The sequence below is a fragment of the Lutra lutra genome, chromosome 17 (assembly GCF_902655055.1).
Source record: "Lutra lutra chromosome 17, mLutLut1.2, whole genome shotgun sequence".
Classification (NCBI taxonomy): Eukaryota; Metazoa; Chordata; class Mammalia; order Carnivora; family Mustelidae; genus Lutra; species Lutra lutra.
In genome coordinates, this window is record NC_062294.1 from 50,971,787 (window position 1) to 51,089,737 (window position 117,951).

General features: G+C 48.7%; 2 protein-coding genes across 7 annotated transcripts; one reads left to right on the forward strand and one right to left on the reverse strand.

The window, feature by feature from the left end:
- Positions 1-4,276: 4,276 nt before the first annotated feature.
- SAE1 (SUMO1 activating enzyme subunit 1) lies at positions 4,277-87,371 on the forward strand. Its single transcript, XM_047711280.1, has 9 exons — positions 4,277-4,473; positions 20,450-20,561; positions 25,609-25,782; positions 27,693-27,835; positions 29,479-29,578; positions 43,217-43,322; positions 69,145-69,289; positions 82,712-82,781; positions 86,300-87,371. The coding sequence occupies exons 1-9, from the start codon at positions 4,376-4,378 to the stop codon at positions 86,390-86,392; spliced, it is 1,041 nt and encodes a 346-aa protein (XP_047567236.1). The 5' UTR covers positions 4,277-4,375; the 3' UTR covers positions 86,393-87,371.
- Positions 87,372-93,823: 6,452 nt separating this feature from the next.
- BBC3 (BCL2 binding component 3) lies at positions 93,824-102,995 on the reverse strand. Of its 6 annotated transcripts, none has more exons than XM_047712184.1 (4): positions 102,887-102,995; positions 98,665-98,953; positions 96,998-97,188; positions 93,824-94,932 (listed from the first exon to the last, which is right to left on the reverse strand). In XM_047712184.1, exons 2-4 carry the CDS (start codon positions 98,936-98,938, stop codon positions 94,816-94,818), a joined length of 582 nt encoding a protein of 193 aa, XP_047568140.1. In that variant the 5' UTR covers positions 98,939-98,953; positions 102,887-102,995; the 3' UTR covers positions 93,824-94,815. The 6 variants fall into 6 exon arrangements, with proteins under 6 accessions (XP_047568140.1, XP_047568142.1, XP_047568139.1 ...); XM_047712186.1 differs by lacking the exon at positions 102,887-102,995 and adding an exon at positions 102,115-102,135; XM_047712183.1 differs by lacking the exon at positions 102,887-102,995 and adding an exon at positions 101,668-101,972.
- Between the last annotated feature and the right edge of the window lie 14,956 nt (positions 102,996-117,951).

The window sequence follows — 117,951 nt, forward strand, 5'->3', positions numbered from 1 at the left end:
TGCTTCCTCCTCTCTCTGCCTGCCTCTCTGCCTGCTTGTGATCTCTCTCTGTCAAATAAATAAATAAAATCTTAAAAAAAAAAAAAGTTATAGGGGTGGCTGGGTGGCTCAGTCGTTAAGTGGCTCCCTTCGGGCTCCCTGTTCAGCGGGAAGCCTGCTTCTCCCCCTCCCGCTCCCCCTGCTTGTGTTCTCTCTCTCTCACTGTGTCTCTCCCTGTCAAAAAAATAAAATCTTAAAAAAAAAAAAAAAGGTAAGGGCTAAGGTCGTGGTTGGAGGCTGGATTGGAGATCAGGAAAGGAGTTAGGAAAGGGCCTTTGTTGGGGACCAAGAAACGTTTGGAAGAAACAATACAGATTTGAAGAGACATGTGCCTTCCAGACATGCTCATTTCAAAGAGAACCTCAAATCATTCTAAGCAAAGTGATGTTTGCTCTGGACTTGTTCCTTTAGCTGTCAGGATCCTGATTTTTTGTGTTCTCTACTTGCCTCAAAGTACAACGGTCATATACTGTAATTAACAAAGAAATTACAGTGGCTCCTGGGTGGCTCAGTGTGTTGAGCCTCTGCCTTAGGCTCAGGTCCTGGGATTAGGGTCTTGGGATCGAGCCCTGCACCGGGCTCTCTGCTCAGCAGGGAGCCTGCTTCCTCCTCTCCCTCTGCCTGCCTCACTGCCTGCTTGTGATCTCTGTCAAATAAATAAAATCTTTATAGATTCTCAGTATTTAAAAAAAATCATTCATGATCTCATTTCTTTCTTTTCTTTTTTTTGAAAGATGTTATTTATTTATTTGCCAGAGAGAAAGAACCATGGGAGGGAGAGGCAGGCAGAGGGAGAAGCAAGTTCCCCACTGAGCAAGGAGCCCAATGAGGGACACAATCCCAGGACCCTGGGATCATGACCCAAGCCAAAGGCAGATGCTTAATCGACTGAACCACCCAGGCGCCCCAAACTGCATGTTTCTAAAGGCCTGGATGGAGAAATTGGATCAGCGTTTACTTCCTTCCAAGCCATCATAGAGTACAGATTCAAGGATGGGGATTTTGATTCCCCCCCACTCAATATCGTTGAAGAATATCAAAGGATTGAAGAATATCAAAGGATTTGTGGGTATGTTTTATTTTTTATTTTTTCAGTAAGCTTGAGGCACAATGTGGGGCTTGAACTCATGACCTCCAGATCAAGAGCCGCATGCTCTACCAACTGAGCCAGCCAGGCACCCCAGATTTGTGGGCCTGTTTTAAACCTCCCACAGAGTGTGTGGGGTGGAGGAGTAAGGGTCAAGGAGATACCCTCAGGGAGGCAGAGTCAGAAAGAATGAGAGGTGCCTAGGTGGCTTAGTCGGCTAAGCAGTTAAGTGTCCGCCTTTGGCTCAGGTCATGATCCCGGGGTCCTGGGATTGAGCCCCTCTATGGGCTCCCTGCCCAGGGGGCAGCCTGCTTTTCCCTTTCTGTCTGGGCCCCCTCCTTGTCTTTCTCTCTCAGATAAATAAATAAAATCATTAGAAAAAGAGAGAGAGAGAAAGAATGAGCTTAAATTCTGGGTCACAGCAGGTGCAGCCATCCTTCCTGCCTGGGGTTCTTCCCATGTTTTGTTATTTGAACTTTATTGACTCTGTAAAGCTCAGCAGAAAGTTTACATTCTCAGAATATCCTTTTTCTGACTCCAGCACGAAGTCAAACACTGTCACAGCTCTTTCTTCTTTTTCTTCACAGCACTTCACAAAGTTTCTATTACTATTTATGTGGCTGTTTTATCTCTCCCACTGGATTATGACTGTCCCTAAAGCAGAGGTATGTCCATTTTTATCATTATTGTATCCCTGTGGCCTGGCACAAAGTCAAACACATGGTAGGGATATGGCAGATATTTTTCAAGACTGTTTAGTGAATAAATCCTTTGCTGGTAAAATACTTCCTGTCTTCCTTATTAGCTGGTCAGCACAACACAGGGCAGATCCATGTTTCTTTTGTTCACCATATTCATGTCCTTGTATTGTCCTCTCCTACAATGAATACAACTATGTATGATCCATGGGATTTTACAGAAGTGGCAGTGTGTGACTTCCAAAGCTGAGATATAAAAGACATTGATGGAGTGCTTCATTTGGTAAGTGTCTGATATCGGCTCAGGTCATGATCCAGGATCCTGGGGTCCAGTCCAGCACTGGGCTCCCTGCTCCACAGAGAGTCGGCTTCTTCCTCTGCCGCTCCCCCTGCTCATGCTCTCTCCCAAGTAAATAAATGAAATGTTAAAAAAAAAAAAAAAAGACATTGCTGCTTTCACCTTGCTCTCATGGATCACTCAGTTTGGGGGAAGCCAGCCCCCATGTCATGAGGACACTCCAAAAGCCTGGTGGTTGTGCCCACGTGGAGTGGAACTGAGGCCCCCAACCGTCAGCCTACGTCAACTTGCCAGCCATAAGGAGTGAGTCACCCCGGAAAGGGATCTTTCATCACAAGCCATCAGATCACTGTAGCCCCAGCTGACATCTGACCCCATGCTCATGAAAGACCTTGTGCCAGAACAGCCCAGATAAGCTGCTCTGAATCCCAAACCCACAGAAACCATGAGAGATAATAACTATTTATTGTTAAGTCTCTAATTTTTTACATGATTTGTTCCACATCTATAACCAAGAGTAAGCATTGGCCAAACATTTTTTTTTTTTTTGAGTGATATTGTGATCTTGGATGAATTCCTACCCCTTTCTGAGCCCCAGAGTTGTGGTCTGTAAAAGGGGATGAAATATCCATCTCTGAGTTTCGTAGAGTATGTACCTCAGGGGCAAGATCGGAGCACATGGTAGAAGCTTAATATACCTCCTGATGAAGCATGTGAGCCACACCACCTGGGTTTGAATCCCAGTTTCACTACTTCTAAGGTAAGACTTCGTTCAGGCTACTAATATTTAACTTTCCTGGACCTTAGACCCTTCAGCTGTCAAATAGTAGTAACAAAAAACCTAGGGGCGGGGGGTGCCTGTGTAGATCAGTGGGTTAGAGCCTCTGTCTTCAGCTCAGGTCATGATCCCAGGGTCCTGGAATCGAGCCCCCCCCTCGGACTCTCCGTTCAGCGGGGAGCCTGCTTCCTCCCCACCCCCCACGCCTGCCTCTCTGCCTACTTGTGATCTCTGTCTGTCAAATAAATGAATAAAATCTTAAAAAAAAAACCACTAAAAGACAAAACAAAACAAAACAAATTCTAGGGGCACCTGGGTGACTCAGTGGGTTAAAGCTCTGCCTTCTGCTCAGGTCATGGTCCCAGAGGCCCCTGTCAGGCTATCTCTGCTAGGTGGGGAGCCTGCTTCCTCCTATCTCTCTCTCTGCCTGCCTCTGCGCCTACTTGAGATCTCTGTCGAAGAAATAAATAAAATCTTAAAAAAAAAAAACAAAACCCTAAATCATCTCATAAGGATTAGAGAAAGAACTCAGGTAAAGCTCATTTTAACTCTGTGGGAAAGCAGTTACTTCTTTTTTACAGGGCTCTACCGAGCCTAGCACTGAGATCAATTGTTGACACATGACAAATGCTCAGTAAGTATTTGTTGAATGGATAATAAAAAGACTGCCTGAGGAAAATAGATATAAGCTAATACTAGCCTACAAGGCCCTACTGGATGTACCACTTGCTTCATCTACGATTTCACCTCTTACAACCTGTCCTTCCTCTCACTCTGCTCCAGACACCTTGCCCTCTCCATAGTTCCTCGTCTATGCTAGCACATTCCAGCTCCAGGGCCTTTGCACGTGCTCTTTGCCCTGACTGGAAATGCTCCACCTCCTAGTTATCCTTGTTTATTCGGTCCCTTCAGATCTTTATTCAGTATCACTTTCTCTGAGAGACCTTCTCTCTGGCCACTCCTGCATCCCTGAAGGTCCATATCTGCCTTTATTTTTCTCCTCAGCATTTATCACGGCCTGATTTCCATTCTTCTTTGGGCTCCCCTCAACAGAACGTAAGCTCCATGAAGACAGGGCTTTGTCTATTTTATCCGCTGCTCTATTTCAAAACACCCCCAATGCTGGGATTTCAGCAGGTGCTAGATAAATATTTAAGGAATTAAAAGCCCCATAAAGCTACATTTGCGTATCTGTCGTCTCGGGTTATTAAGCCGCGCCATTTTGGGGCCAGGATTGGCTGGAGCCCCATCACGTGACTGACAGACCCTCTGGCCCGCCTTTGAGGCTAGGGAGGTCCACGTGGTCCCGGGCTCTAGGGGCGGGGCGGGCCGTGGGGGAAGTCCTGCGCAGGCGCGGAGCCTGGCGCAGGCGCAGAGGCGGCCCGGGCGCGCGGCCGGCGGCGGTTGGCGGCGCGTGGGGCCGGCGGGTGGTTGCTGTGGGTAGGACCCGAGTGCAGGCAGCTAGAGCCGGCGCCATGGTGGAGAAGGAGGAGGCTGGCGGCGGCATCAGCGAGGAGGAGGCGGCGCAGTATGACCGGCAGATTCGTCTGTGGGGATTGGAGGCCCAAAAACGGTCAGGGCCAGAGCGGCTTGTGGGGCTGAGGGTCTGGAGGGGGCGTCTGGCCTGAGGCGTTCGCGGCCCTCACGGAGCCGGAGGATCTGATTTGAAGCGAGGAGGCGGGAATTACGTGCCCGGGGAGGGTGGTCTTCTTGAGAGCACTGGAGGGGTTGGTTAGAGGTGTTTCTGGAAGATGTGGGAGGCGGGGGCCTCTCAGGGTGGTGGGGAGGGTCGTTCCGAGGGAAGCCTCTGGAAGCGGCGGTGGGGGAGTCCTGAGGGATCAGGAAGACTCAAACTCAGGGACGCAGACGCCCGAAGGGAGTGGTGGTGGTGAGCACTTGGGGAGTAGGAGGGTGCAAGGGAAGGATGAAGTGGGGGCATAGTTCATTCATTCGGAGGTTGTGGGAACCTGTTCTCTGCTGGACGCTGGGGAGACTGCCCACCGAACACGGGCGAGCTTACGTTCTTGTGGCTTCGAAAGGATGGGCCAGCTGGAAAGAATGAATGTTTTTTGAGGAGTTTTTTGGAGCAAGTTATCTCTACTGAGAATCTTGAGAAACCCGGAGAGCCTAGGGTCTGGAGCTACCCGAAGAGGTTGCTTATTCCTAGGAACGGGGGTGTGTCCAGAGAGGACTGGGCACTAGGGTTGGGGTTACCTTGGGTACTTAATAGTTATGGGGGGGGTATGAGGTCTTTGCAAGAGTTGATCAATTTAATCAGATATTCATTGAGCACCTGCCAGAAGCACTTTTCTAGGCGCTGAGCATATATTAGTGAACTGGATGGACTTCTTGCCCGCATGGAGGGTTCATTCTGGTGGGGGAAACAATAAACGTAAATAACATAATAGGTAATGCAAGTGCCAGGGAGAGGAAAACCGTAGAGTATTGACCCTCACACCAGGGTCAATAAAGGGTGCTGAGGTGGGAGAGCTATTTTGGTAGGCCAGGGAAGGCCTCTGAAGAGGTAACATTGAGCCTCAGACCTCTGTGAAGGAAAAAGAGCCGTGTAGGGAGAAAACAGCTGGTGTACAATCCTGGGGGCCGGAGCTTGCTTGGCAAAGGAGAGAAAGAAGCAAGGTGGTGGAACGAAATGAGGAGTAGCTTTTTTATTTCCAGTGTTCTGGGAAACCTCCTGGAGAGTTTGAGCCTAGGAGTTAAGCCTCTGCCTTAACCCGCTGGGCCACCCAGGCGCCCCATCAGGTTTCCATTTTATTTTATTTTATTTTATTTTATTTTATTTTATTTTATTTTATTTATTTTTATGTGACAGAGAGATCACAAGTAGGCAGAGAGGCAGGCAGAGAGAGAGAGGGGAAAGCAGGCTCCCGGCTGAGCAGAGAGCCCGATGTGGGGCTTGATCCCAGGACCCTGACTGAGATCATGACCTGAGCCGAAGGCAGTGGCTTAACCCACTGAGCCACCCAGGCGCCCTTCAGGTTTGCATTTTAAAAGGATCGCTCTTGGGGCGCCTGGGTGGCTCAGTGGGTTAAGTCTCTGCTTTCGGCTCAGGTCATGATCTCAGGGTCCTGGGATGGAGCCCCACATCGAGCCCCACATCGGGCTCTGTGCTTGGTAGGGAGCCTGCTCCCCACCCCCTTCTCTGCCTGCCTCTCTGCCTACTTGTGATCTCTCTCTGTCAAATAAATAAAATCTTAAAAATAAATAAATAAAAGGATTGCTCTTAAGGCGGGGCGCCTGGGTGGCTCAGTTGCTTAAGTGGCTGCCTTCGGCTTGGGTTGTGATCCCGGGGTCCTGGGATCAAGCCCCACATCGGGTTCCCTGCTCAGTGGAGAGCCTGCTTCTCCCTCTTCCTGCCACTCTGCCTACTTAACGCTCTTTCTCTCTCTGTCAAATAAATAAATAAAATCTTTAAAAAAAAAATTAAAAGGATCACTCTTGCTGTGGGGAGAGTAGGTTGAAATGTGCAGAAGTGGAGATGAGGATTCTGGTTGGGAGACCGTGGTAATAATCCCCCTTAGGACATAAATAATGGTGGCTTCGAACTCTAGAGAAGGGGACAAATATATATTTGAATATATTTTCAAGGTCGGGGAGGGGACGGGATTTGCTGAAGGATACAGTCAGTGTGTGAGGTATGAGAGGCAGAACTCAAGGATGGCTTTAAGGTTTCTTTGGGCAGCTGGAAATATGGAATTGGCATTTATTTATTTATTTTTAAGATTTTATTTATTTATTTGACAGAGAGAGATCACAAGTAGGCAGAGAGGCAGAGAGAGGAGGAAGCAGGCTCCCTGCTAAGCAGAGAGCCCGATGCGGGGCTTGATCCCAGGACCCTGAGATCATGACCTGAGCCGAAGGCAGAGGCTTTAATCCATCCACTGAGCCACCCAGGCGCCCCATGGAATTGCCATTTATTGACTGAGATGGTGGGGTAAGTGAAGAAGCAATTGTTCTCTTTTGGACTTAGATTTTATTTTACTTTATTTATTTTTAAAAATATTTATTTGATATAGAGAGAGTGAGCGCACAAGCAGGGGGAACATCCTGCAGAGGGAGAGGGAGAAGCAGGCTCCCCACTGAGCAAGGAGCCAGATGCTGGGCTCGATCCCAGGACTCTGGGATCATGATCCAATCTGAAGGCAGATGCCTAACCGACTGAGCCATGCAGGCACCCCAGGACTTAGGTTTTAGGTGGTTATTTATGTCTAAGTAGAAGTACAGTTGAGTTCAGAGTTGAGGTCTGATTGGTTGGGAGGTATGTGATGTGAGTCCAGAGTATAGAGTTAATTGATCTAGGGGAAGGAGGCAGGCAGGTGGAGAGAATTGAGCTTGAGAGGTGGGAGTTTCTAGAATTTTTTGGTTAAAGAGAAAGTGTGTGTGGGGGGAGTGAAGTGGGGCGAACTGAGTTTTCACGCTCGTTTCAGGTGTGTGGGGTTTTATGCGGTTGGGGGAGGGGGCATTGTGAGGCATCAGCAAGCATTGGTCTGAGGAGCCAAGGGATCTAAAGTGGAATATTGGGAATTAAATGGTGGAAATGGGCTTGAGGATTATAGGTGGGGCTGATTGGTTTTAGGGACTGATATTTGAAGTAGGTTTGAGTGTTAGGTCCAAAAAGGTTGGGAAAGAGATCCTAAGTGTATTAGAAGGGCTCATGGAAAGGGTGGGGGCAGCAGGTAGTTTTAAGGTAGGGCAAAGTTGGTGAAGATGAAGTTGGAATGTAGTGAGAGAACTGTCAGGAATGATTCCTCTGAGGAGCAGTGAAGGATGGATGGGAGCTGCTGAAGAGGAGATGGCCTACGGGACAAATCAGTCAGGGTATGGAATTCTTGGGAAATGGGAGTTATTCTGAGGGAGTGGAGAGGTACTGAACTCAGTGCAGAACCTGAAGAGGATTCATTGAGGGTCCTGGGAGGGAAGGAAGGGGTTATCACTAATTTGGATATCTGTATTTATAGACAATCTTGGAGAGTTTGTGAAAGTGCCTTCATGTCCATCAGCTCCTGTCAGCTCTGAAGTAGGAAGGGTAGTGATTTCCCCTGTACAGGCAGGAAAGAGGCTCCACAAAGCAGATTGACTTGCCTCTAAGGAAACTCCAGATGGAGTAGGAGAACTCTGGAGTCTGGGGTTCTTTTGTAAAATGGAAGGTGGCCTAGGAATCAGCCGATTGTGTTCTGGCAACATTTTGTTGCTGATTCTGGGTGATATTGGACCTAGGTGATCAGAACTGGAAATGGTCTAGAGGTTAAAAACTGGGTGGTATCTTTCATACACTGTTTTAAATTTTTTGAAATTAGTTGCCAACATTTAAAAGTTTAGAGAATTGGCCACATTTGAGACCATTTGAGCATCAGAAGGAAAAAATTGGGGTGTCTGGCTGGCTTAGTGGAGCATTGACACTCTTGATATTGGGGTTCTGAATTCAAGTCCCAAGTTAGATGTAGAGATGACTTTTAAAAATCAAGTCAAAAGAGGGAAGGAAGGAGAGAGAGAGAGAGATGGACTTAATAATACTTAATCATTTAGAATCCATAAGGCCAAGGAAATATTCAAACAAAGAAATTAAAAACGAGTTTGCTGTCTTTGGAAGTGATTATTAATAATGTGCTTTCTGTGAAGTAAGAACTTCAGTGTGTCACCTTGAAGTTTTCCTGCTGACTATATTTTAGCCTAATCATGCTTTCAGAGAGCAGAGGAACAAATTAAAGAACACTGAGGTCATGATTAGATGTCTAGGATGTAGGACATTTTGCAAGACAGCTGTCCTGGTTCTATTCCAGAAGTCAATGTCATGGAAAAAACAAGGGGAGGGAGTGTTCTAGATTAAAAGAGCATAAAGAGGTGAAGCCACATGTAAGATGTAAACCTTGACTGGATCCTGGTTCAAAAAGAAAACCCGTGAAGAAGCATCTTAGACAGTAGTGGAAATTTGAAAAGTCAATCCTATTAGGTGATATTTGAGAATTATTTTCTACGTGGTAATAGCACATCTAGAGATAGCACATTCTAGCAGAATGCTAACTATTCTTTTTATTTTCTGTGTGTTTCAAGTTTTTATCATGGGAAGTTGGGAAAAGGGGGGCGTCTGGGCTGCCTTTCGGGTTGGGTCATGATCCCAGGGTCTTGGTATCAAGCCCTGCATTGGGGTCCCTGCTCAGTGGAAGTCCTGCTTCTCCCTCTCCCACTTCCTCTGCTTGTGTTCCCTCTATCGCTGTGTCTCTGTTGAATAAATAAGTAAAATCTTTTTTTTTAAGGTTTTATTTATTTATTTGACAGAGAGAAAGCACAAGTAGGCAGAGGGAGAGAGAGAGAAAGAAGCAGACTCCCTGCTGAACAGAGAGCCCAATGCGGGGCTCCATCCCAGGACGCTGAGACCATGACCTGAGCCGAAGGCAGAGGCTTAACCCACTGAGCCACACAGGTGCCCCTAGATAAGTAAAATCTTAAAAAAAAAAAATAAAGTTGGGAAAAAAATGTGAATCTCTTCCCTCCCACCGCACCCCAGCCTCATGCCCCAGTCTGGCAATTTCTGATTTCTGTCTTCTCTTGAAGAATAGAAAAGTCAGACCTTCCACATTGGTTGGAGCTAAGTAGGGACTGCCTCTGATGTGGCACAGCATTCTCTCTAGGGATCCTCCCTATCAGTTCAACTTCACTCATTTGGCATAATTGCTTGGCCCCTGTCAGCGTGTGACTTTGCATTTCTTGCTATGGGACATAGCCCTTTTTATGGATGAGGGTCAGAACAGACTCCCAAGGTCATGGACCAAATAGAAGTAGGAGTTGAATCTAAGTCACTCACTTCAGGTTCATACCCTCCCCACCTCCAGGTCATTTTTGACAATAGGGACTCCGTTTTTTCAGTCAGATTAGTGTAGAGGAGGGTATTGAAGCTGGCAGCTGTGTTTGTTTTCAGAATGTGTGCTTCAGCAGATTCTGCTGTTGCCTTTCACAAGGTAGGGCGGTCTGATTCTTCTTTCGCTCTATAGTAGTTTGTTTTCCCCTTATCTAAGCATGAGGAAGGGGGGGGCGGGTGACTCAAGAGAGGAAAGTAGATGATAAGGTCCATGAGGACCAAGCGGTTTGTTGTTTTTTTTCCTTCAAAGATTTTATTTATTTATTTGACAGAGATCACAAGTAGGCAGAGAGGCAGGCAGAGAGAGAGAGAGGAGGAAGCAGGCTCCCCGCGGAGTGAGAGTCCGATGCCAGACTTGATCCCAGGACCCCAGGACCATGACCCGAGCCAAAGGCAGAGGCTTAATCCACTGAGCCACCCAGGCGTCCCGAGGACAAGCGTTTTCTAAATGTCTGATAATGAAAGGGGTTTGACTGGTCTTACTAAGTTTCTAGTGCTTGCAAGTTTGTAGACATTTAGATGTATTTGTTAGGTGAAATGACTGTACTTTGCAAAAACATAGGAAATCAAGAAACCTGGGTTCAGTTCCCAGTTTCTAACCAGCTCTCTTGATTTTGGGTCAGTCACACATTTTGTTGGCCTTAGTTCCACATCTGCAAAAAGGAGGGATGAGGGTGACTATATATATATATTTTTTAAGATTTTATTTACTTATTTGACAGAGATCACAAGTAGGCAGACAGACAGGCAGGGGCGGGGGGAGCAGGTTCCCCACTGAGCAGAGAGCTTGATGTGGGGCTCCATCCCAGGACCCTGAGATCATGACCTGAGCCGAAGGCAGAGGCTCAACCCGCTGAGCCACCCAGGTGCCCCAAGTGACTACATTTTTTTAAAATTTTATTTATTTGACAGAGGTCACAAGTAGGCAGAGAGAGGGGGAAGCAGGCTCCTCGCTGAGCAGAGAGCCAGATGCGGGGCTTGATCCCAGGACCCCGAGATCATGACCTGAGCTGAAGGCAGAGGCTTAACCCACAGAGCCACCCAGGTGCCCCCGGGTGACTACATTTTTAAGGACTCTTTCAACTCTGAAATTTTGACTTTACAAAAAGGGACTTCAAAAATTACCCTGTGTTTGGGGTGCCTGGGTGGCTCAGTCGTTAAGCATCTGCCTTCTGCTCAGGTCACAGTCCCAGAGTCCTGGGATTGAGCCCCGCATCTGGCTCCCTGCTCCAAGGGACGCCTGTTTCTCCCTCTCTCACTCCCCCTGCTTGTGCTCCCTCTGTCGCTGTGTCTCTGTCAAATAAATAAAATCTTAAAAAAAAATTTCCGTGTTTTCAGAGACTCATTATCCAATTCTGCTGATGTTCAAAAGAACTTCAGTTGGTTCTGCAGGCACCCATTTGCCGTAATAGTAACTGAGGACGCACTGTGTTGTGGAGGCCAATCCTGATCATCTCATGTAAGGACCAGTTTATTGTAGTGTTGCTAGCGATTGATAGTGGAGTTTGACTCTCAATGGCAGAAATTTTTGTTTAACCTTGGATATACATTCCTTCTCTGTGCTTTTGTTTCCTCATCTGTCAGGTGGAGATAATAGAATCTGTATTATAAGATTGTTGAGAATTAAATGAGATAATGCGTGGAGGTGCCTAGTCGGCTCAGCTGGAAGGGGACTCGACTCTTGATCTCAGGGTCGTGAGTCTGAGCTCTACCTCGGGTGTAGAGACTACTTAATAAACAAAGACAAAAAATGAGATAATGCATGAATAGTGCCTATGCTCAGAAAGCACTCAGTAAATTACAGCTACGGTGATTTGACAAGTATAAATCATAAGCAACAAAAGAAGGGAAGCTACATAGGAAATAGGTTGAGATAAATAAGGCAAATGTAAAGTAAACATTAGTGGGACGAATGGAGACTCCAGAAGAATGAGGAAGATTGTAGGGGCAACAGTCTTAAGTTCTGTTTTGGGTTCTGGAAGACACTGAAGGAAATGTAATGAACGGGCAGTTAGATGGAGCAAGATTGTTAGATTTAAATGAAAAGTACTTTACTGTTAAATGAAGATGAGTTTCCGTCTGAAGGAGAAAATGGTCTGATCTGCCAAATGTGTTTGGCTTCATTTACCTGGTTGCACTGACTAGAAATCTAGACGTTCTTTATTCATCTGTGTCCCTTATTCCTATGTCCCATCTGTTGGCAAGTCCTGTCAGCTCTGCTTCATACTATCTCAGTCACCTTTCTTCATTTCCTTTTTTTTTTTTTTTAAAGATTTTATTTATTTGTTTGAGAGAGAGAACATGAGAGTGGGGTGAGGGGCAGAGGAAGAAGCAGTCTTCATGCTGAGCAGGGAGCCTGACGTGGGACTCAATCCCAGGACTACGGTATCACGGCCTGAGCTGAAGGCAGTTGCTTAAACCGACAGAGTCACAGAGGTGCACCAACCTTTCTTCATTTCTTTTTTTTTTTTTTCTTCCTTTCTAAGTCCAGCTTACGCTCATCATCTCTCAGATCACCTCAGTAGTCCCCTCAACTGGTCTCCTCTGTTCCACTCTTGACTGTATAATCCAGTCTCCATACAACAGCCAGGTTGATTAAAAAAAAAAAATCATATCACAGCCAGTTCTCTGCATAAAGCCTTTCAGTGATTTCCTCTTACATTCAGAATAAAATCTGAACCTTTTAAAATCCATTGCCTGGGGCGCCTCGGTGGCTCAGTGGGTTAAAGCCTCTGCCTTCGGCCCAGGTCATGGTCCCAGGGTCCTGGGATCGAGCCCCACATCGGGCTGTCTGCTCCGCAGGGAGCCTGCTTCATTTTCTCTCTCTCTCTCTCTCTGCCTGCCTCTCTGCCTACTTGTGATCTCTGTCTGTCAAATAAATAAATAAAATCTTTAAAAAAAAAATAATAAAATCCATTGCCTTTCATGCCCTGCCTTGTCTGATCTTGCCTGCATCTCCCTGGTTCGCTTCATTCAAGCTCTTTATTCTTTCTGTTCCTCAAATATGCTGAACCTCTCTCTGCCCTGGAGACTTGGTGCTTACCCTACTTGAAATAGTCTTTTTTTTTTTCCCCCCAAGGATTTTATGTATTTATTTGATAGAGACACAGTGAGAGGGAACACAGGCAGGGGGAGTGGGAGAGGGAGAAGCAGGTTCCCTGCCAAGAAGGGAGCCCGATGTGGGGCTCTACCCCAGGACCCTGGGATCAGGACCTGAACCGAAGGCAGAGGCTTTAACCCACTGAGCCACCCAGGCACACCCCAGTCTTAGGAATTCTTAATCATGAGTGGAATTCAGTTGGCTTGACTTAACTTACAGTATGTATTGGGAATTCAAAGGTTGTAATAAAAAGGCTCTGGTTCCTTCCTACTCAGAAATTTAAAAGGTCTTCCTGTGGCAGTAAAAGGTAAGGATGAGAGAGCCTAATCAGCAAATATTTATTTATTTATTTATTAAAAAGATTTTATTTATTTATTTGACAGAGAGAGATCACAAGTAGGCAGAGAGGCAGGTAGAGAGAGTGAGAGGGAAGCAGCCTCCCTGCTGAGCACAGAGCCTGATGTGGGACTCGATCACAGGACCCTGAGATCATGACCTGAGCCGAAGGCAGCGGCTTAACCCACTGAGCCACCCAGGCGCCCAGCAAATATTTATTTAGAACCTACTGTGTACAAGACAACATGGAGGGAGACATTGAAAGAGGAAAAATCATAGATTATGGTCAGAACTGTATTCCAATTCCAGTCTGGCTACTCAGCTGTGAGAGCTTGGACACCTTTTCTGAGCCTCAGTTTTCTCCCTACTCCAGGCCTTTCTTTCCTGTGGAAACGTGATGGCCTACTCTGGGGTCTGTGGAGCCCTTTCGACTTCTAGAGTGAGAAATTGTATGCAGTATTTAGGGTGTGTATGCTTTTTTCCCCCAAAAGAAACATCGAAGAACCATAATCAAAGTTGTTTTGAATTTTATTTTAAGTAGGCCTCATACCCAATGTGGGGCTTGAACTCAGTACCCTGAGCTTGAGTCATGTGCTCTACTGACTGAGCCATCCAGGTGCCCCAGTAATCAAGGTATCAGTGAGGTAATATATGTAATGTACCTAGTTCTCTGCCTCGAACCTAGTGAGCCCTCTGTAGCTGGTCATTACTGCCATTGTGGCTACCGGTGCACTCTCTGCATAACCTGTTACGATGTAGTTTTACATTTATTTGTGGTATTGAGAGGTGGTATAACTTGAAGAGTACAGACTTGGGAGCATTATTTCCGAGCTGATGCCTGCTTTGCCATTTAATAGTTGTTCTTTAACAACTCTGTTCTCCGTTATCTTAGTTTCCTGTTGGTGCTGTAACAATTACCACCAGCTTAGTGGCTTAAAACAATACAGATTTGTATTTGCAGTTCTGGAGGTCAGAAGTCTGAAATTTAAAAAAAAAAAAAAAAAGTCTGAAATTAGTGTAACTGGGCTAAAATCAAGGCTTTGACAGGGCCATGTGCCCTGTGGGGGTTCTAGGGGAGAGACTTTTTGCTTGACTTTCCGAGCACGAAGAAGCCACCTGTGTTCCTTAGCTGGTGGCCTCTTCATTTCCAAAGCCAGCAGCACAGCAACTTCTGACCCTTCTGCCTCCCTCTTATAAGGACCCACCCAAGTAATAATCTAGGTTAATCTCTCCATTTCGGAATCTTAATTTAATTACACCTAAGTCCCTTTTGTCATGTAAAGTAATTTATTCACAGGTCCCAGGCATTAGAGCGTGGACATCTGAGGGGAGTGCGGTTAGGGAAGTTTGCTCACATTTTGTTTACTACAGCTTTCTTATCTGCAAAATGAGAGTTAACAGTGCCTTTCTGACAGAGGGTTTATTATTATTATTATTTATTTGTTTATTTATTTATTTAATTTGACACAGAGAGCACAACCAGGGGGAGCATCAGGCAGAGGGAGAGGGAGAAGCAGGTTCCCTGCTCAGCATGGAGCTAGAAGTGGGGCTGGATCCCAGGATGCTAGGATCATGACCCGAGCCCAAGGCAGATGCCCAACCGACTGAGCCACCCAAGTGCCCCTTTCTGGCAGAGTTAATACACATACATTGCTTAGAACAGTGCTTGGCATACAGTTAGAGTTCAGTGTTACCTTTTGTTCTCTTATTCTTTCTAATGGCTACCTCGTTTTCCGTGGTGCGTGTGCACCAGAGTAGTGTGGCCTCAGAGCCCACTATCTGAATCGCTCTCCCTTATTATTGCCCGAATCAACTAGCCGATTATTAGCCACTTCCTAGCTGTGTGTCCTTGGGTAAGCTAGGGAACTTCTTTGTGCCTGTTTTCTCAGCTGCAAAATAGGGATAAGGAGATACCAGCTCATAAGATTGTCATGAGAATTATGTAACAGTACACATAAAGAGTGTGTAGCATGGGGCGCCTGGGTGGCTCAGTGGGTTAAAAAGCCTCTGCCTGGGGCACCTGGGTGGCTCAGTGGGTTAAAGCCTCTGCCTTCGGCTCGGGTCGTGATCCCAGGGTCCTGGGATCGAGCCCCACATCGGGCTCCCTGCTAGGCGGGGAGTCTGCTTCCTCCTCTCTCTCTGCCTGTCTCTCTGCCTGCTTGTGATCTCTGTCTGTCAAATAAATAAAATCTTAAAAAAATAAATAAATAAAAAGCCTCTGCCTTAGGCTCAGGTCATGATCCCAGGCTTCTGGGATCGACCCCCCTGCTTCTGGCTCTCTGCTCAGCGGGGAGCCTGCTCCACCCCCGACTCTCTGCCTGCCTCTCTGCCTACTTGTGATCTGCCAAATAATAAAAACTTAAAAAAAAAAAAAAAAGTGTGTAGCATGTGGTGAATCTTCAATATATGTTAGCTATTATTATTTTATTATGTACCAGATTTATGTAATTCTGGTGATGGACACTTGGGTTTCTTTTGGTGTCTCTATTCCATACTGTTCCAGTAAAAGTATTATACTAAGTTGTAAGCACAGTCATAGATGCTAGGGATACGATGGTTTCTGGAACTTACATTTGAAAGGAGGTGGCAGTGAACATATAAACAAAGAGTGTAATTCCAGATAGAAGTAGAAGGTGGCCAGTGTGGACTTCTAAGGTGGTGACAGTTGAGTTGAGACCTAAAGAACTGATTACTGGCCAAGTTTTAAGGCGGGAGCTGGGGTGTAGGTAAACTAGCAGCCCGAAGAGTGTGATGAGCCTGAGATGGGAGCGGTTCACAGGGCTTTGGGTAAGGAACTTGGAGAGGGAGCCATTGAACAGTTGGAGCAGGAGAGGGGCATCATCTGATTTAAAAGCTCTCTCTTCCTCAGTTGGGGGTAGCAGATTGTAGGGGGCAAGAGTAGAAGCGAGGAGGCCAGGTATAAAGCTGTCGTAGTTCCGTAGGTGAGAAATGGTGGTGGCTGTGAGGGTGGGGGGAAGTGGATAGGCGCTGCTGCTGTGAACACATCTGTATAGACCTGGGTGCACACCGGAGTATCTCCGCAGCATTCGTTCCTAGAAGGGGAACTGTTGCGTCAGAGTATGAATAATACTAGCTGACATTTACTAAGTGCTGACTGTGTGCCAGGTCCTATTTTAAGTGCTTTTCATGTAATTGAGCCATACATTAGCTGGAAGCTCAGGGCCTCTAGCATAGTTAAGGATTAAAAATACAAACATGATATTCAGTGTTGATGGCAGCTGAATAAAAAAAATATCCCACGCAGGGCCTCCTGCGTGGCTCAGTTGTTAAGCATCTGCCTTAGGTTCAGGTCATGGGATGGAGCCCATGTCGGCCTCCCTGCTCAGCGGGAAGCCTGCTTCTCCCTTTCCCACTCCCCCTGCTTGTATTCCCTCTCTTGCTGTCTTTCTTTCTCAAATAAATAAAATCTTTAAAAGGAAAATTGGGGGGGGTGTTCCTGGGATCCAGCTGTAGGGCTCCCTTCTGAGTAGGGAATCTTTTTCTCCATCTCCCTCTGTCCCTCCCTCCACTCAACGCTCCCCCCAGCGCCACCCCCCACCCCGCAATAAATAAATAAGTAAGATCTTTAGGGGCAGGGGAAAAAACCTCCCAAGCATTCAGAGTCTAGAGCTCTGTAGGAGGTAGGAATTGTGGAGAGCCCACGTGGCTAAATGTGATTTTTGTCAGAGGCATTTATAGGTTGCAGTGCTCTAAGAGCTCAGAGGAAGGGGTGCTCACTTGAGTCGGCTGTGGTAAGAAGGACTTTTTGAGGAAATGGGATTTGAATTGGGTTTTGATGTCCGGGAAAAAGCTCAACTAGGCCTAGAGAGGAGTGTATTGCAGGTGTGTAGAATGTGGTGATCTAAAGTTGGCAGGTGGGAGATGGAAGGCATGTCCGGGAGGGAGGAATCTGGTTGCTGGTGGGAGAGACAGCTGGGGAAGTGGAAGGGAAATACTGAAGGCCTTTAAATGCCACCTTTAGAATTTTTCTGTCAGATTCTTTTGAAAATCAGGATCCCACCTATCACTGAGCCCTTGTTGTTGTTTTTGTCGTTTTAGGGCTAGTTTTTTTTTTTTAAAGATTTTATTTATTGGCGCCTGGGTGTCTCAGAGGGTTAAGCCTCTCCCTTTGGCTCAGGTCATGATCTCAGGGTCCTGGGATGGAGCCCCTGCGTTGGGCTCTCTGCTCAGCAGGGAGCCTGCTTCCCCCTCCCCCTCTGCCTTCCTCTCTGCCTACTTGTGATCTTTCTCTTTCAAATAAATAAATAAAATCTTTTTAAAATAAAGATTTTATTTATTTATTTATTTGAGAGAGATCGCAGTAGGTGAGGGGGCAGGCTCCCTGCTGAGCAGAGAGCCCGAAGACGCGGGGCTCCATCCCAGGACCTTGAGATCATGACCTGAGCCGAAGGGAGAGGCTTAACCCACTGAGCCACCCAGGCGCCCCTGTTGTTTTGTTTTGTTTTGTTTTAAGATTTTTATTTATTTAAGAGACGGGTGGGAGTGTGTGTGCAGGGGAAGTTCATGAGGAGGAGGAGGAACAGAGGGAGAGAGACAGGCAGAATCCCTGCTGAGTGTGGAGCCCAACGACAGATCCCAGGACCTTGAGATCACGAGCTGAGCCTAAAGTCAGCCGCTTAATAGACTGAGCCACCCAGGTGCCCCTTGTTTTTTGTTATAAGTAGCTTCCGAGTCCAGCATGGAGTCCAGTGTGGGCCTTGAACTCACAGCCCTAAGATCAAGACCTGAGCTGAGATCAAGAGTCAGATACCTAACCGTCTGAGCCACTCGGGCGCGTCACTGAGCCCTTTTGTAATTAAGGTAATGGGATTGAGAAGTTCAGTAAGTCCAAGTAATACACGTCGAGCATCTGTTATGTGCCAGGGATAATGCTAGATGTGTTTGCACACACATTTTGACCGGTTGTCAAGGGGATTAATCGACATGAAGTCACAATTGGTGTCCCCATTTCACAGCTGAAAAAACTGAAGTTTAGAGAGATTATGCATTTTGTCCAGATCACCCAGTTGGGAAGTGGCAGAACCAGAATTCAGAGCTAATTCTTCAGACCTAGAGGTCATTTAGTGATTGGCAGTGCCCTATTGCTGAAGGAACAGTGAAGAGAACAGAGTGTGAGAATTTAGTGGGTGTAGGGATTAGGAGGCCTATTGTTTGAAGATACAATTTCCCAGGGGAGAGCTGGGCTATTCTAGCTGTATCTTTGAGGTAGTGGAGCAGCCAAGCAGGACAGAAACCCTGGAACTTGGCACCCTGGAATTCCAGGTGGGGCAGTGTCGGGTCCAGGTGAAGGGAAGACTTAGAGATTAACAGTGACAGCAGAGATATGGAAGGTACAGCTAAATGCAGTCAACCTTTTTGATGTCAAAAGGTTTGGTATGTGTACTGTATTCTTTTTGGAAACATGGCCTATTAAATGTGCTGATTCTGGAGGGATAGGAGCTCCTCTGGAAGGACATAGCTTTTCTTCCTCCTTCCACTCACTGGTATAAATCTGTGATGAGTGAATTACTCATTGCTAGTATCTCTGTTATTTACCTTGCTTGTATCTTGTAAGGCCTCTTCGCGGTTCCCTCCTTTTTTAGAGAAGTGGAATTGTCACTTGAAAGGCTTGTGTCTGCTAGCCTGTGGATGGCAGTGGAAAGGCCCCATAGAAGAAAAGCCATAATGGAGAAGCTGAGACCTGGACATACGCCTTTGAGGGAAATACTGTCAATATTCCCTCCCCCTCATTTTACCCTTGGGTTGTATGAGTGAAAGAAATCCGGTGTCTGCGAATTTGAAGGATGAGTGTGGCACCCTGTTTTGTCAGCCACCATCCTCATAAAAGATCTCTAGTCTAATTACATGCAAGTATCCGTAATTATTAGTACCGTTTTTAGAAGAGCTGCTTCATGTTCTCCTTAATATTAGTGCAAGTTGAAAAGCTGCTCATTTCATAAATTTTTAAAAAATTTTTGTTCATTTATTTGCCAGAGAGAGTGAGCGAGCAAGCTTGCGTAAGTAGGGGGAATGGCAGGCAGAGGGAGAAGCGGGCTCCCCGCTGAGCAAGGAGTAAAATGCAGGACTTGATACATGGACCCTAGGATCGTGACCTGAGCCGGAGGCAAGCGCTTAACTGGCTGAGCCACCCAGGCACCCCCAGACTTTTTGAGATAGCTGGACCTCTGATTACCTTTCTTAAAATCTCAGTCTTTTGTGACTTTATAGACTAGGATGATCAAACACTTTCCAAATACACACTCTTTAATGCCACCCTGTTTTTGCTCATACTACCCCTTTTCACCTTTTCTTCTGCTGCTGTACTAGTCCAAGCCTTCATTCTCTCTTGCCTTAACTGTGACACCCTTATCCCTCCAGGAATCCGGCCCACCCCTGCCATGGCTTTCTGTTGTGCTTAGATAAAATTCAGCACTTACAGTGCTTGTAGGAGCCTTTGTGATGTGGGCCCTGGTTCTGTGTGTGACCCACCTCCTACTGTTGTTACCTTTGCTCACTGTTCTTCAGCCACTGTCCTTTCCGGCCCCCAAACATGCCAGGAACTCTTCTGCTTCAGGCCTTTTATACTTGCTCTTCTCCCAAATATTTGTATATTTGCCTTCATTTCATTTTGTATATTTTGTACTTGCTCTTCTCCCAAATATTTGTATATTTGTCCTTCATTTCATTTTGATTTTTGCTCAGCACCTTCTCAGAAAGGTCTTCATGATCTGTCTGAGTAAAATAGCATCCTCCAACACTCTTGATCTATATCCTGCTTGATTTCCATCACTTCTTTTTTTCTTTTTTTCTAAGTAAGCTCTTCTGTGCCCAGTGTGGGGCTTGAACTCATGTCCCTGAGATCAGAGTCGTTCTACAGGCTGAGCCAGCCAGGCCTCCCTGATTTTCATCACTTTTTGACATCCGATATCTCTGTCTATCTCTTCCATAAAATAAAAGCTCCATGAGGGCAGGGGTTATGTCTGTCTCGTTCACTGCTCTATTTCTATACCTTAGAGGGGTGTCTGGCATAGTAGGTGCTCAATAAATATTTGTTGAATGAATTGTTCTTTGCAGGATGGATTAGAGCCTGTCTCTTTCCTGGATTCTATCCATGATGCTTCCATGCATTTAATGAAAACCAAAATTACTTCACTGTTATTGTGACTTGTTCTGTTTTTCAATAATTCGGTGAAACTTTCACTGTTCTCTGTCACCTGGTTAACAGTGTCTGCCTTACAGGCTGCGGGCCTCCCGGGTGCTTCTTGTCGGCATGAAAGGACTCGGGGCTGAAATTGCCAAGAATCTCATTCTCGCAGGAGTGAAAGGACTGACCATGTTGGATCCTGAACAGGTGAGATGTTTGGCCACCTCCTCACTCTTCCTTCATGGCCTCCCCTCTTCAGTATAAAACACTTGGAGGTGTCGTGAATTCCTGTGTGCCCCTGCAGGCTTGTGAAAGAAGGCTGGCATTAGTGGAGCTGTGGCCTCGCGGCCCTGGCACGTCCTAGGTGGTCAGCTCCTGTCTCCTGTGTCCTCCTTGCGCTTTAAAGCGTAGTCAGTCTCTCCCTTGGAGGGTGACTTTGAGGAGGAGAGGGGTGGTTTTCCACTTCATACGTATAAACCGCCTGCGTGACTACTTAAAATGGCACAATCCCCTCGGGGCTTTGTTACGGTGTAGCTGGCCTTTACCCTGCAGTGATCCTGCTTTAGAAGGTTTGAGATTCGGCTCAGGACTATGTAACATTTGAGAGGTATCTCAGGAGAGCTTCATGAGTTTGGAAAACAGTGGGTGGGAGAGAATGGACGCAGACTGCTTAGCATGGTGCTTACACATAATTAAACATCTGATCATAATTCTATGGCATACCATGTAATTGGAGATATGGGAGTCATTCTCATCTCCTCTGTAGATTTCTCTGACCAGTTTTTCCAAGGTGAAAATAACTTCTTTCTCTTCCATTCTCATGCTTCAGTGTTTTAATTTTCTTTTATAGAAAATTTCAAATATATGCAAAAGTAGAATAACGTTGGATAACCCATCTATATGACTTCTACAGATAACAGTATTTTTTTTTTTTTGTCTGTATTTTTTTGGACAGTATTTTAAAGCAAATTCTAGAAATCATGTTGTTGTTTAAGGTAAAATACTTGAAAGATTGTGTCATCACATGATACTCTGGGTGTCTTTCCTTTTAGACGATGAACATGCTAAGTAACTAGCCACACAGTGAGGTGTAGGCTCTGTGGAAGAAAGCAAATGTTGATGAAATTTTTTAAAGCTCCTCTGTCTGGGTTTCAGGAGAAAAGTAGTATCAGGATTTAAAAGAAATTCTCCTGCAATGAAGAGAAATGTGGGTTGCTTCACTTAATATCAATCACAAATTGATTTTTGACTTGAATTCAAAACCTTCTAAGGAAAGAAAATTCTTGGAAGCAAACTGTGGGCGGAGCAGTTGCAGTGTTGACATCTCCCCAACCGCAGTGCCCCCTAGAGGCTTTTGGAGGGAGAACTTGTTTGCCGTGTAGAGAGGGTCAGAGCAGAGAGAGCCAGGGAAGGATCGTTCCTAAATGTGGAGGCCTGTAGTGTGGGAAACTGAAACCAGATGGGGATGATGACTTCCTCATCTGGTTGCAGGACTCGGAGAATGGGGAACGATGATAGAATACTGAGGCGTGACAGAGTGCTGTTACTGCTCAGGACAGCGATGGGTGCCATCCAGTGTTTGAACAGGCTGACTGTTATCCCTGCCGTCTTCACTTTGAGGACTTGCAGTGCCTTCCGTGTACCTTCCACTGAAATGCCTCATTCCTCTGACTGGTTTTCAAGACCTAATACAGCGGTTCTCCGTCCCATCTGTGGTTTGAGTATTTGGGGGATTTGTTAAAAATAAAAGTTCTCGGGGCTCCTGGGTGGCTCAGTGGGTTAAAGCCTCTGCCTTCGGCTCAGGTCACGATCCCAGGGTCCTGGATTGAGCCCCTCGTCGGGCTCTCTGCTCAGCGGGGAGCCTGCTTCCCTCTCTCTCTTTGCCTCCCTCTCTGCCTACTTGTGATCTCTGTGAAAATAAATAAATTTTAAAAATCTAAAAAAACCGTTCTCCAGGTGAGTCTAAAAGTCAGGGAGAGAGCGCCTGGGTGGCTCAGTGGGTTAAAGCCTCTGCCTTCGGCTCAGGTCATGATCCCAGGGTCCTGGGATCGAGCCCCGCATCGGGCTCTCTGCTCAGCGGGGAGCCTGCTTCCCCCTCTCTGCCTGCCTCTCTGCCTACTTGTGATCTCTGTCTGTCAAATAAATAAATAAAATCTTTAAAAAAAATAAAATAAAATAAAAGTCAGGGAGAGTTGAGAACCGCTGGCTTCATGTAAACTGGGCCCAGTCAGCTTACCCAGCCTGACTCTTACCTCATAAATTCATGGATACGCTTTGATGGTTCTGCCTTTTGGAATTTGCTTGTGCTTCTTTTTCCCCCCTGAAAAGGAACATCCCAGGGAGACTGTGCTACCTAGTGCAAAAGCTCTGGAATTTTGCAGATTTGGACTCAAATCCCACATCTTCAAGCTGGGCAAAAGGCTTTATTAACTTCTCAGGGACTCAGCTTGCTAATTAGTTAATTATATTAGTAATCTCTATATTCAGTGTGGGGCTCAAATTTGCAGCTCTGAAATTAAGAGTCTCGTGCTCTGCCAATTGAGTGGGCCAGGTGCCCTGCAGTTTGCTCATGTATAAATCAAGGATGTTAATTCCTGTCCTTCAGAGTTCAGAGAGTTTTATTTACATTAACAAATATCCTAGAGTACCTGCAGGCTACCCTGTCTAGACACTGGTGATACAAAGATGCACAAAATTGGGTTCCCATTCTCGAGATTTCTTTAGAAACCAGAGCAGGCTCCTAGATTCAGGTTGTGGTAGAGGGACATGAAAGGCTTCCTGGAGCTGTGATCTTAGCTGAGGCTTAAGGAACAAACAGATTTTTCAAGTTGAAGGGCGGTGTTTTAGGCGGAAACATTAGCAGTGGCATAGAACAGCATGGTAGAAGTAGAATATAACAAGCAGTGCTATTTGGTGTTTTTAGAAAGAGAAGCCCAAAGTGGTGTGTGTGTGTGGGGGGGGGGGGGATTGCAGATTGTAGGTAAAGTCCAAATCATGAAGGCCCTGCTAGGAAGCCTTGCTTGTACTCAATCCTCTGGGTGGTAAGGATTCATTAAAGAGTTTCAAATATGGGATGGGTGACCTGGTCAAGTTTCAGGCCTCCTGTAGAACACTAGTCACTGTATCTGATTTGCACAAGATAACGGGAAGAAGACCACCTAGAAGGCTGCTTTTGTAGTTTAGGTAAAAAATAAAAAGGGTCTGAATAATAGCACTAGTGATAGAAAAGACAAGAAGCACACGGAGATGAAAAACAGGAGGTGGTAGAATCAGTGGGATCATACACGGGGGCATAGGGAAAGCAAGCACCTGTAGTAGCAGATGCTTCCGGCAGGTGCTGGATACTGCGCTAAGAGCTGTAGTTGTATCTCATTTCGTCCTCAACTCTGAGATGTAGGGATTGTCATCCTTATTTTACAGATAAGAGATATGAGGAAAGGGAAGTGAATTACTGGTCCACTCAAGGTCATAGTAGATGGTGGTACGACCAGCACCCAGTGAGTCGGACTCTTGGTAGAGCCTGTGCTCTTAGCTACGTCATCAGGTGGCTGTTATCAAGGACATAACAAGACTATAAAGATTGGGGTTTCTGGCTCAAGTAATTGGATGGGTGGTTGGTAGGCTCATCAACTGACCAGAAAATAGAGGAGTTGAATATGAATATTCAGGAGGAGATATCTGGTGGGCAGTTAGACTCTGATGGACGAGGAAGCAATCTGTGCCAGTAAGAACAGTTCAAGAAGATATGCCAGCAGAAACTAGAGGTAGTGAGTTTATGGAGCTGTGGAGAACGGAGATATGAGTGATTCTGAGATGGAGTCCGGGGGAAACCGTAGCCACGAGGGTCCACGTGGAGACTGGCTGTCCAGTGAGGGAAGAGCAGAGCAGCACTAAAGAGCGATTATAGAAAGTGTACTGCTTGTCTTACCCTCACTTCTCCTGTGATTCCCATACCCTTGCTCGCGCTCAGTAAGTGGCTGAGCTAGGATTTGAATCAAAGATTTGAATTCGACTTGAATTATTCCAGAGCCTTGCTCTTAACCAGTATGATGTCCACCTCTCAGTATGTAATGAGATCCGTGAAGAAGTAGGACAGGATGGGTCAAGGATACTGTTACAGGGGTGGCCTTGAATGGGAGGAAGACCAGCTCATTTTCTTGAAGGAAAGGTGGTAAGGGATAGTTGGCTGGAGGAGAGGAGGGAGATCGCTTGTGTTGTCTTGGTGAAGGTAGCAAGGTCATACTAGTAGAGATTAATTGTTAAATTAGATATTGGATATGTGAAGAAATGCTGTGAACGGAATGGAATCTGTTATCGTATTGGCAGCTATCAGGTGATTTTATTTTATTTATTTCTTTTTAGAAGACTTTATTATTTGATACAGAGAGAGTACAAGCAGGGGGAGCAGCAGGCAGAGGGAGGGGGAGAAGTAGGCTCCTGCCGAGCAGATAGCCCAGTGTTGGGCTCCATCCCAGGACCAGTCATTTAACCGACTGAGCCACCCCGTCGCCCCTGTCAGGTGATTTTATCATCTTTGAGGCTCTCTGCTGACATCCAGCCTTGTGGGTGAAATCCTCCATTTACTTAAGCCCTACTCATCTCTCCTCCTTTCTGAACTTTAATTGAATTTAAGAGTTAATTTCAGGCATTCTTAATTGTGACTGATGTTGGCACTGGTCTGATTTTATTTATTTGATAGAGCAAAAGCAGGGGGAGTTGCAGAGGAAGAAGCAGGCTCCCCACTGAGAAGGGAGCCTGCCTCGAGACTCAATCCCAGGATTCCCATCCCAGGATTCTGGGATCATGATCCAAGCTGAAGGCAAATGGTCAGTTGACTAAGCCACCCAGGTGCCCCAGGGACTACATCCTTTAAACTACTATTGTTTGTGTCCAGATGTTTAAAATTGGGAACATAGTAGGTATTTGGCAAATTCTTAACCACTGATAATTTTATCATTTTATTAGCAGTTACAGATTTAAAGAAGAAAGTGTGGACTTTTCTGTTTAGAGTGAATTTTCTTTATAAACACAAGGGGGTGCTCTTTAACTATTAATGGCAAGTAAAAAAAGTTCAGTGTCTCTACTTTAAGCCTCTGAAGGAGTGAGTGTAGAGAGTCTGCATTAGGCAAATTCCTGCAAGAACAATAATACAATTAGATGGTATTTTCGTTATCCTTGAAAACAGAAAGGTTTGTTGTTTTCGAGAATTTGTTTTCTCCCTAAAATTCAGGTATTAAAACAGTGCTATTTCTAGGTATCTCCGGAAGACCCCGGGGCTCAGTTCTTGATCCGTACTGGATCTGTGGGCCGCAACAGGGCCGAAGCCTCTTTGGAACGAGCCCAGAATCTCAACCCCATGGTGGACGTGAAGGTGGACACTGAGAATATAGAAAAGAAGCCGGAGTCATTTTTCACTCAGTTTGATGCTGTAAGTCCCATAAAAGAGTGTAAAATCCCTAGGTTTAGTACATTGGAGTCTCGAGTCTGACATTGCCTCGGTGTACGTGCCTCACTAGCGCGGTGCCTTTCCGTGTTGACTATGTTGGTAGTGGATCCAGTCTGTTGGATCTGCTGTGGCTGTTTGTGACTTGCTGTCTGCTGGTTTCTTCTTTGGGTTCCCTCAAGACCAGGTTTCATCATTGGTGTTTGTACTCCTTCCAGAATCTTTCCATATAGCTTCGATACATTTTACTGCAAGTGTTTTTTCTGGAAAACAAGTTGGTGGTTAATTTCTCTAGTAGAGGCATTTTTTTGTTGTTAGAAATATCAAACTACAGCTTGTGTTTTGTCTTAAAAAAGAGCACACCTGATCTTGGTCTGTGTCTGTCTCTTTCACACAGCCGCTTTGACCATGTTGCCATGGATAACCAGACACATTCCCTGTAGTCATAAGCCAAATGAGGCATATCCAGCCTCGTTTGGTTTCACTGCCAGATCTATGCAGAGGTGAAGGATAAGTTAAATTTTGTTTCAGCATCTGTGACCTTTCAGACATGGTTCCCTGTACCCAGGAAAAGCTAAACAAATGTTGGGTAACCGTGGAGTAGTCACAGATGATCTGCTTGGTTTGTAATGAGAGGTCCATTACATGAGAGGTTAGAATCTGGGCTGAGTAGTTTGTTTTTCCACACTGTTACATTGCATATGTGCATCTGTTCAAATGTGTGCTTGGAATGATGGATCATCTGTGCGTTTGTCTTTTTTTTAATTTAATTCATTCTATTTTGTAACTCCCAAGTATTGGAACATTTTCTGTTTGGACATAAGTCTTCATTTCTTTATCCATAGTAACCACATTTGGTTAATTCTAGGTGTCCCTTGCATTTCTAGCACTTAGAGGGTTGGTTAGAACTGAAGCCGGGGCTGGTGGGTTGTGTAAAGCATGTGCATGGGGGCGGGGATAAATGCCTCAGGGGCCGCGTGTTTCTGGCCTCTTAGGTTTTACCCTCATTTTTCACTCTGCAGGGTTCCATTTGGTCAACGTTGCATGTTCAACTGTGGCTGTCTTGCCTTTTAGACTTGATTTTTTTCCCTTGGGTGTTTTCTGTGTTCAGAAGAAAACGTGCAGTTTAGAAGTTTTCTTCGTGACCCTTATCCCAAAGGTTTTCCTGAAAAGATCGTGTTTTATGCAGTAAAATTTAGCTATTTGCAGTACCTCCACTTTTTGGAACACAACCTAGAGGCCTCAGAGCAACATTGATAAGTCTATTGAGTGAATCACCGGTTCATTGTCTAGGTCTGAATGGAAGGTCACTTGGTGTGTAACCTTTTCTTTTGTCCTTAAATTCAGATAAAGTTGCACGTTGAAAACTGTGGAAAACTGTGGAAAAATAATCTCAACATGACTTGTTTATCTTCTTTATCTTAACATATCAATCAAAAGAAGGGGGAAAATGCCCTCGAATTTAAATGTGACCCCTGAGTCACTTAAAACTGGTTGTGCTTCTCATGATAGCTTATGCAGATTTTAACAGGTTAAATAATTTAGAAATAACTTACGCTAAGTTATTACTGTCTTTTTCCTTTTCACGAAAACTTTGAGATGTGGTTTATATATGTTCATAGAACAGGGGAGAGAAATCCGTGGAATGGCCTTACTTTCTAGTTAAACCCATTTGTTTTGATTGCAATAAGAGGAGGTCTCGCAATTTACATTTCTAGTGAAACCTGCAACTTTTCTTTTGTCTTCTAACCATAGGATCCAAAGAACCTGTTACACCAGTTGGAAACGGGCTTTAGACATGCCCAGAGAGACTGTTCACCAAGATTTATGTAGACATGAGGGCAGTGATTCACAGTTTGCAAAACTCACACCCCGCCAATTCTTCCTCTCTGCAGGTTTGCCTGACTTGCTGTTCCAGGGATGTCATAATCAAAGTTGACCAGATCTGCCACAAAAATAGCATCAAGTTTTTTACAGGAGATGTTTTTGGCTACCATGGATACACATTTGCCAATCTTGGAGAACATGAATTCGTAGAGTAAGTTTTGGGAGAGGAGGGGAGAATGTAACATTTTCAGAAAAAAATACAGTTTTATTCACCAGTAGGAAACAGCCCATCTAAGGAAAGTATGCTTAGAACACTTGGAAACCAGTTCATTAACAGCTTACTGATTATGTAGGTTGTGTGTTGAGAATTGTAGCAGATGTGGCCCCCGTTTCCAAATAATGGTCTAATCTAAAGCGGAGTTCTTCTGGCAGTCGAATACACCCGGTGGGTGTTTGGGTAGCCTGGGCAAAACCACACCATCTGGTTAGGGAAGGCTTGCTTGGATTGTAAACACATGCACCTCAGTTTTGGCCTCTGTGTTTCCAGGTTGGTAATAAAATGAGTACGGAATAGCCAGGTGGGTAACTCTGAAGGCACAGTCAGCCAGAGTCTGTCTTGGGAAAGCTTCCAAGTCCAGAGACAGTGCTGGTGAAACAAATAGACCTTATCCTCTCAGTTTGAGTATCAGGGTTGCAGAGCCTGGTGCTTCTCACATGATGGGACCTGCAGTGTTTGGAACTTACAGCTTCTAGATGAAAGATGGCAGATGATACCAGTATTGTAAAACTACCTGCGGTGGGGTTTTGGCTATTATTTCTGACTACCTCCCTTGCTAATAAGAGGTGAAGAGAGGCCCAGTGTGGTAGGTGAAGCTCCCTACCAAGAGTCAAGAGTTGCTTTCTTTTGTTCAGCTTCTTAGGCAGATCGCTGAAATTGCCCTGGTCTGCACATACCTCGTCTGTAAAATCGAGATGGGGGAAGGACAGACATGTTCAAGATCTCTCGTAACTTTGGTGTTTTATGGCTCTCAGAAACTCTGTAGTGTTTTGGGCACGCTGTAAATGGACGGAGAAGGCAAACTGGAGAAAAGCAGGCCCGAATTATTTTTTTATTTTTTTAAAGATTTTATTCATTTATTTGACAGAGATCACAAGCAGGCAGAGGTGGGGGCGGGGAGCAGGCTCTCTGCTGAGCAGAGAGCCCAATGTGGGGCTCTGTCCCAGGACCCTGAGACCATGACCTGAGCCAAAGGCAGAGGCTTAACTCTCTGAGCCAGCCAGGCGCCCCAAGCCCAGATTATTTTAATGTGAGCTCCCCATGGCAGAGGGGAGAAATCGAAGTTTGGCTCTAGCTCATGATTCAAGTGAAATTTATAAAGACTTTTTGAGAGCTTACCTTGTGCTGGGCAATGTATGCTAAGCAATTCGTTATTTCTTATCTTAAAATAATTCTGTCAGGGATTATTATTCTCACATACCTGATTGATCAGGTAATCATCAGCCACTTTGGGATTGGAAACCACTCAGCTATACCTGACTGCAAAGCTATTGCCCCCCCCACCCCCTTTTTTGAAGATTTATTTTAGGGAAAGAGCACACATTGGGGGAGGAGGGGCAGAGGGAGAGGGAGAGAACGTCAAGCAGACTCTGCTGAGCTTGGAGCCTGACGTTGTTTTTAATCCCATGACCCTGAGATCACGGCCTGAGCTGAAATCAAGTCAGACGCTTAACCCACTGAGCCGCCCAGGCGCCCCAGGCTTTTGCTCTTAGCCACCATCCTATCACGTGAGCTGGCGAGGCTCTTTGGCATGATTCAGAGAGTAGAGCTCAATTCCTTCCCTTGTCACCCTCTAGGGAGAAAACCAAAGTTGCCAAAGTTAGCCAAGGGGTAGAAGATGGACCTGATACCAAGAGAGCAAAGCTTGATTCATCTGAAACTACTATGGTCAAAAAGGTATGTGTACTGTGAGGGGGGGAATGATCAGAAGCTTTGGGGCCTTATGGGGGACAGGCAGTCACAACTGCAAGCAGGACGAGCAAGCATGTAGTCTTGACGGGAGGCGCCTGGACGAGCCGGGCCAGTGCTTGGCCCACTTAAAGAGGGGGGTGGCTGCTGCTTAGTGGCAGCCAGCTGTTGCCATGAAGGAGTATGGACGCAGTGATGCCAGGTGTCAGTTTTTAACGGAATCAGAAATAGATTTTTTTTAATAGGTTCTGTCCCAAACTTTTTTTCCCCCATACTCACCTGCCCTCCCAAACTTTTTTTTTTTTTTTTTTTTTAGATTTTATTTATTTGGAGAGAGAGAAAGTACACAGGCACGCACAAGTGGGGGTGGGGGGTGGGGGGCAGCAGGCAGAGGGAGAGGCTCCCTGCTGAGCTGGGATCTCGATGCAGGACTTGATCCCAGGACCCTGGGATCATGACCTGAGCCAAAGGCAGATGCTTAATGGACTGAGCCACCGAGGTGCCAGTCCCAAACTTTATTTTTAAGCAGGCTCCCTGCCGAGCAGAGAGCCTGACTCGGGGCTCCATCCCAGGAACTTGGAATCATGACCTGAGCCAAAGGCAGAGACTTTAACCCACTAAGCCACCCAGGTACCCCTAGTCCCAAACTTTTTAACACGACCCACCTACTACTTTGGTTTGAATGCTCTTCCTTTCACCCCGCAGAGGCTAAAGAGAACATGCCTGCAGGGCTTACTTGGTGTGTGGGCCGACAGCGGCCTCTAGTATCTGGAGCAGTAGCAGAAGAACTGTTTGGAGCAAAGGCCATGCCTCTTGGATAAAAGAAAGTTTTTTGGATCGACAATTTAGGGAAATCCTACCTAAGTGGGCAGGAATACAGTTTAAAGTTTGAATTGTTTATGCTTTTCTTCTTTAAGATGAGGTTTCGGGGTCGGCTTTCCACCAGATAACCTTTTAGGAAGAAAGTCCTCAATGTTGACAAGTGTTATCATCCGGTGTGTACTTTCTAACATAGTTTGTAGGGACGTAGGCTGTACTGAGTTGGCGCAGAGATTTAAGTCCATTTTACAGCGAGAGGAGGGGCGGGGACTCGGCAGGAGAGGATCTTCCCAAGCCCTTGTTGGAATCTGAGAAGGGGGTCACGCGATGGGGGAGACAAGATGAAGGGGCCAGAATTGGTTTTGTCCAACTGAGGAGAGAGATGACCAGGCCCGTATTTACTCTTTGCTTTGTAGATTTAAATGTGGAGAAAGAAAAACAGCTGGTCAGAGCTTCAAGTTAAAATTGCTCTAAAGGGGGGATTCTAAGAGTGCAGAAACCACAAGAGAGACTGCAGAAACCACAGAAGTGGAACTCATTGAGTTTCCAGCAAGGCTGGGCCGGAGATTTTCGTTTTCTTGCTCTTTATGTTTGTATTGGAAGAGTTTGATTGCTGTGAGTGTGATACAGAGGACTTATTAAGCCCTAATTTTAGTGTCTATTCACAGGACCATAATTACCCAGAGTGAACATTGGTGTTTTGGCCAAAACTTGGGTCCTTTTCTTTCTCTCTTCTTTTCTTTCTTTTTGAGGCCCAGTCAAGCTTTATCTGAATAGCTCGGTGAGTTTGGTGGGGGGAGATAAATTGTTAACTAACGGAGGAGCACAAAAGCACCTTTGTGGGTGCTGTCAATTTATAAATCACACCCTCTTACAAGTGTGACACTTGGCCTTGGTGTGAAGGGTTTTATGGTTAAGGGCCTTCTCTGATTGAGGCGGGGTCTTTCACATTCAAATGGGGAGAGCTCCCAGCTTTGTTAGCCCTTCCCAGCTGGACGCTTCCCCTGGACTCAATACTGATGGTGCCCACTGGGGTGGATCTGGAAACCGCTCTGGGGAGCCACTTTACGGAGCTATGAGGGGAATGTGGGCAGCCCAGCCAGGCACCCGGTGGCCTTTGCGTACCATTCCTTGGGCTCTTCAGTCACAGAGCTCTTTGTGCGGCCTCTTCCTGCAGGGGCCGAATTTGAAGGTATCAAAATATTCCCCAGCTGACATTGTTAGTCAGCTGTTTCACTTGGACAATTCAGGCCTGGATTCCAACCCCGAGCCCTTAAGGTTGTGAGGCATTCAGCGCATTCCTGATGACAATCCCTGGGATTCCAAACCTTGTCTTTGTGCGGCCTCACTAAGAGCACTGTGGAAGGACGGGTGTGAGCTGGGCTTGGGCTCCGGCTTCGCCACCTCATAATAACAGGCCTCGTCCATTTTGGCAGAGACTGCTCTGGGATTTTGAAGTTTTCTTCCAACTCAGAAATTCCTTGATTGAGATTATGCCCCTTCGCCTGAATTGTACAGAATAAGTAGTTGGGTTATGCTCAAAGTGCAGGATGGGGGTGGGGAGGCAACCACTTCCTGTTTCCTGTGAAAGGCTTCTGGTTAGGGTTCCCTCCCCGCCCCCCCCTTTCCTTAGGTTCAACCAAATGTTGTATAGCCACTTTTGCTTCAAGGTACACATTGTGCTCCTAAATTAGAAACGTTAAAAAACAAAGAGGAAAAATAGAGCTTGTGGTTTTCACACCGCTTAGGAGGATACTGGGCCTTTCTAGCACATGTGTCATCATGATAAATACAAGAGTGGGAAAATGCATAGCCCAGAGGTAGGTGCTCAGTAGTTGGCTTCCTGTGGTGCCCAGGAAAAGTTACGAGACAGATTTCATCAGAATCAGGTCTTGGGCATAAGTTTAATAGAGACATCAGTACAAAGTGGGTAAAGGAGAGGGCAGTAGTTCTGTGATAAGGAAATGTCCAGAAAGGTTTCTCAGAGGAAGAATCGTCAGAGTTGGCACGTGAAGGCAGGTCTGCCGAGCACCGAAGCCAGGACTGGCATTTAGTCACAGGAAGTGGGATCAGCTGAAAGGCAGACATTGGAACAGAATGACTCTGGCTTCCTTTACCCCCAAAGCAGCCAGCTCTTTCTGTATCTTTGAAATGCAAGATGCCTACTATGTGCGAGGCATTCTATCCTGTTGTCTCCTCTTATAGCTGCTGCGGAAGCTAAGAGAAGTTCCTTGACTTGCCTGAGCTCCCACGGCCGTGTAAGGCGGAGTGGATGGGGAGGACATAGATGGTCGAAGCCACAGGCTTGCCCTGCCGCCTAAAGTGTGAATTCCCTTAGAGTTTCTAGGATAATTTGAAGTTTTATGGGGATGATGAGATAAAATATGTGAAGATTGGGACCTTTCTGGAAAAGCCTTTAGGGTACAAGGCCACCCTCGTGCTCCCTTGCTGCTGCTCTGTTTCTTTACTGTTAAGGGCTGCCAGACGCGAGTAGATGCCCGGGAGTGGTTACTTTCCATCACGGCTCTTTAAAAATTAAACACAACATAGGATTTGTTCGTGACATGCTAAGAAATACAGATTTAATTTTACCTCTGTTTCTGAAATAGTAAGGGACTAATTTGGGCACCGTTAATACTCCTGTCATGAATCAGTTGTGAAATTCCACGGTTGAGGAGTGATTCATTATTTTGATCCCCTTTTCGGAGCAGTTTGTGGACGACTCATCTCTCATCCCCATGCTGAAGGGAACATTCCAGGGACTGACCGCTCTCATTCTTCACCTTGGTTCGTGATGCTGAGGGAACCTGTCAGTGTTTCCCTGTCAGAGTCTAGGCTCTGGAAGGGCTGGGCACTTTTGTTCACTGCTGTGCTCCTGGTGCAGTCCCCGGCACAGTCCCCGGGAGATGTTTGGTCACTATGTTGTGGCTGCTCCTGCCACATCATAGGACAGCTTTGGAGATCACTGTCATTTTAAAAAAGAATTACTGAGTTGACTTTCTTTGTGATCAACCAAGTGGGTTAATTAACCGCCTGGCACATTAGTGGTTGTGGTTTACGTTACCTGAGCTGGGCTGAGAGAACAGAATTCTGAAGAGGACAAGGGACTTGGCCGGGAATATTAAGAAGTAGGTCATTGGGTTCCCTAGACCAGGACCTTTAGGCCAGAGGTGTTCGAAGACCTGCTGATTGTCAGAATCACTTGGTTTGGGGTCGGGGACAGGAGAGTCAGGGTGCATATTGCACAGTTGGGTAGAGTGCCGACAGCAGGTTTTCCAGGTAGGACAGGTGTTGGGGGGAGGCTGGTGGTGGTGGGGGTTTGGCATTTTAGGCTTGAGGCAAGAGGTCTCTCCCAGCATCAGAGCACAATCCGGTATATTTTTTATTGTGATATTTGATACCCTCAGATAATATGACATCAGTACAAATTAAAGATTTTTTTTTTCATTTGAGAGAGAGGGTGAACATGAGAGGGGAGGTCAGAGGGAGAAGCAGACTCCCCATGGAGCTGGGAGCCCGATGCAGGACTCGATTTCAGAACTCCGGGATCATGACCTGAGCCGAAGGCAGTCTCTTAACCAACAGAGCCACCCAGGTGTCCCATCACATCAGTACAAATTAGAGGACATAAGAAAACACTGTCTAACTTAAAAACCCAAATATTTCTAGTCCTTTTGGACCTATCTGTGCGTTCCTTCTCTGTCTTCTTCCCAAGGCAGGTACATTTGTGGGAATTTTTTAAAGTACGGAGGTGGGGGCGGTGATGCCTGGGTGGCTTAGTTGGTTGAGCCTCTGACTCTTGATTTCAGTTCTGGTAATGATCTCAGGGTCGAGGGCTGTGGGATTCCATGCTCAGTGCAGAGTCTGCTTCTCTCCCTCTCCCTCTGTTCCTGCATGTGCTAGTGTGCTTTCTCTCAAAATAAATAGCACGTATCTGGAAGGTGCGGTTACAGCCCTGCTTGACATGGCTTTTTACCACGTTTGTTAATCTAAACAATGGAATGTGATGTAGGTGTAAATTGAGAATGATCTAGCTGACTACTGAGGGCCCGCTAACTAATTTAAAGCATAAAACTTTTTGGGGCCTGTGGGTGGCTCAGTGGGTTAAGCGTCTGCTTTCGGATCAGGTCATGATCTCGGTCTTGGGATTGAGCCCCGCATCGGGCTTCCTGCTCTTCAGGAAGTCTGCTTCTCCCTCTCCCACTCCTCCTGCTTGTGCTCCCTCTCTTGCTGTCGTTCCCTCTCTGTCCAGTAAACAAATAAAATCTTTTTTTTTTTTTTTAAGATTTTATTTATTCACTTGTCAGAGATCACAAGTAGGCAGAGAGGCAGGCAGAGAGAGAGGAGGAAGCAGGCTCCCTGCCGAGCAGAGAGCCCGATTCGGGGCTCGATCCCAGGACCCTCAGATCATGACCTGAGCCGAAGGCAGAGGCTTAACCCACTGAGCTACCCAGGCGCCTCAACAAATAAAATCTTTAAAAATATATATATAAACCTTTGCTAGCATGGTCAAGGTCCGCTGGCTGTCCCTCCCCGATATAAGTAACCTCTGTCCTCAGTTGTGGTTCTCATTCCCGCCCATTTCTTCTTTCTACTTATGTATTTCCAAGCAATATAGAATTGTTTGGTATGCTTTTTAACATCTTAAAAACCAGGTTTAATATATTTTTTTAAAGATTTTATTTATTTATTTGGCAGAGATCACAAGTAGGCAGAGAGGCAGGCGGAGTTGGGGGGGGAATGCAGGTTCCCTGCTAAGCAGAGAACCCCGAAACGGGGCTTGATCCCAGGACCCTGAGATCATGACCTGAGCCGAAGGCAGAGGCTTCACCCACTGAGCCACACAGGCGCCCCTCAGGTTTAATATTGTATATGTGCTGCCACCTGCTTTTTATTTTTTATTTTTTTAAAGATTTTATTTATTTATTTGACAGAGATCACAAGTAGGCAGAGAGAGGGGGGAAGCAGGCTCCCTGCCGAGCAGAGAGCCCAATGCGGGGCTTGATCCCAGGACCCCGAGATCACAGCCCGAGCTGAAGGCAGAGGCTCAACCCACTGAGCCACCCACATGCCCCGACCACCTGCTTTTTAAGAGCAGCATTATGTTTGTGAGGCCGTCTGTTTGTCTGCAGGTCTAGGGCTTTGCTCTCCATTGTGGTTAGCCACTGGCCACATATGGCTATTTAAATTAAAATTAACTAAAATAAAAAATTTTCTTCATTCTCCTAGCCACATTTCAAATGCTCACCAAGCATGTGTGGCTATTGGCATCTGTATTGTGAAGCACAAATACAGATTCAGGACATTGCCATCATCATCGTGAGTTCTCTAGGACAGCCCTGCAGGACACTATGTCTTTTTTTTTTTTTGCTGTATTGTGTGAAAGCATTATTGGTGTTTTGTTTTGTTTTTTTTTTTTTTTTTAAGATTTTATTTATTTATTTGACAGAGAGATCACAAGCAGGCAGAGAGGCAGGCAGAAAGAGGGGGGGAAGCAGGCTCCTTGCTGAGCAGAGAGCCTGATGTGGGGCTCGATCCCAGGACCCTGAGATCATGACCTGAGCCGAAGTCATAGGCTTAACCCACTGAGCCACCCAGGCGCCCCGAAAGCATTATTGTTTATCGAATCTCTTACTGATGGGCATGTGGGCATGTACGTTTTTTCTGTTACAAATGGTGTCACAGAGAGAAAGTGTGTGTGTGTGTGTGTGTGTGTGTGTGTGTGTGTGTGTGTAGATAATCTCTCTGGGTAAATGTGTGATTTCTCTGGGGTGTATACTTAGGAGGGAATTAGGGTATGTGCAGTTTCAACTTAACCAGACCTGCTAAATGACTCTTGAGTAGTTCTGTCAGGTCACAGTCCAGAATCAGCGTATGTGACGGTAACATTTGGTGACTTCAGGCTCTTCTGCCACTCTGCTGAGTGTGACTGACAGCTTTGTTTTGGGATTGCAGTTGTTGTTCTTTAGAATGCTTTTGAAAACTATAGACTCCTGTGATAGGTGTGGAAGTCCAACCTAGAAATCTGGTTTTCAAAGTTGTTTCAATTCTGATTCACATTTAGCTTTGCAGCCAGAGCTGTAGCCCTTGTTACAGATGTTCAGCTTTTTTTTTTCTTTAAAGATTTTATTTATTTATTTGATAGAGAGAGATCACAAGCAGGCAGAGAGGAAGGCAGAGAGAGAGGAAGGGAAGCAGGCTCCCTGCTGAGCAGAGAGCCCGACGCGGGACTCGATCCCAGGACCCTGAGATCATGACCCGAGCCGAAGGCAGCGGCCCAATCCACTGAGCCACCCAGGCACCCCAGATGTTCAGCTTTTTAAAAGTAAAGTGTGTGGGGCACCTGGGTAGCTCAGTGGGTTAAGCCTGTCTTTGGCTCAGGTCATGATCTCGGGATTGAGCCCCGCTTCGGGCTCTGCTCAGCAGGGAACCTGCTTCCCCCTCTCTCTCTGCCTGCTTCTCTGCCTACTTGTGATCTCTCTGTCAAATAAATAAATAAAATCTTCAAAAAAAAAAAAAGTGTGTTGGGACACCTGGGTGACTTAGTTGGTTGGGTGTCTGCCTTTGGCTCAGGTCATGATCCCCAGTCCTGGGATCAAGTCCCAAGTTGGGCTCCCTGCTCTGCGGGCAGCCTGCTTCTCCCTCTGTCCCTCTACCCTTGTGCTTGTGCTCTCTGTCTCTCTCTCTTTTTCTGAAATAAAATCTTAAAAAAAAAAAAAAAATGTGTTTACAGTCCCAAATGTGGAAAACACAGAACAAGTTGAGAAAATGTGAGCCCTGCTGCCCAATAATGACTGTCGTGTTCCTTTCAGTGTTCTTTCTACTCATTCACATATGTGATGAAGTTGAAGTTTTAATGAACATCCATTAGCACACACGAGTCATACATAGTGATCTAATATATGTTATGTAAACAAGTACCATCTTCTGCTTTCTTCGCGCAACGTATTTCCCCATAAGCCTGGGATCAGATAGTCCACTTTGGAGGCTGTGGCTTTAAGAGGCTGTGTCGGTTCTCTTGCTGCCTTGCTTCAGTCCATCAAACCAGCTCATGTTGCAGTGAGGGTTTTGCACTTGTCCACTGTTCTGAGTGGCTCAGCACAGCCCTGCAATTTGACGGCTCTCAGACTGGGTGGGAGAATTCATCTTTTATATTTACTGTCGGGCTTTTTGGCAAATGAAAAGCAGATTGGACCCTATCAGCTCACGGATACTTACTGACATTCTGTTCTGTGCAGTGCTGCGTCTTCCATGGTGGTCCCTGCCTCAGGAAGCTGATACCCGTCTGGGAAGAGGTGTAAGAGGGCTTGTTATTAGTCTTAACTAGACTATCAGATTGAAATCCTTAAGGCTCAGAATTGCCAGGAACGGAAATGGATAGTGGAGGGAAGTCAGTCAGGCATTATACCCAGAGCGATCCGTGAGCTGAGGGCGGGGAGAGCGGGGAGGGCTGAGTGAGGTGCACAAGTGACCTGTTTTAGTGTGTTCCTTGTGGTGGTTGCGGCTGCCTGGCAGATACTGCTGGGGGCTTTTCGTGAAGACCCTTCATTTTCTGTGGATGCTGTTAGACATATTTTTCTTGTTATAAATCCAGTGTCCGCGAGGTGGATAAGACGGGCACCACCACCTGCATTTGTTGTACTATAGATTAGAGGACATCGTTTTTGGTTTTTTATTTAGTTATTTTTTAAGTTATCTCTACATCCCACATGGGACTCAAACTCATGATCCCTAGATCAGTATCGCATGCTCCACCAACTGAGCCACCCAGGCACCCAGATGCGGATAGGCTTTCTTTAGGTAGTTGGAACCAGAAAAATGGGACATTAATTGGAGGCAGGGTGCAGTAGCACAAGAAGCATTGAACAGCCACTGTGACTCAAGAAGGATAAAGACCAGGCCAGCTGGGGAGACTTGGAGACGGTCAGAATTTAGCTTTTCTCTAAAGAGCCCTTCAGGTCATCAATGTGTCTCTGTTTCTAGCTTTCAAATTCCTAGTTCCCAGGAGAAAGAATCTGGTTGGTGTGGCCTGAGCCATGTGCCCCCCTCTGGCTTTGTCATCTGTAGCTGGAGGGCTGATACGTATTTCAGATAAGGTTTACTGGGGTCCTCCTCCCCAAATTTCAGAAAACTTCCCTAAAGGTTGCCTGCCAGAGACAGGCCTAAGAGAGGTAAATTCATTTGTCTGAGTTCACAAGTTACTGGCAAAATTTCGAGGAGTTCTGCCCTTTGACTTGGGGAGGAAAGAGGGCCTCTGTCCTTGGTCCTAGCGCTCTACAAGGTCCCACTCTGGTGTCCTTGCAGCCATTCCTTCCCCTAGTAGAGTGAGGATTCCATGGAATTAAAGAGATGTGTCCACCTGGGCCCATCTCCCCCTCCACCCCACCTCTCCAGTTCTGGACCACATTGTGGATGCTTGGGACCCCTGGAATCTCCTGCCCAGACAACCCCAGGCTTACGTGGGCTTCTTCCCTCATCTTCCTCCAGAGTGCAAACCTTAGCAACAATGTCCATGTGCCTAGGGCCGAGAAGTAGTTGTAGTGGGGGAAGGGCGGCCTGCGAGGCTGCACTCCCATGCAGAGCCTCTTGAGCTGTGAGAGCCAGAGGTGGGAGGAGAATGGGAAAGAGGACCACTTTTTTTTTTAATCTTTTTTTTTTTTTTTTTTTTAAGATTTTATTTATTTATTTGACAGACCGAGATCACAAGTAGGCAGAGGGGCAGGCAGAGAGAGAGAGGGAAGCAGGCTCCCTGCTGAGCAGAAAGCCCGATGTGGGGCTCGATCCCAGGACCCTGGGATCATGACCTGAGCCGAAGGCAGAGGCTTTAACCCATTGAACCACCCAGGCGCCCCGAGGACCACCTTTTGCAGTGCACCCATTCTGGCACAGAACTCCCAAGGAGGGTGAGAATTCCAAATTTGATCCTAGTCTTCCAGGGAGTAATGAAGAAAATATATTTGTTAAGGCAAGAGAATATAATACACTTTATTTTTTAATAGCCTGTTTGTATGATTTATACTTAAATATGTAGAAGTGGTATATGGGTTTCCGTTTGTACTTTCGCCCCAAGCCCTGAAAGTTTAGAGGTGGGCCTTCGTAGGACTGAGACCATGAAACAGAACTTTTTTCCTCATTTCTCATAGCATCGTGACCTAACAAATCAGTGGATTCTTAGCCAGGTGAACTACAAAAATTCTGAATTAAAATCTTGGTAGTTTATGAAACCTCATGAGAGTTTATTTTGTTATTGTGATGGCATTCCCAGACCATACTGCTGATGGCTTGAATCTGTGTTGTGAGACTTCTTAAGAAGGGTCGAGCAGTCTGTATCAGGCAGTAAATGTCACTCAGGGGCTGTTTGACTTGACTTTTGAGGTCAGACAGACTCATTGACCAAAAAGTTTGAGGACAGTACAAACATTTCGTATACCAATTCTTACAGTGGATTTAAATCCCAAAGGAGTGATTATGGGGATGTAGAAAACCATCTTAAAAACCATATGACTGTTTCATCTTCACTAGGTATTTGAGCTTTCATCTGTCAGTTCCATTTTGGTCGTTAGCAAGCAGCGTCAACTGCCTGGGAGCGGATAGGTCTTGGTTCACTTAGCATCCTAATTATACTGTCGTCTCTTTTCTTTCTTAAATATCTGGGGCGTTTGTTGGGGGAGTGCGGTGGGTGTGTGGTATGTATATGTGGTGAAAGAAGGAGGGAGAAAAAGAGACCCATACCTCAGGAAGTTTGAAATTATTTATACATACTCACATACCATCTCTTTTTTTTTTTTTTTTTAAGATTTTTTCAGAGAAAAAAAATTTTTTTTTTCAGAGAGAGACAGTACAAGCATGAGTGGGGGGAGGAGCAGAGCAGGAGGGAGGAGCAGGGAACCTGATCATGACCTGAGCTAAAGGCAGACACTTAACTGACTGAGCCACCCAGGTGCCCCCATCTTTTTTGTTTGTTTATTTAAGATTTTATTTATTTATTAGAGAGAGTGTGAGGAGTGCATGTGTGGGGGACGGCACAGAGGGAAAAGGAGAGAGAGAATCCCAAGCAGATCCCTGCTGAACAGGGAACCTGACTGGGCTCAAACCCAAGACACTGGGATTGTCATGACTTGAGCCAAAGGCAGACGCTTAACTGACTGAGCCACCCAGGCGTCCCACACGTAACCATCTTAAACTACGTTCAAGTAGTTAGTGCTGAGAACCTTTTTTTTTTTTTTTCCTGAACCATCTGAGAATAAGGTGTCAAAGCCATGCTCCTTGCATCACTCCCAAATATTTCAGTCTGTATTTTCTCAAACAAGGCATTTTCTGTAGTCACAAACCAAACTTCAAAATCAAAATTCAAATGGATACATCACTACCATCTAACCCTGAGACCCCATTCCGATTTTATCGGTTGTCCAATCATGGCCTAAATGGCAGAAGGATTCAGTTCTGGATCATGTGTGCATCTAGATTTTCATGATGCTTTTGAAGATTACAAGCCACTTATTTTGTAATTTGTTCCTTAGTCTGGGTTCGTCTGATGTTCCGTCACGATTCGATTCCAGCTTCACACCTTTGGCAAAAATACCACAGCAGGGTTGCTCCTCATCCCATCCTGTGGTCTGGTTCTGGTTTCCATACGCTGCTTTACTGGCGTTGGTAATTTTGGTCATTTGAGTAGAATTATGCCTGCCAGATTTCTCCTTTGAAAACAATTCCTCTGGGGTGCCTGGGTGGCTCAGTGGGTTAAAGCCTCTGCCTTTGGCTCAGGTCAGTTGCAGGGTCCTGGGATCGAGCCCTGAGTCAGGCTCTCTGCTCAGCGGGGAGCCTGCTTCCTCCTCTCTGCCTGCCTGCCTCTCTGCCTTCTTGTGATCTGTCAAATAAATAAATGAAATTAAAAAAAAAAGAAAGAAAGAAAGAAAGAAAACAATTCCTCTTTTCCCTGTAATTTCCCCTCCAATAATTTTTGGAGAGGTATTTTGAAAATATGTAAATAACCTCATTATTCATCAGACTTTATCAATTAGCCGATTTTTTTTTTAAAGTTTTTATTTATTTGACAGAGAGAGATCACAAGTGGGCAGAGAGGCAAGCAGAGAGAGGGAGAGGAGGAAGCAGGCTCCCTGCAGAGCAGAGAGCCCGATGATGTGGGACTCGATCCCAGGACCCCGAGATCATGACCTGAGCTGAAGGCAGAGGCTCAACCCACTGAGCCACCCAGGTGCCCCATCAATTAGCCGATTTTAGATCAACGACTAAAGGATTCTAGTTCATTTGAAGTGTTATAATCTTACTGTTTATTTTTTTTCCCTAAAGTGTTCCAATTTGACCAGTGGGAGCTCCTTTATGTTGTTTGGCTCCTATTTACTCGGGACACACCCCCATCATTCTGTGCACACTTTGTTTCAGGCTCAGTAAGATGTTTTGGGCTCCTGTCATACTCTTCCTGTTTTGGGCTCCTGTCATACTCTTCCTGCCTTAGCCGTGAAATCAGCCGTTTCTCCAAAGAGAAATGTTTCTCGGTGGGGGGTTAGAATCCAAGATCTGGGGGTTAGGCGTGCTGACTATTCTCAGGGCGTCATTGCTTTGATGCTTTGTCCATGGACGTGGCTCCTCAGTATTTGTACGCACGTACGCACAGGCTTGTGTCTGCATTTACTTCCGTGTCTGTATATGTTGAAAATGAGTTCATACTAATATCCCCACCCACAGGCTTTATTCTGGTTTTTTCCCTTTCCGCAATTCTAATTCTCTTATCTGACAGTGAGAAACCTAGGTTCTCTGTATCTTCACTTGTTGCAGAAGTCCTTGGTGGGAGTACGTCTCCCAGTCTACCACTACTCCCCTACCCCCGCAGGATGCCACCCTTCCTACCCAGCTCTGCTCTGTCCCCCGCAGCAGGTCACCCAGCACCTCTACACACTCTTCCCTGCCCTTCCTAAGTGCCAGTGGATGGTTTCTGGACTGAACGATTCAGGAAAGGAAAAGGAAAGTCACTTTCTTACTCATATTTAATTATATTTTAAAATAGAGATACGGGATGGCATTTTTTGAGATAATTTCATTTAGCTTTATTTTTTTATTTTTTAAAGATTTTATTTATTTATTTGACAGAGATCACAAGTAGGCAGAGAGGCAGGCAGAGAGAGAGGAAGGGAAGCAGGCTCCCTGCTGAGCAGAGAGCCCGATGCGGGACTTGATCCCAGGACCCTGAGATCATGACCTGAGCCAAAGGCAGCGGCCCAACCCACTGAGCCACCCAGGCACCCTCATTTAGCTTTAATAGGTTACAGCCATGCTTCCTTTCACTACAGGGCTTTTACAAATGCCTTCTCCAGCCCCGCAGCCTGGAGATTTTGTCTCCTAACCCTTGCTTATGTTTCTTGCTGTTATTTATTGCTATTGTTATTCTCAAACCATTCTTTTGATGAGACACATCTAATGTTTTTTTTTGGCTGTGACATAGAATGTTTTATTGACTGTCTGTAGACACACAGTCTTGTTCACTTGTGCAAAAATTTCTGTGGTGTGAGCACAGCCAGAGTTAAAGCCAGAGTGGAACTGGGTCTTTAGCTTTGCTCTGACTCCTTCCAGTGCAGGGAGTGTATGTCACTCGTCGCTGTGTCCCCAGCGCCCAGAGGCGCACACAGTAAGTGCTCAGTTAACATTTATTGGATTTGCGTGGTCCTCAGCTGCTATTAATGAACAGTAAGCCTTAAATAATGACATTGCTCCTAGATGGTGAGGAGCTACTGCTTTGCGATTTAAAGCCAACACTTTTCTCTCTAAGCAATTTTGCCTTTTTCTCAACAGAAGGTGGTCTTCTGCTCTGTCAAGGACGCGCTGGAAGTGGACTGGAGCAGCGATAAGGCGAAGGCAGCTCTGAAGCGCACAACTTCGGATTACTTTCTACTTCAAGGTGAGGAGCCTGAGCAGAGCGTCCCAGTGGGCGCTTTGTGCTTTGCTTTCCGGAACTGCGGCTGCAGAGTCCAGGGCTCTTTTGATGTTTGCCCCAGTCTAGTTCTTCACGAACCGGCTCTCCGTGACCACTTGAGAACATCCCGATGGCTGGGCTGGAGATGCAGCCCCTTGTTGAGCTCTGCGTAAGCCTCACCCGTTCTCAGGAGACTGGGGTAGAGATGTTGCTTTTATATGTCAAATTTGCAAAGCACCTTTGGTGGCATTTGGATAGTCTTCAGCCTTCCTTTCTTCAGGGCTGGGTCTCTGCGGACTCCAGGAACACCTCCTGCCCCAAGTCAGGACAGATGGTGGCTGTGTGTGGTAGCGAACACAGTTCCTCCCTCCGCAGGCACTATGTATATCGGTTCAGAGGAAAATATGTAAAACTACATAAAACTTCCTTAATAAACTGAAAAATCAGATGAGGCTAATTAGCTAGGAATGAAGCCTTCCTCCTGTAATTAGTGGTGTTAGCCAGGTTGGGTTGGGGGAGTTGGGAGAAACTAGTTTAGAGCACTTAATATCCGTTTGTCTAGAAATCATCCAGGGTGGGGAGTTAGGGAGGGCATCCAGTGTGTTAGGCAGGAAAGAGTCTTAGGAATGAGTGTGCTACGACTCAGAAAATACTCCTTTGGATGAGAACAGGGTCGCAAGGCAGTGCTGTCTATAGTCCAGCCTGAGCCTGGGGCATGGGCCTTTGGGAGAAGCTGATCACTCCACCTGACACATCGAGAGCCCTCAGTAAACAGTAGCCGTTAATTTGCGGTTTGGGGGCTTATAACTCACGTGGTTCTTATTGCTGCTTGTACTGGTATTCGAATTTACCAGAATCTGGTGATTCTCAACCGAAGGTGGTTTTGCTTGCTGGGGGCATGAGCAGTGTTGAGGCATTTTTGATTGTTCAGGCTGTGGGCAGGTGGGGTGGGGAGAGGTCAGGCATGTTGCTGAATATCCATGGCACGGGACAGCCCCTGTGGCAAAGAGTTATCTGGCCCACAATGTCACAGTGTCAGTAGTGCCAAGGGCAAGACATCTGTTCTAACCCTCTGCAGTTTCTAGAGTATTTTCTCCTCTGAGCTCATCAACACAGCGCCCTTGTGAGGTAGATAGGGTGGGTGGGAATTCTCCCCAGTTTGGTTCCTTGAGGTGAGGAAACAGAGACCAGGAGAGGCTCAGTGTTTTACCAGAGAGAACACAGGTTGGCCACAGCAAAGGAGCTGGGCCCTGAACCGCTCAGGTCTTTGAAGCCCAAGGCGGTGTGAGACACCTGGACGCAGCAGCCTACCTCCATCGTAAGTGCTCTCTGGGTGTTGGCTTATGGAATCCTCTCTACAGCCATGTGGAGTAGCTGCTGTTCCCCCATTTACAGGTGTTTTAAAAGACACAGACGGGGGTGCCTGGGTGGTTCAGTTGGTTGAGCATCTGCCTTTGGCTCAGGTCATGATCTCAGGGTCCTGGGATAGAGTCCCATATTGGGATCCCTACTTGGCGGCGAGTCTGCTTCTCCCTCTCCCTCTGCCACTCCCCCTGCTTGTTCTCTCTCTCTCTCTCTCCCTCTGTCAAATAAGTAAATAAAATCTTAATTAAAAAAAAAAAAAGATCGGGGCGCCTGGGTGGCTCAGTGGGTTAGGCCACTGCCTTCGGCTCAGGTCATGATCTCAGGGTCCTGGGATCGAGTCCCGCATCGGGCTCTCTGCTCGGCAGGGAGCCTGCTTCCTTCTCTCTCTCTGCCTGCCTCTCTGTCTACTTGTGATCTCTGTCTGTCAAATAAATAAATAAAATCTTTAAAAAAAAAAAAAAAAAAGACAAGGACACCTGGGTGGCTCAGTCGGTTAAGCATTTGCCTTCTGCTCAGGTCATGATCCCGGGTCCTGGGATTGAGTCCCACATCCGGCTTCCTGCTCAGCAGGAAGTCTGGTTTTTCCTCTGCCTGGTCTTCCTCTTGCTTGTGCTCTCTCACTCTTTCTCTCTCAATCTAATAAATAAATAAAATCTTAAAAAAAAAGGCAGGGGCACCTGGGTGGCTCAGTGAGTTAAAGGTCATGATCTCAGGGTCCTGGGATTGAGCCCCGCATCGGGCTCTCTGCTCTGCGGGGAGCTTGCTTCCCTTCCTCTCTCTGCCTGCCTCTCTGCCTACTTGTGATCTCTGTCTGTCAAATAAATAAATAAAAAAGATCTATTTAAAAAAAAAAAAAGGACTGATTAAGACCCAGGCCTGTGGCCATCCCTGCCCTCAGGAGCCCAAGACTGAGGTGGGAGGCAGCAGTATGGGGGAAAGTAATTTACATCAGGCCGCTGCTGGCCAGCACCGGCAGAAGTTACAGGGGCAGGGGATGTAGAGAGGTCCTGAGCAAGAAGCAGTAGCTTTGTTACTGACCCAAATGGCCGACTTGGTACATGGTTGTTCAGAACAGGAGCTTTCGAATCAAAACATCTGGTTTTTCAGTCCTGCTTCTGTCATTTTTTTTTCTTTTTTTTTTTTTTTTTTTTTTTAGATGGGTGATGTTGAGCCACAGAGTTAAATTCCCTGAAGCTCACTCATACTCCCCTCTGTCACAGTGTTAATAGCACTTGCCTTAAGGGGGTTTTTGTAAGGCTTGGACAGTATGCATACTCTCTCAGCACAGAGCAGGGAAGTCCTAGAGACCTGTGTTATCTGTAAAGTTTTGGGGTTTTGTGTTTTGACACAAGTATTTTGCAACTGTGTAGAGATTTTGGGATTGACTCAGTTTCCTTTATTTTTTATTTTTATTTTTATTTATTTTTTAAAGATTTATTTATTTATTTGACCGAAAGAAGTCACAAGGAGGCAGAGAGGCAGGCAGAGAGAGAGGAGGAAGCAGGCTCCCTGCTGAGCAGAGAGCCCGATGCGGGGCTCGATCCCAGGACCCTGGGATTTCATGACCTGAGCCGAAGGCAGAGGCTTTAACCCACTGAGCCACCAAGGCGCCCCTTATTTTTTATTTTTAAAGATTTTATTTACTTATTTGAGAGAGAGCATGAGAGAGGAGAAGGTCAGAGGGAGAAGCAGACTCCCCAAGGAGCTGGGAGCCCAATGCGGGACTCCATCCTGGAAGTCCGGGATCATGACCTGAGCCAAAGGCAGTCCCTCAACCAACTGAGCCACCCAGGCGCCCTGACTCAGTTTCCTTTAATTCCATATTTGAGTAGGTACTATCATGGCAGCAATCCTACTAGATTTTAATTTTCTGCCTGTGACATTTCGTTGGATAATACATCCCATATGTTTACTTTTCTAAACGGTACTCACTGCTTTTTCAGTTTCAATTTCAGGCCTTCGGGTTTGGTGATTAAAATGATGTTTGTGAGTCAGTAGTCATATAAATTTTTTTTTAAAGATTTTATTTATTTATTTGATGGAGATCACAAGTAGGCAGAGAGGCAGGCAGGGGGTGGGGTGGGTGGGGGAAGCAGGCTCCCTGCTGAGCAGAAAACCTGATGTGGGGCTCGATCCCAGGACCCTGGGATCATGACCTGAGCCGAAGTCAGAGGCTTTAACCCACTGAGCCACCCAGGTACCCCCAAATTTTTTTGTTACAGTAAGAAACACATACCAGGAAATTTACTATCTTAATGATTTTTACATGTATGGTTTTGTAGCAGTCATGGAATTATAAAAGGAGGCAGGCACACATGCCCTCTAGGCCAGGAGTGGCAGGAAGGGGCTTTCTGCTCCTCCCTCCATGCCCCTCACCTGTGACGTGCGTGGCTGAAGGACCCTCATCGCTGGCTGGTGAGTCCAGATTATCAGGCCACTTTCCCCAAGCCTCAGAACCCATGGCACAGGAGGGGAAGTGATTTGCCATCATCATAAAACAGATTAGTGGTAGAGTCTATGTCTCAACCAAGTCCCCTGACTCTTCCAGGGGCTAGTTCCTTCACACCACTCCAGTGCTCTTTCTGGCTGTCTCTGGATATCCAACACAGCCTTTCCTGAGCCTCTCTCTGCAGCAGGTGACAGGTTCTAGGCTTTCCTATATGGTGTCATACAACACATTCCTAGTGGTGATTTTTTTTGTTCAGTTGGTCTCTCTAGGCTCTGATATATCTTCCCAGAGAGGCTGGAGCTACTGGGAGTGCCCCAATTGCAGTGAGCCAGAGGGCCTGGTTTGGCTTCTGGGAGCTTCTCTATGAATGCATACTTAATTTTATTAATGCCCTCGACTGCCTGCTGGGCTGAAGTTCTGGAAGTAGAGGGAAATGGCTGTTGTGATCTCTCCCAGGTTATACCAGCAGCTTAGAATCCTCTGCTTATAGGTACGAAGCTGATCCTCTGTGGGTGTGTCATCTCAATCTTATACACAGGGAAATACTCCTTTTGATTTTCTGCTCAGCCATTCGTGGAGCTACGGGATTCTCCTGTAATTTGGCCTTATTGGATTTATGCAGCAAAGCATAGCAGCTTCCACATGTGAAGTTGCCTTCTGCAAATACACTGGCTGTTAACTGTCTTTGTGACTTCAGGCAGATAACTTGCTTTTCTAGGATTTTGTTTGCTTGCTTATAAAATGGTAGGACTAAGTCAGCCAGTCCGTCTTGAAAAAAAAATATTTTCTTTTAAGATTTTATTTATTTATTTGACACAGAGAGAGAGAGAGAGATGGCGAGAGAGGGAATACAAGCAGGGGGAGTGGGAGAGGGAGAAGCAGGCTTCCTGCTGAGCAGGACCCTGGGATCAAGACCTGAGCTGAAGGTAGACACTTAATGACTGATCCACTCAGGCGTGCCCCTCTGAGTCCAAATAATCAGTGAATCTAATAAAATACCCTTCTTGTGGCTTGTATTTCTCTTTTATATTTGTATCTTTTTTTTTTAAGATTTTTATTCATTTATTTATTTGAGAGAGTGAGTGCATAAGTAAGGGGAGGGGCAGAGGGAGAGAGAGAAGCAAACTTCCCCCTGAGCAGGGAGCCCCATGTCAGGCTCAATCCCAGGACCCTGGGATCATGACCTGAGCTGAAGGCAGATGCTTAATGGACTGAGCCACCCAGGCGTCCCTCTACTTTTAGACTTATATAACTTTATTAATTTATGACTTATACCAGAAAACTTAGTTTAGGGGCGCCTGGGTGGCTCAGTCAGTCCTTAAGCATCTGCCTTTGGCTCGGGTCATGATCCCAGGGTCCTGGGATGGAGCCCCCCTCATCAGGCTTCTTGCTCAGCAGGAAGCCTGGTTCTTCCTCTCTCACTCCCCCTGCTTCTGTTCCATCTCTCGATGTGTCTCGCTCTGTCAAATACATTTTTTAAAAAAAGAAAGGAAAAAAAAACTTAGTTTAAGTGTATTTCTTTTAATAAATTCTAGAAACTTTTTTTGTTTGTTTTGGGAAGGGCTATTTTTAAATTTTTTTTAAATTAATTCATTAATTTAAACAATATCCTCCACATAGTCCTAAAGTTTGATTTTAATTAGAACCATTCTTTTTGCCCAGCCTGTTTTGATTGCTAACCATGGCAGTAAAAGTAGAGTCCGAGTAGAGACTGATGCAGTCTCGTGTCCCGGAAAAACCACGGTCTTTGGAGACTGACAGAGCTGAGCTCAGATCACAGCTCCTCCCCCTTATCAGCAGGCCTAACCTTTGGTGTATGAGATTCATTCAGATCTGGGTTCCTGACTCAGGGCTGAGGGGCTGGCAGACAACTCTGCCTTCCCTTGGCTCTAAGGTACTGAGATGGCAAATATGAAAGATGAGTGCCGGGGCACAGCTTCTAGACTGTTTAGTATTTTCCTTTGACTCTTTCGAACATTTTCCAGTCAAATGTTGAGGAGGAGGATTGGTTGTGTTTTTGTTTGTTTTTTTAAGATTTTATTTATTTATTCTACAGACAGAGATCACAAGTAGGCAGAGAGACGGAGTGGGGGAAGCAGGCTCCCTGCTGAGCAGAGAGCCAGATGTGGGGCTCGATCCCAGGACCCTGGGATCATGACCTGAGCCGAAGGCAGAGGCTTTAACCCACTGAGCCACCCAGGCGCCCCGATTGGTTGTTTTTTTTTTTTTTTTTAAAGATTTTATTTATTTATTTGACAGAGAGATCACAAGCAGGCAGAGAGGCAGGCAGAGAGAGAGGAGGAAGCAGTCTCCCTGCTGAGCAGAGAGCCCGATGCGGGGCTCAATCCCAGGACTCTGAGATCATGACCTGAGCTGAAGGCAGCGGCTTAACCCACTGAGCCACCCAGGCGCCCCTGATTGGTTGGTTTTTTAAGTCAAGGTTTGTTTACACACCTGAAATTGATAGAAGTCTAAAATGGCCTTACTTTTGTTATCATAAAACTAAACACTGTTAACGTCTGACTTCCGGAAGTAGGATGGCCTTGGGGAGTATCCAGGTTGAGTGGTCGGCTTTTTAGGCATTACTGTGGTTTTCCTGTGGCATATAAGAATGGCTATTGGGTACTGGACACTGCTTGCTGCTCTACCTGGCAATGTGCTAAGCGGTCTGACATATTCTCATGTTATCGTGACAGCCTTCAAAATATAGTTGCTGTCCCATTTTCTTTAAAGAGACCAAGGTTGAGTGAGCATGGCTGTGGCTTGCTTGGGCATACGCTTGGTTTTATAGACAGAACCAGGATTTAGACCATGAGGTCTCTTTGATCCCTGGACTGTGTTTCTCGCATCTATAAATGCACCTCCGAGCTAAGTGATTTTGTTAAATTTCAAATCAGGAGCCCTGCATGTTAGAGAAATAGAATTACCACCACAATACAGAAAACCCTGGTTCAAATATGTATTAGACACAAAGATTATCTGAATTCTTTCTTTCTTTCTTTTTTTTTTTTTTAAGATTATCTGAATTCTGACCCAGATAGTCTTTTTTCTCCCCCAAGAGTTTTATGTTTTTAGGAAAAAAGGAAAAAAAAGGGGGCCTATCTTGAAAGATGACTTAACGCTTATAAGCACGCGCATGTGCGTGTAAACCAGACTGTTAAGCCAGTTGGGCTCTGTGCACTGGATGGCCGTCAGTGGCACGGAAAGATCTTGGAGCATGTATAGAGTGACCTTATATGTCTTGTTGGCTGTGTGATGTGATGTATTCCTTCGGGTGTAGCATTGTTTGTGACCAGTTTCATCTTGAAAGGTATGGAAGTTGTTTTCAGTTTTTCCTGGTCCTTGGAATCTGTTCCCAAGAGCCTTTCTAGGAAGGTGACCTCTACACCTAATGCTGCCTCGGGAGTTCCTAGTAAGGACACAGTGCTTGCTTGGCTGTGATGCACATCCGAGAGACCTCCTAGGGACCCTGAGTTGGTTTCCCTATCGCCCAGCAGAGCACACAACACGTACTCCGTAAGTAAGTATTTTTTGCCCGAGTGACTGGTTGTTGCTTGTCTGGACATTTGGCCCACTCTAGAGGGAGAGCAGCCTGCCCCGCGGTGTCCCCGCAGGATCTTCTTGCCTGCCCAGTTCTCTTGGCACCCGTCAGACTCGACTCCAGCATCGTGCTGGCCTGGCCCTCACACGTAGGTGTTTTACTGCCCCATTCACAATTCAGGCCCTGGGGAAGCAGCTGCTCTGTGGTGTGTGCGTGTGTGTTTGCCTTGTTTGGGTGTCGAGTGTTTTTCCAGTTTACCTAATAAGATAGCGGCCAGGCTGCATGCTTCCTGCTGCGTTTTTCCACTATCTTGAGAGTTGGCCTCACCATCTGTGAGCAAAAGGTCTCATCTTTTTATTATTCTCCCTTGGCATGTTGCAAAACATTAAGCATGAGCTGGTTTCCTGTGACAAAAAGTTGACTTTGATTTGTTCTTTTTGAGGTTACTGTGAGTTTATCATAACAGGAGTGCTAAAAATACCAGGTCTAGTATGGAAACAGCATTCACTTACCAGCGTGAACAATAACACGCAGGTTTAGCCCAGAGCAGGAAGAAATGGGCTTTATCGCAAGATGAGAATTACTTAGCAGAGAATCCTTGGCAATGTGAACTTTCTTGAAAGTTCTCAGTCTCTGTTCTTATGAGTCGTGGAAAAGTACTTAGGCCATTTCTGAGCCACAAAATTAAAGCTGAAAATAATCTTAACCAAACATTGTTTGAGTACCTGCTATATGCCAGGTCCCTTGCCTGGGAATCCTCATTAGATCCTTGCCAGTGGAAGAGAGAAACACAGACCATTTTCCCTGTGAGGAGTAACAGGGCTCTAGAGAAGGCTGTTGTGTTGTGCTGTTCTGTTTCTCAGCTTCTGTGAACTGCATCATAATAAACTACCGTGGAGCTCAGGGAACTGGGGGCCTGGGTGTAATTGGAAAGCCGAGGAGTCTTCACAGAGGACAATACATCTGAGCTCACTTGTAAAGAAGAGGGGTTTGCTAGGGACTGGAGAGAGGCGAGATGATTGCAGGCAGAGGCGCGGACCCTGCACGGGACCAGTGGTGGCAGGACTATGGCACAGTGAGGCTGGACCTCTTTTGGAGCTGGCTGGAGAGATCATTGGGGCCCTGCTCTTTTTAGCCTTTTATTCTTACAGGTTTTTTTTTTTTTTAAAGATTTTATTTATTTATTTGACAGAGAGATATCACAAGTAGGCAGAGAGGCAGGCAGAGAGAGAGGAGGAAGCAGGCTCCCTGCCGAGCAGAGAGCCCGATGCGGGACTTGATCCCAGGACCCTGAGACCACAACCCGAGCCGAAGGCAGAGGCCTAACCCACTGAGCCACCCAGGCGCCCCAGTTTTCTTTTTCTTTCTTTTCTTTTTTTTTTTTTTAAGATTTTATCTTTAATAGGTGCCTGGGTGGCTCAGTCATTAAGCTTCTGCCTTTGACTCAGGTCACGATCCCAGGATCCTGGGATCGAGACCCGCATTGGGCTCCCTGCTTGGTTTGAAGCCTGCCTCTCCCTCTCCTACTCCCCCAGCTTATATTCCCTCTCTCTGTGTGTCTTTCTCTCTCAAATAAGTAAAATCTTTTAAGAAAATTTTTATTTTTAAGTGCTCTGTACACCCAGCATGGGACTCAAACTCACAGCCCTGAGATCCAGAGTCACATGGTCTTCCGACTGAGTCAGCCAGATTCCTCTAGCTTTATTTCTTAGAGCACGTCTTTGTCCAACTGATAGGATACCAGAATTTACTCGGGGAAAGTTTGAAAAATACAGATTCCCTGGTTCTAGCCCAGATTTATTGGATCAAAACAACTAGCAGAGCCTGGCATCTCTATATTTGTAAAGCTCCCCCTCTTCTGAGTGCCCAGCCAGTGAGAGGGCAACTGCCACAGGGTGGGGGTACCCACGTGCTTTGTCACAGCTTTGAGCTCCTTTGTGTTCTTACTTTATAGTATATTAAGTATTTATTTCAAATGAGGCCATTACTACACTGAGGCAGGAAAAAGGAACTGACCCATGTAGCTTTTGAATATATACCCTCAGACTAAAGAAAAAAGAACTCTAAACAAATACTGAACTCTAATTAGTAGGTTTGTTTTTCACAGTGGTATATGGGTTAGCAATTCTGAAACTAGTTACTGTTCTAGAATGGAGCAGATAGGTAAATATATTGTGGATAATGAGAGTCAGATTTTTTTTTTTTTTTCCCCCCAGAAAAGGGAGTTTCTGTAAGTATGGAAGGTGGGAAAGTCTAGAAGGAACCCTGTGAGGTCAGATGGGCGTTGGAGTCACCAGATGAACTCATGGTTTTTCTGTGCAGATACAGACATAGATGTGTAGATGCATGTGTCTTCATGTTTATGCGTGTGTATTTCCTAGTTCTGTTTGTTGACAGGGCTTAGAAGCAAGGGTACTCTGGTCCCAAGCCATGAGTACACCTCAGCCCAGATCCTGCCTGTTAATAATCTCGTAAGAACCACGTTGTCTTGGAGAAATGGCTGATGCTGGGGCTTGGGTGGGAACATCACAGGTGAGCTTGGAACATCCTGCTCTGCCAGAAAGTAAGGATGTACTTGAAGAATGATGGGTCATGTCAGAGGAACGCAGGAGCCAACTTGAAGGGGCTCCTTCTGGGGAGATCTGGGACAATTGGAGGATCAAGTAAATAATAGATTATAACCCATTGAATAAAAAAAGAGCCCATGACTATACTGATAGATAAATATGTAAATAAATGGGGGTGAGAGGAAAGGTGTGTTTTTTAATTTTTTTTCTAAGATTTTATTTATTTATTTGACAGAGAGAGACAGAGCGAGAGAGGGAACACAAGCAGGGGGAGTGGGAGAGGGAGAAGCAGACTTCCCGCTGAGCAGGGAGCCCAACACAGGACTTGATCCCAGGACCCCAGGATCATGACCTGAGCCAAAGGCGGATGCTTAACTGACTGAGCCACCCAGGCACGCCCTGTTTTTGTTTTTTCAGTAGAAGAATAAGAGTAGGAGCGGTGAAGATTAAAAAAATCTGTATGTGACCATTACCATGGCAGTAAAAATTATTTCAGTCAAGAATCCTTGATGGATGCTAAAACGAATAGGAAGGTTTGTTGTGAATAGAAGAGATAATATCTTCCCAAACTACTTTTTAACTAATTACAGAGAGACTTTAGAGAACCCTGGTGGATTGTCCCTCAACTGAGAGATAAAAGTTGATATTCCAGGAACAGGACAGAAAGAGCTCATGCATCCTGAGAGGGCGCGCTGGGGAGGACACGCCACCACGCCAGATTCCCTGTCCGGAGTGCGTAGTGTGAGTCTGGTTATGGGGAAGCATCAGACCAGCTCGAATAGAAGAATATTCTGTGAAGTAAATGGTTTGTACTTTTCAAAGTATCACAAAGAACTGAGGAACTCTTGTTCCAGATTAAAGGAGAATAAAGAGACGCGAAAACTAAGTGGAATGGAGAATTCTGGATTGAACCCAAGAGTAGGGGAAGGTTTTTCTTTCTTTGGCTCTCAAGGACATTAGTGGGACAGTTGATGAAATTTGAAAAAGGTCTGTAGATTAGATATACTCTATCAATGTTAATTTCATGGTTTGTGTAATTGTTTCATGGTTACATAAGAGAATGTTCTTGTTTTTAGGAAATATACTCTGAGGTATTTGGGGGCAAATGGTGGATCGTTCAGGAAGAAATGAGTATGTACAGATAAGAGAAATAACGATAAATGTGGTAGAATGTTAACTTTTGGGAAATCTGGATGAAGTTACACAGGAATTCTGTGTACAGTTTTTCTGTATGTCTAAAATTATTTCAGAAGTTAAAAATAAGGGCGCCTGGGTGGCTCAGTTGGTTGGTTGAGCGTCTGACTTTGGCTCAAGTCATCTCCGGGTCCGGTTATCCAGCCCTGCGTCGGGCTCCCTGCTTGGCAGGGTGTCTGCTTCTCCCTCCCTCTCTCTCTCTCTCTCTTTCTCTCCCTTTCTCCCTTTGCCACTACCTCCACTTGTGCTTGCTTGGTCTGTCAAATAAATTAATTAAATATTTTTTAAAAAGTTAAAAACGAGCAAAAACAATCTCCAAACACACCGTTTCTCAACTCCTAGAAAAATGCTGATTTGGTAGCTGATAAGTAATACTTGCAAAGGGCTTACTGATGACATCTGCAGGGTCCATAGAAGGGCGTATTTTAACAGCACATCCTTATCATCTCTTTGGGTGGTGGGGGGTCTGAAGCTGGTATTCTGTAGGTACAGTTCCTCTGCAAAAGAGCTGTAGAGGTTCCCTAGATTTTCAAGAGTGCCTAGGGACCCTTGCTGTGGGAGATACACTGCACATCACCAGAATAGCAAAGCCTTGATGAATCAGGTAGGAGATGATGAATCAGTCTCCCTGGCCTCCACTATGGGGCTTTGCTCTGCAAAAAAGAATTTCCTCTGTCACGCAGTAGTGGGAGGCAGACTGTAGGGGGTGTATTTGCATGTAAACAAGTTCCACTCACCTTCTGTCTGGAGCTGGGTAGGAACTTACTAAAAATACAAGTGGTGGCTTGGAGGCAGGTACTGGTTGGGGGGGGCAACGGGCATAGATGTAATGGTGGCCTTTTGTAAGTCATTTCCCCCTGCTGAGCCTTATTTGTTGTAGGGTGGATTAAAGATGAGGTGCTCTAGTGCGCTGTCTGTGTATACCTAGAGCCAGAATGAATCTGTTCGAAGCCAGTGCTCCAAATTTAGCTGTTAGCTTTGTTCCAGCCTATTTGCCATTTTCTCTTCTGTGGAGCATTCCAGAAGTTCACATGGTTGATTGGCAGCTCCTTTCACCTAGAGTCCCAGCCCCGCCCTCTGCGTGGTGCTCTCTGGGACCCGAGTTTAGCTGGACCCCTCCTGATCTCCCTCTCTCGCAGCCTTCATCAGTGCTATGGCCCCTTTACCAGCCTCTGCCTTCAGAGCTCCTCCTTCTAATCCATTTTCAGTGACCAGACTAATCTGTCTAAAAACTGAAACCCTTCTGTGAATCTTTTTTGCCGTCAAGATACAATTTAAACTTTGTGGCTTGGCATTCTAGACCTGCGACCTGCTGACCTCTTTTCTCCTTTCCATTCCCTCTGCCGTCCTTGAACCCTACACTTCTACTGAACTACTTGCTGTCACCCCATAGCGTCATCCTTCTCATTTCTTTCTTTTTTTTTTTTTTTTTTAAGATTTTACTTATTTGACACAGAGATACATAGTGAGAAAGGGAACACAAGCAGGGGTAGTAGGAGAGGGAGAAGCAGGCCTCTCGCCGAGCAGGGAACCCGATGCGGGGCTCGATCCCAGGACCCTGGCATCACGACCCGAGCCAAAGGGGTTGCCCAATGACTGAGCCACCCAGGTGCCTTAACCCTCCCCATTTCTATACACATTTCCATTTCTTCTACCTGGAATATCCTACTTCAGCCCTTCCCATTTAACCGCCATGGCTCAGCTCCAGTGCTACGTCCAGGAACCTAACCCCCCTTATCTGAGTTGGGTTTCCTTCCTTTGTAATCCCCATGCCACCACCCAAACAACAGAGCTGACTTGAGGACTGTCTTCTGGGCCCCCTCGTCTCTTGACTGTCCAGCAGTGGCCTGACGCAGAACAGGGGCTTGGTCAGTGTGGCTTGATTGACTGCTGAGGCCACCTGTGCCACATTTGAGGAGTTTTGCTAATTCTTTTTTACTCTCTCTTTCTTTCTTTCTTTCTTTCTTCCCCTTTCTTAGGATTTTATTTATTTAATTTGTCAGAGAGAGAGAGTGAGAGAGCACAAGCAGGGTGAGTGGCAGGCAGAGGGAGAAGGAGAATCAGGCTCCCTACCGAGCAGAGAGGCTTATGCGGGACTCAATCCCAGACCCCTGGGATCATAACCTGAGTTGAAGGCAGACACTTAACGACTGAGCCACCCAGGCATCCCTTTTTAAATTTTTTTTTAAGATTTTATTTAGGGGTACTTGGGTGGCTCAGTGGATTAAAGCCTCTGCCTTTGGCTCAGGTCATGATCCCAGGGTCCTGGGATCAAGCCTCGCATTGGGCTCTCTGCTTAGTGGGGAGCCTGTTTCCCCCTCTATCTCTGCCTGCTGCTCTGCCTACTTGTGATCTCTCTCTCTCTATCAAATAAACAAATAAAATCTTTAAAAAAAAAAAAAAAGGAAAGAAAGAAGAGAAAAGAGCCTAATCCCCCAGTGAAGGGCCCTGGCCTCACCAGGTCCTTGCAGAGACAGGAGCTGCTGGTTGTTAACAAGCCCTTGCTCCCTGGACCCCGGGGGCTTAAAGGAGTGGAACTACTTCTCCATCCTCTATATGCATACAGCACAGTCCCTCAGCCAAGTCTAGGACTTACAGGTCCTGCCAGTCTTAATGGCACAGTGGGGAAAAGGAATCAGGCAAATTAGCACCATCTAGGCAGCTTTACAGGAGCCTAAAATAAACTAATGAAGCCACAGGTTAAGAATTAGCAAAATTCTGGAGCGCCTGGGTGGCTCAGTGGGTTAAAGCCTCTGCCTTCGCTCAGGTCATGATCCCAGAGTCCTGGGATTGAGCCCCGCATGCGGGCTCTCTGCTCAGCAGGGAGCCTGCTTCCTCTTCTCTCTCTGCCTGCCTCTCTGCATACTTGTGATCTCTGTCTGTCAAATAAATAAATAAAATCTTAAAAAAAAAAAAAGAATTAGCAAAATTCTGGAGTGAGTGGGTGGCTCAGTTGGTTAAGCATCTGACCTCGTCTCAGGTCACAATCCCAGCATCCTGGGATGGAGCCCCGCATCCACACTGGGCTCTGCTCAGCAGGGAGTCAGCTTCTCCCTCTGCCTGTCCCCCAGCTCATGCTCTCTCTCTCATAAATTAAAAAAAAAAAAAAAGATTTTGTGGGGCACCGGGGTGGCTCAGTGGGTTGGGCCTCTGTCTTCGGCTCAGGTCATGATCTTGGAGTCCTGGGATCGAGCCCCGTTTTGGGCTCTCTGCTCTCTACTTCCCTTCCTCTCTCATTGCCTGCCTCTGCATACTTGTGATCTCTATCAAATAAATAAATAAAATCTTAAAAAATATATTATTTATTTAGGGGCTCCTGGGTGGCTCAGCTGTTAAGTGTCTGCTTTCAACTCAGGTCATGATCTCAGTCCTGGGATCGGGTGAGCTCCTTGCTCAGTGGGAAGCCTGCTTCTCCCTCTGGCTCCCCCTGCTTCTATTCCCTCTCTCGCTGTGTCTCTCTCTCTCAAATAAATAAAATCTTTTTTTTTTTTAAAGATTTAATTTATTGGGGTGCCTGGGTGGCTCGGGGGGTTAAAGCCTCTGCCTTTGGCTCAGGTCATGATCCCAGGGTCCTGGGATTGGGCTCTACATCGGGCTCTCTGCTCAGCAGGGAGCCTGCTTGCCCCCCTCTCTCTGCCTGCCTCTCTGCCTGCTTGTGATCTGTCAAATAAATAAATAAATCTTAAAAAAAAAGATTTAATTTATTTATTTGACAGAGAGAGATCACAAGCAGGCAGAGAGGCAGGCAGAGAGAGAGGGGCAAGCAGGCTCCCCGCCGAGCAGAGAGCTCAAAATGGGGCTCGATCCCAGAACCCTGGGATCATGACCTGAGCCGAAGGCAGAGGCTTTAACCCACTGAGCCACCCAGGCGCCCCTGGGCTCTTTTCTAAGGTGACTAATTATTCTTGGTTCGTAAATCTAGCCAGACAAGTTTGGGGTTCACGTTTTCTTTCTCCTGTCAGTAGAATCTTCTCAGTCACCTATGCCTTGAAGTCTCTAGATTTGGATCTGGAAAGAAGTTTAGGTCCCAGCTGTGCTATGTATTTCTTGACCTTAAGCAAATCCCTTTACTTCGTGTCCTCTGTAGAGATGGAGAAGATTTTGAGAACTTTGTCCTCGCGATGATCATATATACAAGAGCCTTCAAAGTAGTTCTATTTCTCCTTTTTTAAATTGTAAAAGTGAGACAGATTAATAAAATATACAGGTAACTTCAGAGGAAACTGCCATCACTTGTGTTTTCGTCTAGAACTTTTTATTTTTATTTTTTTAAATTTTTAAATAATTTTATTTATTTATTTGACAGAGATCACAAGTAGAGGCAGACAGAGAGAGAGGAGGAAGCAGGCTCCCCGCTGAGCAGAGAGCCCGATGTGGGGCTTGATCCCAGGACCCCGGGATCATGACCCGAGCCGAAGGCAGAGGCTTTAACCCACTGAGCCACCCAGGCGCCCCCTAGAACTTTCTTTTTTAAAGGTTTATTTAATTTTTTAGTAACCTCTGCACTCAGCCTGGGGCTCAAACCTGCGATCCTGAGATTGAAAGAGTCGCATGCTCTTAAATGAGCCAGCCAGGGGCCCCTAGAACTTTCTGGTATTTTATACCCCATTTTTCCTCCTCTCTGTGTGGAATCTTTCGCAAGGTGTCGTGATAGTGGATGCTTTGTAATAATTTTTTTCCTGTTGTAGACTAGAAAACTTACTTCATACCTTCCGCTTCAGTTCTCCCTGCCCTCACCACGCTCCTTACTTACGTCCCTGCTGTGATGATTTGTAACTGTCTTTGTCTCCAGGCCTCAGCTTGATTTGGTGATCAGTTCTGTTCAGAAGCAAATTCTTATTTTAGAACTTGAGACCTTTGCACACCGGGTCAAGGGCAGCCGTTCCCATTGGGGTCTGGCATTCCCCACCGGGTGTTTTGGTGTCCAGCAGTGACAAGGACCACTGAGGAGGAGACGGCCACAGGGAAGTGGGTTCTGATAAGGTGGTGGCAGTTGAGTACTTGTTGATTTGCTGCTGTCATGACCACAGATGTTTAAAAATAATTTGTAGGAAGGGCAAAAGAAAAAAAAAAAGCAGTGGTTTTTTTGGTGGTTGTTGTTCTGTTTGGGTTTTTTGGTGCCACTGCCTTATCAGTGGTAGAGAACACAGACCACAGCCATTCAGAAAGGAAGGCAGTGCCATGTGAGAGAAGAGAGGTGAGGGGAAGGGCAGAGGTGACCTGTAAGTGCGGTCTAGTGCCTCTCGGCTGTCAGCACATAGCCTGGTGAGAAAACCCGTCCTGGTGAGGCACCTGCTCTGCTCTTCAGTGTGACAAGTGGGCATAACCCTGAGTCTGCCTCACGGGCCACAGGGATCAAACGAAGGCCCGGCCCATGTTGTACGTTCATAATTGTCGATTAAGGGCTTTACATGTGTCACAATCCCATTTATCTTCATAACTCCCTCGGAGAGCAGATCTTACTATGATTGCCCATTGTCTTGGGAGGATACTGACTGTTGGGTAGGCCAAGTCATTTGTCCAGGGTCACCAAACCTAGTAAGTGTCTAAATGTTGCCCAAAGCAGTCAGGTTTAATGACAGCTGAGCCTTGAACAACACAGATTGGAAATGTGCAGGTCCACGCACATGAATTTTTTATTTTTATAAATACAGTACAGTACTGTAAAGTGTATTTTCTCTTCCCTGTGATTTTCTTAATAACATTTCCTTTTCTCTAGTTTATTGTAGGAATACAGTATGTAACAGGTATAACATGAGTATTTGTTAATCAGCTGTTTCTCTTACAACTAAGGCTTCCGGTCAGCAGTAGGCTCTTAGTAGTGACGTTTTTGGAGAACCAAAATTACATGTGGATTTTCGAGTTCACAGTTGGGGTGGGGGGTCAGTGCCCCTAAACTCCTGTGTTGTTCACGGGTCGACTATATTAGCATTACCAGTAACGGCATTATGTCCATTTTAATAATTCTGAACTTCACAAGAGCCCTGGGACATTTCCTTATTCCAGTCTGGCAGATGAGAACCTGACGCCCCCGAGAGCAGATTGTAATAATGGGCTGCTTTGTCAGCGAGACCTGCCTGCTCGTTTGCTTTGCAGCCCTCCGTCTCCCCCACCCCCGGCATTAGCCTGTGTTGGAGCTGCTCTCGGGCCCCCAGCCCAGCTGCAGTCCTTGTTCAACGCCTCCCATCTTTTCTCTGACTGTCAGACAACAGTCACGGGAATGTCCTGTGCCATCTTCACTCGGTGAGAGCGGTTGGCAGAGAGCAGCAGATGCCCAGAGTCAAGGTCATGTGCCACTCAAGTGCTGGGCTAGAGAAAAGCCCCTGTCTCCCTGCTGCTTGTGACCAGGCAGGGTGAGTGTGAATGCAGAGGGCTCTGTCAGAACGGCTCTGTGAGTCGAGGGCGCGGTCGGCCGAGCTGGTAGAGAAGGGGCCCGGCGGCGGGGGGCTGTGGATCTCTTGCCCTCTGCGTGATTGTCTCTGCGTTTCACAATTGCTTTGTCCTTTTCTTTTTGCAAGTTACAGTCTTTGCATACTAGTCAAAGTGTTCTACTTCAAAGGTGAGAGTCAAGCTCAGGGATCACTTCACATTTTCTAGAAGAGAATCGGTATTTGGCCAGACAAGAGTCTGACCGAGTAGTTGGCATTATTCTAAACTGGTGAGCTCTGGGGTGGGAAGCCAGAGCCATCTGAAGTCATTTTTATTTTGTGAACTAGGGTGTCTCCTATCTTGTCTCTACTGCTAGGGAGGCGGTATAGCATTGAGGTTATGAGTGTGGTAACCTTTGAGTGTCCCTTGTGACCCTGAGCCTCTCTGTCCTCAGCCTCAGTTTCCCACCTCTAGAATGGGGTGGGAACACTTGTACCGTATTACATCATTCGGCTTTATTTTTACATAGTGGAGTGCATTCCAAATACAGGATATTATAGGACTTCTTTTTTTAAGGTTTTATTTAAGTAAGCTCCACACCCAGTGTGGGGCTCGAACTCACAACCCCCAGATCAAGAGTCACACACTTTACTGACTGAGCCAGCCAGGTGCCCTTGTAGAATTTTTTGTTTTTAACATAAATGTTGCCCAAAAACATAGTACCAGAACATGCTTTTAAAAAAAAATTTTTTTTTTTTTTAAAGATTTTATTTACTTATTTGACAGACCGAGATCACAAGCAGGCAGAGAGGCAGGCAGAGAGAGGAAGCAGGCTCCCCGCCAAGCAGAGAGCCCGATGTGGGGCTCGATCCCAGGACCCTGAGATCATGACCTGAGCCAAAGGCAGTGGCTTTAACCCACTGAGCCACCCAGGCGCCCCTAAAAAATTTTTTTAAGATTTCTTTATCTTTAGAGAGAGGGGGTGGAAGGGAGGGGCAGAGGGAAAGAATCTTTCAAGCAGACTCCCTGCCAAGTGAGGAGGCTGACAGGAGGCTTGATCCCACAAATCAGGAGATGGTGGCCTGAGCAGAAACCAAGAGTCGGACGCCTAACCAGCTGAGCCACCCAGGTGCCCCTGACTAAAACCTGCTTAAATAGAATTTTAATAGATGAATAATATTCCTGTCATATATAATATAAACCTGTCAATGTTTTATGTAACCATCCTACTATCTGATATGAGATTATTTCCAGATTTTCTGTGATATAAATAACACGGCAGGGACCATTTATATATAATTCAATCACTGGCCAAGGGGCATGAACCTTTGTAAAGATCCTCTGTACCACATTTTCTTATGGTTTACTGAGCATTTACCCTCCCACCAGAGCTCTGTGACAGAGCAGTTCCCTCTGCCTTCTTGCTTAGGTGAGTAATCTTGGCCTTTAATTTGGTAGGCAAAACCCGGCATCTTGTTTTCAGGTCACTTCTGAGAAATAGCACTCCCCCCTCGCCCCCTGTCCGTAACTTCCATGCGGCTGCTTCAAATTCTTTTCAGAAGAGAGTGAAATGTAAATAACATGAGACAGCTTTCTTGTTCTGTTTTGAGCTGTTTTGTGATGAGGTCCCACACCAGGTTTCACTGGAGAGGTGAAAGGGTGGCCAGGGCTTGGAGCTCAGAGGGGGCATGTCAGAGCGAGTCCTTGGGGAGGCCACTGTAGTGGTGAGGCTCTCTGGAGAGTGAGATCAAAGTAGTGTGCGGCCATGGTGACAAGACTTATGAGCGTGACCTCTGTGGATGGCTGGACCTGGGACTCTCTGGGTCACTTCTGGGTCCCCAGCACAACTCAGTACGGGGTGGGGGTGGAGTGCGGGTGCTCAGGAAGTGTTTGTGGATGGAAAAATGAATGAATGAATGAATGCATGCACACACCTACTTGTAAATTTCTGTGGTTAAAGAGTGAGGTACAAGAAGGGGCAGGTAATGTGGAACTGAGCTGAGCAGATGACCAGGCACCTCAAAAGGCAGGAGGCTGTGAGAGTCTAACTCACAATGACTTCCCCTAAAACATCACTGGCTTCTCCAACCCAGCTCTGTCCCTTCTTTGAGCTTCATGCTTGCGGGCTGGCTCTTCTTCACCTTTAGCCCTCAGGCCTTGAAAGCCAGATTTCATCTCCTTTCCCTCGTGAGGACACATGTGGTGCGTCGTTTATGGTTTTTTGTTTCTTGCTGGACTTTCCAGATCTGCCTTGTTTGTAAGGAACAGATCCATCTTGGGTATGTTGAAAACTCTATTCGATTCTCTTAATAGAAGAGCAGGCCTGTTTAGGATGGGTGAGGATCCTGTGTAGTTGTTGGGAGCCCTCCTCCCCACTCATGTGTGACCGCTTCCCATCCTTTGCCAAACATTGCAGCTTCCCACGGAGTGGAGATTTTCTGAGTGCCCACTATAGGGCACGCCCTGTCCTGGGCATTAAGTAGAGAATAGTGAACAAAGAGGATATGGTTTCTGTCCCACAAGCACAAAAATCCAGCTGAGGAGACAAATTTGGTCCTTGTACAAGTGAATTTACACGAATGACTGTAAAATCACATCCTGAGATCCAGGCATTGGAGGAAAGCGGGCAGGGGATGTGCCGTGGACCAGGATTGCTCAGAGCCGAGTCCCTGTAGTCCTCAGAGTGCACAGCTGAGTTAGTGAGGGTGGTGGAGTCAAGTGGGGAATTTCGGCACAAAGTCTGTCCCATTTCTCTGAGGGCGTGCAAGCTGGGCTTACGGCGATTGTGGAGGAGCGGGGGTCCTGGAGCGCTGTCATTTATGCCGTGCTCACGCTGCACCCGGCACTGTCCCTGCTGCTTTATGGAGACTGCTTACTTCACTGAGTCCTTAAAACCTGTAAGGGAAGTGCTCTTACGATTCCCATTTTATAGAGGCAGCTCAAGGATGTTGTCACATGCCCAAAGTCACAGTAGGTGGGAAAATTGGGATCCGGCCCAGGCAGTCTGGCTCCAGCGCGCTGTGGTCCCTACTGCTGCTGCCTGGCAATTCCAAAACCCCCTTGGGTCTGAGGAGCAGCATGTGGATATGCCGGGGTGAGAGTGTGCCCAGGGTCAGTGTTCAGGCCTGGTGGCCAGTGGGGACGAACGAGCTGGTTCCACCCAGTGAGACCACCCCGTTCTATCCAGTGATGCTCTCAGAGTGCCTTTGCTGGTTCCCAGCTTTTGTTACTCTGAATGTGGTTTTGTCACCTTCCCTGAATGCTCTGAGAGAGCAGAGGATGTGTTTTGCTTTCCCCTGTGCAGCTCAGGGCCTGGCACAATCGGTGCTCATTATTTACTTATGTATTTGTTGTTATCGAGATGTACTTGATCTATAACACTGTATTTCATGTTACAACATGATGATTTGATATTTGTATGCACTGTGAAATCATCACAATACTAGTTATTACCATCCTTGGTATGTAGTTATTGGGAAGAGCAGTTGATCAAACTTGAGACCTCATGTTTTGGCTTAAAAGACAGGCTGTGGGGAGTGGGGGTGCCTGGGTGGCTTGGTCGTGTTTAGGATCTGACTTAATTTTGGCTCAGGTCATGATCTCAGGGTTGTGAGATCGAGCCCTGCTCAGTGCAGAGTCTGTTTAAGACTCTCCCTCTGCCCCTCCATCTGCTCAAGCACCCGTGCTCTGTCACTTTCTCAGTAAATAAGAAGATAAACACAATCTTTAAAAAAAAGGGGGGGGCTGTATGGTAGGAGGATGACTTTTCTTTTTTTCTTTTTCTCTCACCCTTCCTTTCTCCATTTCTCCCTTTCTCTCTTCTTCCTTCCTTTCCTTTTCCTTCCTTCCTTCCTTCCTTCCTTCCTTCCTTCCTTCCTTCCTTCCTTTTTCTCTTCTCTCCCTTTCCTTTCTTTTTTATATGTGAGCCAGGAGTCCAGCCGATTTTCAGGCCATTCTCAGAGATAATGAGTCTCCACTGAGTGAGGCAGCTTGGGGGGACGGGTCTGTGGGAGGCTGGAGAGCACCAGAGAGATTGGAGCAGGGGTGTCAGGTACAGAGAAGCTTTTAGGTGTCAGGCATAGGAGGTTGTTGTGTAGATTTGGTTTTCTACCCCCTCACTTGAGCTATTTTGGGGGACAGCAATTGATTTAGGGCTAATTTGGAACATTAACTTCATTTTCGCCCCTATAAATGTGCTATTGGGGGGGCTTATTGATCATGCTAAATATAATTCTGTTTAAATGTAGTAGAAATTTGTAGAAAGAAATACAGTGATTAATAGTACTGCTTTCCAGATTTCTGTTACAACACAAATCTGATACTCTGATTCAGTTTAAATTTGAATTTGAATGTTAATTTCTTTTTATCAAAATGGTAGTATATTCACATGTACATAGTTTTTTCTTCTAAGAAATGAAAAGGTGCTTGGTTTCTCCTTTTTGAAGTTTGCCTTTTTCCATTACACGGGCAAGTCCTGAACTTGGGCAGAGACACTAGCCTATCATCTGTAGCGATGAATGTCATTCCCTCAGACTTTAACAACCTGAGTTAATTAAAAGGTTCAGATGAAGTTAATCAAGTTTGGAACTCTAATTTTGTGCAGTGTTTTGATATGATGCGATGAGTCATCTTTTGGCAGAGCAGCTCTCCATCCCTGACAATATTTGATCTTAATAGAACAGTTTTATAATCTGGAAACGGGTGAGGAGGTGCACTTCAGGAGTGCAGAGTCAACAGTGGTATATATATATATATATATATATATATATATGTGTGTGTGTGTGTGTGTGTGTGTGTGTGTGTGTGTGTGTGTGTGTGTGTGTGTGTGTGTGTGTCTGGCTGTTTGGGAGGGGTGAAAAGCAGAACAAAGAGGAGAATTTAATAAGCAAGAGCTTGTTAGGGGATAGGGTCAGTTCTGGGGCTGCTGCCTGTCCGGGACATGGGCTTCTCCCTGTCCTCCCCACCCCTGCTGACTGGAGTGCTGACATTGGAAAAAGAGTGAAAAATACAGCTTCTGTTTGCTTTGCTGCAAGTAAGTGGCCGGACTGACTGGCCCCCTTCCCGGAGGCCCTGAGAGGACTTCAGATGTGGTCAGCGAGGTATCTGGACGGTGCCAGCCTGCCGGCCCTCAGCCAGGCGGCCTGCACCAGGGCCAGGCAAGGGGCCCAGAGCAACAGCAGGGCCAGCTGCTGGCTGCCTTTGGTCTCCTCCTCTTCGTGCCGTCTTCTTTCTTTGTGGGGTAGAGCTGCTCTTCCACTCTGAAGATTGATGGGCCAGGTTTTGTATGGCCTCTGCCTCCACTTCTCACCGCAGCGAACTAGCAACTTGAAACGAATGGACCAGTTGGGAGAGGGCGGGGCCCATCTGGAAAATGCATCTCACAAAAATGTGGTTGAATAGGAGTCCTCCTGAGGTCAGGGGCAGGGAGCCAGACCTCTTAGAATCCTTGGGCCTGCATTCCTGATTGTCCTAACATTTCTCCTGGATTCGATTAGGGTTAAGAAACACGGATTCTGAAGCCAGATCTGAGTTGGCATTTCTGCCCCACTGCTGATTACTGACAGTCACATTGACCAAGCCACTGCATCTCTTTGAACTTCAGCTTCTTCATCAATGCAGCAGGGAGCATAATACCTACCTCACCAGGTCATTGAGGACGAGCGTTAATGCCCATTAGAATAGTGCCTGGCACATCGTAGGCACTGTTTGTTTTCCGATTATTATAATGGTTTGAGCTTTGTTCCAAGAGCTGTATTTTTTAACCAAAAGATGAAAAGCTTTGTGGGGGAGCTGAAAAAATGATCCCCTCCCCTCCGTCCCTCGTGACAGTTGGTGCTTCTATTGCAGTGACACAGAAAGGAGAGGATCACATAGGAGGTAGCCTCGCGGAGTTCCCACACAGTTGCCACCGGGCCTTGGGGTGTGCAGTGCGAGTAGCTTGCCCTTGGCATTGCCTCCGTCATTGCTCGGGAGACACTGATACTCATTCTGGGTCTGTCCTTGTGTATTCTCGGGAGTGATTGACAGGAATAGCGAAGACATTTGATACAGTCCGCCCGGAGTATCTTCTCTTTTGGGCCTGACCAGCAGATTTCCAGATTCCTTTGTCTTCACAGGACATTGTTGAAAAAGAGTCCTGGTCTAAAATCTTTTCTCTGCCCTGCCCCCAAATGCTTATTACTTGATCGCATTTATTTCCTCCAGATTGGAATCCCAGCAACACATCTGCTGAATTAGAAGTGAGGCTTAGGTGACAGCGGTTTGGTCTTAGCCAGCATCCGAATGGTCATCAGCTCTGAGTTGGCTGCCAAGTGGTCCAGTAGCTTTGAAGATTCTAGGAGCTGTGTCTTTTTTTTTTTCTCTCTTTTTTTTTTAAAGATTATGGTTATTTGAGAGAGAGAGCACGGGGAATGGGGAGGAACAGAGGGAGAGGGACAGACAGCCTCCACATTGAGTGCAGAGCCCCACATGGTCTCGATCCCATGACCCGAGTTGAAATCAAGAGTTGGACACTCAACTGATTGAGCCACCTGCGTGCCCTGGAGCTGTGTTCTGAAAAAGAGGAAAATTGGGGTGCCTGGGGAACTCAGTCAATAAGCATCTGCCTTTGGCTCAGGTTGTGATCCCAGAGTCCTGGGATCGAGCCTCGCATCAGGCTCCCTGCTCAGCAGGAAGCCTGCTTCTCCCTCTCCCACTCCCTCTGCCTGTGTTCCCTCTCTCGATGTGTCTCTGTCAAATAAATAAATGAAATCTTTTTTTTTTTTTAATTTATTTATTTGACAGAGAAAGATCACAAGTAGGCAGAGAGGCAGGCAGAGAGAGAGAGAGAGAGAGAGAGAGAGGAGGAAGCAGGCTCTCCGCTGAGCAGAGAGCCCGATGCGGGACTCGATCCCAGGACCCTGAGATCACAACCTGAGCTGAAGGCAGCGGCTTAACCCACTGAGCCACCCAGGCGCCCCAATAAATGAAATCTTAAAGAAGAAAAAGAAAACAAGGAGAAGGATGGATTCCTTAGTCCAGGGTGGCTTCCAAATCCTTGAATTTTTAAAGAGCCTCGTAGCAGTTAGATCATTTTCCAGTCCACCTTAATTTTTAGGGAAGAGCCCCTTGTACGGATAGAGAGTATAATTTGTTGAACAAGTTCACTTTTCCAGTCAGCAGTTCTCGATAAGACTTGGAAGGAAGCACTTCTTAAACTAGGAAGCCCCTTCGGGGCCTGAGCTGCTGTCCCAGAACACTAGGCCCCATCTCTGTCCACCCGCACTCGAAGCGGCAGTGTCATGGGGGGCGGGGGGTATTGCCCTAGAGATGGGGCTCCAGGCCGGCTGTGTGCCACCTTGGGGAGCTTGCAGGGAATAAGGACACCATGCCCCCAGCATGCAGTGAACATCTTGGACAAGGTGTGGTGGCAGTAGAAGGTGCTGGTATTTTAATCAGTCTTAGGCTCCTGCCTCTGTCTTTTTGTTGGGGTTAAAAATTCGAGCCCTGTTAGGCGCTCATTACATAGTAGCTCTGATTTGCTGCTATCATCTGAACCTTTCCTCTGGTTCACAAGGAAAATTAAACATTCGTTTTTAGAGGTTGACATAATTATTGTACCAAGGGAGGTTTTGTTTGTAATGACCTGCCTGTCTGATGAGTCTGAGCATTTGGCTGACCTTCTGGCTGAAGCAGCCCTTTGAACTAATGCCTAGAACGCATGCCTCCCGATCCTGACCTGTCTTGTGGGTCATAATTGGGTCTTTTCCCTCTGCTTGAGGCGTCTCCCCTACTTCCCTGCCCCCATATTCACACATACTCGACCCAGTTACTACTTCCTTTGGGAGTCCTTGCCTGACACTACCCCACCGAGGACATCAGATCCTTTTGTTACACTATTGTGGCACTTGTCACAGTAATTCTAGTTAGTTTTGTGATTTTTGATTGTTGCTCTGTGTTTGTGAATAAATGAAAGTAGATTATCTTTCACTTGGCCCTTATTTTAATTAATGTACCACTTTCTGTGTTTACGTTCTCAGTATCCGTAAGCATTTGTTAATGAGAAGACTTGGTTTTGGGGCACATGGGTGGCTTGGTTGGCTGAGTGTCAGACTCTTTGATTTCAGCTTGGGTCATGATTTCAGGGTCAGGGGATCGGGCCCACATTGGGCTCTACACTCAGCATGGAGCCTGCGTCTATCTCTCCCTCTGCTCTTCCCCCCCTGCTTGCTCTTGTTCTCTCTCTCTCTCTCTCTCTCAAATAAACAGAATCTTTAAAAAAAAAAAAAAAAGAAAGAAAGAAAGAAAGACTTGGTTTTAACCTGCCTCCTTTGCCTTTCTTAGTGCTCCTGAAGTTCCGCACAGATAAAGGGAGAGATCCTAGTTCTGATACCTTTGGGGAAGATTCCGAGTTGCTGCTCCAGATTCGAAACGACGTGCTTGACTCCCTGGGTGTTAGTCCTGACCTGCTTCCCGAAGACTTCGTCAGGTTAGTCTCAGTGTTTATCACAGGTTAGCCTGGATTGATAAATGTCTGCTTTCAGCGTTTGCCTTAATTTGTGCAGATCCCTTATTAAGAACGAAAGTCCCGAGGAGAGCCTCCTTCGCCGCATTCTGCCTACCCGTGTTGATCTCTGGTGTAGCACCATATGTGAAACCCAAAGAGAGGTTATCTTTTGTCATAGATCATTTATATTCACATGGCTGAAAGTTCAAGATAATGTGACATCCACATACACTCCTCTCTACCTTTCTCTTTTCACTTTGCATTATCTTTTAGGACTGTTTCCAGATCAGTACCTAGATTCCTCCTCTGTGTCTGCTGCTCTGAGGTGTTTCAGCATGGGAGCACCGCGGTTTATTGAACCTGTCCCGTACTGACTCTGGTGGTGGCCAGGCTTCTGTTACCACATAGTGTGGGGCCTTGTGCGTATCATTTTGTAGGTGTGCAGGTACAGCTGCAGGATCTGTCTCTGGAAAGGGAGTGGCTGGGTCAGAAGATTGTGGTTTTATCAGTTGGTAGATATGACCCCATTGCCCTCTATGATCACTTAACCAGTTTCTGCCATTAGCGGCAAGCGCATCCATGCTCCCGGCATCCACGCCCTTGGATCCTGGGATGCCTTCGCCCTAGGCGACCAGTCTTTTGCTCTCCTACTCAGCGGGTTTAGGATTTAATAGGAGAGGTCCAGATGGTGACTGTGTCAGGAACCCATCTCCAGGCAGTTTTGGGATCCTGTCACTCTCATTCTTTCAGTGTCTTTGGGAGGAGGGTCTGGAAGGCCTCCAGCTGGAGGCGCTAGTGATGGCAGCTGGACTGAGTTTATTGAGCAACAGTTATGTCCCGGGCATTGTGGTGGTTCTCTTCTGGACGTGGTCTCCTTCACAGCAACCCATTTTACAGGTGAGGAAAAGTTAAGTCAAAGCTTGGAGAAGGGGACACCTGGGGGACTCAGGCAATTAAGTGTCTGCCTTCAGCTCAGGTCCTGGTCTCAGGGTCCTGGGATCGAGCCCCGCATTGGGCTCCCTGCTTGGTGGGAGCCTGCTTCTCCCTCTCCCACTCCCACACCTCTGCTTGTATTCCTCTCTGGCTGTCTCTCTGCCAAATAAATGGGTAAAATTAAAAAAAAAAAAAGATTTTCTTTATTATTTGAGAGCATGAGGAAGGAAGGGGCAGAGGCAGAGGACAGGCGGACTCCCTACTGTCCCTACTGAGCAGGCAGCCCGATGTGGGGCTTGATCCCAGGACCCCAAGATCATGACCTGAGGATAAGGCAGATGCTTAACTGACTGAGCCAGGCAGGCACCCCCTATACCACCACATTTAACTGTCAAATTCATCCCTTTAATTACACATTATTATTATTATTAAATTGTTACTGTTTTCTCGTTAGTTAAATGAAGACACTGATGCTCAGAAAGATATTATCACTTACCCAAGGTTTTATTATATAGTCAACTATGTATATACACATACACATATAGTATATAGTGATAGAGGTCACACCCAGGTCTTACCACACTGCTGCCTTGGTTTCTTTTCAACAGTGAAGTAAATCAGGGTCCCTTCTGTTCCTAGTCCCTATTTAATTTTACTTGTGTCTGGGAACCTTATTTATTTATTTATTTGACAGAGAGAGAGACAGTGAGAGAGGGAACATAAGCAGGGGGAGTGGGAGAGGGAGAAGCAGGCGCAGGGAGCCCAATGCGATGCTCCATCCCAGGACCCTGAGATCATGACCTGAGCAGAAGGCAGACGCTCAATGACTGAGCCACCCAGGCGCCCCAGGGGAATCTCATTTAGACCCTACCAAAGCCCAACCAGCATAGGCCCAGCCGTGGGCCTTGAACCACCTGCCAAGCCATCAGCCAAAAAGAGGCAGCCGTTCACAGTATACTTTTTAAGTTGACACTGTGTGGTCAGGGGCTGAGATGCTGCAGGCTGCAGTGGGGTCCCCGTCTCCTGCTAACAGCCAGACATGCGTCTGTTGGTGGAGGAAGAATGTGTGTGAGAAGCAAGTGGTATCCGCTCTGCGCTTCACGGCGGGAGGCGGGGCTAGGCCACAGGCTTGCCCGGCGCTGGGTGCCCGGCTGTGAGTATGCAGTTTCGTGAACTAATTTGGGCACCTTGAGTGAAGAACGGCTTGCCTGTGGACTGCAGGCCTCGCCTCCCCAGAAGGAAAAAGCCGAAGCCTAACTAGCTGCTGGCTGGTTTTCTCTCCAGAGTGTTCTCTCTGCCGCCTCTCAGCAGAAACCACTTTCCATTATGCAGGCCCTCATGCGCTCAGGCGCTTCCGCTCTGTTGCCCTGTAAGTAAGAGGTGTTTGGCGACCTCCTGGAGTGTCTGTGGATAGATAGGTGGAGATGAGGCCTGAGATGGGCCCGGGATGCTGGCAAGGAAATGAGCCGCCGTCTGGCAGCTGAGCTCCCCTCATGGATTGCCGGCGGACAGCTCTGAGCAGGGTGTGGCCACTTGAATCTGGAAAGCTGTGCACAAGCCTTCTTTCCTCTCATCTATCTGTGCTTTCAGACACTGTCCTTTATGTCAGGTCATTTTTTCTCTTTCAGAAAGTTTTATTGCTTTTCTGATTATGAAAGTAACAGTTTGGGAGCGCCTGGGTGCCTCAGTTGAGCATCTGCCTTCGGCTCAGGTCATAATGCCAGGGTCCTGGGATGGAGCCCCGCATCAGTCTTCCTGCTCCGTGGGAGTCTGTCTGCCTCTCCCTCTCCTACTTCCCCTGTTTGTGTTCCTTCTCTCACTGTCTCTCTCTGTCAAATAAATAAAACCTTAAAAAAAAAAAAAAAGGAAAAAAGAAGGTAACAGTTGCCCATTTCCAGAAAGTGTTAAAAGAACAGCATCATTCATAGTCCCGCCGCTGAGACATGGCCACTGGTGATGTGTCAGGGTTTATCTCAGAGGCTTCTCTCTTTACTTTTTTTTTTTTTTAAGATTTTTTTAATTTAATCTATTTATTTGACAGAGAAAGAGATCACAAGTAGGCAGAGAGGCAGGCAGAGAGAGAGGGGAAAGTAGGCTCCCCGCCGAGCAGAGAGCCCGATGCGGTGCTCAATCCCAGGACCCTGGGATCATGACCCGAGCCGAAGGCAGTCAACCCACTGAGCCACCCAGGCGCCCCTCTATTTACTATTTATTCATATATTTTTTTTCTCTTTTTAAAAATATCAAAATGAGGGGCACCTGGGTGGCTCAGTGGGTTAAAGCCTCTGCCTTCGGCCATGATCCCAGGGTCCTGGGATTGAGCCCTGCATCGGGCTCTTTGCTCAGCAGGGAGCCTGCTTCCTCCTACCCCATATGCCTGCCTCTCTACCTACTTGTGATCTCTCCTTGTCACATAAATAAGTAAAATCTTTTTTTAAAATGTTCAATTCATCAGCATTAAGTTTATTCACATTGTTGTGCAGACATTACTACTCTCCATTTCCAGAACTTTTTCATCATCCTAAACTGAAAATCTTTGCCCATTAAACAATAACTTCCCATCCTGCCTTACCCCAGCCTCTGGTAATTACCTCTGTTCTGCTTTCTGTCTCTATGAATTTAATTAGTCTAGGTATTTCATGTAAGCAGAATCCTACCATATTTATCCTTTTGTGAAGTTACTGGTTTTTTATTTATTTTTTTTATTTTTATTTTTTTTTTAAAGATTTTATTTATTTATTTGACAGAGAGAGATCACAAGTAGATGGAGAGGCAGGCAGAGAGAGAGAGAGAGAGAGGGAAGCAGGCTCCCTGCTGAGCAGAGAGCCCGATGCGGGCCTCGATCCCAGGACCCTGAGATCATGACCTGAGCCGAAGGCAGCGGCTTAACCCACTGAGCCACCCAGGCGCCCAGTTACTGGTTTTTTAAATTACAGAAATAGTATGCATGTTATGGAAAATCTGATATAGTACCAAATAAATTCAGAGATGAAAATCACTCATAATTCTGTTACCCAGGGAAAACCACTGACCCTTTGTTATTTTATCTTCTTACACATTTTCTTAGCATATATAAAGTCAACAAAATCCTTTGCAGATTTTTTTTTAAAAGACCCATATAGTCGTTCACAAGGGTGTTACAAAAAGGTGCAGTCTTTTTAGGAAGCAGTTTGGAAATACGTATCAGGAGTCATTACAGTGTTCTCTCTTGGGCCCAGTCATTCTCCTTGATAATGAGACTATACCCTGAAGAAATAATGTGAACCAAGTATTTCTGGTACAGAGGATATTCATGGGCCGTGTGGGGTGACTCAGCGGTTAAGCGTTTGACTCTTGATCTTAGCTCAGGGCTTGATCTCAGGGTTGTGAGTTTGAGTCCTGCGTGGGGCTCCATGCTGGTGTGTAGCTAAATAAATAAGATATTTATTATCATATTTAAAAGCGAAATTGCGGGGTGCCTGGGTGGCTCAGTGGGTTGGGCCGCTGCCTTCGGCTCAGGTCATGGTCTCAGGGTCCTGGGATCGAGCCCCGCATAGGGCTCTCTGCTCAGCAGGGAGCCTGCTTCCCCTTCTCTTCGCCTGCCTCTCTGCCTACTTGTGATCTCTCTCTCTGTTGAATGAATAAATAAAAAAATCTTTAAAAAAAAAAATAATAAAAATAAAAGCAAAATTGGAAAGGCATTAAAGAGTTAATGACACAGAACAGTGCACAGATAAATGTTTATTCTGAAAAGCGCCAAGCATACAGAAAAATAAAACGAATCAGACAGTAGTGAATACACTCAGCTAGCTTCAGTTGTTAATATTTTGCTTTTTCTTCCAGAGGAAGGGCCGCACTGATGACGTGATGCTTAAGGACGCATCCAAGTCCATCAGCTGCATTTGGTTCTGACTCTTCGTCTAGGAGCTGGCACACTACAGCTTGCCACCTGGTTTTGTAAATAAAGTTTTACTCCACACAGCTTTTTAGAGTTTTTACAACTCTTTTAAGATTTTTTTTTTTTTTTTTTTTTTTTTTTTTTTTTTTTTTGACAGAGACCACAAGTAGGCAGAGAGGCAGGCAGAGAGAGAGGGAAGCACGCTCCCTGCTGAGCAGAGAGCCCGATGCGGGACTCGATCCCAGGACCCTGAGATCACGACCTGAGCCGAAGACAGAGGCCTTAACCACTGAGCCACCCAGGCGCCCTAGTTTTTACAACTCTTTTTTTTTTTTTTTTTTTTTTTTTTTTAAGATTTTATTTACTTATCTGACAGACAGAGATCACAGGTAGGTAGAGAGGCAAGCAGAGAGAGAGGAGGAAGCAGGCTCCCCGCTGAGCACAGAGCCCGATGCGGGGCTCGATCCCAGGACCCTGGGATCGTGACCTGAGTGAAGGCAGAGGCTTTAACCCACTGAGCCACCCAGGCGCCCCTTTACAACTCTTTAACAGCAGACTTAGAGTTTAAACAGGGACCATATGGCGTATAAGGCCAAAAAAATTTACTGTCAATTACTTTACAGAGAACATTTTCCAACTCCCAATCTAGAACAATTGACCACTTTTTTTTTTTTTTTTTTTTTAAAGTCTGGGCCAGTTAAATTGTAGAATGTCCTGTATTCTGGATTCATGTGATTGTTTCTTCAGTTGGTGCTTGTTTTGTCTTGTTTAATTTTTATTATTTAGATTTGTTTCCTTAGTGGTATTTTTATTTTTTAATTTTTTGTCAATAGGGTTTTTTTTGTTTGTTTGTATTTTTGGTGGTTTTGTTTGTTTGTTTAATTATACATAGCAGGGTACCTGACTGGCTCAGTTGGAAGAGCCTGCGACTCTTCATCTTGTGAATTTGAGCCGCGTTGGAGGTAGACATCCTCTGTGTAGAGGTGACATCCATACATAAGAGATGATGTGAAATCTTTTTAAAAAAAACTTATATACAGAGGTGCCTGAGTGGCTCAGTTGGTTAAGCGTCTGCCTTTGGCTCAGGTAATGGTCCCAAGATCCTGGATTCAAGTCTTGGGCCAGGCTTCCTGCTCAGTAAGGAGCCTGCTTCCTCCTCTCTCTCTCTCTCTCTGCCTGCCTCTCCATCTACTTGAGATCTCTGTCAAATAAATAAATAAAATCTTAAAAAAAAAAAAAAGATTTTATTAAGAGAATGAGTAGAGTGGAGAGGCAGAGGGAGAAGCAGGCTCCCTGCAGAGTGAAAAGCCTGATGTGGGACTCGATCCCCAGACCCTGGGATCATGACCTTGAGCCAAAGGCAGACAGTTAACTAACCAACCCACCCAGATGTCCCAGGGTTGATTTTTTTTTTCAGTTGGGTTATTTCTTTTGTTGAATTTTTTAAGAATTTAAAAAAAAATTTTATTTATGTAAATTTTGTTAGTTAACATATAGTGCACTATTAGTTCCTGGAGTAGAATTCAGTGATACGTCACTGACATATAACATGCAGTGCTCATTCCAGCTGCTCTCTTTAATACCCATCACCCATCTAGCTCATCCCCCACTCGTCTCCTCTGTTTGTTCTCTATTGTTAAGAGTCACTTATGGTGGGGTGCCTGGGTAATTCAGATGGTTGGGCTTCTGCCATAGCTCAGGTCATGATCCCAGGGTCCTGGGATCGAGCCCCATATCAGGCTCCCAGCTCAGCGGTGGCGGGGTTGTGGGGGGTCTGCTTCTCCCTCTCCCCTTGCTTGTGCTCTCTTGGTCTCTCTCTCTCTCTCTCTCTCAAGTGAGTAAATAAAAACTCTTTTAAAAAAAAAGTCACTTATGGCTTGTTTCCTTCTCTTTTTTTTTTTTTTCTTTTCCCCCTTCCATATGTTTGTCTGTTTTCTTTCTTAAATTCCACATATAAATGAGATCATATGGTATTTGTCTTTCTCCGGCTGACTTATTTCACTTAGCAGAATATACTCTACCTCCGTCCACATCATTGCGTGTGGAAGAATGCATTCTTTTTGATGGCCAAATAATATTCCTTCGTGTGTGTGTGTGTGTGTGTGTGTGTGTGTGTGTGTGCGCGCGCGCGCGCGCGTGCGCACCACATCCTCTTAACACCCATCATCAGTTGATGGACATTTGGGTTCTCTCCATAGTTTGACATTGTCGATAATGCTGCTATAAGCATCGGGGTGCATGTCCCCCTTCAAATCTGTATTCTTGTGTCCTTTGGGGAAATACCTAGTAGTGCGGTTGCTAGATCATAGGTCATTTCTATTTTCAACGTTTTGAGGAACCTCTAAACTCTTCTCCAGAGTGGCTGCACCAGTTTGCATTCCCACCAACAGGGCAAGAGGGTTCCCCTTTCTTCACATCTTCCACCAACACCTCTTGTTGCTTCTGTGTTAATTTTAGCCATTCTGACAGTTGTGAGGTGGTATCTCATCGTGGTTTTGATTTGTATTTCCCTACTGATGAGTGATGTGGAGCATCTTTTCATGTGTCCGGTAGCCACCTGGATGTCTTTGGAAAAGTGTCTATTCATGTCTTCTGCCCATTTCTTAAGTGGATTCTTTGTTTTTTTTGGGTGTTGAGTTTGGTTACATTCTTTATAGATTTTGGATACTAACCCTTTATCATATGTGTCATTTGCAAATCCCTCCTCCCATTCTCTAGGTTGCCTTTTAGTTTTGTTGTTCCCTTCACTGCGTAGAAACTTTTCATCTTGATGGAGTTCCAAGTATTACTGTGGCTGAGGTCGGTGAGGTTTACGCTTATGTTCTCCTCTAGGATTTTGATGGTCCTTCATCCATTTTGAATTTATTTTTGTGTATGGTGTTAGAACGTGGTCCAGGGGCGTCTGGGTGGCTCAGTCCATTAAGTGTCTGCCTTCGGCTCAGGTCATGATCCCGGGATCCTGGGATCCAGCCTCGCATCAGGCTCCCTGGTCTGCTTCTCCCTCTCCCTCTGCTCTTCCCACCCTTGCTTGTGTTTACTCTGTCTCAGGATGTCTCTCAAATAAATAAAATCTTTAAAAGAAAGAAAGAAAGTAGTCCAGTTTCATTCTTCTGCCTGTTGATGTCTGGTTTTCCCAACACCCATTTGCTTAAGAGACTATCTTTTCTCCATTTGATATCCTTTCCTGCTTTGTCAAAGATTAGTTGACCATATAGTGTCGGTTGTTTTGTTTTTAAAGTTCCATGAAATCAGGGGCTCCTGGGTGGTTCAGTTGTTAGGCGTTTGCCTTCGGCTCAGGTCATGATCCCGGGGTCCTGGGATTGAGCCCTGCATCAGGCTCCCTGCTCAGCAGGAAGCCTGCTTCTCCGTCTCCCACTCCTCTGCTTGTGTTCCCTCTCTCTGTGTCTCTCTCTGTCAAATACATAAAAATCTTTAAAAAATTCCCTTGTAGTGTGTTGATAGCAAGGCTGCTGATCTGTTCTTTATCCCTGTAGTTCTCCCTTATCCAATAGTGTAACATAAAATGCAGTCATTCAGTACGTGTAAGTTTTTTTTTTTTTTTTTTTTTTTTTTTAAAGATTTTATTTATTTATTTGACAGAGAGAGATCACAAGCAGGCAGAGAGGCAGGCAGAGAGAGAGGAGGAAGCAGACTCCCTGCCGAGCAGAGGGCCCGATGCGGGGCTCGATCCCAGGACCCTGAGATCATGACCTGAGCCAAAGGCAGTGGCTTAACCCACTGAGCCACCCAGGCGCCCCAGTACGTGTAAGTTTTTGAGTCTGGCTTCTTTCACTTAGCTTAATTCACTTGAAGTTCATCCATGTTGTATGAGGGGATCGCTCATTTCTTCTTATGCTGAGCAGTCGTCCACTACATGGATGTACCAGTTTGTTCACCAGATGAAGGGCATTTGCATTGTTCCCAGTTTGGGGCAATTAGAGACTAAAGCCACTATAAACATTCACATGTTTTCGTGTGAGTACAAGATTTTATTTCTCTTGGGTGTGTAGAACTAAGAGTGGAATTGATGATTCATATGGTAATTCTATGTTTAACGTCTTGAGAAACTGCCAGACTGTCTTCTACTTTACCAGTCCACCAGCACTTTGTGTGGCTTCCAGTGTCTCCACATCCTTACCAGCAAGTGTTATTGTCTGTTAATTTAACCTTAGTGAGTAATAAATTGTATTTCACTTTGTTTTGATTTGCATTCTTTTTTTTTTTTTAAGATTTTATTTATTTATTTGACAGAGATCACAAGTAGGCAGAGAGGCAGGCAGAGAGAGGAGGAAGCAGGCTTCCTGCTGAGCAAAGAGCCCAATGCGGAACTTGATCCCAGGACCCTGGGATCAGGACCTGAGCCAAAGGCAGAGGCTTTAACCCACTGAGCCACCCAGCCGCCCCTGATTTGCATTCTTTTAAGAACTAATAATGTGTAGAGCCTCTCTTCATGTGCTTACCGGCCGTTTATATATGTTCTTCAGCAAAATGTCTTTATCATTTGTCCATTTTTAATTGATTTATCTTTTTGTTGTTAATCATAAGACTTCTCTTTAAAGGAGCGCCTGGGTGGCTCAGTCAGGCATCTGCCTTTGGCTTGGGTCATGATTGCAGGGTCCTGGGATAAGCCCCGCATTGGGCTCCCTGCTTAGCAGGGAGTCTGCTTCTCCCTGTGCTTCTCCTTCCTGCTCATGCTTGCTGTCACTCTTGCTCTATGTCTTTCTCAAATAAATAATCTTAAAAAAAAAAAAAAAAAGTTCTCTATAGGGTCTGAATACAAGTCGTTCATCAGATACATGGTTTGTAAAATTTTTCTCCTATTCCATGACTTGTGTTTTCACTCTCTTTGATGTGAAAAGTATCCTTCGAAGCGCAGGTTTTTAATTTTTATGAACTTTGGTGTATCTGGAGTTGTTCTGTTTTGTTTTGTTTTTTCACATGTGTTTTTCCTAATATAGTATTTAGGAAGCCATTGCCTAATCCAAAGCCATGAAGACTTATTGCTTAATTTGTAGTTTTAGCTATTACATTTAAAAGGTCCTGTAAGTTATTTTTTAAAAAATTTTTTAAAAAATTTTATTTATTTGACAGAGATTACAAGTAGGCAGAGAGGCAGGCAGAGAGAGAGAGAGGAGGAAGCAGGCTCCCCGCTGTGCAGAGAGCCCGATGCGGGGCTCAATCCCAGGACCCTGGGATCATGACCTGAGCCAAAGGCAGAGGCTTTAACCCACTGAGCCACCCAGGCACCCCTACCATAAGTCATTTTTGAGTCAGCTTTTGTGCATGATGTGAGGTAGGGGTTCAGCTTAATTCTTTTGCATGTGGAGACCCAGTTGTCCAGTACTATTTGTTAAAGACTTTCTTCATGGTCTTTTCACCCTTGTCAAAAATCAGTTGACCAGGGGCTCCTGGGTGGCTCAGTGGGTTAAAGCCTCTGCCTTCTGCTCGGGTCATGATCCCAGGGTCCTGAGATTGAGCCCTGCATTTGGCTCTCTGCTTGGCGGGGAGACTGCTCCCCCCTCCTCTCTCTGCCTGCCTCTCTGCCTGCTTGTGATCTATCTCTCTCTTTCTCTCTCTCCCCCCGTCAAATAAATAAATAAATAAATCTTTAAAAAAAAAAAAGTACCACAATGTCTTGATTGCTGTTGATTTGTTTTTTTGTTTGTTTGTTTGTTTTTTAAGATTTTATTTATTTATTTGACAGAGAGAGATCACAAGTAGTCAGAGAGGCAGGCAGAGAGAGAGGGAAGCAGGCTCCTCGCAGAGCAGAGAGCCCGATGCGGGGCTCGATCCCAGGACCCTGAGATCATGACCTGAGCCGAAGGCAGAGGCTTTAACCCACTGAGTCACCCAGGCGCCCCGCTGTTGATTTGTAATAGTAGCAGCAGTAGTAGTAATAAGTTGTAAAATTGGGACATGTGATTTCTTCAGCTTTGTTCTTTCTCAAGACTCTTTTGACTAGTCTGGGTCTCTTGCATTCCCAAATGAATTTTTAGGATGTAGAAATTTGCATTTCTACAAATAAGGCAGCAAGAATTTTGGTTGGGATTATGCCAAATATATAGATAATATTTGGGGAGTATTGCCACCTTAACAGTGTTAAGTGTACTGATCCATGAACATGGAATATCTTTCCATTTATTTATATCTTTTGTTTTTTTCAACAATGTTTTTAGTCTACAGGATATTAGTTTTACATAACTATTGTTAAATTATTCCTAAATATTTTATTCTTTTGGGTGGTATTGTAAATGGAGGTGTTAATTTCATTTTCTGAATGTTCATTTCTAATGTATAGAAATACAATTAAATTTTTGTATATTGATCTTGTCTCTTGTAGCCTTGCCGAATAAATTTCATAGTTAGAATAATTTTTCTGTGGATTCCTTAGTATTTTCTATATGCTACATCGTGTTGTCTGTGAATATGTATTTTCTTCCTTTCCAGTCTGGCAGTCTTGTTTATTTTTCCTTGATTGCTTTGGCTGGAACCCCTCGTACAATGTCGGATAGAAGTGGTGAGAGCAGACATCCTTGTCTTATTCCTGATCTTAGGAAGAAAGCTTTCAGTCTTTCACCATTAAGTACAATGTTAGCTGTGGATTTTTCATGGATACCCTTTATCGGGTTGAAGGAATTTCCCTCTATTCCCGGTTTGTTGAGTGTTTTTATCATGAAGAGGTGCTGGATTTTGTCAAATGCTTTTTTTTCTCCTCTGTCACTTGAGATGATCATGTGTTTATGGTCCCTTTATTTGTGTAATATGGCAGTACTGCATTGATTTTTCAGATAGTACACCAACTTTGCATTCCTGGTTGTAAATCCCACTTAGTTATGGTGTATAATCCTTTCTGTATGTTCCTGGTTAGGTTCCCTGGCATTTTGTTGAGATGATATGCTTTTTGAGAGAAAAAAAGCAGAATATTAAATTGTATAGTCTGATTGCACAGAATATAGGAATATTTTTTAAAGGAAAAATATTTCCACATTTGATTATCTTTGAGTAGTAGGATTATGAGTGACCAGTTTTTCTTTGGTATAGTTTGTTCTCTCTCTCTCTCTCTTTTTTTAAGATTTTGTTTGTTTATTTGACAGAGACACAGGGAGAGAGGGAACACAAGCAGGGGGAGTGGGAGAGGGAGTAGCAGGCTTCCCGCTGAGCAGGGAGCCTGATGTGGTCGATCCCAGGACCCTGAGCCAAAGGCAGAGGCTTAATGACTGAGCCACCCAGGTGCCCTTGGTATAGTTCTCTGTTAGTTTTATGTTCTCTCAAGGAACTTGATAATCCAGAGGAAAAGTTAACTTAGAGATGGCAATGCTGGTCCCACCAGGGTGTGAGGAGATGGGCAGCTTCACACACAGTTGGTGGGAGTTGAAATGGTAAAGTTTTTCTGGAGGGGATTTTGGCACAATGTGTCAGGACCCCAAAATTCTATATTTAGGAATATGTCATAAAGCATTAACTGGACACTGGGCCGCCTGGGTGGCTCAGGCAGCTAAGTGTCTGCCTTTGACTCAGGTCGTGATCCCAGGGTGTTGGGATCGAACCCCTGCATCGGGCTCCCTGCTCAGTGGGGATCCTGCTTCTCCGTCTCCCTCTGCCTGCAGCTCCATATGCTTATGCTTGTTTGCTCACTCACTCTCTGTATCAAATAAATAAATCTTTTTTTTTTTAAAGGAATTATTGGACACCTATGCCAAAGATGTATGTTTGCAATGTTGAGCAGCTTAAATATCCATCGGTAGGGTACAGAGCAGAGTGAATAATGATTATTATTACTTGGGTTTTAAATTATATATGTTTAGATATGTGCACTTTTAAAAATTAAGAAGGGTGTTTACCACACTGGGAAGATTGGAGGTGTCTTCCAGTGGTAGGGTTCCTTAGGGAAGCTTTCCCTTTAACTTCTCTCTGTTCCACTTTGCTCATTTAAAAAATACCTTCTGTGTTCAGTGCTGGGAACTGGCAGAGTTCACTTCCTCTGGGGAGATGGTGGAAGTAGGTTGTCCTGCCCAGGAGCAGTAATTTGGAGGGGCAGGTGACAGTATTAGCTAGATTTGTCCTCTGGATGCCCCATCCCAACCCACAAGGGTTGGTATCTCTGTGAGTAGCAGAGGCTTTGTGCCCCCATGCTTCATTACAGGCCCCAGATTTCCCATGCCTCCTGCATGTTAACACAGGCCTTCTCCCTGACAGTTGTCTGGGAATAGCAGATAGAAGCCCACTGCCCATTGTGGGTAAGAAGAGAATTGCGAGAATGTGACCGGGGCACTGAAACATCTGATATTTGTTCGGCCTTATTTTTAGGAAGCACGGATATAGTCTTTCCTTTAACTTAAACAAAAAAATTGTAACTTAAACAAAAAAACTGAAACAATTCGTGCCCGCCTCGCAAGGTTCAGAGGTCTTTCCCAGCTACCTCCTGGAGCAGATTTCGTTTTCACGCCTCGGTGCCAGCATTAGGATTGGCATCTGAACTGACTCCTCCTGGTAGGAGGTGTTTCCATTCAGGCAAGCCCACTACCGACCTTTGTCAGATGTCCTCCCAGCCTTCCTGTTCCTCAGGGCTCCAGTTCATTTGTCTTCTCTTCTAGGTACTGCTTCTCCGAGATGGCCCCAGTGTGTGCAGTGGTTGGAGGAATCTTGGCCCAGGAAATTGTGAAGGTAAAGAGACCCTTTGGAGCCGAAGATCGTTGCTCCACCGTGACCTTGTCCGTGCGCCAACTGGGAGAACCCACGGCCGCCTCAGAGGGCTGCCTGGTTTCCCTGACCCCAGTCATTCTCATTTCGTGCCCTACCTTTTTCCCTTCTTCGCCTCTGCACCCTGTCCTGTTCTGTCCAGCCCATGCAGATGAGCATACGGCAGGTGATCTCTGCGCGTCTACTCTGTGCCGATACCAGAACTGGGCACGGTGTCCTTCCAGTCCTGCCTGCAGACTCTCCCCGGACTATAGTCATGAGCTCTGTGGTGCTTATGGGATGTGCCGTGTGTTCTGCTTCTCGCAGCTCTGTGAAATGGATACTGTCATGATCGCCATTTAAAGGGGGGGACACTGAGGCCTGGAGATGGGTGCCAAAACCTGTGCTCTTAACTCCTACTTCATGTGGTTTTTCTCTGTCCGCAGCTGCGGCATCAGAGCTCCCTCCCGTTGATGCACACAGCCAGGGCGTGAGTTCAGAAGGGACACCCAGTACCAGTGGGGCATGTGTACTGTCCCAGCAGCCCCACAAGGCTCCAGAGAGGGTGACCTCTGACTACATTAGGTTTGGTGTCATCGTCCCTCTCAGAAGCAAAATATTTCACTTGGGCTCACGTAACCAATAACAAGCACGGCCAGCCTTTTGAATCTCTTCTGGAACATTTTGGTCGTCAGAATTATAGCATGTCCCCAGATACTTTCTTTGGGGCTTTGATATTTGCCTAAAGACACTCAGTCTGTCTTTCGTAGGTTCTCGACTGCTTTGTTAGATTTGCGATGATGGTTTGTCCTTTTCTTTCATGGAGCAGAGTCGTGCCTAGTTAAGTGATTTTCCATGCTCATTTATATGATGTGTTTGAGTTCACGGGGACTTTGGAGATCCAGCTCTCACTACTCTGTCTTGAAGTCAGTAAATTTGCTCTGGAGACATTTGACTCAATTTGATAGTCCTCCCTTCCCTAAGGCTCTTTTCTCTCTCTCTGTGTGTTTCCTGATCCTTTCTCTGGACCAAATTCTCTCCCTAAATCCGGCTTTCTATGTCCTAGGGAATAGGGACTAGAGCCCCAGGGAGATTCAGAGAGAGAAGAAGAGAGGGATGCGATGGCCACACCTGTTTCCTTGCTCATGCCTTCTGCTTAGTTCAGACTGCTGTGAAAATCCTGTGCCCAGTCTGAGGAGTCCGCTGTGGCTGCTCAGGAGACTGTGGAAAAGGCCGCCTATGGACAGACTCAGGAGGAAGGAGCGCCATGATGGGAGAGTCATAAGGGAACATACTCATTTTTGTAGCCTGCAGTGACAAAAACAGTAACAGTGCTTGCTGAAATGCCTACCCTGTATTCTTCACAAGGATACACTTGTGTTTTCCTCACAAGAGCCCTCTGAGGTAGGACTTCTGTGAGCACCCGCTACATAAAGGGAGAGCAAAGGTGCAGACAAGTGCCGGAACCGGGATCTGAGCCCAGGCAGTCTGGTTTCTGGGGCTGTGCCCTTCGCCGTTCGGCCCTCGTGCTTCAGGCACTGTCTGCATGGACCTGGGCACTATCTCTGTGCCTTCAGCCTCACATTGTACATCTCACCAAGAAGCTGCTGCCTGCGATTTTCATGTGGGATGGAGATTAAGGGTCAGAGCGGCTGGCCTTGACCCCATTGTTTGCGGTGGCTTCCCTGTGTCCCAGTCCTAACCTCTAATGCGGCCCCCTCCTTCCTGCCTGCTGGGGACAGCTGTTACCCGCATCTTGTTTCTGTTTATCCCAGACAGCCAGAGGACTCTGCATTCTTGGTTGCTGGGTGTGTTTGGAATCTCCCCCTACCCCCATCTTGCTTGGGAAGCACTTTACCTTTTGCCCCATGTTCACCCCATGGCCTGGTGTCTTGTCCCCACCACCCCCGCCCCTTACTGAACACGATTCAGCCTTCAGCCAGCTGGCACCAGGGTCCCACAGTCTGAAGGCCGCAGGACCCTCCCCCTCTCCTGAGGACCATCTGACCATCCGTAACAAGTAAACTAGGGCACGGAGGGCAAACGTAACTCCCTTCCCTCCGAATCCTCTTGGTTTTCCTCCTTCCATCATTCCAAACACCACATACTCCATCCATATCCCCTGTCCTGTCATGCTTCCTTAGGTGTCAGTCCTCCTTTTGTCTCCCACTGTCCCCGCTAGGCCTCCAGTCTGCCGTATAGCGCGGACGGTGGGGGCGGCGGCCTTACTGGCTTCCACTGTGTCATGTCCTGTAACTTGAGTTCTAGGATCTAGGAGTTCCGACTGTGGGCTCTTGGGCCCTTCCACCTGGCTGGGTGCTTGGGGTCCTCAGATTGTGGTAAGGGACCCTTGGCTCCTGGTGGTCATGGCAGCTTGCACTTTTGGAGAATTTGTCATGTCCCAGACACATCACAAGCTCGATCGCACCTCATGTTCACCAAAAACTGTAGCAGGCATGTGCTGTTGATTTGCCTTTTTGCATGTGAGCCCAGAGAAGCGGGCCTCTGTCTTAACCGTGCCTTAGAAGCCTCAGTACCTGCTAGGATACTGGGCACAGAGGAGATGCTCTAGAAGTTTTCCATGGACGGATGGATGAATAACACTTGAAGGAGGTGTAATTGCTCCCGTTTTACAGAGGAAGAAACAGGTTGAGATTGGTACTCGATTCAAAGCGAAGTTCAGGGTGTTTGGAGTGCATTCCTAACCTTGTGGAAGCGGTCCTGCCCCGTGAATGACAGGCCTTTGAATCCTGCCCAGTGGCGCGCTTGGGCAACGTCCTCGTCTTTAAATGGCAGCCCTTTTTGAGTTAAGAACCTCTTAGAAAACTCACTGACACCCATGAGTCCTTTCTCCAGTACACACATGTACACACATGATTCAGCACGTGATTTCAGGAGGCCTAGCTGCACCTTTAAAGTGCCCTGTGCTTCTGTTAACCCCACAAGTTAGTCACCATTTCCAGGCTAAATAGCACCTCTAAGGTTCTCTAGATCCCAGCCCCGGCCTGTTGTGCAGACAAAGGCAGGCAGCATGTCTCCTTCTGGAAGATCCGCGCCTGGCTCTTCCAGTGTGTCCCGCAGCTGATGGCGCCCCGCCGTCCTCATTCGGACAGCCATGCGCAGTTACCCCTGCTGCTCGCCCGGCGCTGCTCCAGGTGGGGCGTCGTTTCACATGGCTCAGGAGCAGCATCTCTCTTAATGCCGAGGACAGTACGTGTGCTGTTTTCATTTCACACGGGGAAAATGAGGTTCAGAGAGGCTAAACGATCTGTCCAGAGACACACAAGTGATCGGGGACAGCGCAGAGACGTGGCAGTCACGGTCGTGGCTTAGACACGGTCGTGGCTTAGACGTAGCCAGTGACCCCCTGGGGAGCAAAACCAGCCTCTGTTGAAGACTGCTGCCAAGTTCTAGAAGATCTGGTTTTTGAGGGCTTTTTCTTTTTTCTTTTTCTTTTTTTTGAAAGCATCTGAGCTGAAGCCTCGTCTTGTTTTTCTTCCCAGGCCCTGTCTCAGAGGGACCCTCCTCACAACAACTTCTTCTTTTTTGATGGCATGAAGGGCAGTGGGATTGTGGAGTGCCTCGGCCCCAAGTGAACCCAAGACTTGGCCACCCTGGAGATACTGACCTGCAGCCTGACCGCATGTGCGCCCTGTCCCCTCCCCCCGACGAAGGCTGCTCCAGTCTGGGGGAAAGTGAGGCCACTGGACTAGTACAAACCATTTCCCGCAAGCAATGACCTTGTCCAGATGTGCGACTTCCATGCACCAGCAGCTGCTCAGCAAGGGGCTTAGGAACCGGTGTCTCCATCCCACACCGTCGAGGGCTGCGTGCTGGCGTCACCTGTACGCCCCCTCTGACGCATCCCCCTGTCCTGGGGCCGCCACGGCATCGCCAGCCCTCCGAGCTTCGGCAGGAGACGCCTGCCAGGGATAGGCACGCCTTGTTGCTTGCGATCCTCTCGCCACCTCCGTGGACTCACTCCTGCCTGATGTCATGCGGAGAAGAGCATGACTCCAGGTGGGGAACGAGGTCGGGCCGGGTGAAACACTAGCGGAGCTGCCGTTCCACATGCAGACAGGTGCCCCAGAGAGGGAAAGACAGGGCAAGTGGAATGTGTTTCCTCCAGAGTTTGAGATCCTGAAAAACAACAGGTGGTCTCTGGTGTGCTGTTCTTGAGTTTTAGTTCAGGATTAGTTGGGTTTCAGCCTGGATTTTGGAAGAGAGGAAATGTTACCAGAGTTCCTTGGGCATTAGGGAACTCTGGTAATATTCACTTGCAAAGTGAGTATTAGCGGGAAGACTTGTTTTAAAAAGGCAGATTCCAGGGTGTCACCTCCTGAGGATTCTGAGGTATCGGGGCCCCAGCTAGGACATAGGATCCTGTCTTACCAGAGCCCCGTCCACCCCCCATCCCTGACGCAACTCAGATCCTCCTGGAGCCCATTGCTTTCGAGGGCTGTCAGTCCTTCCTTTACCCCCCGAATTGCAGCTGTTTGTGTATTTTTTTATATTTTCTACGTTTCCTTGGTTCTTTAAGAAGGAATGATAGAAATAAAGTTATTTGCTTTAGGATTTGTTTATTTATTTTTCCACATTATAAGCGCCTTCCGGTGACAAGGGAGTGATCCTATCAGTAGCCTTTTCTAACCTAAAGAAAAAGCACTGGAGGCTTCAGTGTGACGCAGAGACTCCTCCCCTTCGTCACCATTCCTCCCACTGTTTTTCTGGGTAATGCAGCAAGAGTAAGGTGGCTCAAATTCTAGAGTGCATAGAAGCTTCTTGTTCCAACTGTTTTGTGACTAATTCAATAGTGGCTATTCTCGGTGACAAGAGTTAAATTAATGGGAAAGAAGTAAAAGATGCGATACTGATGCTGCCTTCCGTGGGGATCCCCTGTGCAGCAGGCCCTGTGCACGGTCCGAGTGGGCAGGGGCTCCATATGAGAGCTAAGTGACACTTCAGTCATGTGCCACAAGTCCCACGGCTGGCAGGGGCCAAAGCCTTCACTGGTTCGGGGTGGCGGGTTTGTCTTTGAGTTGACCACCTGCGCGTGCTCCAGCTCCCACCATCGTCCTGGGGTTTCTCTTGTAAAATTGTGTGAGCTGTGAGTCTGGCCAGTTCGAACAAACTCCCCTCCTTTCCTATTTCATTCCTGCTGCAGAAGAAAAGAAAAGAAAAAAAAAAAAATAGGTCTCCACAGGAATGAGGCACTTAATTCCCTGACCCTCCCTCGGTCCCCTCTCCTCCTCCCTGGGTGAAGCTAGGACTGTGTTTCTGGAGGGGCCCCTTTCCTGACCCCGTCAGTGTCAACTAAGGGGCACCAAGGGCAGTGTTTTTAGCAATTCATGACTCTCACCCTGTCTTTGACAGATGGAGCCGACACCCTTTTACTTTGCAGTGTGGGGCCTTGGTCACAAGGGGGAGCAGGTGGGTCTGGATGGATAAAAACAAAATTGTCATCACAGAATCTTCCCAGAAGCTTCTCAAACTTTTCCACCCCTGTACCTTTCATGGCAGAAATCGAGTCATCGGAAAAGACCCCTTGGGAATCGGTGGGCGCTGGAAGCTGCCAGCCCCAGGTGAGAACGGCCTTTATTCTCATTTCTTCAAATTTCATTTTCTCCCATGTTACACGTTCGTATTATCATAAAAATAGATTTCGCCGAGTCTCCAGGAAGAGCACAGTGATGGTCCTGTGGTTTCTCATACCTCCAGGAGATTCGTAGCTACTTGGGAAGGAGGATCTAATCTGTGAAGGTCACAAATATTTTCGGGAAGCTCGAGTTTCCAAATGAGAAGAAGGGGGCTGTCTTTGGGGCTGCCAGGTTTCTCTGCTCCGTACCCCACTTCTGTTGTCTGAGGGTGATATCTAGTAGCCAGACCCTGTTAAGTCGAAGCCTCAAAACATTCTAGTGCAATAGGTGCTACTCGAAAAAAAGAAAAAAAACATGCAAAGGTTAACATTACAACGTTAAAAAGCTCTCGGTCCCATCAGAGCCCCATGTCCCGCAGTTTCCCTTTGCAGTGTAGATGCTTGTCAGTTTCTTGCGTATGTTTTGGTGAATACAAACGTGTGTGTCTGTTGAGGTATGTCCTGGTTGCCCTTTGTAGATGGAAGAATGGAGGCTTAGGTTGGAGTTGGCAAGTCAAAAGAGTTTAATAATAGCTAACACTTTTGCTCGCATGCCTGCCTGGCCCCTTTCAGAATGCCTGTAGTTCAGCTAAATTGTTTGAGCCCTCACAGCAGCCCCGTGCGGGTCGACGCTGCTGTCGTGCTCACACTGCAGAAAAGGGAACAGCCTGCCCCAACAAGGAAGGGGCAGGATGTGGGCGGATGGGGAGGCTTCTCCACAAGACACTCAGTGGACATTTACTTAGCGGCACCCGTACTTGTCAGACTCGCGCTTTACCTTCCCAAGGTTCTGAGATCTAGTAGTCGCCACTGAAAACCTAGCAGGCAGGACCGGGTGGCTCACGTGTGGACGGAGGGCCTCCAGCTGGATGCAGAAGGACAGGTAGATTTAGTTTTTAAGCTCATAGTGAAACGTCCAAGTAATACACACATATAGGGGTGAAAAGATCCCTCCCTCCCCGCTGCCTCATAGGGCCTGGCAGCTCAACGTCGGCCACGTAGCGGGAGCAGCTGACTTCCTAGCTAAACGCAGGATTTTGGGGAGAAATGTGAGATGCTTTTTGGATATGTTAGCTGTATCCACTTTCATACATACCTCCCAGAGCTCACTCTTGGCATAGTTTGACAGTGAGTCTTCCCAGACTGTCAGGTTTAAGCCCAGACCATACGACTTGCTATGCAACCTTGGGCAAGACCTTTTTGTGCCTCCGTTGCCCCATGTGTGAAACGGGGTAATCGCAGTACACTGCTCTGTTAATGTGGGGGTCGAACGAATACATTCTTTGAGGAGAAGTTGCTCCGTGTTAGCTGCTATTATGCATAACTTTCTCTGCAAATTGCCTTTTCTCACTGTGTCTTGGAGATCCTTGTCAGTGCATTGGACATTGAATTCCAAAACCACAGATGAACCCGTAAGCTGTTTGATCAGTCTGCTGTTGAGTGACATTGGGCTGGTTCCCTTTGCACACCCTTGGGAAAGACACCCCAAAGCCTGAGGCCACGGTTATGTACAGAGTGTATAAATGCACTTGATGTTGCTTCCTTCCAAAAGACTGGCGTGGTAGCATTTTTACATATCCTTTGTTGTTTGGATAGATAATAGGTGTGCGTAGTGCAGAATTGAGAGGTTTACAAAGACATGCAGTCGTAGTTTTTAAGGATGGAAGACGCAACATGAACAATGAAAAGTAAATCTCTCCCTTCCAGAAGCAACCATTGCAGAGTGGAATTACTGGAGGCGGCTGAGGAGTGCCGGTCAAGTTGGGATTAGTTTGCTGGGGGGCGGGGGGGCATGGTTTGCCAGGGGCAGAGGTTCAGCTCTGGACCTCATTTGCCAGGTGCTCTGAGCATCTGCTTTGCTAAGCCAGGGAGCCACTCAGCATCTTGGTTCCAAGAGAGAAGGCCAGCAGAGATGACTTTACATGTTTCCTTTCCCCCTGGAAGAACTAATCCTTCTCTTGTTTTATCAGAGTCCTGTGGACTTTGCAAATAAAATATGGCCGTCACTGAGTAGGACTGTCCCCGGGTCTCTGGCTCTTTCCATCTACCCTGTGTAGCAGAGTAGGGTTCTCCACTTTCAACCCTAAAAAATAATAGGTTTAGGGACACCTGGGTGGCTCAATGGGTTAAGCCTCTGCCTTCGGCTCAGGTCCTGATCCTCAGGGTCCTGGGACCAAGTCCCACATTGGGCTCTCTGCTCGGTGGGGAGCCTAAAAAAAAATAATAGGTTTAGGTCTATCAAAATACAGAAGCTCTGTTTCTGGTGTGGTGGAGTAAATTTCTAACAGACGACCATCCCCACCCCTCCGCAAATAAACTATATATTCTAGACAAAATGCCAAAAACAAAAAACCCCGAAAAAAACCCGAAACTACTGGAAGGCTCTGGAGAGTGCTCGAAAGCAGGTGGATTCTGGGGAGAGGGTGAGTTGAAAGTTGCAAGAAGAGCTCATCACAGGGTGAGTTTTCTGGTGTGTGTTCATTTCTGGTGTGTGCACCCCGAGGGCGGGCTGCAGTCCTGGCATAGCCGGGCAGCCAAGACTCAGGTAGAAAACCAGCTGTCTTCTTGGCCTGAAGAACCAGAGGACAGAGCCTAGAGGAACCACAGCAACTGGAAAGGAGAGTGCCAGGGAGGTTCCCTTCCCCCAAGTGACCTGTATAAATTCAGCCCAAGTCTCTTGCTGACCACCAGGCTGTGGATCTGTGGGGCCGACTCCGAGCAGGGCTGAAGCGATCCAGATTTACACCATCACCCCCTATGGTAAGCTGAGTCTAGCAAGTACAAATATCCCTACAGCAAGACCTTTCACATTTCTTTGGAGGAATATAACAGAATCCAGAACATCTACAACATTAACATACATCTGGACACAAGGCAGAATTACCTAATACACATAGAATTAGGGAAACGTGACTCATTCTCAAGGGAAGAGACAAGAAGACCAAGAGAACCCAAGTGTTAGGGTTCTCAGTGGGTAGAGCATGCGACTCCCGACCTCGGGATCGTGAGTTCAAGCCCCATGTTGGGCGTGGAGCCTACGTTAACAACAACAACAAAAAACCAAGTGCTGGAGTTAGCAGGCAAGGCCTCTAAAGCAGTTATTACAACTGTGCTTATTGAGGTAAAAGTGTAATGTTGAAAAATAGGAAATCTCAGCAGAGAAATAGAAAAATGTTAAAGAACAAAATGGATGTTCTGACACTGACAATACAGTATCTGTGATTCTAAAGATCCACTGGTAGACCTAATAGAATGGGGATGAGAGACTCCCTGCGCGGGAAATATATTAATGGGAATTATCCAGTCTCAAAAAGAGACAAAGATTTTTCAAATAAAGTCTTGAAAGCAGCTGACAGAAACAACACATTACAAGCAGGGCAACCATGATTCAAGAAAACGACCCCAGAATTTTATAACCAGTGAAAACAAGTATTTTCAGATAGAAGAAGACTAAGAGAATTTGTCACTGGCGGAAAGACACTACACAAAATGCTAATGGGAGTTCTTCAGGTGTTGGGGACATTATCCCAGGAGAAACTTGGAACTCAGGCTGATTGCTTGGAACTCAGGAAAGATTGCTAAAGACTATCTAGCTGCTTCGTTTCTTTGAAATGTATATGATTTTAAAGCAAAAGTTATGGGTTGCCTGGGTGGCTCAGTCAGTTAAGTGTCTGCCTTCAGCTCAGGTCATGATCTCAGGGTCCTGGGATCGAGCCCTTGCATCGGGCTCTCTGCTCAGCAGGGAGCCTGCTTCCCCCCTCTCTCTGCCTGCCTCTGCCCACTTGTGACCTCTATCATATAAATAAATAAAATCTTAAAAAAAAAAAAAGTTATGGACGCCTGGGTGGCTCAGCCGCTGCCTTCCACTCGGGTCATGATCCCAGAATCCTGGGATCGAGTCCCACATTGGGCTCCTTGTTCAGCGGGGCGCCTGCTTCTCTCTCTGCCTCTGCCTGCTTGTGCTCGCTCGCTCTCTCTGACAAATAAATAAAATCTTAAAAAAAGTTATGCCATTGCCATGAGGGGTTTGTGAGTGGAGATGTAAGCCGTGTGACAACGACAGCACAAAACAGTGGGAGGAGTGGCAAGGACTTGTGGCCTGAACAGTGGCGGATTCCGCTGGAAGTGAAATGACACCCTACAGACTCCAGACAGACCGAGAAAGAGCGCACCTGCGGGGCGTCGTCCCAGAGCAGTACTAGAGACCGAACTGCGGAGAGCGAAATCTCAAAAAGAACTGGAAAAAGGTATTCAAATAATCCAGGAGAAGGCAGGAGAGCGGAAACCGGAACGAAAAGGGAAAACAATAAAATCGATAGACCTAACTCCACCATATTAGTGATTCCTGGAAAGGGGAAGCCCTAGGTTGCCCACGTGGGAAGCATTCTTTGCCCAGGAGCAGCCAGACAGATGGCTGGGGGTGAACGCCCCTACCCTTGGCCTCTGTGCACAGCGTTTAAGTCCCGACGGAAAATACAGAGAATGATATAGTAACACCCAGGTACCCGCCACCATTTTGCCACCCGCTTTTTTTTTTTTTTTTTTTTTCCTCCCTGTTACTTGTTATTTATGGGTAGAGTTCTAGTTCATTCCGGCTACCCCTGTCGATTATTCTGTTGCATGCCTAGAGTAGACTTGAGACCCTTTCAACTGCTGCTGGAGACGACGTAGAGTTGTTTTCTCGAGTTGCCAACCTTTGGACACTCGTGCCCATGCATTTCTAAGGGAGGGCGCCCAGGAAGCCAGTTGCTGGCACAGATAATGCCCACCTCCTGCTTACAAGCTTTTGCCAGATTCCTTTCCAAAGTGATCTTGCCCGCTTACCCCGATCCTTTAGAAGGGTCATAGCTTGAGGTGCTCTCTGTCCAGGAGGGTGGCGGGAGGGTGGCGTCAAGGGCAGCCTGATGGCTGACACGTGCCCCAGGACTCCTGCTGGTGCTTCTTTAGAAGTCCTAGGTCATTCATTCATTCCCCAAACATGGAGCTTCCGGGATATTCTTTATCCAGCGGGGATAAAGTGACGATAAAGCACCAGAGAAACCCACCCCCTGACTTCGGAGGCCCTGGCTGACTCCACTAGTCGGGTGTGGGACTCTTGGCCTCAGGCTTGCAAGTTCGAAACCCACGTGGGGTGCGGAGATGACTCGAACTCTTAAGACAAAATGAAACTCTGCTCTTCTAGGGCTTTGCTTTTACGGGGAGTTGCATGGAGATGCATGGAGGCCGGGTGTATACAGTGGCACCCGTGCTCCTCAGCCTCCCGTTGGATACAGCTGGAGAGCCTGATGGGCTCTGTGGGTGGACTGCCTCTCCCACCTCCCACCTCGTCCCAGAGAGGGGTCACGGAGGCTTGGACCAGACCACGCCATGGGGAAAGAAAGCAGAAAGAGTATCCACTGTTCCAATCTGATTTTATTGAAAAGGAAACATACAAAAATCATGTACAAAAAAAATTAACCAAACATGTACAGAAAATTCATTCCGGTATCTACAGCAGCGCATATACAGTATTTTACAGGCTGGGCCATCCCTCCCCGCTCCCAGACTCCTCCCTCTTCTGCGATTTCCCCCCCTCCCTGACTCCCCGTCTTCCCCCCAGCGCTTCGCCCTGGGGACTAAGGCTGGGGCGGTTTCCGCCAAAATATCCCACCCCCCAAATGAATGCCAGTGGTCACACGTGCTCTCTCTAAACCTATGCAATGGGATTGATGGGGGCGGGGAGTGGTCACGGGCAGAGCACAGGATTCACAGTCTGGGCCCCTCCTGGCCACCCCCAGATGAAGGTGAGGCAGGCATGCCCACCACCCGCCGGCTGGCGCAGGGAAGATGGCTGGGCGCTGGGCTGGGGCAGCCATCAGACCCACCCCATTCTCTGGCTCCAGGAGGCTAGTGGTCACGTTTGGCTCATTTGCTCTTCACGGGCCCCCTCCCCAGGAGGAGGGGGGGAAGCACCAGGGGCCTGAGGCTAGGCCCAAAGTGAAGGAGCACTGGGAGGGAGGTTCCCCCCCGCCCCCAGTGTCACCCCTGCAGCTGGAACGGGCAGCCAGCACCAGCAGCCTTTCCTGAGATGGTGGTGGGCGGCAGAGGCGGGTGGCTCCGTCCCCACCCTCTCCGTCACCGCTGCCTTCAGACGCTGAGTCCGTCAGCCCTCTCTCCCCTGGCTTCCCAGCCAGGGACCCAGGAGTCCACATCTCCATCAGTGTCCCCAGGCTAGGCCGGGACTGGGGCTGGAGTGGCGGCCCTGGCCCGCCCCTGGGACAGGCAGGGCTGGTAGTCCAGTATGCTACATGGTGCAGAAAAAGTCCCCCGCGCTGGCCAGGGCATCAGGAGGTGGGAGGGTCCTGCCCCCCAAGTCCCTGACGTCCACCGGGCGGGTGCAGGCACCTAATTGGGCTCCATCTCTGGGGCTCCACGGCCCCTGGGTAAGGGCAGGAGTCCCATGATGAGATTGTACAGGACCCTCCAGGGGGAGGGGCGGTGTCGCTGCTGCTCCTCTTGTCTCTAGGGAGAGGGAAAAGAGGAAGTTAGAGTGGGCTTCCGACAGGGGGACAGGGGCGTGTGGGTGATTGGGCCCAAGGGCCAGGATGAGGGAGGCAGTTTCCTAAGGGTGAGCTACCAGCCCTCAGCGGTGGGCCCTACCATTGCTGACTGGGTCCATATCCCCGCTCCTCCCCCCACCAGGGTCCAAGTCAGTCACCTCAAGGGAGGACAGCGTCCTCCTCTAGAACAGAATAGGATGGACGGCAAGGTCGCAGACCCAGTGTCCTCAGCACAGTGCCTGAGCCCAGCAAGTGCTCCTCTAGTCTCTGGACCAAAATCAGCCAGGGCTGGGGGGTGGCAGGATTGGGGGGTGGCTGGATGGCAGACTGTCCTGCCCTCCCCTCAAAGGTTGGGAAGTGACAGAGAAGGGAGCAGGGAGCCTATAGTCTCAGTGATTCTAGAACGATCTGTGGAAGGACAAGCCCTGGGAACAACAGTTCACCTTCTGTGCTGAGGCTGCACGGAAATCTGTGCAGACAAAGCTAACCCCTGCCCTCTTTCCAGCAACGGGATGAAGGCTTGCGGTGGCCTCTAGAACCCTCTCAGTTCCACATTGCTAGGCAAGTGAGAAAGAAGGAAGCCACATGGAAGAAAAGACTCCCACCCCCCCCCCCACCCCTGCCCAGTACAAAGGAAAGGTAAGCTGTAGCTCTCTCCCATTCCCTATCCTGAGTGCAGGGCCAGGCCCACTGCTAACAGGCAGAGCTCCCCTGGTCTCATCCCCCTGAAAGGATGGAAAGCTCCTCTGACTGATGAGAACAAAGTCAGATAAACCATCCTTATGAACCTAGTGGGTGCCAGGCTGTGGGACGCCCTGTACCAATCCCCACCCTCTCCTTACTCCCCACCAACTCTCGAAGCTGGGAGGTAGCAAAGGAGGCATGTCAGAATGGCATCAGCTGGAAAGCCTGCCAATGTTTCACTGCTTTGGGGTGCTGCCCAGCACAGTCATCTCTGGGAGCAATTAGCAATCACCGGGTAAAGCCCAGCAGCCACGTCTGTACTGTGGGGTACACACAAGTGCACCGAAAATGTGTATCCTCAGGAAGAAACCAAAACCAACCAAACAAACAAAAAACAAGCCAATGAAAATTGAAGCATTTTTTTTAAAATCCTAAATATCCATCAATGAGAAAATGAACAAGAATACTGTATGTTGATCCAACAGAACGCTACAGAAACAGCGAAAACGCTTTGCCCACACGGATCAGTCTCAAAGCTAATACAGGAGGGGGAAAGTTTGGAGAGAAACACATCATATCTCGTATATGAAGCCCAAAAACATTCCGCCAACCTAAGCATTGTTTGTGGCCTGATCACTAGTCTGTAGCGGGATCAACACCTGCGGAGTCATGGGACACGCCAACTTGAGAGGTTTCCTTTGGAAAGGAGAAGAGGGTGGGGGGGGGGAGCGAGGGGCTTGACAACATCCGGGTTTTGTTTTTCTTTCAATAAGCAAGCAGCGCGGTGTAATGTTCAGATTGGACAGAGCTGGGTGCTCGGCGCCCTGATATTTGTTATTCTCTGTTCTACGCCATAAGCTCCCAAGATTTTGTCTTAATCAGAGGCCGAGCCGCGGGCTTGGGGGCGGGGACTCCCGCGGGGGCGGGGCTCCACGGCCCGCCCCGCCCCGGGCCGCCCGGGAAGCTGTGTGGCGCGCTGCCGTCCGCGCGCGCCGGCGGGTGGGAGGGGCGGGCGCGGCCGCGCCGCCGCTGCTGACTCACCGGCTATAAATAGCCCGGGATATATGAGCCGCTCCGCCGAGCGCCGCCCTCAGACCCCGCGGCCGCGGGCCGCGGGCGCGCAGCTGCGCTCGAGGCGGTCCCGGCCCTGGCCCGGCCCGTGCCAGCCGCCGCGGCGCGGGCCCTTCGGCAGGTCCGCTGGCCCGCCGCCCCTCCCACCTGCCTGTCCCCAGCGCGACCCCGCCGCGCCGGGCAGCAGCTGCAGCACATCTGGCGGGGCCCGCCCGCAGCCCCCTCCGGGGCGGGAAGTCCCACCTGCCGTCTACCCCGCCCCCAGCACTCACCCGCCGCTCGTACAGCGCGTTGAGGTCGTCCGCCATCCTCCGCAGCTGGGCCCCGATCTCCCGGGCCCACTGCTCCTCCTCCCCCCGGACTCCCGGGGCTGCCTGGGTGGGGCCGCCCGCCAGGGCCCCCGGGGCACTGGGCACCGGCGATTCCAGGTGCGGCTCCGCCGGCGAGAGTGAGGGCTGAGGACCTGGGAAAAGCCGGGGAGGGGGGGGCGTGGTCAGCACCCACCACCCCTGTCGGGCCTGAGGCGCCCCCGAGGGACCAATTAGCCAGCCAGGGCCCGCTTCTCCCTTTTCCAGCCTCCCAATTTCCTTTCTGCTCCCCGCCTCATTTCTAGCGATTCTGTTTTTCCCTTCCAAAAGCCAGGTTCCTCGGCTTCCGCTCCCCAGGCGCCAGAAAGCAAGAGGATGTCCTGGGGAGGCCTCTCTCGGGGTTACCTGGCTAGCCAGCTTACCCCCCTCCCCCACTGCCCGTGTTAGTCTGGAAGTCTCCCTCTTATCCGACCCAACTATTCCAAAACGGGACCAAATTTTGCCTGTTCCACTTAACAGATGGAGAAACTGAGGCCCACCCTAAGAAGTGGCCCAAGGTCACATAGGGATACGGCGACTGACTACAAGCAGTCACAAGCCTCAGGTCTCCTGCCCTCTGGTGTCCAACCACAACGAAGCCACACCCCCGGATGTGGCAGGGGCACGGAGACCAGAAGGCCAGACTGGCTGCCTACGAGCGAGCCCGGGCCTGGGGGGCTGGGATTCGGGATATGCCTTCCTGCCCCACCCCTTCTGGGCCGCCCCGCAGTATCTGCCTCCCTCCAGAGCCACACCAGGTCCTGGCGAGGGGGATCCTCAGGCCCAAAATGGGGGCCTCAGTTTCCACAGCTGTGCCTGTGGTCTTGAAATCGGGTCCCCTCTTGCCTCTGCTGCTGGGGAGCCCATCTGGGGAAGTTTTCTCTCCTCTGATCTCCCGGGGCTCCAGGGACAGGGTGAGGGGTTGGGGTGGAGGGGAAAGCGGGACGATCTTCCCTGCCACTGAGCGTGTAGGCCGGGATGGGGCTGGCAGGGCACCAGAGGGTTAACAGCCCATCCGGCAGGGGACCTTTAACCCTTCCCTCCCCAAGACTCACTTTCCCACTCTGGCCTCCCCCACCCCCACTTTCCCCACACAATGGCCCCTCCCCCTCTCCTTCCTCCTCCCGGACTGCGGAGAGGGCGGCCCTGGCCAGAGATGCAGATAAAGGCAAAAGGCCACCCCCCCACCCCCCAAGTCCCGAAGTGACAGTCTTCTCGCTCTGCCCACACTCCCTCCAACTATCGTCCTCGGAGAGGTTAAGGAGACCCAGACTCGGGGAGGTGGGGGCTGGGAAACAGCTGCTGCCCCGGCCCGGAAAAGGCCGTGGGCTGCAACTCGGGGACTGCAGTCAGATTCCAGGAGGGACTTCCCACCCCGCCTCCCCCCACCCCCAGCCTCCCACTCAGTCTTCCTGCTTCCTGCAACACAAAGACCACACTGGCCACACCCTCCCTGTGGCCCGGCCGGCTCGCCACCTCCCCCCCCCCCCCCCCCCCCCCCCCCCCCCCCCCGCTCGCTCCCACTTCTACAGTTCCTCAATGTCTTTCCTGGCTCCCCGCATCCCGGGGCGCCCGTGTGGGGCGGCACTCACCGTCGGGGCGCGGGCCTCGGGGCCGGCTGCGGGGACCCCCAGGCCAGCGGGGGCCCCCCAGGGCGGCGGTGACGGCGGGAGGGGCGGTGGGGGCGCAGAGGTAGGCGGCGGGCAGCAGGGCGGGAGCGGCGGGGGCGGCGGGCAGGCCGGGCTCGCAGAGGCCACAGGACACCGCCGAGGGCACCAGGCGGCTGAGGGGAAAGGGGCGCGGGCCGTCGCGGGACAGGCCCTCTACGGGCTCCGGGGAGCTGCCCTCCTGGCGTGCTCGGGCCATGGCGCTCCCTGGGGCCTGCAGGACAGGGGGAGAGGGGTGCGGTCAGGTAGGCAGTGCAGGGGGCACACAGGACACCCCCACTCACTCCTGCACACAGCTACCAGCACCTTTGGGGGGCAGGGGTCCAGGGAAGGTCTCCCAACACACAGGGCCCAGACGGGGCACTGTAGGCAGCTGCGATGGCCCCACAGGACTGTCCACCGAGGGTCTGTCGCAGGGTCCCCCAGGTGGGGACCGCCTCCCATGCACGTGGTGATGGTGCCCACGACGGTCAAGGAAGCACAGGACAGCTCTCACAGCAAGTCCAAGGGCTCACACAGGACCCAGATGGAGGAGTCTGTCAGGTGTGTGTATGTGTGTGTGTGTGTGTGCACGCACGCGTGTGTGCAGGAGGGGAGACAGCCTCAGAACACAAACTCACCCAGCCTGGGAGTCACCCAGAGCATGGGCTGGTGGGGCTGACTTCCGGAACACGGTGATGGCCATGCACACGGACTCATGCAGGACCTCAATGGCAAATACTACTTCCGGCAGGGGTGGGGGAGGTGGTGAAGGGTACACGCCACACAGGTAAGGGCTCCCTTGGGACTGGCCAGCCTGACCTCCCACCTCATCTCCCATTGGCACAGAAATGGTTCCCATCTCTGGGATTGCTACCCAGTACAGAACACACATATGCACACACACACACACCCTGACCAAAACGTGGACACACACATACACACAGACCATCAGAATGCAGACCGGCTGCCACATCCCAGCCCCTCCATCCCTGTGCACACACATACACAAATTGTCAGAACTCATTGACCCACTGTGGATATGCGTGTGGACACACACGGACAATGCAGCCATCGCAAACACAGAGACACACCACACAGGCACTGTCCCCCTTCTCAGACACATGCCCCTCCCCCCACACACATACACACACCCACGAGGTCAGACCTGCACACCTCAGGGCTTACACAAATACCAACACCCCACGGACATCCGTGGACATACACAGAGACCAACACACCCGAAACATGCCCCCCCCCCCCGCCATTGCCAACTCTCAGATCCCGGGACGCATGGAAATGAGGCACACACACACTCCTGTCATCAGACCCAGATGCATCAGCACACACGCCGAAGAGCAGACCTCAGCTAACCCTCCACCACCAACCTCCAAACACCATCCCCAACTGCCAGCCTCGGACACACATGCACACGCACACACCCCAGCCAACTCTAATCCCACACAGCCGTGGCAGCGCGCACACCTCAGGCACCCACAGAAAACACTGGTCTCACGTGACCGACATAAACACTCCACACACGCAGCCCACATGACACACATGAGCCAGCCGATCACAGAGACAAGCCCCTCAGACCCAACACACACACACACACACACAAGACACACACACAGGCTCAGACACAGCCCCGGACTGCCAGTAACACCCACTGACAGCACCACACAGACCCCACCGAGTCCTCAATTTCCAGACTCGGATGCCAGACACACAAGCCAAACACAGACAGAGACAACCCCCCCACCACACACACACACACACACACGCGCGCGCGCGCGCGCGCGTGCTCACACACCTGGACAGAAAACAGCCACTGTGCTCAGCAGGCACACCATCACAAACGCTTAGCTGAGACACATGCCCTAGAGATCGACACAGACAGTACACACAGTCAAGACACACAAGCACACACAAACAGCACATCGGGCAAGACACGCTCACACAAACCCTCACACCCAGCTCACTCAAGCAACACACAAACACCCCAGCCACGTACTGTAGCTCACGCAGTCAACACAGACCCAGAGAATCAGCCCCAAACAGCGCCCACTGACAACTCTCACAGAGCACACAACACACACACACATACACACACACGCAGGTACACCACGCATAAACAGCACCCAGCTCTCGGGCACGGCATACACAGACCATCACACAAACACTCATGGGGAGACTCAAGTACACACCCCGACGGGCCACAGCCCCAACATTCCCCCGGACTGACACCTCCACCCCCTGCGGACCCCAGTACTAACTCGGAGCCAGACACATGCACACACCCAGGCGAGACACCTGCAGATCCACAACCCCGCACACGCGCGCTCCCACGGCGGGCCCAGACGCCCCCCTCTGCTGTCACAGCACACCCCCCCCACCCCGCCGCCGCCACGTGCGCCCGCCCCGCCCGCCAGGCGAGCGAGGGGCCAATAACCGGCTGTTGCTGGGGCGCAGCCCCCGCCCGCAGGAGCCGCAGACTCCACGGCCCGCGAGCCGCCCCCCCCCCCGTCGCCGCCCCCAGCGGGCGCGCGCCTGGGGTGTGGCCGCCTCTACAAGCCACCCCCCCCCCCCCCGCGCGCGCGCCCCTCCCGGACTGCGGGGGCCGGGGCAGTCGGGGTCGACTCACTTCCCCGGGCCCGCACTGGCCGCCAGGGGGCGCTGCCGAGCCCGCACCCCATTGTTTGTAAACAAACCCGCCGGACCGCTGAGGCACCTGCGCTCCCGGACCCAGCGACCCCAACCCAGTGCCTCGGGCCCAGCGACCCCAACCCAGGGTCGTTCGTGGGATGGAGGGTGGGGAGAGAGGGAGGCACGGGGTGGGGATGCAGCACGCTCCCACTGCTCTCCCAGCGCACTCCTGCCACCTCCTCCAGGGAGCCCACCCGGCCTGGCCAGTCGCGGCCCGCGGGGACTTGGGGTGCGCACACTCACCCCGGGGGCATGAACACGCCGGAGGGGGCGGTGATGGGGGGCGGGCGGCTTCCTTCGAGAGGGCGCGCCCGCCTAGCGCCGCTCGCTGCGGCGGCTGCTGCTGCTGCGGCGGCTGCTACTGCTGCTCTAACTGCAGTGGCGGCTGCTGTGGCTGTGGCTGCTGCTGCTCCCGCTCGGGCTGTAGGCGCGTCCGCGTCGTGGCCCCCGCTGCCGAGTCTGCCGCTGCCGCCGTTGCCGCCGCCGCCGCCAGGCGCCCGCTCGCATGTGGCTCGCGCCGCGTCTCAGGCCGCCCGGCGGATCCCCTGCCCGCTCGGCGGCCGCCCCGCCCCGCCCCGCCCCCGCCCGGCGGGTCCCACGCCCCGCCCCCTCGTGACGCCACGGCCCCGCCCGCCCACCCGCCCGCGGCGGACAAGTCGGGACTTGCAGGCGCGCGCCGCGCCCCCCTACCTCCGCGCGGGGGTTTCCCTGCAGTCGGGGGCGGGGCAGGGCCTGGCCCGCGGCGAGGAGGACCGAGGCGTGGCGACCGGGGCCGCTCGGCCGGCGGGACAGCTGGACACACGCGCTGACACACTGACACACTGACTGGGACCCGCAGACACACGCGCCCAGAGACGCGTACGCCGACTGACCGGCTGGCGCTCCAGGGTACACAAAGTCACGTGCTGACAGGGCCACGGCGACGAGCCACTCGAAGGCGCACGGCCACACTTGCACAAATGCACCCCCTACACGGGGGAGCGGATATGCCGGCTCCCACGCTGACTGGGGCGCACAGTCTCGCACCCAGACACAATCAAAGAGACCGTCTAGCTGACAGGGTCCCTGGGACACGCGGACAGACACAAGGAAGGGGGGCTGTGTTGCACAAACGCCCACACTGATAAGCGCAGGGAACCCACAAACTGTGTTCACCAACATTGCCACGGAACGGGCACCCCCAGCACACACACGCAGTCACGGGCTGAGGCTGAGCACTTCTCAGGAAACACACGCTTCCTGATAGGCGCAGGTGGAAACGCGCGCACACACACACACACACCTGTCACAGGGACACCTGAACACAGAGCTTGATCTAGGTGACGCTCCTACAGGGACACACACAAACGCAGCCACACCAGTTCACAACTGACCCATTACAGCTGTCAGTAACTGACCTCAGGGATACAGATCAAGTCAGACACAAACAAAAACGGACCCCCAGAACAGTCCCGAAGCACACCTGTCACAGGTTCCTGGTAACTGGCCCACTGCCGGGGACACTCTCTGGAGCAGGCACACCTGGCCACACTTGCCACAAATCTGGCTGGCAGGGGACTCAGGGCAAGAAGGAAACCCCTAGCACCAGATGGGACATGCCCGGGCAGGCTGCCCCTGCGGGACGTGCTAGCACCCTGCCTCCTGGCTTTCACTTCCCTTTCTCAGTTACTCCTTGCTGGTCTTTCCTAGCTCTGCGGTGGTGACCCCATCTCCTTCCATCTGCCCAGGACTCAGGAGCTCAGGCACCTATGCACTTTCAATTCCCTCTATGTCACACCCCTAGCCCAACCCACGAGCCATGAAACGCGTCACACAGGGCCAGTCATCTGAGCACCTCTGGAGGCATGGGCTGGCTGAGAAAGGATGCCAGACCTGAGCGAAACTGGGCTTCTCCAGGTTCTCGGACTTGGTTCCCTCCGGGCCCATATCCCTCCATGTCCCAAGAGGAGCCGGAGGTGAACATCTGTGAAATCTCCCTAAATATTGGGGAGTTGGGGGGCACCTGGTTGGCTCCGTTCCTAGAGGACGTGACTCTTGGTCTCCAGGTCTTGAGTTCAAGTCCCGCACTGGGTGTAGAGCTTACTTACCTACATAATACATACATACAGACATACATAGTGGGGACTCCCTCAGCCTCCCTCTCTCCTTCCCTTCCCTCATTCATTAATCCCTTCCTTCCTTCCAGCGCTCTTCAAACTGTGGGTCATGAGCAAACCATGCATTGTGAAATGACTTTTGTGGATCTTACTGTTTTTTTACTTAACTTTATTGAGACACATATCCATGTAATGAAGTTTACTCTTTTTAGGTGCACAGTCTGGTGAGTTGTGACAACTGTCTGCCATGTGTGTAAATGACTGTACACCACCCTAAGCAAGATTTGGGACATTTCTGTAACCCCCCCATACTTCCCTGGTGCCCCTTTCTTATCAATCCTTCTACCTATGACTTGAGGGGCTCTTGACCAGACTTTTAAAAAAACAGAAATATAAAATAGGACATCATTTAAAAAAAATCATGAAGTCAAAGAAAATACTGTTTTGTGGAAACACTGCTTATACCTAGTGAATACATATCAGGTCACGGAGAAAGCGTATTTTTGACAGTAGACCAAGTTTAAAGGTGTGTGAGAGATGCTGCTTTGGACGTTTATGAAAGGAGGTCATGCATGGAAGTTACTGAGTGCATTGTCTGACACCGACTGAGCACCTAATAAATGGTAGCTATTATCACTAGTATAACTAATTATTGTGGGTGTTCGCTCTGTGCCTGACACTGATGAAGTTGGGAGACAGGCCCCAGCCCTGGGCTAGCTCCCAGTCTATCCTGTACCCCTTTCTCATGGGTCTGTGCCATCTGGTTGCCCAATCTAAGACTGGACACAAGGAGACCAGACGTGCTAGAGTGTTCTGAGCCGGGGGTGGGGATGGGGGTGAGGAATGACTGTGAAGAATGCTAGGAATCCAGCTTGGTGGGCAGAGGAGTGGGCCTAGAGTTTTAGCAAGTCATAAGCACTGTCACCGGTCATGATCCTTCTCACCGTCTAGTCCAGATCCTGTTCCAAATTCTGGCATCCTATCACCCCGGACCGGGTGGGGGGGGGCGCTCAACCTCGTGATTAAATAATGAGAGAAAGGAGTCCAGGGTCAGACAATAGGGCGTGGTGGGGACTGGGGCTAATTGGAACAAGTATTTTTCCTTCTAGGGGCATACAAACTCCAGATTAAACGCTGTGTGGCCAAGAATGTTTGTGACTATCTCGAGGGCTGCCTTTGGAGACCCCTACCCTAGGGCGCAGGGACGGAGAAGGCCCCACCTGCATCTTCCAGACCACATATCCCTACCTCCACCTCTACCAGGTCTCCTGAGGGACCAAGGGACTCCCTCCTCTCTAGGTTCCTGGAAGAGCATTCTGGGCCTCCTTCCAACCCTGCCTCTGGTCCCTGCTCCCCTGGATAGGGAAAAAGGGCCTCTTTTTTTGGGGGGGAGGGACAAGGGTCTCTTAAAATTGGAGGGTTCACCCACACCTCTGATGGAGGGTGAGAAACAGAGGTAAAAAGAGATACAGGGGCGCCTGGGTGGCTCAGTGGGTTGGGCCGCTGCCTTCGGCTCAGGTCATGATCCCAGGTCCTGGGTTCGAGCCCCGCATCGGGCTTTCTGCTCAGCGGGGAGCCTGCTTCCTCCTCTCTCTCTGCCTGCCTCTCTGCTTACTTGTGATTTCTCTCTGTCAAATAAATAAATAAAAAAAAATCTTTAAAAAAAAAAAAAAAAAAAAAAAAAAAAAAAAAGAGATACAAACAGAGACAGTAAGACTCAGCTCAGGGAAGTGGAGAAAGTCAGAAAGAGACAGTAAGAGAGATTAGCTGGAGAGATGAGAGGGGTTGGTGGTGAGGTGGCTAATGGGGAGGCGGTGGGTGGTGGTGGCGGCTGTGATGGTGATGGAGTCGGACTTGGCATACACCGGGGGTTCTCAACCTCCTTTATTTGGGCCCAGATGATTCCGTGCTGTGGAGAGTCGGCTAAGAACACTCGATCAGCATCCCCAGCTGTGGCCCATCCCCACCAAAGCCACTTGCAGATCTCACCGAAGAGAATGAAACTCCGTTCTAAATGGCCTGAGTTAGAATCCCTTGCTCTACCGCCTGCTAGCTGTTTTGTCTTGGGTCAGCAGTCATGTGCCTGAGTCTCAGTTTCCTCCGCTTGGTGTTAGGACAGCACAGGTCCCTACCTCACCGGATTTAGCAGAGTAAGAAGATCAAGAAAAAGAGAGCCCTGGGCCCTAGTGGGTGATTCATACATGTTACCCATCACGAATACTACCAATGTGGGAGTCCATTGACTCCCTGAGAATCCAAACAAGGACTTCAAGCTAAGACCCTCAAGTTGGGGCAGGGGTCTCAAACCAGTGGTCCACAGGCCAGCCACTAGTGTGGGTTTTGCTTGACCTGCAATTTCTCACCGACTCTTGATCTAAGGTTCATGAGTTCAAGTCCCACATCAGGGGCATAGAGTTACTTAAAAAATAAAAATGATTGGGGCGCCTGGGTGGCTCAGTGGGTTAAGCATCTGCTTTCGGCTCAGGTCATGATCTCAGGGTCCTGGGATGGAGCCTCGCATCCGGCTCCCTGCTCCAAGGGGAGACCTGCCTCTCCCTCTCCCACCCCCCCTGCTTGTGTTCCCTCTCTCTCTCTGTCTCTCTCTGTCAAATCAATCAAATCTTTAAACAAAATAAAAATGATTAAAAAAATAATTTTAAAGAAAGCTGTGAATATGAATGCCTCTGAGAGAGACACATTCAGCACAGTGAAGTGATAAAAGACCCAGACTTTGGAGCCCCGCTGCCGGGTTCAAATGATGACCTTGAGCAAGTAGCTTTCCCTCTCTGTCTCAGTTTCCTTATTTGTAGAAAGAGGGTCACCGCGGGACCCAAAAAGGAACTGTGAAGATTACGTGGGTTTCTGTTTGTAACGCACTCAGAACAGTGGCCCGAAGGAGTAGCCTCCGTGTGAATCATCGGTTCAAGAAAATAAAAGTCCCAGCTGGTTTACTGGCGACCCATCAGCTTCCGCGGGATCTTGTATGCCATTCTCGGTGAGTAGATTTCGCAGCTCGGGGAGAGGGAGTTGGGAAGGACTTAACTTTTCACTGCAGGGCCTGAGTCCTGGCTCTCCACGGAGGGGAGGGGGCCTCCTGGGTTCCTCGATGTAGCCGGCTTCCCAGGCCCGGAGGCTGGCCCGGAGCCGCGTGGGGGCTGGGCGGGGGCGCGGGTGTCCGCAGGGTCCGAGCGGCCGGCGTGTGTGAAGGTTACCGCTCCCCGGCCGGGCGGGGGCCGCGCGCTGTTGCTGGGGTCTGCGGGGCCTGCCTGCGCCCCCGCCCCCCTCCTTCCCGGCCAGCCAGTGAGCGGTACCCGCCGCCGTTGCCAGGGGAAACTCGCCGCCCCGTTACCCAGCAACAAGCCTGGCCCAACCAGGCGCGAGGACCCCCAGGCCCCGCCCGCCGCTGCCCACCGCGTGCCCAATGCCAGGCAGGCAGAGCCGGCCCGGCTCCCGGAGACGGCGAGCGAGCTCATTGGCCGCCGCCGCGCCCGCCCGCCCGGATCTGGGGGCGCCCTCGGCGCGGGGGGCGGGGAACCGGGCCCCGGGGAGCTGCAGGGCACACGGCCTGCAAGCCTGCGGGGCTGGGGTGAGGCCCGGGCAGGGCACCGTCCCATTCTCCCACCCCAACCCCCCCCTCCACCCCGCCCCGTACTCTCGGGGCGCGGATGGGCACTTGGGATGGGCTGGAAACAGTGGCTGCGCATCCCGTCCCTCCGCCCCGCCAGGAAGGTACGCTGGAGTTGGCCTTGTGAACACAGGGGCCGAGCGTTCCCCTCCCAGAGGAGACCTGGGCGTCCTGACCTCACGAAGGCAGGGGCTGTTTGTCCCCCGTCCCCCCTCCCCCACCCCCACCCCAGAACGAGATTCAGGCATCTTGAAAGAGACGCTGAGGATTTCCCCCTCCTCTGAAAAGGACCCAGCGTCCCGACCCCATAAGTGACCCCGCCCTCCCCAAAGGACCCAGGGATGCCCTCTCCTGTGACATCAAGATATGAGCCTCCTCACCCTGGGAGCTGTTAGTTTCCTAGCCCCAGGAAACAAGGGCTGAGGGGGCCCCCCGAAAGGGGACTCCAGGCCTGTCTGATGCTATAAAAGTTAGGATGCAGCATTCGCCCCACCGTCCCCCATCTCCCCTAACAGGGACTCGGGCCTTTGGACCTCAGGCCCTGAGATGCCCAGAGACCCTGGGCATCCTGGCCCTCACCCATACGTATTGGTACTGGAAGCCCCCCCGCCCCCCAACAGTCACCAGACCCTCATGTGTCCCAACTCATCCGGATGACCACCTGCCCAGATCCAGGGTGCAGACCTGCTAGCTTCCCCCGACTCTGAGCCCTCTTCCCCAGCGTCAAGTTGCTGATTTCCCAGGACCCAGGCATCTGACCCCACAGCCACTCCCTCTACTCCCTGACACCCACCGCCCAGCCCCTGCCCCCAGGGTACCAGCCTCACAGTGTCAAGGACTTCGGAGTCTAAACTCCAAGTCTCTCAGACACTCCCCCAGACACCTGCAGAGATGACCCAGCCCCTCACAGTGGTGCAGGGGCGTTCTTCCCAGTTCCAGGACCCTCCGATGCTCTGGACCCCCAGATCTGGAAGTTCCAGCCTTCCAGTGCCTTTAGTTGGCCACCAGGGATCCAGGACTGGGAGCCTCCAGCCTCAAGGGACCCTGATGTGAGTCCCCAGGCCACCCCAGAGCGGCTCAGATTCCTCAGTCCCCACCCCAGGGAAACCCAGGGAGCAGAGCCCCTAGCTCCAGACCCTGGTGAGCCCAGGTGCGGCCCGCCCCTACCCCGGTACCTGGGGGGGGGCGGAGTCGAGGATTACTCAGCCTCCAGAATGAGGCGATGACATCATCCTGGGGGGGGGTTGACTAATGGCCGCGCTGGGGGGGGCGGGGAAGTTTACCCGGTAACAGCGGCTGCCGCATGGCCCCGCCCCCCAGGAAGGGCCGGGAAGGGGAGGCATAAGCACACACACACACACACACACACACACACAAGCCCACTCAGCACACCCACCCCCTCCAGCATCCCACACTGCACGCATCTTACTGGGGCAAGGGCAAGGATGGGGCAGTGTTTGTGTGACTGTGTGTATGTGTGTGTGTGAGCTGGAGAGTTCTCTGGAGCTCTGCTGGGTCAGTGTGCTGTGTGTCAAGGGGTTGACATATGAGGGTGGTGGTTGTGTTAGGGTGCGGTGTGTGGGTGTGTTTGACTGTTAGTGTGCTATTGTGTGTCAGTCGATTGTGTGTGTCAGGAAGGTGGTATGGTGTGTCAGCCTGCTACATTTGTCCCACTGGGTGTCTGTGACTGCGGCTGTGCCTCAATATGCTATTGTGTGATGTTCTGGTGTGCTGTGCGTGAGTGCGATGGTGTGTCTTCGTGTTGTGTCAATGTGTTGTTTTGTGCAGTGGGCTGGTGTGCATGGGTGAGATGGTGTGTGTCCATGTGATTGTGGACACAACATCAGTGTGTGTCCATGTGATTGTGTTGGCGTGACATGGGGATTGTGTATGATGGTGTGTGTCTGTGTGATTGTGTTGGTGTGGCATGGGGACTGTCTACATGTGGGAATGATGTGTGTTAGTAGAAGTGTTTGTGAAAGTGCTGCATCATTGTACCCTTGTGTTGATGTGGTAGGACACATTGGTGTAACATTACTGTGGTGTAGTGTACTGGATATGTTGTGTCACTGTTGTGTGCCATTGCGCTCTGCTGTGTGTCAAGAGATGTGCATGTGTGTCACTGTTACTGTGTGCGTCTGAACAGTGCTGTGTATGGTGGGATTGTGTGTGTAACACTGTCATGGTATCTGAAGTGTTGTGTGTTCATGGCACCATGCATTATTGAGCATATGTGCTCCACGCAACTCTTCGTGTCATTGTGAGTATGTGTGTCGTTGTAATTGTGTCATTGTGGTTGTGTTGTCAGGATGATATGTGTATCTCTCTATATGGGACTCTATATATGTTAATAAAATGGTGTGTCTCTGCAATGTTGTGAACTGCCGTGACTGAGTGTGTCACTGCGGTTGTGTGTCACGGGGATAAATTGGCTGTGGGGTTATGAGGGTGTCACTGTGATCGTGTGTGTGTGTGTGTGTGTGTGTGTCCCTGATACTGTGTGTTCTGGGGACTAAGTCATGGAGACTGCACGTGTCTGGTGGATGCGGTTATGTGTTGGCCTAAGGTGTGTCGTTGTGGTTGCGGGTCCGGTGCTCGTGTATGTTCTGGGACTGTGTCTGCCGAGTGAGATTCGGTGTGCCCCTGCGATGCCGTGGGTCTCGGCGTGCTCCCGGTGTGTGCACGTCTGTGTGCGTGTCACGGTGATGGTGCGCGCGTGTGGGGGCGATGCTGCGCGTCCCTGGGACAGTGTGTGTGTGCGAGCTACTGCGATTGTGTGTCCGCGTGCTTCGCTGGGTGTCGGGGGAAGGTGCGCGCGTCTCCGGGCCTCCTGCCCGAGAACAGCGGCGCTGCCTTCTGATTGGCTGCGGCCTCGCCAGTGAGAAGCTCGCGAATCCTGCGGTAACTTGGTAACTCGGGAACTCGGCCGCCGCCGCCGCCGCCGCCGCCGCCGCCGCCCCGGGGATGGGGGGTGGGGAGGGGCCCTCCCCGCGCCGCACCCCGCGCCCGGCTCGACCCTGCAGCCGACCCTCTCCCCACTGGCTCGCCCACAGTCTGCGGCTCTGTCCCCGGGACTCCGTCCATCTCCCCCGCGGGGCTCTGTGCCTCGGCTTCCCGCGTCTCTGCCACTCGCTAGGTCTCGGCGCGGCTCCGTCTTTCCCACGTTGCTCTCTCGCTCCCTCTGCGCCCCTGCCGTCGCGCTCTCTCTGCCTCTGTCTCCCACACGCCGTCTCTGTCTCTTCCAGGGTCTGTCTCGCCATCTCTGCATGTCCTGATGTCTCTCTGTCTCCCCATCTCTCCTATCTCTGTCTCTCTCCATCTCTGTCCCTCCCTCTGACTTTGCCGAGCTGTCTCCTCAGTCTCCGTCTCCCCTTCCTCTGCCTCAGTCTCCCCAGCTTCGTCTCCCTTTCCCTTGTCTCTCCCACCTCTTGTCTCTGACTCTCCCCCCCTTCCTTCCCCCCCTCCTCCCTCCCCCATCCCCTTTCTCTCTCACTCCCACAGCCATGCTCAGAATTCACTTTTCATTCTGCGGAGACAGCCAGGGGACTATTCGCGACTTCATCCTCGCCCCTCCCTGCAGGCCTAGGATTCTGGCAGCAGGCCCCACGCAGGGCAGACTTCAGGAAGGACTTCCCGCCCTGGTTCAGCACCGGAGCTTTATCGCTCGGGCCAGGCGGAGACCTGGCGGCCCCGTGGCTTCCGGAGGCGCCCGGGCGGGATGAGCTCACTGCTAGTTGGCTTGGATTTCATCAGCTTCCTCTGCTGGAGTTACCCCCGCTCATTTTCCCGCGCGGGCCGCGCGGGCGAATCCTTCGGGCGCCTGCTGCCCCCGAGCGGCGAAATGCGGAAGCACAGGTGCCGCGCAAAAAGTCCACCTTTGCCACTGACCACGTCGCGGGGTTATGAACGCTGCAAATAGAAACCCATTTAATCCTTACAACGACCCCGCTGGGGAAGAGACCATCTTAAATTTCATTTACAGTGGGTAAACTGAGGTCAGAGAACTGAGGTCGGCTGCCTAAGGTCACAGCTGGTGAATGGAGCCCTCTGGGGGCTTACACGGGGAGAGAAGGGAATGGGTAAGACCACCAGGATGTCTGTGGTCGGTCATTCATTCATTCATTCATTCAGCAGAGGCTTATCGAGGGCCTCCTCTGGGCCAGGCAATGTTGTAGGCACTGGGAATACAACAGTGAACAGAACAGACAAAAACCCACGTCCCAATCCATGAGGCTAAATCTCTGGTCTAGGGGAGACAGACAATAAAGAACGCAAATAAGAATGCAAAGGGAGTCTCGAAGTCCAGAAAGGAAGTAGGGGAGAGGGCTCAAGAGTGTTGAGGGTGGTCTTATTCACAAGGGTGACCGAGGAAGTGATAGTTTAGTAAAGGCCCAAAGCAGGTGAAGAAGCAAGGAGTGCCCAGACAGAAGGAAGGGCAGGTGCGAAGGTCCTGAGACCAGAGTGGGCGTGTCCAGGATGGTGAGGAGCTCCTCTGCAGCTGGGAAGAGCTGGGAGTGAGTGAAGAAGGGGAGAGGGATGGAAGGCGAGGTCTGAGAGGGGGTTAAATCCAGATGAAGACTTTAGCTTTTACTCTGACAAGGTGGGAGCCTCTGGAGGATTCTGAGCAGAGGGAGGTGAGCGGATTTAGTCCTCACAGGCGCCCTCTGGCGGTCAAGTGGGAAACAGGCTGTGAGCGGAGAGCAGGGAGCCCAGGAAGGAGGTGATCGTCCGGTCAGATCCAAGGGGGAGCCGATGGGATTGGCTGAGGCATTGGGTGTGGATGTGAGGGAAAGAGAGAAGTTTGGGCAACTCCAGGTTTTGGCCGGAGCAGCTGGAAGGAGGAAGGGGCTGAGAGAAATAATAATCGTAAATAATGACACACCTACTGTGTACACGACGTCGTTAAATCCTATGACTATCCTGAAAGGCGGGAAGTAGAGGTAGGAGATGTGGTAGGATTCTGGATTTATTCAGATGTATAGATTTTGAAAGTGAAGTCTACATTACTGGCTCAGTAGCTGTTGGCAGATTCAATGGATCATTGCAGTAAGAGCAAAAACATGCAGTGTGCGTGGCACTGTTCTCGGCACTTATCTTATATAATCCTTATGAGATGTTATCACGAGCGCCATTTTCCACATGGGGAAACTGAGTGACAGAAAGATTAAGTACCTTGCCTAGCACGATACGCTAAGAATTGTAATAGACTTGTCAGAGAGGTGGTATAGTGAGCTCTGGAGTCAGAAAGATCCCTACAGGCTTGAAGCCCAGCTGGACGGGTGACCCTGGGCCATTCACAGCATCTCTGGGCTTTAGTGTCCTGCTTTGTAAAGTGGTTATTAGAAGGGCTTTGGGATGAGCTTAGAAGAGAACTCATGCAACAAAAGTGAGGCCGTCACGTAGAAAATGCTCTTTAAGCACTGTAGGTTAACTAGCTGGAATTAAAATAAAAACGTAAATATATACTGTTTAAATGTTAGCACGGACTCTCTTTCAGGGTTGGAGATGTGGCTGTAGGCAAGCCAGTTGGGACTTTAAAGCAATCATGATAAAACAAATACTCTAAGCTTTATCTTGTGCCGCCTCATCCAAGCAGGACCCACTGATTGCTTCCTTGACTCTCTCCAGCCTCATAGGAGATCATCTTGTCTGTACCTCAGCCTGAGGTATTTGCGCCAGAGAATACGTCACTTTTTACCTCCTACTGGGCTTGGCTGGGTCTACCTGAGTCTCCTTTTCCACCTTGCTCTAGTGAACAGAGCCACCATGTTTCTTTCCTTCACCTGGGTCGCCCCTGTATTTATCTGGCTTGCCCCCACGTTTCACTCTGGTCTCTGCTCAAACGTCCCCTCCTCAGAGAAGCCTTCCGGAACCATCTCTGTCCTGTCACCCAGCCTTATTTTGCTCCGCAGCGTTCCTATTAACATATTCATTTGTTTAGCTACGTAGGGTCTGTCTTCTCTTGGAGAAAGTGAGCTCCACGGGGACAGGGACAAGCCTCCAGGACAGCTGTACGTTCTGATCTCCGTTTCACAGATCGGAAAACCAGAACCAGGCCGGGCACGGAGAGGGTTTTCATGGTTCAAGTACTGTCCGTTGAATGAATGCTTGTCCCGCGTGTAAAGCCGCAAGGAGTGCGCCACAGCGGCTCCTGGTGGCGAGCGGGAAACTTGCTCCGCGAAAGTCGGTCCGCTTGGCTGTCAAATTTCCTACCAGATCTTCATGTAGTCTGGGAACTATGTACTGATGCTAGAACTTAACTCCATTTCACGTACAAACACAAGGTATTTTTAATGGTGTCTTTTTGAACTTCCGCATTTTATTTCCAAAGTTCTTTTAAAAAAATTTTTAAAATGATTTTTGTTTATTTATTTGACAGAGATTACAAGTAGGCAGAGAGACAGGCAGAGAGAGGAAGAAGCAGGCCCCTTGCTGAGCAGAGAGCCCGATGCAGGGCTGGATCCCAGGACCTTGGGATCATGACCTGAGCCAAAGGCGGAGGCTTTAACCCACTGAGCCACCCAGGCGCCCCTATTTCCAAAGTTCTTTAAAACGTTGTTGAGAGGAAGGCATAACTTACACCCTTTCCTAAAACCCACATATCCCAAGTGTAAAACTCCGTGTCTTCAGGTCCCCAGGGAAAGGGATAAAACATGATAAGCTCCAGCCTCTTCCCAGGAGGAGGCCCTTTCGAGTCCCTCCTCGCCGGACCATCATTATCCTTGAATCTTTTTTTTTTTTTTTTAACTTTATTTATTTGAGACAGCGAGAGAGGGAACACGGGCAAGGGGAGTGGGAGAGGGAGAAGCAGGCTTCCCACCAAACAGGGAGCCTGACTCGGGGCTCCATCCCAGAACCCTGGGATCATGATCATGAGCCAAAGGCAGAAGGTTAATGACTGAGCCCCCCAGGAGCCCCATTATCCCCGATTCTAACAGCAGAGGTGACTTTTGCCTGTTCTAGAACTTCCTATCAGTAGAATCACACGGTATGTGCTTCTTCGTGTCTGGCTTTTGTCACTCGCCATAATGTTCCTAAGATTTGTGCACGCCGCTGAGCGTGGGTAGAGATGGTTCATTTTCCCTGCTGGATGGTCTCCCCCTGTGTCAAGACACCGCAGTGAGAATATCCATTGCCCCCCTGATGGACATTCTGGTTGCTTCTGATTTGGGGTGGTATCAGTTTTGCTCAGCGCGGCCACCACTAAGCAGCCCAGGCTGGATGGCAGGAAGCAACAAAACTTTCTTTTCTCATAATCCTGGAGGCGAGAAGTCCTACCTCAAGGAGCCAGCAGGCTTGGTTTCTTCTGCGGCCTCTCTCCTGGGCTCGGAGATGGCTGTTTTCCCCCTGCGGCCTCCCACCGGCTTTCCTCTGTGTGCGTGTATACTAATTTCTTCTTACAAGGACACTAGTCACACCGGATTAGGGCCCACCCTAATGACCTCATTTTCACCGAATTACCTCTGTAAAAGGCCGATGTCCAAATTAGGTCACATTCTCAGGCCCTGGGGTGGGGGTTGGGTGTTTGACACATGAATGGGGAGGGGACACAAATCAGCCCATCTGAGGGAAAATTATGTTAAAGCTGCTATGAACATCTAACCCCCTTTAAAAAAAAGATTTTATTTATTTATTTGACAAAGAGAGAGAGCACAAGCAGGGGGAGCAGCAGGCAGAAGGAGAGGAAGAAGCAGACTTGTCCTGGAGCAGGGAGCCCCATCCCAGGACCCTGGGATCATGACCTGAGCCCAAACCGGCTACCCAGGCGTCCCGCTGCTATGAACATTCTCATAGGTGACATGTCTCTTGGTGAATGTGTGCACGCATTTCTGTTGGGTCGATCCTGACAAGTGTGTTTGCTGGCGCCTAGGGTGAGTGTTCGCGTCCAAACATAGCAGAAATTGCCCAGAGGTTACCTCACAGTGGCGGCGGCATTTTGTATCCCCCTCCAGCCGTGGGCAAGGGTCCCCGCGGCTGCACACGATCTTTACCAGCGCTTGACCTTGTCAGGCCTGTGCACCTGAGACATTCTTTTGTGCGTAGACACAAAGTGTTATTTGCATGGTTTCAGTATATCATGAATTTTCCAGGGAGTCCCCCCTACTTGCGTCGAGGGAAAATTGTGCTACATCGTGTTCAGAAATCAACCGAGGGTGATGCATCGTTCTGGATCATCACGTCACCCCTGCAACCCCGCTCCTGCTGTCAAAGTCACACCCGAGGAGCTCACCACAGCCAACCAGCTGCGGTATTCCAGGGTCCCCGGGAAGACACGCACGGAAGACTGGGCTGCACACGCGCCTGCTCATGCGCTCAGCCCTTTTTAGAAATCTCAGCTACCCGCAAAAGGATGTTGTTTTATTAGCAAGCATTCCAACACCCAAGCGTATTCGTTGTAAGAGCTGAAAGCGTTTGACTACTTGACGATTTCCAGGGTTCACGTGTGTTGCCTTATTATAAATTTCTTCCCTTCGATTTCTGTAATTTCTCCTTTATGGTCAGTTTAGGTTATTATAATAAAAATGATGTGTATAGGGGTGCCTGGTTGGCTCAGTCGGAAGAGCATGCGACTCTTGGTCTTGGGGTCGTGTGTTCGAGCTCCAGGTTGGGGGTAGGGCTTATTTAAGTTAAAAAAAAAGAATGGGATGCCTGGGTGGCTCAGTCAGTGAAGCATCGACCTTCTGCTCACGTCATGATCCTGGGGTCCTGGGATGCAGCCCTGAATTGAGCTCTCTGCTCAACGGGGAGTCTGCCTCTCCTTCTCCCTCTGCCCCTCTCCCTGCCTCGTTCCCCGTCCTTCAAAAGGATGAATAAAATCTTAAAAAAGAAAAAAAAAAGATGTATGTAGGTAGGACATACTGTGTAGGCATTTCATTTACAGGGGAGTACAAGGGGTATTTTGCAAGGAGTTTGTGTCATAAAGCATATTTGGGATAGGATGGAGTTGGGTCCTACTGGTCTAATGGTTTGGGGACACCGAAGCTCTGGGAGAACGAGGTTGCTTTAGTGATTCCATATGTATTGAGAACTACTGTGGCCTTGTGCTGGACGTTGCTGGGGACTCAGTGGTGACAGCGAAAACCCCAGCCCTGCCCCTGGGCAGTGAGGACTGGGGTGGGCAGGACTGGGATGTGAGAATCAGGGTGGGGGGTGGGGGATGGGGACAGCCCAGAGTGGCACCCTACCTAGCCAGGGGTCAAGGAGGGTTTCCTGGGGGAAGTGACCTTAGCGCTGAGCCCGGTGGAAGGGGTTTCCAAGCAGGAGGACTAGCCTGTGCCACGGCCCAGGACCCAAAACATTGTTCCATGGGCCTGGAGCAACATTTCTTAAGATTGCTTCCCTTGGATCTTTCCGGTGTTCAGGGCTCTATGGAGGGCTGGGCCACGAGAAGGCTTGCGAGACCCTGGGACTAGGTTCCAATCCTGGCCCTGCCGCTGCTGTTGCCAAAATGCCTTCACCAGGAACCTGAGAATGGGACCATCTCTGGAATAAGGGCCTTTGCTGGTGAATTTCAATTAGGGACCTTGAGAAGTGATCATCCTGGATCAGGGAGTCCCTACACCCCACGACTGGTGTCCCTGGAAGAGACAGAAAAGGAGGAGACACAGAGCCACGGAGAGGAAGGCCACGTGAAGACCCAGGCAGAGATGGGAGTGATGCGTGTAGCCGCCGAGAAGGGCCTGGGACAGATCCCAGCTCAGAGCCTACGGAAGGGGCAAGTCTGCCCACGCTTTGATTTCGGACTTGTGGCCTCTGGAACTGTGGAGCGATACACATCTGCTATTTCTTTCTTTCTTCTTTTTTTTTGGGTTTCTAGTATTCGTCTTAATATATACACAGTTGAAGATCTGGGAATTTGTGAAAAACAAAAGAAATAAACCATTCTATTAACAGTTTCTTGAAAGATTCTGGAAAAAGCTATCCAGCTTCCCCATCCTAATCCCAGCACAAATTTCTTTCTTTCTTTCTTTTTTTTTAAATAAACATATATTTTTATCCCCAGGGGTACAGGTCTGTGAATCGCCAGGTTTACACACTTCACAGCACTCACCTTAGCACATACCCTCCCCAATGTCCATAACCCCACCCCCCTCTCCCAACCCCCCTCCCCCCATGTCTGCAATTTCTAATTTTTTTTTTTCAATTCATTTGACACAGAGATAGAGAATATGAGTAGGCACAGCGGCAGGCAGAGGGAGAGGGAGAAGCAGGCTCTCCACTGAGCAGAGAGCCTGATGCAGGGCTGCATCTCAGGACCCTGGGATCATGACCTGAGCTGAAGGCAGAGGCTTAACCCACTGAGCTACCCAGGCGCCCCAAAGACAGAATCTTATTGTACTTTTCAGCATCCCTCTTTCATTCCACCCCGACAAGCAACGGATATATGCATATATGCATGTGTGTGAAAATGCCACTTTTTGGCCAGGGAGAGGTGACTCAGACTACATAACCCTTGGGCCATCGAACTGGGAAAGATCGAAAGTGTTAAAACACTGTGTCAGCGAGGTTGTGGGGAAACACGCACTCTGGCTTTGCTTGGGTGAGTGGAAGTGGGCATGGCTTTTTTTGATGAGCTGCCAGCATCAGAGGAGGCTGTCCTGTGAGGCAGATGAAGTGTGAGCCTCCAGATGTCTCGTCCAACAGAGCCAGCGCTCTGTCCAACACCCTGGGTGGTGCTCTTGTCTTATACTTTTTTTCACTCTCTGTTTCAAGAGGGCTTCCGACTTTGTAGACACTTCAGGCCCTAAACTACCTGCGTCCGCCGTGGTTTATTTTTACTGAAACGTCATAATGTAAATTACCTTT

Coding starts and splice junctions, on each gene's coding strand:
- SAE1 (XM_047711280.1), top strand. CDS start 4,376: ATGGTGGAGAAGGAGGAGGCTGGCGGCGGCATCAGCGAGGAGGAGGCG. Junction 27,836..29,478: donor GGAGAACATGAATTCGTAGA/GTAAGTTTTGGG, acceptor GTCACCCTCTAG/GGAGAAAACCAAAGTTGCCA. Junction 29,579..43,216: donor AAACTACTATGGTCAAAAAG/GTATGTGTACTG, acceptor TTTTCTCAACAG/AAGGTGGTCTTCTGCTCTGT.
- BBC3 (XM_047712182.1), bottom strand. CDS start 99,183: ATGGGAGGCGGTCCCCACCTGGGGGACCCTGCGACAGACCCTCGGTGG. Junction 97,189..98,664: donor CCGAGGCCCGCGCCCCGACG/GTGAGTGCCGCC, acceptor GGCTTTTCCCAG/GTCCTCAGCCCTCACTCTCG. Junction 94,933..96,997: donor ACGCGCTGTACGAGCGGCGG/GTGAGTGCTGGG, acceptor CCCTCTCCCTAG/AGACAAGAGGAGCAGCAGCG.